Below are 144,179 nucleotides of genomic sequence, written 5' to 3' on the forward strand. Positions count from 1 at the left end.
CATGACATACATATGGCACATCATTAGTTACAAATGCATCATCGCATAAATCTGTGGCGTTGTCGGCAACATTTGTTTCCACTTCAAGGTTCTCAACTCTTGATATATCAGCTGACTGTACTGCCTGCAACGTTTGGTGGGTTCAATATAAAGCAAATTGTATCAGTTTCTGCATTTTGCCTACACACCCCAATACTTTAGCTGTGTGCAAACACCTCTGTCTTTGTGTTTCACAATTTGCCAGACTGACACCTGTTCTCGGTACCACCAGGAGTATCTGTGTTGTCAGTTTTGTGTTCCGTTTAATTTTGCGCCACATAATCAGCCATTTGTGTTTGCTCCATTTGTCGTTGTTTGTCGTTCAAGTTGATTGACAGGCCGCACACTTAGATCTACGACCTTGCCTTTTACCTTTAGTGATTTGCGCCTCACAGTGTATCACATCTCACACCGGTCATAGTTAGCAGGAAACCGTATTAACTCAACAGTCTGTGTACTAGTTAAGCTGTTACCCAAACATACTAGTAAGTGGAGTGTTGTAAACAGTACACAGTGTGTTGGTAAACCTAACACAGCATACTAGTAAACAGTAAACACTGCAGTGTTAAAACCCAGCATACAGGTGAGTGACAGTCATAGTTGGCACAAAGCCTACCTAAAAAAAGTGTGAGCGCGTAGGAAGGGAGTCGAGGCGTCTGGAGATCTGTTGCCCCCATCAGGTCACTTTGATGTACTGTATCCTTGAAATAAATAAAAAGCAACAGGGAATGGTATCTTGAACAAGCCTAATGGATGGATTGATTGGTTTAACTGTTTGTGTACAGGCCGTAGCAGGTCTGCTGGCTGATGCACGCTCTCTGTCTGAGGTTGCCAGAGAAGAGGCTTCTAACTTCCGATCCAGCTATGGATACGACATCCCTCTGAAGGTGAATATTATCTATTGGTCTGAGAACACAGGGATCACATGCTTGGCCGTGTAGTTTGGACCTCCGATTTGATTTGCTTTAGGCCACTGTTTTATCTTTGATTCATTGATTGAACTGTATGTGTGTGTGTGTGTGTGTGTGTGTGTGTGTGTCTCCAGCACCTATCTGACAGAGTAGCCATGTACGTCCACGCCTACACGCTATACAGTGCTGTCAGACCCTTCGGTTGCAGGTAAGAACCACAGAATATGAATACACAATCACATGAGCCACTTTCAAAGGTAGCAGATCTACAAGCTCGCACTGGGTTGTTTTGTTGAGTCACACATTGCAAGCTTGTAGATCCTGTATTTTTAGTATTCGTTATTCAACAAAATGTATAGGGCTGAAAGCTTTGCTTTTAGAGAATAAATGTTTTGACCACCTATCTGTACGTTAATGCAGGGGTTCTCAACGTTTTTGGCCGGGGACCCCCGAAAATGCTTTGGCAACGTCTCGGGACCCCCGCCCCACCCCCTCCCGACCCCCAATATAAATTGACTGCTACAATAACCTTAAACCATTTTGGGCGGGAACCCCTTTTGGTGTTTTAAGCATTGTTATAATTTAGCTATTTAAAAATAGCAGATCTACAAGCTCATAGCGCGCCACCGAGTGGCGCGCTACGAGCTTGTAGGTCTGCTATTTTTGAAAAATCGTGAAAAAGAAATAAAAAAAAAAATCTTTTTTTTTTTTTTTTTTTTTGGAAAATAATTTGGGGACCCCCTAAAATAATTTGGCGACCCCCCGAGGGGTCGCGACCCAAGGGTTGAGAACCCCTGCGTTAATGCAACTAACACATACACACTACTGCAGTCGTAGTATTTGGTCTCCCTGCTCTTCTATTGAGAACATTTTGATTATATTCTGTGGTATGGTATTACCACTACTCGTTGACAAGGATACTGTCTGAAAGTCAAAAAGCCATAGCTCACCTACAGTAAGAAAGCAGGCATGCTCTATTATCAGCAGTTGCCCAGGGGACCCGGGTTCGAATCTCAAGTAGGACATGAAATTTGACAGGGTGAAGCTTTTAAGTGGCTAAAACGCCTATGATGTCAACAATACATTTTTCTCTGCTTCCTCACAGCTTCATCATGGGTTCCCACGATAAAGACGAAGGTCCTCAGCTCTACATGGTCGACCCCTCTGGAATTTCACATGTAAATCCTCACAACATAATTCACAACAGAAAGTCAATGTATTCCTCATACACGTCAGACACAATACAACTAGGTTTCTATGGATATATTTAATAGAGGTGGACAGATGTAGATGTGGGTTTACTTGCCCTATAAGAGATACTATTCACCTGACCAGGTGACACCGTCAGACTCTGCCCCTTATCAGAATGATTGATTTACTGGTACAAACCAACGTATCTGTATATAAGGTATAGTCACCAATACGCCATGACACTTTCATGGACGCTTGCACCGGAATTTCCATGAATACATGGCAGGGGATGAAGCCGGCTGCACCAACTCATGAACAAACATTATTTATTAACCATTGAGACCGTTGTCATATAATCGGTTCAGGAATATAGAAGAAGACAGGTCACAGGTTGTTTCCTAACCCTTTGCTTTTCGATGTGCACAGTACATTTTATTGAGGATCTGAACAGCAGCAGGTATTGTTTCTGTTTTAGAGGTATCGCGAGATGTCTCACTGCCAGACATTTAACGACAGTCTTGCGATACTTGTCACATCCAGAAATGTATTTGTGCTCTTTAGATAACTCTATACAATTTCACAGCGTACACATCGAAAAGCAACACAGCAGACAATGTGTTGTCTTCTCTTATTTCCCAGAAGCGAGTACTTTAAAATGGTCTGTCATTCAGAAATAGTATTTGTTCATGAGCTGGTCACTGGGCTCTCATCGACTTCAATGTATTCACTTCTGGGTGTAGTTATGGCTCCCATGGTGCGACGAATCTGCCGTCTGGAATTGCATGATAGCGAAAATGGCATCGGTCCTTACTTTATTTTTCAGATACCTTGGTACAAACCAGACTGGATATGTCATAATGTAATTCCAGGATTAATCCTACTGATTTTCTTGAGCCCATGGCTTCTACTCTAGCGCCACCCTCTGACCAGTGTCCACTTGGGTATACAGGCTGCAAAGGAAGTCAAAACTTTGTTCAGCTTCAGCACGTCAATGCTCAGTGGCCTTGTGGTTAGAGTGTCCGCCCTGAGACTGGGAGGTCGGGGTTCGATCCCCGGCCGGGTCATACCAAAGACTCTAAAAATGGGACCCAGTGCCTCCCTGCTTGACACTCGGCATCAAGGGTTGGATTGGGGGTAAGTCCCTGCGACATACTAGCGTCATGTCCAGGGGGTGTACTTGTACATCAAGCTGCCTCACGCTACAGAAATAGGAGATAGGCTCCTGCATGGCTCGGCAAGGCTACTACGTCAATAAGAACCAAATGTTGTCATTGCGAAGTGAACAAACAAACAAACAAACGCAGTGCCTTGCCAAAGTTCCTTTTGAGCAGTTTTTGAATGTTTTCACCATTGCAGAGAGACCAATGTTAATATAGTGTGATTGATCAGACACTTGTTGCGCTAGGGATTTATGTTGCTTTATTTCCTAATTTGTAAATGTTTTCTTCAGGGCTACTGGGGCTGTGCCATTGGCAAAGCCAAGCAGGCAGCTAAGACAGAGATAGAGAAACTGGCGGTAAGAGATTTGCTTTTATTCTATGAAATTAATCATAGTGTGACTGTGAATTACTAGATCATTTGTTCATAGTTTCATGTAGCGCTGACTTCAAAGGGTTTTCATGATATTTAATTTTCAACATTCAATGCTTATCACATTTTGGGCGGGAACCCCTTTTGGTGTTTTAAACATTATGTTATAATTTAGCTATTGAAAAATAGCAGATCTACAAGCTCATAGCACGCCACCGAGTGGCGCGCTACGAGCTTGTAGGTCTGCTATTTTTGAAAAATCGTGATAATATTTATTTCAGAAAACTGGAGGATTTAGAAGATTTTTATTTTATTTTGAGGTCAGGCCTAAATGGGTTATACCAGCCTTTGTTCTCCTCCTACCGTGTCCATTATTTTCCTTGTTTGTTAAATTATTGTACATTTTTGAAAAAGTACCAAAGTCCTGCTGTCAAACTCGCGCCTCCTGGGCTCACAAAGATTTCTTTCCCATTCTAAATCCCATGGATGTTTTTCAAAAATGTAATATCAGAACCATGTTCCAGAAATACAATTCTTTATACAAAGTCTGGTGATTCTGATAGTTGGTTCTGTATCGTGTATGATATTTAGTTGTATTCAGTCTAGTCTTGTGTTTGGAGAAAACTGAATTAATTATAGGGTTGGACAACTGTCCCCCACTGAAGCTCCGTCACACTAATTCCTGAGATTCCTTATATATTTTTCATCACTTTTGTTATCTGCGTTTTATTTGATGAAACAACTGAGAACTTAAGACGTTACTCCTACATAAAGGACAGGTCTAATGCAGTAATTAAATTCAAACGTTACTTTTGTAACAGTTTATATTTTGGAACACAGTTCTTATACTAGATTCTTTTTAATACTAGATTTTTTAAAAGTCTGCAGGATTTAGAATGCCAAAGAAAACCTTCATGGACCGGGGGACATGGTTTTAGAAGGCCAAAGAAAACCTTCATGGACCGGGGGACATGGTTTTAGAATGCCAAAGAAAACCTTCATGAACCAGGGGACATGGTTTTAGAATGCCAAAGAAAACCTTCATGGACCAGGGGACATGGTTTTAGAATGCCAAAGAAAACCTTCATGGACCGGGGGACATGGTTTTAGAATGCCAAAGAAAACCTTCATGAACCAGGGGACATGGTTTTAGAAGGCCAAAGAAAACCTTCATGGACCAGGGGACATGGTTTTAGAATGCCAAAGAAAACCTTCATGAACCGGGGAACATGGTTTTAGAATGCCAAAGAAAACCTTCATGAACCGGGGGACATGGTTTTAGAAGGCCAAAGAAAACCTTCATGGACCAGGGGACATGGTTTTAGAATGCCAAAGAAAACCTTCATGGACCAGGGGACATGGTTTTAGAATGCCAAAGAAAACCTTCATGGACCGGGGGACATTGTTTTAGAATGCCAAAGAAAACCTTCATGAACCGGGGACATGGTTTTAGAATGCCAAAGAAAACCTTCATGGACCAGGGGACATGGTTTTAGAATGCCAAAGAAAACCTTCATGGACCAGGGAACATGGTTTTAGAATGCCAAAGAAAACCTTCATGAACCGGGGGACATGGTTTTAGAATGCCAAAGAAAACCTTCATGGACCAGGGGACATGGTTTTAGAATGCCAAAGAAAACCCTTCATGGACCGGGGGACATGGTTTTAGAAGGCCAAAGAAAACCTTCATGGACCGGGGGACATGGTTTTAGAAGGCCAAAGAAAACCTTCATGGACCAGGGGACATGGTTTTAGAATGCCAAAGAAAACCTTCATGAACCGGGGACATGGTTTTAGAATGCCAAAGAAAACCTTCATGAACCGGGGGACATGGTTTTAGAATGCCAAAGAAAACCTTCATGAACCGGGGACATGGTTTTAGAATGCCAAAGAAAACCTTCATGAACCGGGGGACATGGTTTTAGAAGGCCAAAGAAAACCTTCATGAACCAGGGGACATGGTTTTAGAATGCCAAAGAAAACCTTCATGAACCGGGGACATGGTTTTAGAATGCCAAAGAAAACCTTCATGGACCAGGGGACATGGTTTTAGAAGGCCAAAGAAAACCTTCATGAACCAGGGGACATGGTTTTAGAATGCCAAAGAAAACCTTCATGGACCGGGGAACATGGTTTTTGATGTCGGACTTTCATTGACATTTACTTATTATATTATACAGCTTGAATGTTTGATTCTGATTGTTAAATGTGTCTGTTTCTAATGAACCAGATGAAAGACCTGACCTGTAGAGAGCTGGTGAAGGAGGTCGCTAAGATGTAAGAGACGCACACACACACACACACACACACACACACACACACACACACACACACACACACACACACACACACACACACACACACACACACACACACACACACACACACACACACACAGTGTTACTGACACACACACACACACACACACACAGTGTTACTGACACTGTTTGTCAGTAGCCAAAAAGCTCATGCATTGCATGTGATCAATGCCTTTGAGCTGATTTTCACCCCTTTTTCTCCCCAATCCAGTCAGACTCATTATGCCAGTTAATTCCTCCCCACATATATTTCTGTGTCTGTCACTGCTGTTGTGTCCTCCTGGCTCACCTGCCAGTGAGAAGGAGCCCTCACTGGGAGGACGCATCGTCCTACTCCCCCCGCCCAACACTCCCTGCTGACAGGTCATGCCCCCCCCCCCCCCCCCCCCCCCCCAGCCCGTAGCAGTATGTACGTACGTGCAGTGACAAATATCACCCTTCCCTCCCGGCCTCCCTCCCTCCCTCCCCCAAACACAGGCTAATTGTGTTCATAATCGTATAGACGCTTGACAAAGCCGGATGCACTCCTTTGGATTTGAATCCCCAGACCAAGTGGAGGTGGGCAGGCACTTTTCCACTGCTATAAGGGTAGTGCTGTATGTGTTGTTACATGTACAGTATGGTGAACTAGACTCGATTCAATTTCAATAAAAACTGTATAGTGCCAAATCACAACATGATTCAAGTGTCTCAAGACACTTTGCATATAGAGCAGAGACCCATCATTGTCATTATAAAGGCTCATTATTCACTGTGTTCCTCCTTATGCCAATTGATTCCTCCCCACACACATTTCTGTGTTGTCGGTGTCACTGCTGTCGTATCCTACTGGCTCGCCAGTGAGGAGCCCCCACCGGGAGGACGTAGCCATACGTAGAGCCTTTGTCTCCCGCCCAACACTCCACAGGAGTACGTGCAGTGACAATTATCACCCTCCCCGCCCAGCTTTCAAATGTGTTTGTGTGTAGACGCCCGACAAAACTGACTGCACCAACGGTGGAGTCGACCACACAACCTTTGTGGTTGTGGGCAGGGACTTGCCTGTCACTGACCATGTTGGTATGTTTGATAGCGTTCTTCACAGGGTTGTCCCCCAAACCAGTGGTTCTCTGAGAGTGTACAAATGCATTTGTACACTCTCAGAGTTAAATTAACATTGGTTTTACAACTTAAATTGGGGGTCCCAGAGATAGAAATGCCATTAAATGGGGGGGGTCCGCAGACTAATACATGTCAAACTGGGGGTCCTTGAAATTAAACGGGTTGAGAATCACTGCTACAGCCGTAAAACTCTTCTCTTATGGGGGGTCCCTGGCATATATTTTCAAATGGGTGTCCGTGGGCTAATTTGTGTCAATTTGGGGGTCCTTGACATGAAAAAGTTTGGGAACCACTCACTTAAACCCTGCACTTCAGGTTGCGAGCTTGTAGGTCGTCTATTTTTGCCAAATGCCTAATGAACATGAACACTAGGGTGACCCCAGTAGTCATGGCCAGTTACATGCTTGTGCCTCACCCGGCAGCCACATTTGCTAAGACGGTCACATTCCCCCTTTTATAGTGTAATGGTCACATGTTTCCATGTACCCGTAACCCCTATAGAGCGTCGCAGTCCCGCCCCCTACCATGGACCAGGAAATGATTCTCCGTTCATTTTCCTCATAGACATTTCAGAAAGTATTTATTTAAAGACGTTTACGCCGCGAACAATGCCAACTCGAGTCGTGACAAATCATGACAACAAACACAATTTTTTGGGCCGAACAAATAATTAGAAAGAAGAAAAAAACGGCAGGTTACAACACTTTTTGTTGTTTTTCTTCTTTGTAATTATTTGTTTGGTCCAAAATATTGTTTGTGTTGTCATGAGTTGTCACAACTCGAGTTGGCTTTGTCCATCGTAAGCAGGTGTGGGCATGTCCTTTTTAGGAACATTAACATCATACAGGTGTATATACAGGTGTGGGCATGTCCTTTTTAGGAACATTAGCATCATACAGGTGTATATACAGGTGTGGGCATGTCCTTTTTAGGAACATTAGCATCATACAGGTGTATATACAGGTGTGGGCATGTCCTTTTTAGGAACATTAGCATCATACAGGTGTATATACAGGTGTGGGCATGTCCTTTTTAGGAACATTAGCATCATACAGGTGTATATACAGGTGTGGGCATGTCCTTTTTAGGAACATTAGCATCATACAGGTGTATATACAGGTGTGGGCATGTCCTTTTTAGGAACATTAACATCATACAGGTGTATATACAGGTGTGGGCATGTCCTTTTTAGGAACATTAGCATCATACAGGTGTATATACAGGTGTGGGCATGTCCTTTTTAGGAACATTAGCATCATACAGGTGTATATACAGGTGTGGGCATGTCCTTTTAGGAACATTAGCATCATACAGGTGTATATACAGGTGTGGGCATGTCCTTTTTAGGAACATTAACATCATACAGGTGTATATACAGGTGTGGGCATGTCCTTTTTAGGAACATTAGCATCATACAGGTGTATATACAGGTGTGGGCATGTCCTTTTTAGGAACATTAGCATCATACAGGTGTATATACAGGTGTGGGCATGTCCTTTTTAGGAACATTAACATCATACAGGTGTATACATAACATGCCGTCCTAGTAGTTTGTTCAAAGTCTTCCAAATATCCAATGCTTTGCAGACTACATGTTTAAATATTAAAATCATATTCATTATTGTTTTTCAGTATCTACATTGTCCATGATGAGGTCAAAGACAAGGCTTTTGAACTGGAACTCAGCTGGGTGGGAGCAGGTAAGATTATTAGTAATACAATTATACTGCTACATCTTGTGCTGCTGGTTTTCTATCCTACCAGGACCTCTAGCACTGCTGGTTTTCTGTTGTACCAGGTTTGATGTGATAACTGGTTTCGCATTCTGTGCTGAATGTTTATGATGTCAGGATTCTCTTGGCTATCTGATCAACCTCTGATTGTTAAATGATGAGGCCTTAAAATGGGTGACATGATAATATTATGACTCCCTGCTTGTGTTTCTGTTGTTATCCCAGTCACAGACGGACGACACCAGCTGGTTCCTAAAGACGTCAGAGAAGAAGCAGAGAAATACGCCAAGGTCAGTCACAATATTAACAATAATAATAACTTGGCCGATTGGAAACGCATGTCCCTGATGTCCCTCGGTTATGCAATACCTGTTGCACCTGTAGTCAGAGTACTTATGTTACGTTCACACAGGGCAGATTAAACGATGCAGTCTACCATTCATTGTCAAAGGAAGCCAGCTACATGACGTTGCAAAGGCTCAAGGGATCCACATATATGAGCATAAAAAGACACATACAAAGATACTTGTGTTTTCGTTTCTGGACATCTGCCGATGCGACAGACTTCCCATTTGGCACAACACATGTGCATCTCTTCTGTGACATGCATGCAAAAGTCTCTCGGTCAGACGGTCCTAACCCCTTTTTAGATTGATTAAACGCACTTTGAGTGCATGTTCGCACAGTTTCCTACCTCTATGATACTCTTGACGGTGAAGCTGTCTCAAAGCGCTCAGAAAGGACGACTTTTAACTCATTGAAGGCCAAGTAATGATTTGACTGATTTTTCTGAAGTGCCTCCAGGCCAAAGACGTTTTTAACTCAAATCTATGGTGGTCTGTGCTGAACTATTGCTACTGCCATTTAGCGGTGGATGAGTTTTAAAAAGCACTGTCTGAGCTGCTTTTTACCAATATTAAAATCTACAACCATACCTCACGTCTATGCGATGCACTGTGAGGTTGTAGATCGACTATTGTTGGCATTTTGTTGTATTGTATTGTTGGTAACACTGTTGTATGACAAAGTATACAAAAGGGCTTAAGTGTTTAATCAGAAAGATTGTTGGACAACCACATCAGAGGCTATATACATCCACTTATGATAACAGCATTCTATGGTTGGCATGGAATATCACCTCAAACACTAGCCATGTGTTGTATGGAGAATATAGTGTGCTACCTTCAGGAAGGAGATATGTCCCAGCATACAATAAGGTCAGACTAAAGAGGTCCTTTGTCCATCAATCGACTTAATCAGGAGTTGTGGCCAGGGGTAGGCTAAGCGGTGGACATTGCTCTTGTCTTCATCTCTTTATAATTTATATATGAATTTTTTGTCAAATGTGTGTATATACCGTATTGTGCAGAATATAAGACGACTCTGATTATAAGACGACCCCGTTTTTTAGGATATTTCCATTGGGGAAAATACTTTCAGTGTGTGTGACAGCATATTTTTTTTTACAACTCGTGAAAGAAAATATTTGTCTTTGTTGAAGTCAAATACAAATATAAAATGTCAAACATCTAGTCGTTGACAAAATGTTTTGTTCAAAAAGAGTTTGTCTGTGATTGTCTCACTTGTCTCGTCCCAAACACAGGACTCGTTGGAGGAGGAGGATGACTCTGATGAAGACAACATGTGAACACGGCACTGAACACACACACACACACACACACACACACACACACACACGCACATATGTGCTCTTCCTGAGAGCTCTAATTTTTTTTTGTATTCTGTTTTGTAGTTCATGGACCATCTTCAAACTTGACAATAAAATATGTTAAAAACTACAGTTTCTAGTTTGTGTTAGTGAACTAAGGTAGTAACACTACATACTGAGTGACACGGCACGGTATAGCAGGGACATCACACTTCACGTACAAAGTATGTTTTTAGTGTTTTATGTGTTAATCCATTGAGACCTGGAACGCATCCATGTCACGTTAGCGTTTAACCACATTAACCATTAACCCATTTTGGGGCGGGAACCCCTTTTGGTGTTTTAAACATTGTTATAATTTAGCTATTGAAAAATAGCAGATCTACAAGCTCATAGCGCGCCACCGAGTGGCGCGCTATGAGCTTGTAGGTCTGCTATTTTTGAAAAATCGTTAAAATGTGCCTCAAATCTTTCCGAAAATTGTCATGATTTAGAAAACTTTTTTTTTTTAATTTCGACGTCAGGCCTGAATGGGTTAATATGACAGTGCTGGATAGCCTGGATTGTATGTGTTTATGGTCTTATTCACACCTTGCACTAACGTCATGTTTAAAGTGTGGAAAGGGGAGAATTTATGTTAAGCAAGTTGAGCAATAAATGATATGTGACAGAATAATGGAAGTGCACACTCACAGTAACTTTAAGAATAATGGAAGTGCACACTCACAGTAACTTTAAGAATAATGGAAGTGCACACACAGTCACTTTAAGAATAATGGAAGTGCACACACAGTCACTTTAAGAATAATGGAAGTGCACACTCACAGTAACTTTAAGAATAATGGAAGTGCACACTCAGTCACTTTAAGAATAATGGAAGTGCACACTCACAGTCACTTTAAGAATAATGGAAGTGCACACTCACAGTCACTTTAAGAATAATGGAAGTGCACACTCACAGTCACTTTAAGAATAATGGAAGTGCACACTCACAGTCACTTTAAGAATAATGGAAGTGCACACTCACAGTAACTTAAAGAATAATGGAAGTGCACACTCAGTCACTTTAAGAATAATGGAAGTGCACACTCACAGTAACCTTTCAAGACGCTCCCAGTCGAGGCTTTATTTTAGACTAATGTTTTTTCTGACACGTTACGGTATCTACTTCTATATTCTTTATCTTATTCCACTGTTGGTCCTGCGCCTGCCGTTCAGCGGATGTGCCCGTTTTATATTTCCTATAAATGCTCTGTGAATTTGTGATCCTACGTGGCTGTATTGCACTGGACATGCAGTAGGATCTGAATCACAACGCAGAGGATGAGAAGGCTTTAATGAGATGCCAGGTACGCTAAATAATAAGGCCTTTGAGTTTAGAGGGAATAGAAAATAGAATCAAAACGCACCATGACATAATATGCTACTGCAGAGTTATTTTTTGCTTCGCTTTTGCGATACCGCCAGCACCTGATCTCACCAGCATAAACAACTGGTACCAGTAGCCTACTTTCTGGGATCATACCAGCCTCTGGAGATGATAGACATCCAAGTTGATTTTCAGAACTGCCATATAAGAGACGACGAGAGAAACGCATCAACTAGGGTTTACACACACTTAAATAAACTGAACAAGTTGACAAGAGACTCCGGCCATAGTGCAATGAATAATTACTGTACAATCTGTAAGTTGCACTGTAACATCCCGTATTCCACCCCAGGTCAGGTCTCGCAACCCCAAGTGAGACCAAATACTGTATGTACCAGATATTAATGAACCAAGATGGACTGAATCCCCATTTAACTGTAGCTGATGCTGGGATTATGAGTTTCAGGCAGTACTACTTGTCGAACACTGGTAAGTGTCCTTAAGACCAAAACACACCAGGAGACCAACCAACCAACCATTGCAATTTGCAGGTCTGTGTGTATTTGAATCGTTAGTTTCTGTTAGTAGCTTTCATTTACAACTAAGTAGGCCTAGGTCTTAACATAATATAAGATGGGGGTGGGTGGTGGATAGCATAGCAGTCAGATGAACACATTTATGGTGAATAATGAAAATATTTTTTTACTCTGGGAACTTTTACAAAATGATCTGTCTTTGTGCCACATTAAATGATGTGGCACAAAAGCACATGTAAATAAAAGAATATTCAATATATATATTAATGACATGACGCATGACTGAGAGAGAGACATAAAAGTCATTAAAAAAACAACACGGTACATTCGGTACCAAGTGAAGCCGAGCCACGCCTCCTTCCTTCCTGTGGACAGGCAGCCAGCCAATAGACGACGGGTTCCATCAGAAGCGCCGCGTTCGTATCGACCAATCGGCGCGCGAGAAAATGTGCGGGGGGGCCCGTTGTAATCGAGCAGCCGCTCGGACCAATCGCATTTCTCGTCCGGGCGTCCGGGCAGCCAATGGGCGCAGAGGAAAGGCGCCTCGGTTCAACAAGCTTGTTTATTCTGCCTCTCTCTCCTTCGGGCCACGATGCCAAGGATGCTACGGTGACGTCAGCCTAGTGAACGAACGGCGCAACAAGCCGCCCCGGTTGGTTGAAAATAGCCGATCGGATCTACAAGGGGTGACCTTGTAGATCAGTGGTTCCCAAACTTTCATGTCAAGGACCCCCGCATTGACACTTATTAGCCCGCGGACCCCCCATTTGAAAACATACGCCAGGGACCCCCCATAAGAGAAGTTGTTTACAGCTCTAGCAGTGATTCTCAACCTGTTTAATTTCAAGGACCCCCGGCCAGTTTGACATGCATTAGTCTATGGACCCCCCATTTAATGGCATTTCTATCTTTGGGACCCCCAATTTATATTGTAAAATCAATGTTAATTTTACTCTGGGAGTGTAGGCTACAAATGGGACCATTCCTCCGCCATCTGATATGAATGTGAATGTGTGTGCATGTGAATGTAATGCACAATCTATGTAAAACGCCTTGGATAAAGGCCCTATATAAATGCACCATTTATCCATTTAGGAGCCATCATGTCATTCAGGACTTCTGAAGTTCATCCAAGCTCTCTAGAGGTTTCCTGCTTTCACCTGCTGTTTGAAAAAGTCACCTGATAGAGATGCATAGTTGATATTAAAAACTGAAATAAAATTGAAGGCCAACGTAACACCTTCACAGACAGGAAACAAGATGGGAGTCAGATTTGAAATCACTTTGTGTGTGTGTGTGTGTGTGTGTGTGTGTGTGTGTGTGTGTGTGTGTGTGTGTGTGTGTGTGAGTCTGAGTCTGGATGAGAGAGAAGGATGAGGCTGGCAGGGCACTGCCAGCCTTTGCGTCAGGCACCCAGAACTTGAGGCAAGTAAATTGACCCTATGGAGGGAGCCAACCCAGGGCAAAGCCAGAAGGGGAAAGAAGCATACCAATTACCACCTATGTAGACGTAGCCTACTGCGGCAGGACAGCTTGAGTTTGGCTGACAACACTGCAGAGCTCAATCACCTGAGTACATTGTGGAGGGCAGCGATCCAGGAATCCCGAGTTGGTTACTTGAAGACCCACAGATGACCAGACCAGGACCAGATCCACCAACAGGAGGTCAACCATACTCGTTTTGATGGTGTGTGTGTGTGTGTGTGTGTGTGTGTGTGTGTGTGTGTGTGTGTGTGTGTGTGTGTGTGCGTGCGACCGTGTGTGAGTGAGATTCAGCTGACCACTCTGTTTCACATTCGAGGATGTGATGTAAAATTCATGCACCATCAAAGCAAAGACTGCAAGTAAAGTATAAGCCCTTATTGGCCACATTGGCCCTTACTGCAGCCCCCCCCCGAAAGAAAACAGGATTTTTATTTTTTGTGTGAGGGAAAGGGTACTTTGAGGCAAAAGGGCAGGGTCACAAAGCCCCCGCCCCCCCCCCCCCCCCCTCCACCCTCTGCCTGACACGCAAACACACACACACACACACACACACACACACACACACGGTTCAAGGGCGGGGACCACCACGCGCCCAAGCAAGCAAGCACTACAATGACGCGTATTAGTGACGTCCCCGCCGTGTCCTAGCGTGTTCCATCCATCCATCCAGTGAGTGAGACAGACAGTGGGGCAGCAGCAGCAGCAGAGCCGTGGTGTGTGTGTGTGTCGTTCGTTTGTCTGTAAGTAGAAAAATAATAAAGCAACAACATTTCATCCATCCACCGCTAACTATAAAACGCAACGTTTATGCAACTCCTTTACGCTACGGAACGAAGCAAACGCAGACGTCAAAACGGCTCCTTTTGGGCCGTTATTTTAAGCACTAACTTCACGCCGTTTTGTTAATATTGAAATAAATAAAAAGCAGCTGAATGGAATGGAATGGCAGCTCTAAAAAAGCTCAGGGAAATCTGCTTCCTTTTTGTGTGTGGTTGGGGAGAAAAAAAACCCCAACCGCTTTTTATTACATAAATAATCGTTGACGTGAGGATGTTTTTTAGTGAAGTGATTGTTGTGATCGCATCATGTAATTTGGATGTTACTTGTTAGCACAGTTAAACCTCCAACTAGCAGCCAGCTAGCAGCAGGCTAGCTAGTTTCAACTAGCCCCCCCTACCTCCCTCCCTCCCCCCAACAATCTGGACTTTAGGGAATATGTTGTTCTTTCTCGTTTCTCTCGTGTCCTCAATTTCGTTATTTCTCATTTCTCCTCAATGTGTTCCTATATGGAACCTTCGTCACGGGTTTTCGTCAGTGAAACGTTTTCCCCCACAAACATCATGGAGTTGTTGTTTCCTTCGCTTTGCTTTTCATCAGCTAGCTTAGTTTTCCCTGCTGCTAGTGCTAGCTAGCGTTAGCTTTAGCCTGCTCCCCCCCCCTCCTCCTCCTCCCCCCTCTCTCTGTGTCGTTATTTACTAATATACATCTTTTGTTAATGTCTGGTGTTTGGAAAACACCCACGACACCACTTCTACCAACACTTTGAACGCGGTTTATATACTTGATCTGAGGCCTTAGCATTATTAGCCTCTGACACTGTGTGTGTGTGTGTGTGTGTGTGTGTGTGTGTGTGTATATGACATGGAGGAGAACTATGATGGCGACGTGAGACACACACACATATACACACAAACACACACTCAGAGAGAGAGAGGGCAAAGCGGGAACAGAACCACACACTGTTCCTTGTCTTATATCTGCAGGGGTGGAAGTTACTGTTGTGATGGTTTCTAGTTAACCAACCATAGGGGAGACCACCAGATGGTTTACTATTGGACAGTTTGTCCTCTGTCTGTCTTAACTCTGATAGTGTACAGATGGACCCTTACACTTACAGGTCTGTTTGGTTCTGGTCCTCCGGATCAGTACACACTCGGGGGCCTTAATTAACCATGTTCCTGTCTTGTACACTGACTCACGTCCTCTCCTTGCTGTCTTTCAGATCGTGCAACTCCTTCGAGCTGGACTCCCTCAAATAGACTCAAACATGAAGGTAAGTGACGTGACTGACGCCGTCTCACTGATCTCTCTCTCTCTGGGTTCTTGTTAAAGCTGCATTCCCGGAACTTATTTAAACGAGGAAAAAGAAAGAGAGGTTATTTTAACCCAATCTGTACGGTAGGACGGCAGAGTATATATGAATCGGTTCTAACACACACACACACATCTGCAGTGGATGGAGGAGGTGGTCTCCCTAGTCTTCCTGGGATACATTTTATTGCCGGGGTGGGTAGTGGGTATGGGTAGCACCCGACAGTAGTAGCCCATAAGGCCAACATCTATTCTCCCCTGGCCAAGCAGGGATTTCCTCTCGGGAGTGCATTCAATATTTAATATCTAACGTAGGAGACCTGGGTTTGAATCCAGAGGGTAAACCAATTAACCTCAGTTTCTCTGTCTGGAGAGGACACGATTGGTTACCGGGTTTACCTTCGTGTCCTCTCCGCTTTATTAATTGTTTATGTCCACCCACGGTATTAGTTTGTTGTCGTTTATTGTTTGTTCAGTTAGACAGTCAGTGCTAACTTCTTTATTTTTCATGTCCCTAGTGTTAGTTTGATGTTTATTGTTGTTTATGTCCTGTTTGTTTACGGAAACGATGGATCAAATGTCAGTTTACGTTGTTTGTGGCTAATGCAGGCAATGTACAATTCCACTGCATACACGATACACTTATGTGTCATTGTTACTTATTTGTTCATCTGTCACTGTAATGGTTTCCATGTGAAGTTGGAAATTGTTTTCAGTTTTTTCAATAATAATCATACGCATTTGATGCTTTGCGTTTAGCGTAATCTATCCTATAACCTATATGTCAATATCGATTTTATGTGATTCTAAGAACTAAGTCACTGACGTGTGTGTCTGTGTTTGTGTTCAGGCAGTGGATGAGCCTGCCTATTTGAGTGTGGGGACAGATGTCAGTGCCAAGTACAGAGGGGCGTTCTGTGAGGCTAAAATCAAGACGGTTAAACGCTTGGTGAAGGTCAAGGTAAGATGCTCTCAAACACTCACCATAGATGCTCCAATACTACAGTACATTACTACGAGAGTGGCGTGGGGCGCATACGTTGCTCCGACGTACTAACAGTCTGACATGCGTGGCCGGTGAAGACTCACCCGTGGCTTCCGCGTACAGTTAGGGTGTCACTGTTCACCGTCAGACGAAATATATGCAACCGATGATCCGAGTGACACGTTGACGGCTATGGAAGTACGGTGTATGCCTCCCTCTTCCATTTCACCAATGCTGTCACGCAAATAACTCCTACTGGAAACCAAATTAGTCAAAGAAGCCTATCCAATCCAGGGGCAAAAACATATTTCCTTTAAATTTGCCTCTGGGCCCCGTAGAGACCGGATGTCGGCCTGTTGCGTTCACTCTGCTTCAGCCCTCCTCTTCCGATGGTGTGTCTTTGTTTTCATGCCTACATAACTAACAACAAACGCTACACGTTGTAGCAGGAGTTGCCGACAGATTGAGCTGCGGAGCTCTGAGTCTGGAGAAATTAAAGCTTAGCTAGCTGCATAGGAGACATGGACATTCAAACATTTTGTGAACACTGTGTTGTTGTGATTGGTCAAATACTAATACGGCTTCCTCAACATTTATCATTTAAGGTGTAGAATTACACACACTGTAGCATTTGACGATTGTTTGTGGGAGAGGTGGTCTGGTTTGAGAAACTGCAATGATGCCATCGAGTCGTCCGATACTGAGAGTCAGACTTTGTTAAGTTTGCTGAACGGTGTTATTTTAATGGAGCACTTTGCTGATTTTCAACCTGAATCTTTATGCAATAGTGAAGTGATAACGTGATTAGTAGTGCTGTTGTCAACTCAAAACATACTTATTAGACTAATAGTAGTAGGACTTTGTCAACAAATTGATTAGTTGATTTAATCAACAAACGTATAAGATTAGATTGTTTTTCCACCTTCAATTCACACTGAGACCAGCCTTTGCAGGTTAGGAACTTATACAATATAAAAGTTTGTGTTCTAATCTCGAGGCTTACTGAGGCTAAAGACCAGTGCTAGAGAGGCCAACATTAAAGTCCATATACAACAGAAAATGCTTGCACACTGACAAACGTCTTAGCCAGAAATAGCCGATCTGCAAAGTTTTGTTTATATTCGATTTATTATATTTTAATATATTAACAAGACAACACAATGGTACATATACACTGTTGTACAGGGGAAACTGTTGCTTGCACCCTTTGTCCTCTTCTGGGTTGACGGTGGTCTCAAAATCAAAGGTGGTCTCAAAAACAACGGAGAAATGGCAGTGAAAGACTCACTCACAGCGTACATAGTTAAGGTGGCCTTACACTAGCCGATAATCGGGCATTTTTGACGCTCGGGGGGTGCCCGAGTCAATCGATCTGCTCGGGGCCGCTCAAAGCGCGATCGGGATCGGCCTGATCAACATGATCAAAAGAATGTTTGATATGTGCTCTGACCAGCTCCGATTATCCTGTAGTGTGTGGTGCTATAAGATTTCAGATTGAAAAAAATCGGCTAGTGTACTGTAAGGCCACCTTTAGACTGAGACTTAAGAAAATAGAATTATTTATTTTTATTTTAGAATGCTCATAATAAAGTGCTCGGCTCTGTGCTCAAAGTGAGGTTAAAACTAGCAAACGTTTCTTCGTCAGTGCTATGAGTGGGAAACTCATTTTCTCTGTCTATAGCAGACGGTGGTTCTCAAACATTTGCATCTTGAGGCCCCCAGAATTCATACGTATTATTTGATTGGTGCCAGAACAGAATACTGAAACTGTAGGTGATCTGAATAGGGCTGCCACGCCCACCATTATGACATTTTACTTGACAATTTATTGTCTCTCAAATAATTGCGATTACCGAATCAATTGTGTGTCTGTTGTTTAGGAATACAAATTTCATATTTCTTTTTGGTTTTGTAAGCAAAAGGTGCACACAGGGCAGCCGCAGATATGATAAATAACACATTTTTAAATGCTTTATACTTAGGACTGCAACTACAAAAACACCCAAGTCTGCCCTTTTGAGAGCCACCCGCTCATTATATTGAGAATGATTCTCGCTATATTACTTTGTTTGTGTCGTCCCGTTCGCCTTGTTTGCGCCGCTCGCTGCAACATTGCGCCCCATGTCGCGTCTTTGCATTGACTTTGTATGTATGGGGGTGAATACGTTGGTTATAGGTTTGCGTGCTCCTCCACCCTATAGCCAAAGTGGATCCCCTGTACCGTGCTGCACTGAGATTCATTACTAACTGGATCCCCTGTACTGTGCTGCACTGAGATTCATTACTAACTGGATCCCCTGTACCGTGCTGCACTGAGATTCATTACTAACTGGATCCCCTGTACTGTGCTGCACTGAGATTCATTACTAACTGGATCCCCTGTACCATGCTGCACTGAGATTCATTACTAACTGGATCCCCTGTACTGTGCTGCACTGAGATTCATTACTAACTGGATCCCCTGTACCATGCTGCACTGAGATTCATTACTAACTGGATCCCCTGTACCATATGCTGCACTGAGATTCATTACTAACTGGATCCCCTGTACCATGCTGCACTGAGATTCATTACTAACTGGATCCCCTGTACCATATGCTGCACTGAGATTCATTACTAACTGGATCCCCTGTACCATGCTGCACTGAGATTCATTACTAACTGGATCCCCTGTACCATATGCTGCACTGAGATTCATTACTAACTGGATCCCCTGTACCATGCTGCACTGAGATTCATTACTAACTGGATCCCCTGTACCATGCTGCACTGAGATTCATTAATAACTGGATCCCCTGTACTGTGCTGCACTGAGATTCATTACTAACTGGATCCCCTGTACCATGCTGCACTGAGATTCATTACTAACTGGATCCCCTGTACCATGCTGCACTGAGATTCATTACTAACTGGATCCCCTGTACTGTGCTGCACTGAGATTCATTACTAACTGGATCCCCTGTACCATGCTGCACTGAGATTCATTACTAACTGGATCCCCTGTACCATATGCTGCACTGAGATTCATTACTAACCGGATCCCCTGTACCATATGCTGCACTGAGATTCATTACTAACTGGATCCCCTGTACCATGCTGCACTGAGATTCATTACTAACTGGATCCCCTGTACCATGCTGCACTGAGATTCATTACTAACTGGATCCCCTGTACCATATGCTGCACTGAGATTCATTACTAACTGGATCCCCTGTACCATGCTGCACTGAGATTCATTAATAACTGGATCCCCTGTACTGTGCTGCACTGAGATTCATTACTAACTGGATCCCCTGTACCATGCTGCACTGAGATTCATTACTAACTGGATCCCCTGTACTGTGCTGCACTGAGATTCATTACTAACTGGATCCCCTGTACCATATGCTGCACTGAGATTCATTACTAACTGGATCCCCTGTACCATGCTGCACTGAGATTCATTACTAACTGGATCCCCTGTACCATGCTGCACTGAGATTCATTACTAACTGGATCCCCTGTACCGTGCTGCACTGAGATTCATTACTAACTGGATCCCCTGTACCATGCTGCACTGAGATTCATTACTAACTGGATCCCCTGTACCATATGCTGCACTGAGATTCATAACTAACTCACCTTTCAGACCGCATCACTGTTGGTTCTAATTGACATCCCGCAGGCTGCATCATTGGTATATTTTCATTTATAAAGCCATTCTTGGGGATTTGCCCCCTTACATTTCCACCAAATTTAATTTGGTAAATAATGGTCTAAATCTCAGATCGAATGCCTGGCTAGGGTGTGTAGTACCAGCCTTCAGGGTGTGTAGTACCAGCCTTCAGGGTGTGTAGTACCAGCCTTCAGGGTGTGTAGTACCAGCCTTCAGGGTGTGTAGTACCAGCCTTCAGGGTGTGTAGTACCAGGGTTAGGCTAGGGTGTGTAGTACCAGGGTTAGGCTAGGGTGTGTAGTACCAGCCTTCAGGGTGTGTAGTACCAGCCTTCAGGGTGTGTAGTACCAGCCTTCACACCTAGGGTGTGTAGTACCAGGGTTAGGCTAGGGTGTGTAGTACCAGCCTTCAGGGTGTGTAGTACCAGCCTTCAGGGTGTGTAGTACCAGCCTTCACACCTAGGGTGTGTAGTACCAGGGTTAGGCTAGGGTGTGTAGTACCAGCCTTCAGGGTGTGTAGTACCAGCCTTCAGGGTGTGTAGTACCAGCCTTCACACCTAGGGTGTGTAGTACCAGCCTTCACACCTAGGGTGTGTAGTACCAGGGTTAGGCTAGGGTGTGTAGTACCAGCCTTCAAATCTGAGGGGGGTAAAAAGTGTCTTGCTTTCTTTGCAAACCAGACTAAAATTGACCTCAAAAGTTCCTTTTGAGAAGTTTCAAAAGAGTCATCTTAAATGTACAGTCCAGCACCTGCACACCTGCACCTGCCTTTGCATAGGCCCTTATATATTTAGTTTTTTCCTGTTTTAAAATGTACATTGTGTGTATAGTTCTGTTCACAATTTCTTGCGCCCGGTCATTGTTAGTGTACCATTGTTGGAGATTTGTTGTATGCTTTGTATAGGTTTCTTGAGTTATGTCATGGATGTATTATTTGGCTGTTGTTAAATTTGACATGTACGATGTAACATTGAAGTGTAATTTAATTTTGTTTCTGCTTCTTGGCCAGTTCACACTTGTAAAAGAGACTCCGTCTCGATGTGTTTGCGGCGACTCCATGTCTCTCGCTGTCACTCAAGTGACTACTGACCAATCACAGCGCGTCTTTTCCGGGACTTATGTTACGCACGCCGCAAGGAATCTCTGGAAAACTGTGCCTTCAATTTTGACACGCGCCTCAGAGCCAGAATTGGCATCTACGTTTATATGTCTAACCGAACACACTTTTCTCTGCCAGACTGTGGCCTCGCAGTGGCCAGACTGTGACTGTGGCCTCGCAGTGGCCAGACTGTGACTGTGGCCTCGCAGTGGCCAGACTGTGACTGTGGCCTCGCAGTGGCCAGACTGTGGCCTCGCAGTGGCCAGACTGTGGCCTCGCAGTGGCCAGACTGTGGCCTCGCAGTGGCCAGACTGTGGCCTCGCAGTGGCCAGACTGTGGCCTCGCAGTGGCCAAATGCGAATCTGCCGGTGAAAAAAAAATATATCAATCCCTTTGTGATATTGGTATGGCCAAGCCAGGCTAACCTTTCTCTGTGTCTCCGTCCTCAGGTGAATCTGAAAGGAGAGTCAACGTCGCAGGTTGTGCAGGATGACCAGGTTAAAGGACCATTGAGGGTGAGATGAAATATTTATTGCATATTTATATGCATTTTAGGGCGGCTGTGGCTCAGGAGGTAGAGCGGGTCGTCCAATGATCCCTGGGTCGGCGGTTTGAATCCCGGCTCCTCCTGTCCACATGTCGAAGTGTCCTTGGGCAAGACACTGAACCCTACACTGCCTCCAATGAGTCGGTCGGTGTGAGCTTGCCACATTAATGGTGTGTGAATGTGGGAAGTGAGGACGCTGGCGTCGGCTGTTTGTCGCTTCGCCTCCCAATGTATGAATGAATGAACCATTGTAAACAATTTGAGCACTTGGAAAAGCGCTGTAAAAATGCAATTCATTATTATAATGCATCATAATCTAATTGCTTTATCCTCTAATCTGTTATAGAGTAATGTTCTTAGTAATGGGATTAAATACTTTGCCACCTACATACACCTTTGGGGGGAGGGTGAATTGGTGCTACAGCTTGTGAGTCTAACTGAAGTTCTTACATTGTCTCAGATGGCAGTTTTTCCACACTACTCCCAATTTTAGGACAGGGCAACAGATTTGTTTTTTTGTTTTAAATGCTAGATATTTAACTGTACTTGTTATGCTATCATTTAGCCTTTTCATAAAAAGGTTGAGAAAAGGTGTTTGATCAGATAAATCTGCTCCACCCCCAACATTTAGTTTGTGATGTAAGGAGTGGAGGTAAACTCATCTAAACTCCACATAAACAAATGAAAGGATACTTACATCATCAATATACATTTTAATTATGTACCATTTTACTGTAGAGCGGCTTCCAGACCTTGTTTTGAATGATTCACATACAATGTTCATTCGTATGCCACTATTCTACCCGGGCCGGTAGTACTGGCAATACAGTGCACACCAAGGAGGTCCTTCCACTTGTGATGTCCCTCTGTAGCAGTGGTTTTCAACCAGTGGGCCTTGAGGGGGTTCCAGGTCGCCCCTAGCTAAATGATAGTTACTAATGCTAACCAAATGGGCCCTTATAGATCTTTAACTCTTGAGAGTGTAAAATGAAACCAAATGGTCCATGTGGTTTCATTTTACACACTCAAGAGTTAAATTTAACTTATTTATTTAAGTCTACACAATTCAACGTATCTCTCCTAATGGTACCAACATCAATACAGAATGGAATTGTGGACAACATTTTGTCCAACGACAACAAAATATTCGTTAGTTTTGGATCTTAGAGGCCAAATAACATCAAGGTCTGTGGCTCAAATACCGATTTTAAATAATGGGCCTAGATAGATAGATAGATAACCTTATTGTCATTCAGCAGATACATAAAATCAAATGCATAAGAGAACGAAATGTCGTTTCACTGGCTTTTAGTATGCCAGTTAAAAGAGAAACTAAAATACTATTAAAATCTAAAATCCACTTTTAAAAACGTACATTAAAAAGCACCATTAGTTCATAGAGAGACAGATATTGCACAACAGGAGTCCTTATAGCAGTATATAGGGGGAAAAGGTTAGGGGATATTGCACTTGTTCAAAAGTCTAATGGCTTGGGGGGGGGGGAAAGCTCTTGGAAAATCTTGCTGTTTTACTTCCAATGCTTCGATACGTTCTGCCAGAAGGACAACAGAGTGAACAGTCCCTGGTGTGGGTGGGTGGGGTCATTCCTGATGTTGTTGGCCCTAGACAGACAGAAGGACAACAGAGTGAACAGTCCCTGGTGTGGGTGGGTGGGGTCATTCCTGATGATGTTGGCCCTAGACAGACAGAAGGACAACAGAGTGAACAGTCCCTGGTGTGGGTGGGTGGGGTCATTCCTGATGTTGTTGGCCCTAGACAGACAGAAGGACAACAGAGTGAACAGTCCCTGGTGTGGGTGGGTGGGGTCATTCCTGATGTTGTTGGCCCTAGACAGACAGAAGGACAACAGAGTGAACAGTCCCTGGTGTGGGTGGGTGGGGTCATTCCTGGTGTTGTTGGCCCTAGAAAGACAGCGGTTGGTGTGGGTGGGTGGGGTCATTCCTGATGATGTTGGCCCTAGACAGACAGCGGTTGGTGTGGGTGGGGTCATTCCTGATGATGTTGGCCCTAGACAGACAGCGGTTAACAGTCCCTGGTGTGGGTGGGTGGGGTCATTCCTGATGATGTTGGCCCTAGACAGACAGCGGTTAACAGTCCCTGGTGTGGGTGGGTGGGGTCAGTCCTGATGTTGTTGGCCCTAGACAGACAGCGGTTAACAGTCCCTGGTGTGGGTGGGTGGGGTCATTCCTGATGTTGTTGGCCCTAGACAGACAGCGGTTGTGGGTGGGTGGGGTCATTCCTGATGTTGTTGGCCCTAGACAGACAGCGGTTGTGGGTGGGTGGGGTCATTCCTGATGTTGTTGGCCCTAGACAGACAGCGGTTGGTGTGGGTGGGTGGGGTCATTCCTGATGTTGTTGGCCCTAGACAGACAGCGGTTGTGGGTGGGTGGGGTCATTCCTGATGTTGTTGGCCCTAGACAGACAGCGGTTGTGGGTGGGTGGGGTCATTCCTGATGATGTTGGCCCTAGACAGACAGCGGTTGGTGTGGGTGGGTGGGGTCATTCCTGATGTTGTTGGCCCTAGACAGACAGCGGTTGTGGGTGGGTGGGGTCATTCCTGATGTTGTTGGCCCTAGACAGACAGCGGTTGGTGTGGGTGGGTGGGGTCATTCCTGATGTTGTTGGCCCTAGACAGACAGCGGTTGTGGGTGGGTGGGGTCATTCCTGATGATGTTGGCCCTAGACAGACAGCGGTTGTGGGTGGGTGGGGTCATTCCTGATGTTGTTGGCCCTAGACAGACAGCGGTTGTGGGTGGGTGGGGTCATTCCTGATGTTGTTGGCCCTAGACAGACAGCGGTTGGGTGGGTGGGTGGGGTCATTCCTGATGTTGTTGGCCCTAGACAGACAGCGGTTGTGGGTGGGTGGGGTCATTCCTGATGTTGTTGGCCCTAGACAGACAGCGGTTGGGTGGGTGGGTGGGGTCATTCCTGATGATGTTGGCCCTAGACAGACAGCGGTTGGGTGGGTGGGTGGGGTCATTCCTGATGATGTTGGCCCTAGACAGACAGCGGTTGTCCCTGGTGTGGGTGGGTGGGGTCATTCCTGGTGATGTTGGCCCTGGACAGACAGACAGACAGACAGCGGTTGTGGGCAGTGTCCTTGATGGAAGGCAGTGACGTCCCAATGATTTTCTCCGCTGTCCTCACTACTCTCTGCACTGTTTCTCCGCTGTCCTCACTACTCTCTGCACTGTTTCTCCGCTGTCCTCACTACTCTCTGCACTGTTTCTCCGCTGTCCTCACTACTCTCTGCACTGTTTCTCCGCTGTCCTCACTACTCTCTGCACTGTTTCTCCGCTGTCCTCACTACTCTCTGCACTGTTTTCCAGTCTGCTTCATTGATATGAAAAGGGTTGAAAACCCAACCCTAAAATCTAAAATGATACGGATTACGGCAGGGGGCTCAGGGATAGAGTGGCTGGTAGAACAGCTGGATGGGAACGTGAGGTTCCCAGTTGAATCCCGGGATCCCCCAGTGTGTCGAAGTGTCCTTGAGCAAGACGCTGAACCCCTTATTGCTCTCGATGTGCAGGTGGTGCCTTGCATGGTTGCCTCTGTCATCGGTGTATGAATGTGGGCACAGGCTTTAGTTTAGACATACTATTGGTCTGACTGTCATTAGACCGACAACCTACCTCAAACCATAACCGCAAGCACGGAGCTGTGTGTGTGTGTGTGTGTGTGTGTGTGTGTGTGTGTGTGTGTGTGTGTGTGTGTGTGTGTGTGTGTGTGTGTGTGTGTGTGTGTGTGTGTGTGTGTGTGTGTGTGTGTGTGTGTGTGTGTGTGTGTGTGTGTGTGTGTGTGTGTGTGTGTGTGTGTGTGTGTGTGTGTGTGTGTGTGTGTGTGTGTGTGTGTGTGTGTGTGTGTGTGTGTGTGTGTGTGTGTGTGTGTGTGTGTGTGTGTGTGGAGATATGGACAATATGTATTGGCAGTTGTCATATTACGGTAATTGTAAAGGATCAGTAGAATTCATCATTGCTCGCATCATGAGAGAATGTGTTGGGTGCGTTTTGTTTCTGATGTCTGAACATCGTGTGTGTGTGTCCAGGTGGGGTCCACGGTGGAGGTCAAAACAAACGAAGGTCTGTCCAGTGAGGCGGTGATCAGCAAACTGACCGACGCCAGCCTCTACACAGTTGGTAAGGATGTCTACGTGTACAGTACCTCACCACGTGCCCTCATGCTCATTGTCGTCATTATAAATGACATCGTCCTAGTCAGATAAATAACCCAGGTGTTCCCAAAATCCAAATGTGGTGTCTCTCTCCAGGTCCCAAACATAATTATGAATCAATATAAGTCCTATCTTTCTTGAAAAATAGCCGATCTACAAGCTGACAACGCTCTGTGATGCCTTGTTGAGATTGTTTCTCATGTCTGTATTTCTTTATGTGAATTTGTTTTGAGTAGCCGGGACAACGCTCCACACGTCCCAAACTCTTCTCCCTTCTGGCTCCAAAACTATGGAATGCACTTCCCATCGCAGTCAGAACTGCAGCCTCACTCCCAATCTTCCGCCGTAGTCTGAAAACCCACCTCTTCAGACTCCACCATGGCCCGTAGCACTTGCCCTAGCCTAGCCCCTTAGATAGCACATTATGTAGACTTAGATAGTATTTTAAACAGACAGACTTATAGCTTGTTACGTAGACAGCTCTAGAATTGCACTTTATTCATGATAACTACTTTTTATATATGTGATGTATGCCATGCTTTTTGTTATTGCTTAATGTAAGTCGCTCTGGATTAAGAGCGTCTGCTAAATGCCTAAATTGTAAATTGAGTAGGAAAGGAAAGGGAAAACACGTTATTTACTCCACAATACAAAATGTCAACCAATTTTGGGCAGCCATGTCTGAGTGATGGTTGCCCAATGACATTCTCACTTCCTCATTTAGCCACAAATACCGTATTATTTCTACACACAGAATGCTACTGTGTGAGAAGTGTCAGAACTTGATCTGGAAAATCCATAGATTCAGACCACATGCAGGATGGCAGAAGTGGGATCTGAACTCTTAAGCATTATGTTATACTTTAGCTATTGAAAAATAGCAGATCTACAAGCTCATAGCGCGCTACGAGCTTGTAGGTCTGCTGTTTTTGAAAAATCGTTAAAATGTGGCGCGAATCATTGAATATATATTTCAGAGCAAACATTTTTAACTAAAATATTTGCTTCTGGGGTGTCCCTGGAACTACATATTTTCAGATGGGCGTCCGTGGCCCAATAGAGAGAATTCTGGGGGTCCTTGACATGAAAAAGGTTGAGCACCACTGACATAGAAACATAGGTTTTTCAGAAAAGTGTTGGGATTTAGAAGCCTTTTTTTTTAAATCGACCTCAGTCCAAAATGGGTTAAGCTTTGCATTGACCTACCTAACCAATGAACTACTGAGCATAACGGATCACCATTGTGTGTTGGTGTCTTCAAGCATGAAAAAACAGGCTGGCAGTATTAGTTATGAATTGAATGAAGTTGTGTTTACTTGACTAAAGTTTACTTTACACACACTGGATAATATGTGAGAATGGTCACGCAAGATTGTGAAAGTACTGCAGGTTATCATTTATGCCTGAACTCTTAAGAGTTCACAACAGATGAGTGGCTTTCAATCGGCGGGTGACCTGACTGTACAGCTGTAAATTGATGTTTAAAAATAGAGCGAAGGAGTTGTGAGATTGTAGATCATCAGCTATTGTTCGCCTATTTTCGCTGTATGTTAGAGCATTATCAGTTGTCACATGCCCTGCCCAAAATAGGGAAGCTAGAGTTCACGGGGTTAACAAACACACTTGAGGTGTGGAAATGAATCGATTCTAAGATGCATCGCGATGTGGACAATACTCTATTGACATAGCTCTGTTTCCAAACTGCTGTACCCCCTCCAACTCTATATACTTTACAATACTCTATTGACATAGCTCTGTTTCCAAACTGCTGTACCCCCTCCAACTCTATATACTTTACAATACTCTATTGACATAGCTCTGTTTCCAAACTGCTGTACCCCCTCCAACTCTATATACTTTACAATACTCTATTTACATAGCTCTGTTTCCAAACTGCTGTACCCCCTCCCCCCCCCCCATGTGAAAAGATATGCCATTGACCCCCATAAGAGAAGATCCTTACGGCTGTAGCAGTGATTCTCAACCCGTTTAATTTCAAGGACCCCCAGTTTGACATGCATTAGTCTACGGACCCCCATTTAATGGCATTTCTATCTCTGGGACCCCCAATTTATAGTGTAAATAAATAAATGTTAATTTAACTCTGAGAGTGTACAGAATGTTTGTACAAAATGTTTGTACACTCTCAGAGTTACAGACCCATAAGGGTCCATTTGGTTCCAAACTATCATTTAGCTGTGGGACCCCCTGGAACTCTCAAGGACCCCTGGGGGTCCCCGGACCCCACTTGGGGAACCACTGTTCTAAAGAAGACATTGTGACACTACTACGTTAAGCTACATGCTAATTCTACCGACACGCCCTCTGAGGGAGGCAGAGATCACTACTACGTTAAGCTACATGCTAATTCTACCGACACGCCCTCTGAGGGAGGCAGAGATCACTACTACGTTAAGCTACATGCTAATTCTACCGACACGCCCTCTGAGGGAGGCAGAGATCACTACTACGTTAAGCTACATGCTAATTCTACCGACACGCCCTCTGAGGGAGGCAGAGATCACTACTACGTTAAGCTACATGCTAATTCTACCGACACGCCCTCTGAGGTAGGCAGAGATCAGCAAGTCATAAATTGTCAGTATTTTCATAGCAGAAAATTAGGTTTTTGTTTATTCAGTGAAATGATGTGTGACTTTAACCCATTCAGGCCTGACGTCAAAAAAAAAAAAAAAAAAGTTTTCTAAATCATGACAATTTTCAGAAAGATTTGAGGCACATTTTAACGATTTTTCAAAAATAGCAGATCTACAAGCTCATAGTGCGCCACCGAGTGGCGCGCTATGAGCTTGTAGATCTGCTATTTTTCAATAGCTAAATTATAACATAATGTTTAAAACGCTAACGCTAACGTGACATGGATGCGTTCCAGGTCTCAATGGCTTAATGTGATGTACAGTACAGGATCCTAACACATCACACCGTGATGAGTTGTGAGCTGAGCTTGTAGGTCTGCTATGGCAGTGGTTCCCAAACGTCTTCATGTCAAGGACCCCCAAATTGACACTAATTATCCCGCGAACCCCCATTTGAAAAGATATGCCAGGGACCCCCATAAGAAGATTTTTACGGCTCTAGCAGTGATTCTCAACCAAAAAACTATCATTTTGCATGGGTACCCCCTGGAACTCCCTCAAGGACCCCTGGGGGGTCCCCGGACCCCACTTTGGGAACAATTGTGCTATGGAAAACCAAAAGGGTCATATTCACGTCCCCTGGCCGACCAAGCACCACGGGTCCATTTGGTTAGATTTTGTACACCGTGAGTTAAAGTAAGACTGAGTTGTTTACTGTGTTCCGTACTGTTTGTGAAGTACCCTCATTTTACTAGTCTCACAGTCGGTAAACTAGCGTTTTATTCAATGTTTAAGCTAGAGTGATTGTTATACACGCATCACATGTTAAGTTTATGAAGAAAAAAGGATGTCATGCTATGTATTTGACTGTTTGAGTTAACTGCTAGAAAAACAGAAAAACATTTAGATGCATCATGGAATCGAGTTGTTAACAGGTGAATCGTAATCGAATGGAATCGTGAGGCCAATGAAGATCCACACTTCTAGCTAACATTAGCTGAAGTGACGTTCCTTCACATATGTGACTGTGTGTGTGTGTGTGTGTGTGTGTGTGTGTGTGTGTGTGTGTGTTTCAGTGTTTGACGATGGCGACGAGAAGACGCTCCGCAGGACATCCTTGTGCCTGAAAGGAGAGCGACACTTTGCAGAGAGTGAGGTGAGCTGTTCTACTTGACTGGTTGAATATTCCATGGTTGATTTGGACCTCTTCCTGGTTTATAGATTCAGATGTGTAATCAAACTGCTTCCCCTGCTTCCTGCCCTGTCATGGTCTCTTCACTGTGAGCAGACTTTGGACCAGCTGCCACTGACCAACCCTGAGCATTTTGGAACTCCAGTCATCAATAAGAAAAACCGTGGAGGCCGCCGCTCCTCCCAGGCTGTGTGAGTATATCCACCTTTTTTACCAGCAGCTTGAAAAGCGGCTGGTTAATGTTTGGATGGGAAACATGACACCGCTAGTTCACACTGCTAGTTGCTGAAGAGTGGGTTGCCAAGTCCGCATATTTCCAGCCACACTTGATTTGGCCCTCACAGTTGCTTGCCTGGTTACTTACACGCACTCCAACTCTCTTATAATCCACGGACCTGGCAACATTGCAGCCCCTCTCCATTGGCACGCACGCACGCACGCACGCACGCCTGGAAGCCACCGCCCACTCCACAAAGTAGACTCACAGCGGACGGAGTGTGGACTCGGAGGAGGAATCTCCGCATCACGCTTTTGCTTATTCCTTCTAAATCTCTGTATATACAATATAGCTCACTCAGCGAATCTCTTAGTTACATCAATATTGTTCTTCGACAATAGTTGGTTTGTGCCTAAGTATTACTATTACACAGTTCGCATTGGCCATTTCCAATGTGACGCACTGTGAGTCACCTTCCCAGCCATTAGCCATGATCGCACTGGTTTACTATTACACAGTTCGCATTGGCCATTTCCAATGCGACGCACTGTGAGTCACCTTCCCAGCCATTAGCCATGATCGCACTGGTTTCAACCTGTCCCAGAGCCAACCTAATACAACAGTTACGACATTGAGGGGGCAAATAACAGCGGAGCGCCGCTAAAACGTGGCAGCAGACTCGCTGATTTAATGGGTAACAGACAGTAACACATTTGAGTCTCAGTGACTGTACTACCGCGGACCCCCTCCACCCCGCGCTGAACTCCTCGGGGACCTCCACAGCCCACAGTCTCTACCCGCGGACCCCCACGCAGGCTACCGCGGGACTTCTTTAGACCTGCCAAGCCTGCAAATGGACCCATAACTCTCGTTTTAGGAAAGATGGACATGTCGATGTGTTCGGGTGTCAATCAAACCAACTGCGTTCTGTCAAGTGGAAACCTCATACTCATAGTAGCCAATTTGAATGCAATCTGGTCAAACTGACTGATACTGATACAGTCAGATATATTGCTGTCAGGTGAAAACCTTGTATGACCAAAACCATTCCTTTACAAAATATATAATAATCAAAAGCCCATTTGTGAAACAGAAAAGTAATTTATTGAACAACGATGAACTCCCCTATATTGCACCTGTGGAGAGCTTGGCTTATCCTCTTTGTCTCTATCAGAATCCACTGTTGTCATGTTATTAGGACCCCCTTGAAAAAGAGATGATGCATCTCAAGAGGCTGATCCTCTAAAGAAATTTCAAATAAATAAATGAACAACTTTATGTCAAAAAAAATACATAAAATTGTTAAAATAGCCTATATCTACAGGCTCACACTGCATCCTATTCATATCTTCACATGTTGCTTTTTTTATTTTTTACTGTGGACCACCACCGCCGCAAATATAAAAGCTGCTGGTAATAATATGACGAATGTCATAATTTCTTGTTTCCTCCTATTCAGCTATTCGTGTAGATTTTCGTCTTGCATAAAGATTAAATTCCCATTGACAATGAATGGAGAATTTAAAATAACCTTCCAGAATGGCTACACGTGATGCAGTGTGTAGGCTATTTTGTAAACACGGTTGCCCTTTATTAGGCAGGCAGGCCTACCACCTGCTGTTGATGCTTTGACATTGCACACCAGTTTTTCTGTCATCCTCACAGAACTGCCTTGCTGCACTTGAAGACTGTGAAAAGGGGTCAAATACACCGTCTCCTAACTGGCCTGTGTGTGTGTGTGTGTGTGTGTGTGTGTGTGTGTGTGTTAGTGCGGATGAGGAGCATGAGTCTTCGTCCAGTGATGAGGAAGAGGAGGATACGAGGCGGATCAATGATGAACTGCTGGGAAAAGTATGCTCTGTCCAGACGGGACCAGATGGCAACCAGTGGTACTTGGGCCTGGTATGTTGCACTAAACGCCCCACACACACACATATTCAAGTTCTCAGTCGCCACGACTGATTTGATGGGGTTGCACACGCTTATCCGACACACCATAGGACCGACATGCGGAAACAACGATCGGATTAAGGTTGGCGAACATGCGTTAAGGTTGGCGAACATGCGTTAAGGTTGGCGAACATGCGTTAAGGTTGGCGAACATGCGTTAAGGTTGGCGAACATGCGTTAAGGTTGGCGAACATGCGTTAAGGTTGGCGAACATGCGTTAAGGTTGGCGAACATGCGTTAAAGTTGGCGAACATGCGTTAAGGTTGGCGAACATGCGTTAAGGTTGGCGAACATGAGTTAAGGTTGGCGAACATGCGCTGCTCTGTGCTTGCGGTTATGGTTAGGTTAGGGTTTGAGGTACGTTGTCGTTCTAATGACAGTCGGACTAATCGTATGTCGAAACTAAAGCCTGTAACCATTTGATGGAAGCCAGCAAGTTGAGCAGCGAAAATAGCCGATCTACAAGCTCTCTTGTTGGAAGAAGGCCTTCTGTTGGCATTGTTTCTTTATTGTCTATGTACTGTGTGATCTGTTTGTTTCCATATGTTTTATGTATATCCTGATGACTGCTGTGCACAAAACAAATTTCCGAAAGGACAAATAAAGTATCTATCTATCTCTATGCGTCCGTGACGCATTGAGAGAGCTCTCTATGCGTCCGTGACGCATTGAGAGAGCTCTCTATGCGTCCGTGACGCATAGAGATAGATAGATAAAGTATCTATCTATCTCTATGCGTCCGTGACGCATTGAGAGAGCTCTCTATGCGTCTGTGACGCATAGAGATAGATAGATAAAGTATCTATCTATCTCTATGCGTCCGTGACGCATTGAGAGAGCTCTCTATGCGTCCGTGACGCATAGAGATAGATAGATAAAGTATCTATCTATCTCTATGCGTCCGTGACGCATTGAGAGAGCTCTCTATGCGTCCGTGACGCATAGAGATAGATAGATAAAGTATCTATCTATCTCTATGCGTCCGTGACGCATTGAGAGAGCTCTCTATGCGTCCGTGACGCATAGAGATAGATAGATAAAGTATCTATCTATCTCTATGCGTCCGTGACGCATAGAGATAGATAGATAAAGTATCTATCTATCTCTATGCGTCCGTGACGCATTGAGAGAGCTCTCTATGCGTCCGTGACGCATAGAGATAGATAGATAAAGTATCTATCTATCTCTATGCGTCCGTGACGCATTGAGAGCTTGTAGCTATTTTAAGATTAGAGCATCGGAAGTGGTCACGCTAGTTAGTAGCAATTATGTTCAGAAGCGTCTTCCATTAAAACTTAATCGTCTCGGATATGTCATGTAAAAGCAAACGACACAGCCTCAATCTGACCCACTAATGCAGCGGCTCCCAAACTAGGGCCGTGCACCCCCTGTTACCCCCCCCCCCCCCCCCCCCCCCCCCTCCACACATGGAAATGTAATATATGAACATATTTTGTGAAATAATATTGGAAATTGGCCGCCTGCATACCGTATTTCACATAAGCTATAGACATAGAGACATGTATTTCCTATATCCACATATATGCACATATATGGGCGACTGTGGCTCAAGAGGTAGAGCAGGTCGTCCAATGATCCATGGGTCGGCGGTTCGAATCCCGGCTCCTCCTGTCCACACTCGATGTGCTGGTTGGTACCTTGCATGGCTTCCGCCGCAATCGGTGTATGAATGTGTGTGTGAATGGGTGAATGTAATGAAAAATCTGTGTAAAGCGCCTTGGATAAAGGCGCTATATAAATGCACCATTTACCATGAACTTGAATATGCTATATATTCTGCATATACTTGCCATATATTGGCATAATATGTTCATATATTTAAAATAAACCACAGCACCACCATTATCCTTTTCATGGTTTTGGAAACCGTTTGGGAACCCAAACGGGTGCAAGCGCACACACACACACACACACACACACACACACACACACACACACACACACACACACACACACACAGCCGCTGTACTGTAATTGTATTTCTGAATTTTCTGTAACTTTGTTTTCCCGTTAGGTTGTGTCTCCCAGCTGTAATGATGAGCTAACTGTGAAGAGAGAGCAGTGTTTGGTTCGGTCCTTCGCCGACTCCAAGTTGTAAGTACTACTGTATGACACGGTCAACTCCATCATACACGTATCGTACATAAACGGAGACAGGTTGCCTGTGAGCTTTGTACAACTGTCATACATTAGAGTCTGACAAAAACATAAAAAAGATACAATATGGGGCCCGTTCCTGGCCGACAGAGGTGCTACAACATGATACTGGTGTATGAAGTGAAGTGATGTTGTGCAGCTTGTGAAAGGTAGCCTGAAGTCTGAATGAGGAACTTGACTCTTTGCCTGCCAGGGTTCAAACGTCGTCTGCTCTGCCCTTGCCAGAGATCCTGGGGGTCATATAAGGGTCTTCACTGAAAAACACCGGCGGTGGCAGGATAATTAACTAATACCTGGCAGGGGTTGACACTAAGGTCTCATGTTCTACTTGGCCAAAGGTCATGCCCACTTGCCCCGAAAAGTAAATTGTCCATTATAAAATCATAGGTACATTTTTAATTGCCGCTTAAATTCAACACTGGGGGCTGTGCGATAAATGTCATACCTCAATTTCCATGCCAGATAGCTATGAATATGACTATGGATTTACACTTGTTGTTTTATATTGTGTAGCAACAGTGAAAACGGCACATTATAGCTAAACAGTGCTCTTAAGTTTATATTCCACAGACCAGAAGACAGAGCGCTCTGGCCACGTTCAAGTCTTTAGACCAGGGGTGCCCACACTTTTTTGACTTGAGGTCTACTTTTAAAATTGCCAGCTCAAGGTGATCTACCAACCAAAAGATAATTATCCCTTTGCTTAAAATACTCAAAATATGTACCTATATGGCGAATAAATAACATTAAGGCATTAGGACTTTCAAAATCTAGGTTTCAAAATCAATTCTATTTATTTATCTTTTCAGTTTCCCCGCATTGCAAAGAAGAGACTTAATTTCTGACTTTTTCGGATTTTCTGACTTGATCTGGCCTGTTAACATTTTCATAGACCTGGTTGCTTGTTTCTCTCTCAGTCACGAAATGTGGCAACCGTCAAAGCTAGTCCTAGTTTGTTTTGGTTGTGATGCATGGATCATGGCATCATGATGCTACCGCACAGACCACACAGAGACTACCGTGGAGGCGCGGACCCCCACGCAGACTATCGCGGACCCCCACGTAGACTATCGCGGACCTCCGCGGGGGTCCGTGCCGACCTCCTGCCGCGCGCATCTTGCTATATGAACAATGATGGATAGATATCCTTTTAATTTGACCCGACGTTCTCCTTCAAAGCCACCGGCGCGCCGCCGCCTGCCCGAGGCGAGGATTTTTTTTCTTTTTTCATGGCAAGGCCAAGCGGTCTACCTGCGCAGCGCTTGCGATCGACTGGTCGACCGCGATCGACGTAATGGGCACCCCTGCTTTAGACAGATATCTCATGTTGTGTGCTTACAGGCGGTTTCGTGCCCTCTCAAACGAGCACTTGCCCGGTTGAGCAACCTGAAGGCAAACTCCCACTTGCCCGAAAGATTTCTATACCTGCCAAGGGCAGGTGGACAACCCTTAGTGTCAACGCCTGCCTGCCTGCTAATGTGTTAAAGGAGAATTCCATGCTAGAAGGCTTTTTTACCTTTCTTTGTAGTCGTTACGTCCCCACCAAAGAGGTCCAGGTTTTGTGCAAAAACTCCTTATTGGCTATTTCCCCTACCATAAGCCCTCAATGAATTGCATTGAATTGAATGGGAATTGAATGGGGCTATGGGGTGTTGTGCTAATTTCCATCGAAATAAGTAGTAAAGTGTGCCGCTTGGGATATTATTTACATTTTGAAGAGAGGCTATATACAAAAAAAAAATTTTGAGCGATGGAAATAAGCAAATTAACACCCCATAGCCCCATTCAATTCCCATTCAATGCAATTAATTTAGGGCTTATGGTAGGGGAAATAGGCAATAAGGAGCTTTTGCACACCTGGACCTCTTTGGTGGGGACGTAACAACTACAAAGAAAGGTAAGAAAGCCTTTTAGTATGGAATTCTCCTTTAAAGGAGAGGTCATCTTAAGCCGTCCTCCTCCGCACTGGGAGGAAATCTGCAGCCGAGAGTTTGAGTCCTGAAATTGTACTAACGTTGTGGACGTGTGCCAAGTCTGGCCCGTGTTTCGTCACTAAAGTCTTAACAAAACATCCCAAAGTCCAAAAACAAACAAACAAATAAATAAAATATCATATTTTGTGATGTGTTTGTCAGTTTCACTGTGGCGAGGAAAGACCTTCACGAAGTGAAACCAGAGAACATCATGAAACCTGACATCTGCAGCAGGAAAGGTACTAAACAGCCAATAAACTAGCTATCATTCTCTGTATTTACAATAAGATTGTATTAATTTAACTGGGTTCTAGGCCTGAAACCGTCGATTACTTTCTTAGCCATTATTCTAGGGATAACCTTTTCAAATGGACGGCAAATTTTTGTACTGTATTTCTCATTGAATCGATTCACCGGCTACAAGTGTTGTCTCACAATTGTGTGTTGTCTCACAATGTTATTTTTTCGGCAAGAATAGTCAAAGTAACAAGCTGACAACACTCGTAGATCCTAAATAATTGATATTTTATGAAATGTTTTTTATACCATGCACCCTTGGCTCATATTTTCCCCTCTACCCTCCAGGTCACGATGGAGCTCATCTGTTCATGAGGTGTCAGGAAGTTCCTGATGTTTGGAAGATGGATCTCAGTCAGATCCTGGAGTCGTCCTCCAGCGAGGACGATGACGTAGAGGAGGAAGAGAAGGAGAGTGAGGAAGAGGAGGACGAGGAAGTTGTGAAGAAAAAGAAGAACATTAAAGAGGAGGTCGGACGATCTACTAATTATTATAATTCTGCTACTAATACGACTACGAATGGAGGAGGTGGGACGATCTACTAATTATTATAATTCTGCTACTAATACGACTACGAATGGAGGAGGTGGGACGATCTACTAATTATTATAATTCTGCTACTAATACGACTACGAAGGCCAGAGTAACGCCACTACCACTACCACTACTACTACTACTACCACTACCACTACTACTACTACTAGAGATGATCTACTAATTATTATAATTATGCTACTAATACGACTACGAATGCCAGTAACGATCTACTAATTATTATAATTCTGCTACTAATACGACTACGAATGCCAGTAACGCCACCACTACTACTAGTGATGCTGTTCCTGGTTCTTGCAGTCTTGTTGTAGTTATTGCAGGTTTTGAGAATCTTGAAGAATGGAGTGGCCTCCCCTATAATCACCATTTTCACTTGAGGCATTTAGCAGACATTGTTATCCGGAGTGATTTCTATGTGTGAGATGGGAATAGGCAGAGTAAGGCTGAACTCTAGTAAACAAAAGTAAAATAGAGTAAAGTGTAGTGCTTCAAAGAAACTGGGATGTCAGGTAAACGATGAATGTTATCTAAGTAAAATTTGTCAAAGAAAAAACTAATCTAAGAGGTGAGTCTTAAGACCATGGGATGTGTGTGGAGCAATTTCCAGGGTGTTTTTTTTAGGAAAGGCAAGTTTTATGAAAATAAACTTTGCACATGGTCATTTTCCGACTACTATACCAGAAGTTTTCTTCAGCGGCCTGTCGATATTGTGAGGCATAAGCCTGACTTTGTATTTTGTTGTGCGATGATGTTGCTCGTCAAAAATGGCTACAAAATCTACAAGTTCACAACGCCTTGCCCTGAGCCACAGGGCGACTGTGGCTTAGGAGGTAGAGCAGGTCGTCCAATGATCCATGGGTCGGCGGTTCGAATCCCGGCTCCTCCTGTCTACATGTCGAAGTGTCCTTGGGCAAGACACTGAACCCCAAATTGCTCCCGATGTGCTGGTTGGTACCTTGCATGGCTTCCGCCGCAATCGGTGTATGAATGGGTGAATGTAATGCACACTCTATGTAAAGCGCCTTGGATAAAGGTGCTATATAAATGCACCATTTACCATTTACCATTTAGTTATGTACTTATAGATCTTCTATCAATTTAGCTTCATTCATATCTGTAATGACTGTCATTCTACACAGAGTGTACAGGGCAAGCAATAATGCAACGATAGTTGCAAGACGAGCTAAATTGAGCTTGTTGTGTGGCATCTTTTTTTTTAAGATTTGTTTTTGGCTTTTGTGCCTTTACTGATAGTTGCAGTGAAGACGGACAGGAAAGAGGGAGAGAGAGAAGGGGAGAGACACGCAGCAAAGGTTGTCATGAACGGGACTCGAAGGCCAGAGCCTATATGTGGCATGTGGCCTGGACCACTAGGCCAGCGGGCGCCCCGTTGTCTGGCATCTGTAACATCATCTTAAACCCCTCATTTTGAAAGGTGTTGACTGGAGCCATTGTAGGAGCCATGAAATGGTTATGTTGGTTATTATTTATATGTTGGTCATGGTCAATGAAATGAATGGGCTGTCACTGGTGTCTAAGTGAATTATTGATTGACGGGCATAGGGGCGGACCTGGTTATCTTTAACATCACCTGTTCACCTGCTGAGCACACAGTGAGAGAGAGGGGGTGTCTGGGACGCCATACTTTTGTTGACCGCTTTACACCGCTTTCATTTGCTTTATTTTATTTACTTTATTTCAGTTGAAGCTGTGATCATTTTTGCTTTACGTTTGAGCACCGTTATGAGTCATTTATATTGCTTCAAATAAAACCCTAAAAATGCATCGTTTGGATCCAGCGAATTCCTTTTGTTTGCGGCAGAGCGCGTCTGACAACATGTCCCATCCCATCGCCTCTCAGCGACTTTAAGTTTAGTTCTCATGTAGTCTCTTTACAGCCATATTAGCTAAGTGATAAGGTTCAGGTTTGGGAGCTTGATTGATACGGTGATGCGCTACATAATGTTTGTGTTGTCGAGGTGTCTGTGTTGTCTGGCGGCTTGTTAAACATTGTGTTGTCGAGGTGTCTGTGTTGTCTGGCGGCTTGTTAAACATTGTGTTGTCGAGGTGTCTGTGTTGTCTGGCGGCTTGTTAAACATTGTGTTGTCGAGGTGTCTGTGTTGTCTGGCGGCTTGTTAAACATTGTGTTGTCGAGGTGTCTGTGTTGTCTGGCGGCTTGTTAAACATTGTGTTGTCGAGGTGTCTGTGTTGTCTGGCGGCTTGTTAAACATTGTGTTGTCGAGGTGTCTGTGTTGTCTGGCGGCGTGTTAAACATTGTGTTGTCGAGGTGTCTGTGTTGTCTGGCGGCTTGTTAAACGTTGTGTTGTCGAGGTGTCTGTGTTGTCTGGCGGCTTGGTAAACATTGTGTTGTCGAGGTGTCTGTGTTGTCTGGCGGCTTGTTAAGCATTGTGTTGTCGAGGTGTCTGTGTTGTCTGGCGGCTTGTTAAACATTGTGTTGTCGAGGTGTCTGTGTTGTCTGGCGGCTTGTTAAACATCGTGTTGTCGAGGTGTCTGTGTTGTCTGGCGGCTTGTTAAACATCGTGTTGTCGAGGTGTCTGTGTTGTCTGGCGTCTTGTTAAACATCGTGTTGTCGAGGTGTCTGTGTTGTCTGGCGTCGCGTATTTCATAACTTCTCCAACTGAAAACTGTCATACGCTCTCGTCGTTCTCTTGGTAGGCTAATGTTTTCGTAGCGACAACGCTAATGCTTCTGTCCCGACTCCTGCTCGTCTCGTCGTCTTGACAGTGCAGTGTCGGTTTCTATAGCAACGGGGTCGGCGGTACGAGTGCTGTGAATGAGGAAGAGAGACGGGCCAGATGATTTGTACCAACGGCATCATGGTTGTTTCATCATGGTTGTTTCATCATGGTTGTTTCATCATGGTTGTTTGTTTGGCGTTGATGTTGAAATAATGTCGTGTTTAGTATTGTTGGAAGAAAACACTGGTTAATAATACTCGGCTCCACTGATTTATTGCGTGTTTAATGTTTAGTATTATTGACGTCGCACTGCAAATAATTTAGAATCGCCCTAATTTAGAAATGAGATTGCATATGATTCAAGATCTGCATTGAACTCATGTATCTGGGTTAACCACATAAATGGTAACCATGCGTACATATATCACGTCGCGTGTAGATGGGCTATTTCTAAGTGTATATAGTGTGTGTATATATATATATATATATATATAGCTTAAGTTAATGCTTGGCGTCTGTCTGTCTGTCTGTCTGTCTGTATGTCTGTCAGCCCGATGATGAACCGGACCCAGAGGAGAGAGATCACTTCCTACAACAACTCTATAAGTTCATGGAGGACAGAGGTGAGACATAATTGCTGCGTGCACGTGTGTGTGTGTGTGTGTGTGTGTTCTTGTATTACTATACTTGTGAGGGCCAAATGTCCCCACAAGTATAGTAAAATTTAAGATTTTTTCCACCTGGTCCTCAAAGTTAAATGGTGGTTTGATCGTTTAGTTGCGTGCTAGAGTCATGTCTTCACTAGTATAGGAATAGCTGTGTGAATACAACCACCTTCATTGATTAAACATTGTTAATGTGTTCATGCATCTGTCTTCAGGCACTCCTATTAATAAACCTCCAGTGTTGGGCTACAAAGACCTGAACCTCTTCAAACTCTTCAGACTGGTCTATCAGCTGGGAGGCTGTCGGAACGTTAGTATACCTGTCTGTCTGTCTGTCTGTCACAGAATAGAGGGTATGTGCATGACCTCATCATCATACCCGGAAGTTATGCAGGAACGCCTGAGTGGCAAAAAAAACTACTTTCTGGCCTTGATAGCCCAAATTAGCCCATACATCCAAACAGAAAAGTCCTATCTGATTGACAGCCCATACATCCAAACAGAAAAGTCCTATCTGATTGAATTAAACAACGTTAAACTCACTTTGCCACTCACTTTATGCATGCCCATACCCTCTATAATGGAAGCCTGTATTTATGCTTTTTTTATGGTCCAGTGCTCGGGCCTTAATAATAATGATGATGATGATGTGTTTCAGATCGAGAGTGGTACTGTATGGAAGCAGGTCTACATGGATCTGGGAATTCCTGTTCTCAACTCGGCTGCTTCATACAATGTTAAGACTGCTTATAAAAAGTATGTGACACGCACGGCACGGCGCACACACACACACACACACACACACTGTTGAGACTACTTATATGAATTGCACTGTTATTCATACTAACGTACTTGGTATGATTCAACGTGCGTTTCAGGTACCTTGCTGGCTTCGAGGACTACTGCCGTTCAGCCTCCATCACGTTCAGAACTATCCATCACAATAAGCCCCGCCTCCCTACCACGCTGACGAATCCGAAGCCCGCATGGGTGGAGGTCCAGGCCCCTCCACCAATCAAGACGGAGCCTGTAGATGACAAGCCCAGGGTGAAGGTGGAGTCGGAGAGTGAGAGTGAAAAGGAGGAGGAGCCTAAGGACAGACACGCCTCTCCCAGGGTGAGTGGGCGGGGCTTCCAACCTGCACTATTTACCTCCCTGTTCTACCCAAGGACTGTCTAAAGAGGACGAGACGCGAAGACCGTACGGGCGACGCCATGTTGCTCCATGGTGCTCCATGGAAGGAAGGAAACATGCGCAGTTGAGACCAGGAAGTTGTACATGCACAAATTTGGGCATGTACAACTTCCTGGAGATTCAATATTTGAACTGGCAATGAAATGAGGAGGTTAAAATAGCAGCAGATATCGTAACGCATACACTGTAAATATAAAGGTGCATAGTTTACAGCAGTGTTCCCAAACCTTTCAGGTCGAGACCCAAAAGAGAGATTAGACGCCCGGGACCCAAACTATAATATAAAGGGACCCATAGAAATGTGTCCGTGACCCACAAATGGGTCCCGATCCAGTGTTTGGTAACTACTCGGGAACTACTCGGTTAAAACATGTCAAAATGTGTCAATCGCTGCTAGTGCTAAATGTTCTTGCTCAAATGTGAATCTCGGTTTTCCTCCACAAGAATTGAGATCACGATTCTCAATTTTTATCCATGAAAATATTTATTGTCTAGTTGCAGAATGATTGACTACATTCAAAATGTGGCACCTGGAGCCAAATACTGTGGCTTAAAACTCCTATAACACCATCTGAAAGGTTGAAAAGGTAGAAATATATCCGGGTCTTGCAGGGTTAAACCTCTCAAAGTCTCTCTTGTTGCAAACACATAAGATTCTGGCTCAAATTTAGAACTGAGATCTCATAGTTGTCTCTATGTTCTCTCCGTCGGTGCAGGGTGTGCGGCGGTGTCAGCTGAAGATGGAATCCCCCCCCGTGTCGTCCAGAGAGAGGCAGACAGAGGAGAGACAGACGGACGGGGGAGAGGAGACCAGCGGAGAGGAGAGAGAACCTCCTCCCATCAGGAGGCGCAGCAACCGACGCATGGAGGAGTCGGAGTCCGAGGAGGACGACGACGAGGATGACGAAGCAGAGCGGAGGCGAGGAGGAGGAGACAGGTGAGGGGGATGGAATGGATGCCTGCTCTTTCCTCACTGTTTGGTCTCTAGGCCAGCTTATTTTACCCATTTAGGCCTGACGTTGAAATAAAAAAAATGCCTATTTTGAGTGGTGCAAACCACTCAAAAAAACACTCAACCAAAAAAATGAGCATGGTTACTATGGTCACTGACATTACGTCAGACCAGAGCTGATCAGGCTATATAAGACCTTGCACCACTCAGTTCACACGGGTGTGATTTTTTTCTATATCAGTGGTTCTCAAACTATTTAATGTCAAGGGCCCCAAAACTTATATGTAATTGGCTGCCGACCCCCGTCTGTAAATATGTTGTTCCAGGGACCCCCCCAGAAGCAAAGACTTGAGTTAAAAAAACGTTTGCTCTGAAATAATATATATTCAATATTTTTCAAAAATAGCAGATCTACAAACTCGCTATGAGCTTGTAGATCTGCTATTTGTCAATAGCTAAAGTCCTACCACCTTCCATGATTGCTTTATTGGCCCTGCACCCACTGTCGAGGTGCGTGTAAATAGATATCCTATGAAAAGGTTTGACTTTAAAAACAATTCTTTGTAACTGTGGGTGTTTCTCTTGCAATAAAACTAAAGAAAAGTGGAAGTCACTTTATTATATTAGATGTCTGTTATTTTCCATGTAGTTCTTTATCAGGATCTGATACGGTGATACCTCTGCTGTTCTAAATGACTTCCACTTCATGGAACCTAAACTAAGCTCAGCCTGCCACCTGCTGGGAGAACAGGGAAGTGCAGCCGATGCTCCCTGTATCATTTGAAGTTGATAAGACGATCTTAACCACTTCTCTTGAGCCCTAGCATCCTTATTCTGGGCCTAATGTTTGGCAAAAAAAATAGCCTATAGGCCTATCTCCACGCCCACTTCCGGTAGATAGTGGTGTCATTTAACATTAGGCATTTACACTTTTTTTCTCTGGAGAATCTAAGTACATTTCCTAATGTTAAAATGTCAAAGACCGATAATAATATGAAGAAAACACAATGGTATAACAACTCAAATAAGTAGAATAAATCTTACCTTTACAAAACGGTAGTTTGTGGCTTGTGAAAATACCTCTTTTAACATGGAAGCCTATGGACCAGAAAAAAAATAACACCACTAGCTCTAAAAGGGGGTGTAAAAAGGGGGCGGGGAAATGCTGTGAGATAGGCCTATCTTCAAACTCACAACTTGTTGCGATTTGTTAATTACATTTTGGGGGAAAAGAGCAAATAATATACAGACCAGCTGAGATCAAATGGAGGCTTTGTTATCAGTATCATGACATGAGGAAATCAGTCCGACTCTGACAGAGGTGAGATGACTACAAACGTACATTTTATGACTTACCTTCACCTTGAAACTACATGTGTCAAGATATGAATAATCTTCGATTCGACTTTCGATTCTTAAATCACAATTCGATTTAATATTACACTTTTATTTTATTATTAGGCTATTAACTCTAACCTGACTCCGCCAGATGGGGCAGCAGAGAGTACACTGGGTTCCCCCCTCCTGCTCCCATCTGGGAACTCTCAAGCAGACTTGATGCCCGGCCACAAAACGGCCTGGCCAATCAGCGGCAGCTAGAGGCGGGATCAAGGCAGCACTGTATGCCTTGTAAAGAATGACACTTGTTTCTCAATAAATAACATAATCTAATCTTTGGGTTTCATGCCCTAACAACTGTCATTGATATTTTTGAGTGGTGCAAACCACTCCAATAACCAGCTTTGTCTGTATCTATGTGTATGTGTCTATGTATGTGTGTACGTGGGGCCACGTACAGGTGAGCATGGTTGCTATGGTTGGTGTGTGACGTCACTGACATACTGCACCACTCAGTTCACACGGGTGTGATTTTTTTTATTAACTCATTGACATTTTCAGATTCTTCTTTAAACTGATGAGTGCTCCTTTACAAAAATACTGTCCAATTTCAATGCAGACATGACGTTTTTGAAATATTCCCCAAAAGCTGGTACATAAAGGTGTGTGTGTGTGTGTGTGTGTGTGTGTGTGTATGTGTGTGTGCTCAGTGACGGTGAGGATGATGATTCCATAACGGGGACGAAGGTGAGAGTGAAGTATGGTCGGGGTAAGACTCAGAAGATCTATGAAGCCAACATCAAGAAAACCCAGACGGACGAAGGGGACATACTTTACCTGGTTCATTACTATGGATGGAACGTTAGGTACCTGTTTGTTTGTCTGGATGCATGAGATGTTAGCTGTCTAGTTAATAACCAGCCTGAAAGCAATAAGCAGACTGTTTAGTGGAACCCTGTAATAATATATACCTACCTATTGTTTGTTACAGCAGTTAGCAAATATCACTTTAACAGTCTAAAGAAAGGAAATGAATGTAACCGTGGTTTCATAAAATAACTGCGTGCTAACCTGTGTGTGTGTGTGTGTGTGTGTGTGTGTGTGTGTGTGTGTGTGTGTGTGTGTGTGTGTGTGTGTGTGTGTGTGTGTGTGTGTGTGTGTGTGTGTGTGTGTGTGTGTGTGTGTGTGTGTGTGTGTGTGTGTGTGTGTGTGTGTGTGTGTGTGTGTGTGTGTGTGTGTGTGTGTGTGTGTGTGTGTGTGTGTGTGTGTGTGTGTGTGTGTGTGTGTGTGTGTGTGTGTGTGTGTGTGTGTGTGTGGTAGGTATGATGAGTGGGTGAAGGCTGATAGAATCATCTGGCCAGTGGAAAAAGGAACAACAAAGAAGCGGAACAGAAAGAAAGTCAAGGTGAGGAAAATCTAGACGCTAATAAGATGGAGACCTCACTGTTTGAGACTGACCGGACGCATACATACGCAACCCCTGATCTGTCTCACTGTTCACTGTTTGAGACTGACCGGACGCATACATACGCAACCCCTGATCTGTCTCACTGTTCACTGTTTGAGACTGACCGGACGCATACATACGCAACCCCTGATCTGTCTCACTGTTCACTGTTTGAGACTGACCGGACGCATACATACGCAACCTCTGATCTGTCTCACTGTTCACTGTTTGAGACTGACCGGACGCATACATACGCAACCTCTGATCTGTCTCACTGTTCACTGTTTGAGACTGACCGGACGCATACATACGCAACCTCTGATCTGTCTCACTGTTCACTGTTTGAGACTGACCGGACGCATACATACGCAACCTCTGATCTGTCTCACTGTTCACTGTTTGAGACTGACCGGACACATACATACGCAACCCCTGATCTGTCTCACTGTTCACTGTTTGAGACTGACCGGACACATACATACGCAACCCCTGATCTGTCTCACTGTTCACTGTTTGAGACTGACCGGACACATACATACGCAACCCCTGATCTGTCTCACTGTTCACTGTTTGAGACTGACCGGACACATACATACGCAACCCCTGATCTGTCTCACTGTTCAATGTTTGAGACTGACCGGACACATACATACGCAACCCCTGATCTGTCTCACTGTTCACTGTTTGAGACTGACCGGACGCATACATACGCAACCCCTGATCTGTCTCACTGTTCACTGTTTGAGACTGACCGGACGCATACATACGCAACCCCTGATCTGTCTCACTGTTCACTGAGACTGACCGGACGCATACATACGCAACCTCTGATCTGTCTCACTGTTCACTGAGACTGACCGGACGCATACATACGCAACCTCTGATCTGTCTCACTGTTCACTGAGACTGACCGGACGCATACATACGCAACCTCTGATCTGTCTCACTGTTCACTGAGACTGACCGGACGCATACATACGCAACCCCTGATCTGTCTCACTGTTCACTGAGACTGACCGGACGCATACATACGCAACCTCTGATCTGTCTCACTGTTCACTGAGACTGACCGGACGCATACATACGCAACCTCTGATCTGTCCCACTGTTCATTGAGATTGACCGGACGCATACATACGCAACCTCTGATCTGTATCTGTCTCACTGTTCACTGAGACTGACCGGACGCATACATACGCAACCCCTGATCTGTCTCACTGTTCACTGAGACTGACCGGACGCATACATACGCAACCTCTGATCTGTCCCGGCGTCTAGAATAAAGAAGAAGGCGGAGACAAGGAGGAGGAGGAGCCCTTGGCTTCTAAGGCGGGGTCTGTGAAGAGGGGCCGTCCCCAGGTCAGGACCACGCCCACCATGGCGGCGGACCGCAGCGTTTCCAAGACGCCCAGCAGCGAGGGAGGCCACAGCAGCAGCAGCCGGCCTCACTCCTCCCACATGGCCAACGGCGACAGTAAGAGACATGATGATGTCACACACAGACGCACACACACACACACACAGATGCACACAGACGCACACGCACGCACACACACACACCTTGCATCACTCCTCCCACATAGCCAACGGCTACAGTAAGACGTGATGATGTCACTAGGCATGTAGCGGTATACCGTATCACGGCATTACCGTGGCAAAAACAGCTGATCACAGATCTGTGGCTGATGGGGCGGCGGTGGCTCAGGGGTGGAGTGGCTGATCACAGATCTGTGTCTGATGGGGCGGCGGTGGCTCAGGGATGGAGTGGCTGATCACAGATCTGTGTCTGATGGGGCGGCGGTGGCTCAGGGGTGGAGTGGCTGATCACAGATCTGTGGCTGATGGGGCGGCGGTGGCTCAGGGGTGGAGTGGCTGATCACAGATCTGTGGCTGATGGGGCGGCGGTGGCTCAGGGGTGGAGTGGCTGATCACAGATCTGTGGCTGATGGGGCGGCGGTGGCTCAGAGGTGGAGTGGCTGGATCGTAACCGCAAGGTTGCCTGTTCGAACCCGGGCTCCCCCAGAGTTAGTGTCGAAGTGTCCTTGAGCAAGACACTGAACCCCAAATTGCTCCCGATGTGCTGGCTAGTGCCTTGCATGGTTTCTGCCGCCATCTGTGTATGAATGTGTGTGTGAATGGGTGAATGTAATGCACATGTAAAGCGCCTTGGATAAAGGCGCTATATAAATGTACCATTTGATGGAGCGGAGGACCTCTGAACCTTGTGTAACACATACGACTTGCTGGTGCAACTCATGCGGATTACACTTGCATCTCCATATTTCAACTTTGTATGGTTATTATTTTCATAAATTAAATCCTCTACTTTGTTATAGAAGTGTCGCACAAAGTTAGCCAGATAGATGCCTTTAGTAGCAATAGATAGACATGCTGTGAGTTTGTAGACCTTTAGTTGTTTTTTTTAAGCCACAAAACATCTGAGTTTGTAGATTGTTTTGTTTTTTCTTTTTGTCCCTCTTTGGTCTGTCGTGTAGGTTTTTATAAATATTTAACCAATGAAAAGTAGAGCCTGGGATCGATTGGAACACAGGTACGTTTCTGAAAACGAACTGTTTTGGTAATCCAAGGTTTGTTTGTGCCCGGCACTGGCGCTATGAATGTCACAACCTGTGTTCTATGTTTTTTTTTAGTTTTTTTTTTTACCTGAGATCAGATTCTAAAAATGTCTTCTACATCCTGACAGTTTTCTGAAAAAGATATGTTTCTATGTCAGTTGTTCTTCGATTTTTCAAAAATAGCAGACCTACAAGCTTGTAGCGCGCTACTCGGTGGCGCGCTATGAGCTTGTAGATCTGCTATTTTCAATAGCTAAAGCATAACATAATGATAACACCAATTATCTATGGCCAGGTTTGGCCATAGTACATTATTGACTTTGATTATTGCTACCGGGTACTGTCTTTGTTTATATGAAGATATTTGTCATATCTGCCCTGTGCAATATTAATTTAATACATTTGTTTTGCTACTCTTGGGCAAACGGAAATAGAAATGCATTTATGCTCCAATATTCAATGCCAAAAACACAATTAAATCTAATTACTGGTCCAATGAATCATCAACTAAAACATGGTGGATGGATGGCTGATGGTCTGATGGCTGATGGTCTGATGGCTGATGGATGGCTGATGGTCAAACTGTTTTCTCTCCCAGGCACTCCAAGAAGACGAACGCGGAGAACGTCTGGGATGTACGACTCGGACAGAGCCTCAAACGGTAATGAATTAATTACTCTGGTTCTGATTCTGGCTTCCAACGATTATGAAACCAAGTTTGCTATTGTACAACGATTAATTTGATGCAATTGGTGCACTTCTTGGAATCAAGTAGTGCACCTAATAATATGATATAGTACTTTTATTGTCAGTTCACACTGAATTTTGTCTTGCGACCCAGCAGCCAAGTATGCAGAACACATATACACACATTTGACACAACACAAAGAACAAGACAATTTACATACATAAAGACATGAAGACAAGAGCAATATCCACCGCCTAGATTACCCCGTGGCTACCACAACTCCTGATTAAGGATATTTGGCTCTTCAAAGTAAGTGTTACGCGCGATAAAACCCTGGCAGTACGCAATCGATGGATGAATTAATGGCGGCGGCAATTGAGTTAAGCCTCAAAGTCGACTGGTGGACAAAGGACCTCTTTAGTCTGACCTTATTGTATGCTGGTACACCATATCTCCTTCCTGAAGGTAGCAACCTTTAGTCTGAACTTATAGAGCACCGAAGTCTGGTTGTTTGACTCGTTTCTAACGCTTATTTTGTTACTCTTTGCGTATATTTGTACATTTCCAGTCGAAGTCGATGCTTCATATCCATATGAGTGAAAAGGCCGGGGTGATCGGTTTATTTTTCAAACACAGTTCTTATATGAGGTGATCTAAAATCCCCCCTATGGAGATTACAATGCAAATAAAAAGTACATGAACCTGTGGACTGACGCCCTCTACTGACGGTGACGTCAGGACTTCGGTGCTCTATAGTATGCTGGTACACCATATCTCCTTCCTGAAGGTAGCAACCTATATTCTCCATTTGGAACCAGGATGTAAACGGCTTGACAATTCTTAATATCCTGGGTTCGGTTCCCATCTCTGGACGTGCATGTGAACTCACCTTGAAATATGTCTGTAATGTCTCATCTGTCTATACAGTCTGTTAACTAAGGCTACAGTTATTGAACTGCCAATTTATTTTTCAATGAATCAAAGAACTATCCAATAGAATAAATGCTAAGATCATTGAGTGTGATAGTGAAAGTGTGTGTTTGTGTGTGTGTGTGCAGAGTCCAACTCGTCAGACAGTGACCCAGAGGACTCCAGTGAGGACAGAACGTCCACATGTCTCCAGCAGGAGGATGAGGAGGACGAGGAGGACGCTAGCAGGAAGACTCCTCCGAACAGCGGAAACATGGAAACCAACGCCGTGCCGCCGACCCTCCCACCCTTTGGCGCCACACCCCGCGAGCGTCTCGACAAACCCCTCCTCGCCCAACCGGAGAAGTGGGAGCGTCCTGACAAAGCCCTCCTCGCCCAACCGGAGAAGAGGGAGTGTCCCGACAAACCCCTCCTCACCCAACCGGAGAAGAGGGAGCCGGGCAAAGGGGAGGAGCCGGCACCTGTGGCGGCGTGTCCGTCGACGCCGGACAAAGGCGTTGGCGAAGTTTCGCCGATCCGAGACGAGCGACACAAAGCGTCTCCGACCGCGGGGCAGACGACCCCCCCGGCTCGGCCGGACGCGTCTCCCGCGGCCCGACGCGCCGACGGCCCCGACAGAGCCCAGAACAGCAGCTCCTCTCCCGCCGCTCGGCGCGATGTCGGCCTCGAAAGAGCCCAGAACAGCAGCTCCTCTCCAGCTGCTCGGCGAGCGGACGGCCCCGACAGAGCCCAGAACAGCAGCTCCTCTCCAGCTGCTCGGCGCGATGTCGGCCCCGACAGAGCCCAGAACAGCAGCTCCTCTCCAGCCGCTCGGCGCGATGTCGGCCTCGAAAGAGCCCAGAACAGCAGCTCCTCTCCAGCCGCTCGGCGCGATGTCGGCCTCGAAAGAGCCCAGAACAGCAGCTCCTCTCCAGCCGCTCGGCGCGATGTCGGCCTCGAAAGAGCCCAGAACAGCAGCTCCTCTCCAGCCGCTCGGCGCGATGTCGGCCTCGACAGAGCCCAGAACAGCAGCTCCTCTCCCGCCGCTCGGCGCGATGTCGGCCCCGACAGAGCCCAGAACAGCAGCTCCTCTCCAGCTGCTCGGCGCGATGTCGGCCCCGACAGAGCCCAGAACAGCAGCTCCTCTCCAGCCGCTCGGCGCGATGTCGGCCCCGACAGAGCCCAGAACAGCAGCTCCTCTCCGCTGTCGTCGCACGACTGCAGCAAACCCGACGCGCCGCTCCCCTCGCCCAGGGTCAAGGGGCGTAGGTCAAACGCGAGAGAGGTGGGCTGCGAAACGCCGCCGAGAAACGCCATGTGCGTCTCCGGCGGTGCCTCCGTTGCCGTCACTCCCGCCACTCCGCCCAGCCCCTCCCCGAGCCGCGGCGCTAGCCCCGCACCTGTCCCCACCGCCACTAAGCCCGCCCCCTTCGCCTCTACTAGCCCCTCTTCCGTCGTCGTGACAACCACCACGTGCTCCGTCGCCATCACTAGACCCTCCTCCCCTGCCACTAGTCCGGTCTCCGTCGCTAGCCCCTCCTCCACGGCCACTAGTCCCGCCTCCGTCACCACCACGGCCAACCACACGGGCTCGCTGCTCTGCGTGAAGCGGCAGGAGGAGCCCATGGTGGTCCTGCACTGCCTGCCGCCTCAGCACCGCCTCCCTCCAGAGGCCACGCCCAACGCCGCGCACGACTCTGACACAGACTCCGCCCCCGAGGAGGACGAGAGGAGCACCGCAGGAGGAGGAGCCACAGGTAGGCCCCGCCCACGTTATTGTTACATCATCGCCCCGTCCTTGAGATAATTGCAGCTTTGCATTATTAATCATCAATAGGCTAAAAAACTGAAAAGAAAACATACATACCATATCTCCATATCTGCGTGAATTAGGTGGCCGCCTTTTTAGGATTTCTTGCCCCATCGCCTCTGAACACAACATTTTACTCGCCACATTTTACCCATTAGCCACATTTTACCCACTCGCCACAAGCCAAACAATGTTCCCAAGATGGAGGAAGTCAACTATTATCGACACACTTGTGGGATCTAGCACCAGCAAGCCTATGACATTTGTGAGATTTGCTGTCGGACAACGGCACCCACTTAGTTAGGAGATCATTTGTACCATTCATGTACCATTTCGCTTCTAGTGGCTACAATTAGGAGGGTGTAGCTTCATAAATTAACGATCTTTGTCTCTATGCACGGCAGACATATTGGGCTGTTGAAATGTTCAATAAGAGGCAGATAAAAACCCACCCCTGGTTTTAACCCATTTTGACCTGAGATCAGATTCTAAAAATGTGTTCTACATCCTGACAGTTTTCTGAAAAAGCTATGTTTCTATGTCAGTGGTTCTTCGATTTAAAAAAAATAGCAGACCTACAAGCTCGTAGCGCGCCACTCGGTGGCGCGCTATGAGCTTGTAGATCTGCTATTTTTCATTTTCAATAGCTAAAGCATAACATAATGCTAACACCAAAAGGGGTTCCCGCCCAAAATGGGTTAACTTAATTTTACTATTTTAATTTTTACCATTCACTAGATTTGAACTTATTACCATATTGTACCAAATATAAGACGACTCTGAATATAAGACGACCCATGTCAAATAGTCTAGTCCCCGATTTATAATACGACCCCATTTTTTTAGGATATTTCCATTGGGGAAAAAAAACTAGTCCTATTCAGACCAAAAGGGTACGTTTTCAACTTGGATGTAAAGCCCTTTGAACTGAGTGCAACGAACTATGTACAACCCAGATTCGACACAAACGAGGGACTAAATTATTTTCGCTCCTATGCCACCAAAATGTGGAACGCCCTACCAACAGTCATTAAGACATGCAAATCCCTTGACTCCTTCAAAACCGCTCTCAAAGGGCACCTACGGATGGCTGCAATTCGAAACTGGCCCCCGTAAAATCTGAATCCCCCCCCCACTGCCCCCCCCTTTTTCCCCTCACTGTATATGTTTCTTTTCCCTTTTTACCTCCATTATGATAAATTCCTGTTCTGTTCTTTGTCTATATAGAAGTGTTTAGTTGTACGTCTCTAAATGTTTTTGATGAATTGAACATGGTGGACCCTCTTGTAAACAAGTGTAATGCTTAATTGGGTCGTCCACTCACAGTTAACAGCCTTTGTATTGAGTTTGTGCTTGAAATGTACTGTAATTCTGCAAACTGTTAATACAATTTTCAATCAATCAAAACTGCATTTACGTCTGAAAGCTGCTTTGATTGATTGAGTACTTTTATTAGACAGAAATGTAAACGGCCAGAGAGTAGAGAGTCAAACACTTGGTCTCAAAGGATGTACGGCCAGAGAGTATACAGTCAAACACTTGGTCTCAAAGGATGTACGGCCAGAGAGTATACAGTCAAACACTTGGTCTCAAAGGATGTACGGCCAGAGAGTATACAGTCAAACACTTGGTCTCAAAGGATGTACGGCCAGAGAGTATACAGTCAAACACTTGGTCTAAAAGGATGTACGGCCAGAGAGTATACAGTCAAACACTTGGTCTAAAAGGATCTAGCACCAAAAAAAAAGGATTTGCGGCCTTGTTTCCATTCAGGCTCTATGGATAAAGATTATTATTATTATTAACCCATTTTGGACTGAGGTCGATAAAAAAAAAGGCTTCTAAATCCTAACATTTTTCTGAAAAACCTACGTTTCTATGTCAGTGGTGCTCAACCTTTTTCATGTAAAGGACCCCCAGAATTATCTCTATTGGGCCACGGACCCCCATGTCAAAAATCAAAATATGTAGTTCCAGGGACCCCCCCAGAAGCCAATATTTTAGTTAAAAATGTTCGCTCTGAAATATATATTCAATGATTTGCGCCACATTTTACCGATTTAAAAAATAGCAGACCTACAGACCCACCGAGTGGCGCGCTATGAGCTTGTAGATCTGCTATTTTTCAATAGCTAAATTATAACATAATGCATAAAACACCAAAAGGGGTTCCCGCCTAAAATGGGTTAATGTCAAAAGCACAACCAAATTGATTCAACCGCAATTGTTTCCACGCCAACTAAACCTTGAACTGGCGTGTCCTCATGATGCAGGAGGACTGGGAGCCGAGACGGTGGGAGTCCCGGGAGGAGCGGTGGTGAAGCGTAAGGCCACGGAGCAGAGGACGCCCGACAAGAAGGTACGTCTGGAGTCCAGGACCGCCTCCACGGGGGGACCACCGACGCCCAAGATGGCCGCCGTCTCGCCCAAGACGGCCACGTCCTCTCCCAAGGCACTCCCGTCGCCCGCCCCCAGGAGGTCCGACTCGGAGAGGAGGAGCGACCTGTCGAGGAGAGCGAAGGAGCACGCGTCTCCTCCTCCAGAGGAGGAGGAGGAGGAGGAGGAGGTGAAGATGGAGATGCCCTGCCTCTCTCCGGAGATCTGCTCCTCCTCCCTGCAGCGCCTCCCGGCGGTCCCCACCACGCAGCTGCACCACCAGGCCCAGCAGGTACGCAGTGTTGTTTTTGGCAGCAGATTTATATTTTAGTTTTAGTCGTTAGTCTCTTGAATAGTTTTCATTTCAGTTTTTTGTCACATTTTTGTCACCTGGAATGTTTTAGTGTTAGTCTAGTTTTAGTCGACTAAAATAGCCGATCTACAAGCTCACGTTGCGTGCTTGTAAATCTGCTATTTTCAGCATCTCTCGATCAATCGTCCACTAGTCCCTTGCTAACATTTTAGTCTTAGTTATAGTCGACGAAAACAACACTGAGGTACGCCTGTCGTGATTGGCCCTTGGCCAAACCCCACCCCCAAAAGCGATTTGTCCAATGCCAGTCCAAATAGTTTAGCAACCCGTTGCTATGCAGGTCAAGCTTTCGTCACCTCAGAGCTGTCGGTGTTATTTTGCATGGCTGTGTTGTTGAACACATACAGTATACACAGCTTAAAGATGGAGTGCCATGATTTTGTTCCACCCTAAAACATGATCATCAGGTGTTATTATAATATAAAGAGGAAGAACTTTTTCCAAAAAGTGTACAGTATTTGTTAAAATCATGCTTTTATGTGGACAAGCCCACCAGTTCATTAAGTTTGCCTGGTGGGTGGTGATGCACTTGAACTGAAGCCGCACCCACAGCTGTAGTTGTATGATAAAGGGGGAGGGGCTGATAATGTGATGTCACTATATTTCTGTTTATTTCATTGGCCCGTTTGTCTGTCAAGGGTTCAGCCTCCAGGAAGAAACCCTAAATACAAAGTTAATACACCATTGCACATAAAACAACTCCAGGGTGGTCATAGACACATGAAAAACTGGAAAAATACAAAAATTGTGGCACTCCATCTTTAACACATACACAGCTTAACAAACTGAGCCACCCAGGTGATGGCAATTATACTAATCACGTAGTCTTAGCGTGCATTACATGAAAACTCCTGTCGGACGGTCGTGAGTTGATTGAGTTGGATACAGTATATGTTTCTCCCTCTAACATTTCCTCGTATTTCTAGTTTATTGAAATAATGTCATGCACATTTTGTCCAGTGCATGGCCTACTGCAGGCCTGGTTTAGAAGACATTTTGAAGCTCTTGCTGCTGAAATGGTTGATTATTTATATGGAGAAATCCCCTCCATACGAGTCAAACCGCCGGGGCAATATATGACCCGGGTAGGAAGCGTAAATGACATCAGACTTCGGTGCTCTTATTTGTAATCCAGTAAATTGTTCATGACGGTTCTAACCCTTCCATCCCAGGGCCCCACGGTGGAGGAGTATTAAATGTTTTTTTTTTTTTTGTGGCTTTCGCCTTTATTTTTTATTTTTTATGGAGGGACAGACAGTAGGCTGACAGGAAATGGGGAGAGAGATGGGGGGATGACATGCAGTAAAGGCCGTCGGGATCGGGAGTCGAACCCGCAGCACACTGCCAGACTGGATTACCAGCCAAGGTGCCTGGACCGCTGAGCCATGGCCCAGGCCGGCGGAGGAGTATTAATCCAGTAGAAATGTTCATGACAGTTCCATCCCTTCCATCCCAGGGCCCCACGGCAGAGGAGCTGATGCCCCAGATAGGCCCCGAGGCGCTGGTGTGCCACGAGGTGGACCTGGACGACCCCGACGACAAGGAGAAGCCCAACCTCCTGCTGATGATGCGGGAGGCGCCGCCGCCGCCTCCTCCTCCGCCTCCTCACCCGCACCACCACCACCTCCTCCTCCACACGCAGGCACAGCCCCAGAGCAGAGCCTTCCCCCACGGCCCGCCCCCCGGCCTGGAGGAGGAGGAGGACGACGAGGAGGACGACGAGGAGGAGGAGGAAGAAGAAGAAGAGGAGGAGGAGGAGGAGAGAGGCGCCAGCGGCAGGGAGGCCCGGGACGGCCCGGTGGACCACGAGCCGGGCCACGTGTCCTCGTCCAACTCCTCCCTGTCGCTGCACGACACCAAGGACCGAGGTGAGACCGCGCCCATGTGTGTTGATTCAGAATGTGTAGCGCACGAAAACATAGACAAGCAATTCACCTATAGCTAAGCCCCTCCCAAAACTGCTATGGTCCAATCACAGCTAAGCATAACATGGGTTAGACAAACCTCTCCGCCAATAGTTTTCCTATATGATAAAACACTGTTTTAAAAAAGGAAATGCCACGCACATATTTTTCCAGTGCATATGGCAGGCCTTGTTGACGGATTTGGAAGAGATTTTGAAGGTCTGGTTCCAAAAATGAACCAGTATTTAATGTGAAAAATTCCATGATATTTACATTGGAATGAATGAGCCTGGCTGGAAAGTGTCCAAGTGGGAGTGTCTAAGTGGAAGAGGGCAGGTTTTAGCTATAGGTCCATTATGTGGCGATGGCGAGAATTCACATTTCATAGGAGCGATGATTACTCATAAATGTACACATGAATGGAAACACTGTCTGACCCAACTAAACTCTATGCACTACAGACAGAACATACAGGAATGAAGTATAAACATGGAATAATAGAGAAACCAAGAATAGCTGAAGTATAAGGGTCTAAAGGCTCATACATAGTCTGGATTTTCGGTGGTGAGGTGACCACCGAACTACAACATGACGTCACAAGCCGCGGTGAAGAGCAAACCACCGCCACTCCGCTCCAGCCCTTCTCTCTGTTTTTACTCACCACCGCTCAACGTTATTTCAGCTCCGGGGGTCACCTCACCACCGGAGCGGTGATCACCTCACCACCGAAAATCCAGACTATGAATAGGCCTTGAGTGATTTATACTAAAGTGACATTGATAAATTCTGAATATTATCAAATATTGGATGGACGTCAGGGCACCCACTCTGAGATGCCCTCTGAGATGAGAGGGCATCTCTGAGATGCCCTCTGAGATGAGGGGGCATCTCTGAGATGCCCTGACTGCACTACAGTATGTGGTCTGAGATGCCCTGTGGCTGCACTACAGTATGTGGTCTGAGATGCCCTGTGGCTGCACTACAGTATGTGGTCTTAATGTGATGCCCTGTGGCTGCACTACAGTATGTGGTCTGAGATGCCCTGTGGCTGCACGACAGTATGTGGTCTTAATGAGATGCTCTGTGGCTGCACTACAGTATGTGGTCTGAGATGCCCTGTGGCTGCACTACAGTATGTGGTCTGAGATGCCCTGTGGCTGCACTACAGTATGTGGTCTTAATGAGATGCTCTGTGGCTGCACTACAGTATGTGGTCTGAGATGCCCTGTGGCTGCACTACAGTATGTGGTCTTAATGAGATGCCCTGTGGCTGCACTACAGTATGTGGTCTTAATGTGATGCTCTGTGGCTGCACTACAGTATGTGGTCTGTGATGCCCTGTGGCTGCACTACAGTATGTGGTCTTAATGAGATGCCCTGTGGCTGCACTACATTATGTGGTCTTAATGTGATGCCCTGTGGCTGCACTACAGTATGTGGTCTTAATGTGATGCCCTGTGGCTGCACTACAGTATGTGGTCTTAATGTGATGCCCTGTGGCTGCACTACAGTATGTGGTCTTAATGAGATGCCCTGTGGCTGCACTACAGTATGTGGTCTTAATGAGATGCTCTGTGGCTGCACTACAGTATGTGGTCTGAGATGCCCTGTGGCTGCACTACAGTATGTGGTCTGAGATGCCCTGTGGCTGCACTACAGTATGTGGTCTGTGATGCTCTGTGGCTGCACTACAGTATGTGGTCTTAATGTGATGCCCTGTGGCTGCACTACAGTATGTGGTCTTAATGTGATGCCCTGTGGCTGCACTACAGTATGTGGTCTTAATGTGATGCCCTGTGGCTGCACTACAGTATGTGGTCTTAATGTGATGCCCTGAGGCTGCACTACAGTATGTGGTCTTAATGAGATGCCCTGTGGCTGCACTACAGTATGTGGTCTGAGATGCTCTGTGGCTGCACTACAGTATGTGGTCTTAATGTGATGCCCTGTGGCTGCACTACAGTATGTGGTCTTAATGAGATGCCCTGTGGCTGCACTACAGTATGTGGTCTTAATGTGATGCCCTGTGGCTGCACTACAGTATGTGGTCTTAATGAGATGCCCTGTGGCTGCACTACAGTATGTGGTCTTAATGAGATGCCCTGTGGCTGCACTACAGTATGTGGTCTTAATGAGATGCCCTGTGGCTGCACTACAGTATGTGGTCTTAATGAGATGCCCTGTGGCTGCACTACAGTATGTGGTCTTAATGAGATGCCCTGTGGCTGCACTACAGTATGTGGTCTGTGATGCCCTGTGGCTGCACTACAGTATGTGGTCTGAGATGCCCTGTGGCTGCACTACAGTATGTGGTCTGAGATGCCCTGTGGCTGCACTACAGTATGTGGTCTTAATGAGATGCCCTGTGGCTGCACTACAGTATGTGGTCCTAATGAGATGCCCTGTGGCTGCACTACAGTATGTGGTCCTAATGAGATGCCCTGTGGCTGCACTACAGTATGTGGTCCTAATGAGATGCCCTGTGGCTGCACTACAGTATGTGGTGTTAATGAGATGCCCTGTGGCTGCACTACAGTATGTGGTCTTAATGAGATGCCCTGTGGCTGCACTACAGTATGTGGTCTTAATGAGATGCCCTGTGGCTGCACTACAGTATGTGGTCTTAATGAGATGCCCTGTGGCTGCACTACAGTATGTGGTCTTAATGTGATGCCCTGTGGCTGCACTACAGTATGTGGTCTTAATGAGATGCCCTGTGGCTGCACTACAGTATGTGGTCTTAATGAGATGCCCTGTGGCTGCACTACAGTATGTGGTCTTAATGAGATGCCCTGTGGCTGCACTACAGTATGTGGTCTTAATGAGATGCTCTGTGGCTGCACTACAGTATGTGGTCTTAATGAGATGCCCTGTGGCTGCACTACAGTATGTGGTCTTAATGAGATGCCCTGTGGCTGCACTACAGTATGTGGTCTTAATGAGATGCCCTGTGGCTGCACTACAGTATGTGGTCTTAATGAGATGCCCTGTGGCTGCACTACAGTATGTGGTCTTAATGTGATGCTCTGTGGCTGCACTACAGTATGTGGTCTGAGATGCCCTGTGGCTGCACTACAGTATGTGGTCTTAATGAGATGCCCTGTGGCTGCACTACAGTATGTGGTCTTAATGTGATGCTCTGTGGCTGCACTACAGTATGTGGTCTGTGATGCCCTGTGGCTGCACTACAGTATGTGGTCTTAATGAGATGCCCTGTGGCTGCACTACAGTATGTGGTCTTAATGAGATGCTCTGTGGCTGCACTACAGTATGTGGTCTTAATGTGATGCCCTGTGGCTGCACTACAGTATGTGGTCTGTGATGCCCTGTGGCTGCACTACAGTATGTGGTCTTAATGAGATGCCCTGTGGCTGCACTACAGTATGTGGTCTTAATGTGATGCCCTGTGGCTGCACTACAGTATGTGGTCTTAATGAGATGCCCTGTGGCTGCACTACAGTATGTGGTCTTAATGAGATGCCCTGTGGCTGCACTACAGTATGTGGTCTTAATGAGATGCCCTGTGGCTGCACTACAGTATGTGGTCTTAATGAGATGCCCTGTGGCTGCACTACAGTATGTGGTCTTAATGAGATGCCCTGTGGCTGCACTACAGTATGTGGTCTTAATGTGATGCCCTGTGGCTGCACTACAGTATGTGGTCTTAATGTGATGCCCTGTGGCTGCACTACAGTATGTGGTCTTAATGAGATGCCCTGTGGCTGCACTACAGTATGTGGTCTTAATGTGATGCTCTGTGGCTGCACTACAGTATGTGGTCTTAATGAGATGCCCTGTGGCTGCACTACAGTATGTGGTCTTAATGAGATGCCCTGTGGCTGCACTACAGTATGTGGTCTTAATGTGATGCCCTGTGGCTGCACTACAGTATGTGGTCTTAATGAGATGCCCTGTGGCTGCACTACAGTATGTGGTCTTAATGAGATGCCCTGTGGCTGCACTACAGTATGTGGTCTTAATGAGATGCCCTGTGGCTGCACTACAGTATGTGGTCTGTGATGCCCTGTGGCTGCACTACAGTATGTGGTCTGAGATGCCCTGTGGCTGCACTACAGTATGTGGTCTTAATGAGATGCCCTGTGGCTGCACTACAGTATGTGGTCTTAATGAGATGCCCTGTGGCTGCACTACAGTATGTGGTCTTAATGTGATGCTCTGTGGCTGCACTACAGTATGTGGTCTTAATGAGATGCCCTGTGGCTGCACTACAGTATGTGGTCTTAATGTGATGCTCTGTGGCTGCACTACAGTATGTGGTCTTAATGAGATGCCCTGTGGCTGCACTACAGTATGTGGTCTTAATGTGATGCCCTGTGGCTGCACTACAGTATGTGGTCTTAATGAGATGCCCTGTGGCTGCACTACAGTATGTGGTCTTAATGAGATGCCCTGTGGCTGCACTACAGTATGTGGTCTTAATGAGATGCCCTGTGGCTGCACTACAGTATGTGGTCTTAATGAGATGCCCTGTGGCTGCACTACAGTATGTGGTCTTAATGTGATGCCCTGAGGCTGCACTACAGTATGTGGTCTGTGATGCTCTGTGGCTGCACTACAGTATGTGGTCTTAATGTGATGCCCTGAGGCTGCACTACAGTATGTGGTCTGTGATGCCCTGTGGCTGCACTACAGTATGTGGTCCTAATGAGATGCCCTGTGGCTGCACTACAGTATGTGGTCTTAATGTGATGCCCTGAGGCTGCACTACAGTATGTGGTCTGTGATGCTCTGTGGCTGCACTACAGTATGTGGTCTTAATGTGATGCCCTGAGGCTGCACTACAGTATGTGGTCTGTGATGCCCTGTGGCTGCACTACAGTATGTGGTCCTAATGAGATGCCCTGTGGCTGCACTACAGTATGTGGTCTTAATGAGATGCCCTGTGGCTGCACTACAGTATGTGGTCTTAATGTGATGCCCTGTGGCTGCACTACAGTATGTGGTCCTAATGTGATGCCCTGTGGCTGCACTACAGTATGTGGTCTTAATGTGATGCCCTGTGGCTGCACTACAGTATGTGGTCTTAATGAGATGCCCTGTGGCTGCACTACAGTATGTGGTCTTAATGAGATGCCCTGTGGCTGCACTACAGTATGTGGTCTTAATGTGATGCCCTGTGGCTGCACTACAGTATGTGGTCTGAGATGCCCTGTGGCTGCACTACAGTATGTGGTCTGTGATGCCCTGTGGCTGCACTACAGTATGTGGTCTGTGATGCCCTGTGGCTGCACTACAGTATGTGGTCTGTGATGCCCTGTGGCTGCACTACAGTATGTGGTCTGAGATGCCCTGTGGCTGCACTACAGTATGTGGTCTGAGATGCCCTGTGGCTGCACTGCAGTATGTGGTCTTAATGAGATGCCCTGTGGCTGCACTACAGTATGTGGTCTTAATGTGATGCCCTGTGGCTGCACTACAGTATGTGGTCTGTGATGCCCTGTGGCTGCACTACAGTATGTGGTCTTAATGTGATGCCCTGTGGCTGCACTACAGTATGTGGTCTTAATGTGATGCCCTGTGGCTGCACTACAGTATGTGGTCTTAATGTGATGCTCTGTGGCTGCACTACAGTATGTGGTCTTAATGTGATGCCCTGTGGCTGCACTACAGTATGTGGTCTTAATGTGATGCCCTGTGGCTGCACTACAGTATGTGGTCTTAATGTGATGCCCTGTGGCTGCACTACAGTATGTGGTCTGTGATGCCCTGTGGCTGCACTACAGTATGTGGTCTGTGATGCCCTGTGGCTGCACTACAGTATGTGGTCTGTGATGCCCTGTGGCTGCACTACAGTATGTGGTCTTAATGAGATGCCCTGTGGCTGCACTACAGTATGTGGTCTGAGATGCCCTGTGGCTGCACTACAGTATGTGGTCTGAGATGCCCTGTGGCTGCACTACAGTATGTGGTCTTAATGAGATGCCCTGTGGCTGCACTACAGTATGTGGTCTTAATGAGATGCCCTGTGGCTGCACTACAGTATGTGGTCTTAATGAGATGCCCTGTGGCTGCACTACAGTATGTGGTCTTAATGAGATGCCCTGTGGCTGCACTACAGTATGTGGTCTTAATGTGATGCTCTGTGGCTGCACTACAGTATGTGGTCTTAATGAGATGCCCTGTGGCTGCACTACAGTATGTGGTCTTAATGTGATGCCCTGTGGCTGCACTACAGTATGTGGTCTTAATGAGATGCCCTGTGGCTGCACTACAGTATGTGGTCTTAATGAGATGCCCTGTGGCTGCACTACAGTATGTGGTCTTAATGAGATGCCCTGTGGCTGCACTACAGTATGTGGTCTTAATGTGATGCCCTGTGGCTGCACTACAGTATGTGGTCTTAATGTGATGCCCTGTGGCTGCACTACAGTATGTGGTCTTAATGAGATGCCCTGTGGCTGCACTACAGTATGTGGTCTTAATGTGATGCCCTGTGGCTGCACTACAGTATGTGGTCTTAATGAGATGCCCTGTGGCTGCACTACAGTATGTGGTCTTAATGAGATGCCCTGTGGCTGCACTACAGTATGTGGTCTTAATGTGATGCCCTGTGGCTGCACTACAGTATGTGGTCTTAATTTGATGCCCTGTGGCTGCACTACAGTATGTGGTCTTAATGTGATGCCCTGTGGCTGCACTACAGTATGTGGTCTGAGATGCCCTGTGGCTGCACTACAGTATGTGGTCTGAGATGCCCTGTGGCTGCACTACAGTATGTGGTCTTAATGAGATGCCCTGTGGCTGCACTACAGTATGTGGTCTTAATGAGATGCCCTGTGGCTGCACTACAGTATGTGGTCTTAATGTGATGCCCTGTGGCTGCACTACAGTATGTGGTCTTAATGTGATGCCCTGTGGCTGCACTACAGTATGTGGTCTTAATGTGATGCCCTGTGGCTGCACTACAGTATGTGGTCTTAATGTGATGCCCTGTGGCTGCACTACAGTATGTGGTCTTAATGTGATGCCCTGTGGCTGCACTACAGTATGTGGTCTTAATGTGATGCCCTGTGGCTGCACTACAGTATGTGGTCTTAATGTGATGCCCTGTGGCTGCACTACAGTATGTGGTCTTAATGTGATGCCCTGTGGCTGCACTACAGTATGTGGTCTTAATGAGATGCCCTGTGGCTGCACTACAGTATGTGGTCTTAATGTGATGCCCTGTGGCTGCACTACAGTATGTGGTCTGAGATGCCCTGTGGCTGCACTACAGTATGTGGTCTTAATGTGATGCCCTGTGGCTGCACTACAGTATGTGGTCTTAATGTGATGCCCTGTGGCTGCACTACAGTATGTGGTCTTAATGTGATGCCCTGTGGCTGCACTACAGTATGTGGTCTTAATGTGATGCCCTGTGGCTGCACTACAGTATGTGGTCTGAGATGCCCTGTGGCTGCACTACAGTATGTGGTCTGAGATGCCCTGTGGCTGCACTACAGTATGTGGTCTTAATGTGATGCTCTGTGGCTGCACTACAGTATGTGGTCTTAATGAGATGCCCTGTGGCTGCACTACAGTATGTGGTCTTAATGTGATGCCCTGTGGCTGCACTACAGTATGTGGTCTGAGATGCCCTGTGGCTGCACTACAGTATGTGGTCTTAATGAGATGCCCTGTGGCTGCACTACAGTATGTGGTCTTAATGAGATGCCCTGTGGCTGCACTACAGTATGTGGTCTTAATGTGATGCCCTGTGGCTGCACTACAGTATGTGGTCTTAATGAGATGCCCTGTGGCTGCACTACAGTATGTGGTCTTAATGAGATGCCCTGTGGCTGCACTACAGTATGTGGTCTTAATGAGATGCCCTGTGGCTGCACTACAGTATGTGGTCTTAATGAGATGCCCTGTGGCTGCACTACAGTATGTGGTCTTAATGTGATGCCCTGTGGCTGCACTACAGTATGTGGTCTTAATGTGATGCCCTGTGGCTGCACTACAGTATGTGGTCTTAATGAGATGCCCTGTGGCTGCACTACAGTATGTGGTCTTAATGTGATGCCCTGTGGCTGCACTACAGTATGTGGTCTTAATGAGATGCCCTGTGGCTGCACTACAGTATGTGGTCCTAATGAGATGCCCTGTGGCTGCACTACAGTATGTGGTCTTAATGTGATGCCCTGTGGCTGCACTACAGTATGTGGTCTTAATGAGATGCCCTGTGGCTGCACTACAGTATGTGGTCTTAATGTGATGCCCTGTGGCTGCACTACAGTATGTGGTCTTAATGTGATGCCCTGTGGCTGCACTACAGTATGTGGTCTTAATGTGATGCCCTGTGGCTGCACTACAGTATGTGGTCTTAATGAGATGCCCTGTGGCTGCACTACAGTATGTGGTCTGAGATGCCCTGTGGCTGCACTACAGTATGTGGTCTTAATGAGATGCCCTGTGGCTGCACTACAGTATGTGGTCTTAATGTGATGCCCTGTGGCTGCACTACAGTATGTGGTCTGAGATGCCCTGTGGCTGCACTACAGTATGTGGTCTTAATGTGATGCCCTGTGGCTACACTACAGTATGTGGTCCTAATGAGATGCCCTGTGGCTGCACTACAGTATGTGGTCTTAATGAGATGCCCTGTGGCTGCACTACAGTATGTGGTCTTAATGAGATGCCCTGTGGCTGCACTACATTATGTGGTCTTAATGTGATGCCCTGTGGCTGCACTACAGTATGTGGTCTGTGATGCCCTGTGGCTGCACTACAGTATGTGGTCTTAATGTGATGCCCTGTGGCTGCACTACAGTATGTGGTCTTAATGAGATGCCCTGTGGCTGCACTACAGTATGTGGTCTTAATGAGATGCCCTGTGGCTGCACTACAGTATGTGGTCTTAATGAGATGCCCTGTGGCTGCACTACAGTATGTGGTCTGAGATGCCCTGTGGCTGCACTACAGTATGTGGTCTGAGATGCCCTGTGGCTGCACTACAGTATGTGGTCTTAATGAGATGCCCTGTGGCTGCACTACATTATGTGGTCTGTGATGCCCTGTGGCTGCACTACAGTATGTGGTCTTAAGGGCGGCGGTGGCTCAGGGGTAGAGTTTCCGGATGGTAACCGCAAGGTCGCCAGTTCGAACCCGGGCTCCCCCAGAGTTAGTGTCGAAGTGTCCTTGAGCAAGACACTGAACCTCTAATTGCTCCCGATGTGCTGGTTGGTACCTTGCAAGGTTTCCGCCGCCATTGGTGTATGAATGTGTGTGTGAATGGGTGAATGTAATGCACAATCTATGTAAAGCGCCTTGGATAAAGGCGCTATATAAATGCACCATTTACCATTTAATGTGATTGATTGACCTCTGCAGGTCAGAAGAGGTTGATGGATGGGAATACAAGCCCCTCGGCCAAAAAACACAAACGCAACCAAAAACGATCGAGCACAGCCAACAAGACGGACAAGAATGGAGCAGGTAAGAGTGTGTGTGTGTGTCGTGTTGTGCGCATGTGGATCTGCTGTGTGTGCATGTGATGGCATGTATTTTGGGAGAGACTGAGACCTTCTTCCACATACAGTCACATACAGTAGCTGGGAACAGAAAGCAGAGAGAAATGCCGTAGTAAAACCAGTTGATGAACTGGTAAGAAAATACAAAAGGGGGAAGAGGACATTGTTTAGCTGTACATTACATTGTGTGTGTTTACATGGCTGTCAGGTTGGAAACAGCAGTATATCAAGCGGGGCGCAGCAGGTGTCCGAGCGTTTGATTAGGCATCGCCGGTCTGTTATAGTGGAGCGGTCCTTATCCAGAAATAACACACCGCTGAATTCTGCGACTGACCAATCAGAATCGAGAATTCAACCCAAGCCATGTAATAAAACCAGATCAATTTCATCCTCAATAAATTAATTAAATTTAATTTTAGCCGCAGCTCGCTTGGTCTTCAACCAGACAAAATTCTCACATGTCTCCCCCCTGCTCCGCTCCCTCCACTGGCTCCCGGTCGCTGCCAGCGCAGAATACAAAACTCTGATGCTGGCATTCAAAGCAACCAAAGGTATGGCTCCCCCATATCTTGCAAGTATGATTGAACCCTACAAACCCTCCCGCGCACTCAGATCAGCCAACGCAGGGAAGCCTGAAGTACCCTCACTAAAAACGCCGGGACAACGCTCCACACGTCCCAAACTCTTCTCCCTTCTGGCTCCAAAAATGTGGAATGCACTCCCACACCTTTTCAGACTCCATCATGGCCCATAGCACTTACCCTACCCCCTTAGATAGCATCTTTGTAGACTTAGATAGCATTTGATACAGACTTTTAGCATGTTATGTAGACAGCGCTATAATTGCATTGTATGTAGTCATAGCACGTCATAGTACATATGTATAGCTTAGTATAGCATATATGTATAGTTTCATTATATAGATATTCCACTGTTACGTTCTTAGCTTACGCATGTTTCATGATAAATGCTTTTTATATATGTGATGTATTCCCATGCTTTTTGTTCTTGCTTAATGTAAGTCGCTCTGGATTAAGAGCATCTGCTAAATGCCTAAATTGTAATTGTTTGCTCATCTTTCCTAACTCGTGTGCAGGTCACAGCAGCGACAGTGAAGACCAGGCGTCCAAGCTGAGCCCCGTCAAGCACAGCCTCCCTAAAGGTCCCCGGCTGACCCCAGGCCTGCCTAAAGGCCCTAGACTGTCCCCGGCTCTGGAGTCCTACAGAGACAAAACTGGGTTCTCCTCTTCCCAGCGCACGTATAAATGGACCTTCCAACTCAGTGAGACAATGCACACACACACACGGACACACACACACACACACACACACGGACACGTTATCAGTCTGGACGAAGTCCGTAACTAGTGCTGGGAATAATAGATGTGTAGACTAGAGAGGTCCCTGGAACAACATATTTTCAGATGGGTAGGCCAACTACAGATAATTCTGGGGGTCCTTGACATGAAAAAGGTTGAGCACCATTGTCATAGAAACAAAGAAATAAAATGAAACCTTTCATTTTACCCTCTCAAAAGTTAAATTATTGTTAAACATCTGCATCACTTCATTTACAAGAAGTCTAAACAATGTAGAATAATTCATATTTTGATCGTGTGCCAAAAGCATGGAACAAATTATTCTTTAGTTTTGGGTCTGCGAGGCTAAATGTCATCTAATGGTGGTCTGTGACTCAAGTGGCAACTTAACCCTTTCAGGCCTGACGTCGAAATTAAAAAAAAAAAAGTTTTCTAAATCATGACAATTTTCGGAAAGATTTGAGGCACATTTTAACGATTTTTCAAAAATAGCAGACCTACAAGTTCATAGCGCGCCACTCGGTGGCGCGCTATGAGCTTGTAGATCTGCTATTTTTCAATAGCTAAATTATAACAATGTTTAAAACACCAAAAGGGGTTCCCGCCCCAAAATGGGTTAATGGTTAATGTGGTTAAACGCTAACGTGACATGGATGCGTTCCAGGTCTCAATGGATTAATAATGGGCCTTGATATGAAAATGGTTGAAAACCACTGCGGGACTCTTGTCAGTGACTTGGAAGTGGTTATAATGTTCTGCTGTGTTTTGACAATGGAGCACCGGTGCTGGCAAATTCTGCCAGGTATTTAATTTCCCTGGTATTTTATTTGGACAAGCTCATAAATAGATAGATACTTTATTTGTCCTTTCGGAATTTTGTGTTGTGCCAAGCCAGTCATCAGGATACAAAAACATACACAATACAAATAGAGCACAAAGTACATTGACAATTAAAGCAGGGGTTCTCAACGTTTTTGGCCGGGGACCCCCGAAAATGCTTTGGCAACGTCTCTGGACCCCCACCCCGCCCCCTCCCGACCCCCAATATAAATTGACTGCTACAATAACCTTAAACCATTTTGGGCGGGAACCCCTTTTGGTGTTTTAAGCATTGTTATAATTTAGCTATTTAAAAATAGCAGATCTACAAGCTCATAGCGCGCCACCGAGTGGCGCGCTACGAGCTTGTAGGTCTGCTATTTTTGAAAAATCGTGAAAATAAAATTAAAAAAAAATCTTTTTTTTTTTTTTGAAAATAATTTGGGGACCCCCTAAAATAATTTGGCGACCCCCCGAGGGGTCGCGACCCACGGGTTGAGAACCCCTGAATTAAAGAAACAATGCTAACAAAAGGCTACCAGTCATACTTATAGGCTGCAGAGAAGGTACTGTGTAGTGTACCGTCGCCCTGATGGTAAAAGATGGTATTGGCTGTGTAACGGGTGTGATCTATCTTCCCCCTTCCTGAGTACACGCGTCTCTTTGCATCTTTTACACTCACTCTTTCATGTGTGGCTAATGCTACAAATGTATTCGTTTCAAACCGTCACATTTTAACAACTCATTCATTGAGTTCAACTGGTCATTGCTTTGAATGATATGCATTTGTTGAATGAATGAATGAATTCATTGAATGAATATGGCAGGTTGAAGACTTTGCCTTCAACAGAGCTGTGTAGCATGAGCTGGGTTATTTTATCGTTAACGGGTACGGTCGCCCCTATTCCATCTCGTCACCCCGAGAATAAGGTTAGAAATACGTTTAGGGTTAAGCATAGTTTTACTGGGGTTAAGTTTAGGAATAGCGTTGGGTTCAGGCATAGCTTTACTGAGGTTAAGGACGGTTAGGAATAAGGTTAGGTTTAACCGTTTATACATCATTTACTTGGGTTACTTCAGGAATACCAGGCCGTGCAGTTCCGCCGGCGCCGGCTGTACGCCAGAGGCGAGTTGGTAAAGGGACGAGTTGTTTGGTATTCATTTTATCATGAGCTGGGTTATTTTATCAGATCAACCCGTTTCACAGAGGTGGCTGGCAGGCAGACGGTAAACGAGGTGCAGGTTAGTCGTTAGACCACCTTCCGGCATAACTCAATGCCTTAAAGATTCACGTCCAGGTGTTTATATTAGCTGTGATTTCTCGTTGCTCAGTCGAGTATGAGTTCGTATGGTTCAGGCACATACATAGCCTGTTCTCCACATATGATCTAATAAAAAAGACCTCTCCCAATGCTGCCCGCTCCATAGCCAGCAAGTCCAAAAAGTCCTTTCGTCCATACTGAAACAGTTTGGTTTGTGCTCTTTCCTGTTCTTCATAATGGCACGTGTAATTGATAAGAATCCCTAATGAAATAATGTGTTGTTTAAGCATTGACTGTACGTGTTCTCCCTTGGTGCGTGAATAAAAGACAGACTAATATTTCCTCAAAATGGCAGACAATGTAGCAATAACCACATTCCAATAAAAAAAACCTTTTCTAGGCCGCCGCAGTGCCCCAGCAGGGGATCCAAGTGCTTAACGGCAGACTGCTCATTCGGTTTCAAGTCCCTGCTGTGCAGTCTCCTGTTTACTCTAAGAAATAAGAATGTGTCACCACTTGTTTGACGCGCGGTGTCACTCTGTCACACACCTTCTGGTTGTCTGTGACTCGGTGTCACTCTGTCACACACCTTCTGGTTGTCTGTGACGCGGTGTCACTCTGTCACACACCTTCTGGTTGTCTGTGACGCGGTGTCACTCTGTCACACACCTTCTGGTTGTCTGTTTGACGCGCGGTGTCACTCTGTCACACACCTTCTGGTTGTCTGCGACTCCACAGTGTCTTTTCAGTTGTCACACACCTTGTGGTTGTGACTCCAGTGTCTTGAGTTGTGTGGACAAAGCTTTTCTGTGCACACTGCTCTTTTATTGTGGGTCTCTTCTTCATTCTGGGTTTCAGGGAGCCTTTTTGGAGACGGACCAGGTGAGTTAACCCGAAAAAAAAAACTAAACAAAAACACAAACCACTAGAGGGCAGGCACCGAAAACCAACACGGATAATACAGCGACAACAACAACAACAAAAACATTCTGGCCACATGATTTCTGTAGGGGTTGTTGGAGGCAGTGGATTGGCTGGTGCCAGGTCTACACAGTACACACACACACACACACACACACACACACACACACACACACACACACACATTTAGAACACATAAACAACATACACTACACACACTTGAATCATACATAAAATGCACCTGTACACAACATAATCTACATACAATACACACGCATACATGAATGAAACCTACAACTCTCTCTCTCTCTCACACACACACACACACACACGTACGACAGGCATACAATACACACACACACCTACTGTTCTTAGATCAGATGCGATAAACTTCAATAAAAATAAAATGAATCTTTAATTTGTCCTAATTGCTTATTATTCTATGTCTTGCCTGCATGTCCAGGTGAGTTGGATGGCCTGTCCAGTTCGGAGCGCATCGCCTATCTGCAGGACAAGCTTCAGGACATCAGGAGATACTACATGTCTCTGAAGTCTGAGGTGGCGTCCATCGACCGCCGACGCAAGAGGATGAAGAAGAAGGACCGAGAAGGTAAACCAATCGACAACCAATGGAGCGGGGCTCTTCAACAGGTGGTCCTGTTGGGAACCAATGGAGCGGGGCTCTTCAACAGGTGGTCCTGTTGGGAACCAATGGAGCGGGGCTCTTCAACAGGTGGTCCTGTTGGGAACCAATGGAGCGGGGCTCTTCAACAGGTGGTCCTGTTGGGAACCAATGGAGCGGGGCTCTTCAACAGGTGGTCCTGTTGGGAACCAATGGAGCGGGGCTCTTCAACAGGTGGTCCTGTTGGGAACCAATGGAGCGGGGCTCTTCAACAGGTGGTCCTGTTGACCAACCAACCAATGGAGCGGGGCTCTTCAACAGGTGGTCCTGTTGGGAACCAATGGAGCGGGGCTCTTCAACAGGTGGTCCTGTTGACCAACCAACCAATGGAGCGGGGCTCTTCAACAGGTGGTCCTGTTGGGAACCAATGGAGCGGGGCTCTTCAACAGGTGGTCCTGTTGACCAACCAACCAATGGAGCGGGGCTCTTCAACAGGTGGTCCTGTTGGGAACCAATGGAGCGGGGCTCTTCAACAGGTGGTCCTGTTGACCAACCAACCAATGGAGCGGGGCTCTTCAACAGGTGGTCCTGTTGGGAACCAATGGAGCGGGGCTCTTCAACAGGTGGTCCTGTTGACCAACCAACCAATGGAGCGGGGCTCTTCAACAGGTGGTCCTGTTGGGAACCAATGGAGCGGGGCTCTTCAACAGGTGGTCCTGTTGGGAACCAATGGAGCGGGGCTCTTCAACAGGTGGTCCTGTTGGGAACCAATGGAGCGGGGCTCTTCAACAGGTGGTCCTGTTGGGAACCAATGGAGCGGGGCTCTTCAACAGGTGGTCCTGTTGGGAACCAATGGAGCGGGGCTCTTCAACAGGTGGTCCTGTTGGGAACCAATGGAGCGGGGCTCTTCAACAGGTGGTCCTGTTGGGAACCAATGGAGCGGGGCTCTTCAACAGGTGGTCCTGTTGGGAACCAATGGAGCGGGGCTCTTCAACAGGTGGTCCTGTTGGGAACCAATGGAGCGGGGCTCTTCAACAGGTGGTCCTGTTGGGAACCAATGGAGCGGGGCTCTTCAACAGGTGGTCCTGTTGGGAACCAATGGAGCGGGGCTCTTCAACAGGTGGTCCTGTTGGGAACCAATGGAGCGGGGCTCTTCAACAGGTGGTCCTGTTGGGAACCAATGGAGCGGGGCTCTTCAACAGGTGGTCCTGTTGGGAACCAATGGAGCGGGGCTCTTCAACAGGTGGTCCTGTTGGGAACCAATGGAGCGGGGCTCTTCAACAGGTGGTCCTGTTGGGAACCAATGGAGCGGGGCTCTTCAACAGGTGGTCCTGTTGGGAACCAATGGAGCGGGGCTCTTCAACAGGTGGTCCTGTTGGGAGTGTCTGCAGGCCGGCCGCCAAATGTTTGTTTTTACCTTAACCCATTTAGGCCTGATGTCGAAATTTATAAAATGTCTTCTAAATCCAGACAGTTTTCTGTCAGGATTTGCGCCACATTTTCACGATTTTTACAAAATAGCAGACCTACAAGCTCGTAGCGCGCCACTCGGTGGCGCGCTATGAGCTTGTAGATCTGCTATTTTTCAATAGCTAAATTATAACATAATTTTTAAAACGCCAAAAGGGGTTCCCACCCAAAATGGGTTAACCGCCTGAACCCTAGTATCCCTATTCTGAGAACCCTAGTATCTCTATTCTGAGGAGAACCCTAGTATCTCTATTCTGAGGAGAACCCTAGTATCCCTATTCTGAGGAGAACCCTAGTATCCCTATTCTGAGGAGAACCCTAGTATCCCTATTCTGAGGAGAACCCTAGTATCTCTAATCTGAGATGAACCCTAGTATCCCTATTCTGAGGAGAACCCTAGTATCCCTATTCTGAGGAGAACCCTAGTATCCCTATTCTGAGGAGAACCCTAGTATCTCTATTCTGAGGAGAACCCTTGTATCTCTATTCTGAGGAGAACCCTAGTATCTCTATTCTGAGGAGAACCCTAGTATCCCTATTCTGAGGAGAACCCTAGTATCCCTATTCTGAGGAGAACCCTAGTATCCCTATTCTGAGGAGAACCCTAGTATCCCTATTCTGAGGAGAACCCTATTATCCCTATTCTGAGGAGAACCCTAGTATCCCTATTCTGAGGAGAACCCTAGTATCCCTATTCTGAGGAGAACCCTAGTATCCCTATTCTGAGGAGAACCCTAGTATCCCTATTCTGAGGAGAACCCTAGTATCCCTATTCTGAGGAGAACCCTAGTATCCCTATTCTGAGGAGAACCCTAGTATCCCTATTCTGAGGAGAACCCTAGTATCCCTATTCTTTTGGCTTTTTTGCCTTTATTGATAGGTTACAGCAGCTTGACAGGAAAGGGGGAGAGAGACTGGGGGAAGACACGCAGCAAAGGTCGTCGGACTCGGGACTCGAACCGCGGGACCCACTTTTTAGGAGACCATTTATCGCACTATTGTCGAGTTGTGGGATTGTCCATCTTGCTAAATTAAGGATCTTTGGTAATAAATGCATCCATGGAACGTTGTGGTGAACATTGTAAGCGACCCCACGTCCTCCCGGTGGGGGCTCCTCACTGGGAGGTGAGTCAGTAGTACATAAAACACAGTGGCGTTTCCAGGAATTACATTTTGGGCAGGCAAGATGTGTTAATTGTCGTCCTTCCCGCGCGCAATCGTAGCACTAAAGGTTTTCAAAGAGATATACCTGCCAGACGAGTACGGTACAAAGGCTGAAAGCGGCCAATCAGCTGTCCACTAATAGTTCTCAGGTCTTGTTTTTGTCCTCTTTTTTTTCCCCTCATTGTATGGATTTTGTCCAGGCCAGAAATGGATTTGGAGGCGTCCTCGCCTTATTGTAGATACGCCACTGATACAACAAGCAGTGATGACAAACCATGTGTGGCGAGATCAATTGGCGTAACAACTAAATTAGGGAGTGTGGTGAGGGAACTAAAACATGTGTGTGTGTGTGTGTGTGTGTGTGTGTGTGTGCGCTAACTGCTAAGTTGCTAACGGTTGTTTTCCCCCCCTGCTCTCTTCCCATGTCCATAGTTTCCGTCACGCCGGCCTCCACGTCTTCAGGTTCTTCAGACATGTGTTTGAGTCCGTCCGGCTCGTCTCCGTCTCAGAACACCGTGGCGTTGGAGTGTAGGTGATGACACGCCCACGTCCACGCCAGACTCCTCCCCCCCCCCCCCCCCCCCCCCACATCTCTCCACACGCCCCCGCCCACCCTCCCCCACCCCCCTCCCCCCAGACAGACTCCGTGAATGTAAACGACGTAAAACTGCCATTTACTCCTGAGGCACTTTAAAGTAAAATAAAAACGCCTGATTTTTCTAGCGTAGTTGCGCACGGGTGTCACACGCACGCCACCCGGAAAACGTCAGATCATCTACATAAGTCGCAAGGCGCCACACCGCCGACGTGTTGCCTGAGTTTGTAGATCTGATATTTTAGGTGTGCGGGACACCCGCACGCGACTAAGCACGAATCAAGCCTAAGTTCTTTAGCGTTTCCCCCTATCCTGACCCTTCTACCATATCAATACCAATTATACTAATCTGTAAATCAATATGAAAGTGTGAGCTGCCCAACTGGAGGGGGTGGGGGTGGAGGGGGGTGTAAGAAAAGGTCAAAGGTTCAATGTGGTCTCTTATAATTTCCCCCCCCCCCCCCCCCCCCCTTATGTCACAACTGCCAAAGCCTGTGCGTTTTATTTCTCCATCGATCTATCTAACCATCCATCTTATCTATTTACCTACCGAGCTATCATGTCTGAGTCCTGGAGTCGCTGAGCGGTGGGGGTGGGGGGGGGGGGGGGGGGTCTATGTGGGCGGTGATGGGAAATGTAGTTTATTGGAGAGCCTGTGAGTTCGTCTTCCAGCACAGAAACACAAACTTTATGCAATCAATTTGTTTTTTGTTTTTGTTTCTCTTTGTTTGGGGTGGTTGGAGGGGGGGGGGGGGTGAGGAAATAAGAATATTAATTAAAATAAAAAAAGTTTCCTTTTCAAGAAAAAGTGGAAATAGGACAGCCAACAGCATCCAACTGGTCTTCTACTGCAGGCACATGTCAGGTTTTATTTAACACATTTTTCTCTAAACTCATAACACATTTCCACACCCGTTTTATTTTAATTTCCATCATCATTTTGTAAAAAAAAAAAAATCATCTTCCAGTTGATTCAATTCTATTTATTATGATGGACACATCATTCAGTAGCTTGTATACACTTCTTTTTCTTTTTTTTAATGAAATAATGATGATCTTGTGTCTTAAATATGTTCTGTGTAAAGCAACACTGTCCACAGTAGAGACCTACAAAAGAGACCCATGTAATAGACCTACCATAAGCAACTGCTCCCTCTTATCTGTGGCGACGGCTATAGGATTTAGATCAAACAATAGTTCTACCAAGAATGTTACTGTATGATTTAATGCTGTCTGTCTCTGTGGTACAGACAGACACCGGGTTCGTCTCTGGACGGACACAGTTTGTCTCTTGAGGACAGACATGTTTGTCTCTTGTGGGACAGACAGACAGACATGCTGTTTGTATTAGAGGTCTGCATGGGTCCAGAAAGTTCGACCCGTTCTTTCTTAGCTGAACCCTATTTGCATTTTATTTTTATTTCTCTCTCTCCTTTTTTCTTTTTTTCTTTTTTTAAACATGAGACCCGGTCTAAAACAGAGCCGAGGATAATCACGATGGACCAGAGAATCACCAGACACGGACCTAAACGGGACTAGACCCGATCATTCTGGACCTGATGCACAGGGTCCTTGGTTCCGATTTCAACAAGCTTTATTACACAACAAAGAGAAATGATATCCAAGTGACTTTATTACAAACAAAATCTTTACAAATCTTATGATAAAAGAAAGAAATACTTTAAAACAAACATCTTAAAATGTGTTTGCCATTGGAAAACGAGTGCCACACAGCCTAGCTGGTGCACTTGTTGAACCAGGGGTTAGTTGTGCAGGAAGGATTCTTGCAGCCCCAAACGGGTCTAGTGAAATAATTCATTGTTTGAGGAGGGCTAGCTGCAGCGTTTGACCGTCAATCATTCCATGATGGAATTGGTTTCTGTGGAGTTGCGTTTTATTTATTTTTTGCCCGTCCCATTATGGTCTGGAATGGCTTGCTGCTCAACGGGACTGTCTTGTACTGTGGAGTAACGACAGCCCTCTCCTCTCCTCTCCTGTGGGAGTCTCCACATTGTACTGAGGAGTAATGACAGCCCTCTCCTGTGGGAGTCTCCACATTGTACTGTGGAGTAACGACAGCCCTCTCCTCTCCTGTGGGAGTCTCCACATTGTACTGAGGAGTAACGACAGCCCTCTCCTCTCCTGTGGGAGTCTCCACATTGTACTGAGGAGTAACGACAGCCCTCTCCTCCTGTGGGAGTCTCCACATTGTACTGAGGAGTAACGACAGTTTTTTCTTGTTTTGATGAGCTGAACCGTGGCTTTTCTTGAGAAGGTTGAACGTTCTCTTATTTGCTCTGGTGACTCAGAAACCCCACCGTCCTCTCCTGGTCCAACCTCCTCACCTGTCCCGTCTCCAGCTTAATTAATGATGACTTGCTGACTCACACGGGACACCTCTGGGGGGGCATTGAGGTGTTCCATCAGGCTACATTATCTATGTTTTCAGCCAGGCTTCTTAAAACAATAATGACCACAAAAGTGCTCCACACAGAATCACAGATGATGATGTTCCTGGTGGCTTTTTTATTTTATTTGTGCACTATACTTTTCTCTTGGTAGTTTGCGTTTTCACCTGGCTAAAGAATACCTCTGGTGTTCAGGCTCACACTGCACTGCCACTTGAGATTTGTGGCTGCGTTTGAATCGCCTGTTAAGTTAACGGCTCGTTCAATTTGTGAGAATAGATTAAGGACATAATTACAACCCATATGTCTGTTGTTTTTTTTTAAACTGAAGATTAAATCGTTTAATTATTAGGAAAAAAAAGCTGATCGGATCCTCGCTGGTCAACGCTGCGGGTTACTCCATTTCAGCCTCACTTAACTCCATACTGCAGCAATTATAAGAGTTATGACACGTCCCCTAACCTTGACAATATTTTGAACCCGGACCCGCTCGGGTCTCAGGTTTTGGGGTTTGGGGTGGATCCATGCAGACCACTATTCCGTAGGACAGACAGACAGCATTGTCTATCTGTCGGACAGACTGACAGAATGGGTTTGTCTCCCTCGTTCTTTCAATTTAATAAAACTTATTTGGACTCTGTTCTGTTCTAAATTAACCCAGCTGTATCAAATCACTTTCTTAACTTTTGTTTCTGTACATAGCTTCCAGAAAAGACGAAAGAAATACAAATAAAATTAAAAAAAACAACAACCATGTATTTGAGAAATACATTTTACACGACTGTAAAGAATGATTTATATTAGTATTTTTTAAAAGGAAAAAAAGCCCTTTGTACCATTATGTTACGATGAAATGAATGATTTTGAGTTTGTTTCTCTATGTGCTGTTGGGGTGGAGAGTAGAGGGCCGTGTAAATACAAAGCTGGGTAAGACATTTCTATACTTTCTAACTGGTCTGCTGGGTTCAATGTGGAGATATATGTAAAGGCAGGCTGGGTTAAGGCAGAGATTCCTAGCTATAAAAGGAGTGACACAAAGTATTGAGGTATTCTCTGTTGAGTAAAGCCATTGTTGTATGTTTATGTAAGATAAAGCAGAGCTCTCTTTGTTTCTAATAAAGTTTTTAAATATATTCTTGGTGTGTGTGTGGTTATTTATTTGTCACCTGGACAGTGGACCAGTGTTGTTTTTGGCAGCAATTTTGGATTTTAGTTTTAGTCTGTCTTTTGAATAGTTTTCCTTTATTTTTATTCACCAGGAATGTCTTGGTGTTAGTCTAGTTTTACTCGACTAAATGTCATAAGGTTTCAGTCGACTAAATCTACAGTTGATTTAGTCGACTAAAATGTATTTTGTCTAGCAATGATGCCGTCGTAATGACTGATTTTTACACTTGCTGAAAATAGCAGATCTACAAGCTCACAACGCGTCGCGCTGCGACACGAGCTTGTAGATCGGCTATTTTCAGCATGCAACCGCAAGTGTAAAATGATTTATCCACTAGTCCCTAACATTTTAGTCAAGTCTTTTATTTGTTGACGAAATTGTCAGTATATTTGGTCATAGTTTTAGTCGTCATAGCTTAGTTTATATTTAGTTTCCATTTAGTTTTCGTCAGTGGAAAAAGGTATAGTTGACGAAGATTTTTCGTCTTGCTTTTAGTCGACGAAATCAACACTGCAGTGGACATGGATTAAAGTTCTCATGCGGTCGCCACAACTGATTTCATTTGTATTCCATATATAGGTCAGCATGATGTTGCACAAGCTCTTGCTTGTATATAGATGGTATATGTTCGATTTGATTAGAGCATTTGAACTGATCAAATCAGTGATAATATGTTCAGAAGTATCTTCTATATAAAATCTTAATAGTCTCTGATATATTTCACATGGAAGCAAAGGTTAAAGCCTCAATCTGTAATTTATTCACCTGTTGGTTGGCAGTAGGCCTATGTAGAACAGCAGGAACAATATTAGGCTACTAAAACATCATATTGTGTTAATTGTTTAGGAATCAGTGCTAGCTATAGTGTTGGGGAGAGTGGGCTCTTTTCACGTGTGTGTGTGTGTGTGTGTGTGTGTGTGTGTGTGTGTGTGTGTGTGTGTGTGTGTGTGTGTGTGTGTGTGTGTGTGTGTGTGTGTGTGTGTGTGTGTGTGTGTGTGTGTGTGTGTGTGTGTGTGTGTGTGTGTGTACACACACAATGAGTAATGACAGTATATTTTGATGCCACTTTTTGAGTTACACAATGTGAGTAGGCCTACAGGACTTTTGTAGCTTGTAACGGTATATTTAATTGATGTCATTGCTGCTTTAACAACTCTGAATACTTTTACATTGCTGGCTATGAAAGTCTCCTTCAGTGTAGTCTCTCGAGACAGACTGTTGACTAAACATCAAATCCATAGGAAAGGAGGGCGCTGTTTTTCCTTTATTTTTTCACGATGGGTTCTCGGATTGCTTTCAGTGGGACCTTTCAATTGCATTGAGTGCATCTTTGTGGACTTAGACTGCCATCTACTGGATAGAATTGGTAACTGCTGTTCTGTATGTGACCTTAATGGTAACTCGACAGATGATGTACGTATAATTATGGCCGTGTAGCTCTTGCATGTATATATTACATGTTATATTACATTTTCTGGGTGATCGTTTTCTCGATTTATTTTGCCAGTGTTTGTTTCTAGGAACCACACACAACTCCTTTCAATGCCTGCTCGTCAGTTTGTTTAAATGGCTGGATGGAATGGAAACAATAAAATCATCTCCCCACAGAAACCACTCCAAACTCACTGCATGTACATTTCTGTTTAAGGGTGTTGTGGAGGTGATTAGGCGACCGATACTGCATAACAAAAGACAGTAAGACACCCTCAACACCTTCACTGAAATGTGTCACTGGAAAGTTCTTCTTTTAACTGAAGGTCACAGTATGAACTAAGAAGTACTTCACAGTCTTGGCTTCAAATATGCTCTAGAAAAAATACATCAACACAGAACAGACTCAGACATTTATTGCTTCAAAAACAATGCTTGCTAACTTCTTTATTTACGGTATGCAGAATGGGTACATTTCAGACGAAAGCATGACACCACATAAAAGCATTACACTTGACACTTTGAGCTTGAAGATCAGCCATTTGAACTATTTTAGAAGGTTTTTCAATTCTTTTTTTAATAAGGCATAAAGTTTAGGGATACGGGGTGGCGCATCGTGGTTCATGTCTCAAATGCTGAATAAATAAATAAAATAATAGACCTTTTGATATGAAAAGAGGTTGGAAAAAACACTGGGTTCAGAACTTCAGACAGACACCAATGTGTCACAACATACACTTGAATGAAAATAGCAGATGCGAGTCGTTGTGAGCTTGGAGATAGGCTAACCGAGTCAAACTAAATGTAATGCCTCAACTCCTACACACTTCCAAGTGTTTGTCAGGGTGGGGGGTTACCAGTGTCCAGTTCAAATATGAATAGACAGTAAATCTAATATTTTGTGTGGCCTTAAAAGGTTGAGAAGCAAAAAGGGAAATGGTTGATCAAACGTATGTAGAGTGAAACGTTTCACTAGAATTAATTTGAAGAAAGGAAGATAAGCACTCAGTTGAGTAGTTCAAAGTAATAATGTGATGGGTTCACGGTTCTGGTAGACACAGTCCATAAAGAAAATAATACCAGCACTCACGTTATATTCTTGTTTACAATGTACAATTTAGGCATTTAGCAGACGCTCTTAATCCAGAGCGATTTACATTAAGCAAGAACAAAAAGCATGGGAATACATCACATATGTAAAATGCATTTATCGCGAAACATGCGTAAGCTAAGAACGTAACTAGAACATATCTATATAATGACACTATACATATAAACTATACATATATGCTATACTATGCTGTACATATATACTATGAAGTGATATGACTACATACAATGCACTTATTGTGCTGTCTACATGACATGCTATAAGTCTGTTTCAAATGCTATATAAGTCTAAGAAGTGCTGTCTAAGGGGGTAGGGTAAGTGCTATGGGCCATGATGGAGTCTGAAAAGGTGGGTTTTCAGACTACGGCGGAAGATCGGGAGTGTTTACTTTTCCATTTTCCATCCAGCAGCAAAGCAACATTATGTTGCTTTGCTGCTGGACGAAATGCCGTCAGTCCGCTGTTCAGTAATCTCTCTCTCTCTCACACACACACACACACACACACACACACACACACACACACACACACACACAGTCCCAAGAATACGCTATTATCGCTATTGCTATGCCCATCCTATCCCTTTAAACTTTTATAGGCTATAACTTGCCTATTCCAATTTGCAACCAAAACGTCATGAAACATAACGGCTTTGCAGTTTAATTGTATTGATGAGCAGCTGCCTGCAATCAATCTAGTATTAAACACCCAATTGGTAGCCTACTTTATGCCATAATGATGCGGCGATGGTGTATCGTGCAGATAAGCTATGCATTATATGCTTTATGCGATGTACAGATGGGACACGTTGTCAGCCTGTAGATCAGCGCTTACAACGCTTGGCGTGTGTGTGTGTGTGTGTGTGTGTGTGTGTGTGTATGTTTTCTCATGCCAATAAAGCCATTTGAATTGAATTAAATTGTGTGTGTGTGTGTGTGTTCAACAGTCTCGCGGCCGCGTATTCCGTTCGGGCCCGTAGTCTACCATGCAACATGAAAACTCCTGTCGGGTGGTCGTTAAAGGTTGATTTCTCCCTCTGTCATTTCCTCATATTTCTAGTTTATTTAAATAGTGTCATGCAAATTTGTCCAGTGCATAGCCTACTACAGGCCTGGTAAGACATTTTGATGCTCTTGCTACTGAAATGATCTATTATGGCGAAATCCCATTATTTTACATGCATCTCAATGGGGGAGAAGGAGAGCTTGCCCTGTCTCCTCACTGCTAACGTGCCTATTGGACAAGGACGGGTTGGGAAGGGACTTAGCAAAGGGCTGCTTGTAGTTTCTTCCCCCAGACTAGGCATGTCCCGATACCGATACTTGTATCGGAATGCCCTCCGATATGCTCTTATTTGGTCATATCGGAATCGGCAAGTACGCCCCGCACCAATCCGATACCACATTTTATTTAATCACGTGATGCGCGCAGCACGGTGAGACGGGGCCGCCGGTATTGAAAACGCGCATCTCCAGCCCAGAGCCTTAGAAATGCTCCAGCCGTAGGTGTGAACGGCTTTGTCGACGTGCGAATGGGGGACAATTTAAAACAAAGGAGGGGGGGACATCATGTATATGTGATGATGATGGCCTCATCAAGAGACTCACAAAAGAACCATTAGGGACCTGTGTTGTTCACACATGCCATTAGTAGCCTCATTTACATGCCCATTGAGTGTGTCCGGCGACAGGCTATAGAGGAGGGCATCATTGACCATGGTGATGGTAATTAAGTTGTCAAGGGGGTGTGGTCAGACCCAGGTACAAGAGCACATATAAGGCCTTCAGTTCATTTAGTCGGGACTCAGAGTCGGCTCCACTATGCTACGCCAACAGAGAAGACCACGCGTGCCAAGCCGCTTCAATGACTTCGTGGGCCTTCCGCCGCCGATGAAGAGGACACGGACTGTGGAAGAACGCACATCTGAGCACCACAGCAGCAGCCCTGATGGACGGCACACCCCCAAGGTAGAGGCCTACTTCAGTTTATTAACAATATAGCCTGTTTTGTGTCAGATTCGGTTTACAATATAGATACATGCAATAGGCCTACATACATTGCATGTATGCTATAACATATATGCCTATATAATAATGTCATGTGAAAAAGCTACCCCAGAATCACAACTTGCAATAATTAAGTTTACACTTAATTATTAATTCCTAGTCACAACCATTCCCATTTACAGAGATCTCATCTATATGTTGTTTTTGAAGCAAATCACAATGCATTTTCATGCTCCTCCTATTTCAGCATCACTCACGATTGATGGTTTGTACTTTTGGTTTCGCCCAGGTGCAGCGCAGCAAACACGTGCATAAGATGGCCATGGACTTCTTCAAGTCGTCTGCCGGGCCTGACCGGTGTGGTGGTGTGGTGACCGTGGAGTCTCCTCTCTGCCCGCGTCTCCCCGTGGAACGTGTCTCCACAGAGCGGCCCGGTTCCATCCTGGACCGTGATGACAAACTGCCCTGTGCCTCTCCAGAGAAACAGCTCTCCCCGCCCGGCTCAAAGCGCACCGTCGGGTGGTATGTGTGTCCAGAGGAGATGCCCGGCCCGGAGCGGATCGATTACCTGCTGAAAAAAATGGACGAGGACCGTGTTTCTCCATATACATTTTCGAAATTGTATTATCCCGTGGAACGTGTGGAACGTGTCTCCACAGAGCCATATACATTTTCGATATTGTATTAGTTTTATTCAAAGGTCTGTTAGTTTTTGGTTAAATCAAAACGTGAAAGCTCTGATAATAATCAGTCATCATCAAGCAATAACCATTATATAAAGTGTTTGTTCAGTAACAAGGTCTCCCAGTCTGCAGCTCTTTAGTACGCTCAACAGAAAATACACTTAAGTTATATACATTATGCTGTTATGCTTTAGGTATTGAAAAATAGCACCGAGTGGCGCACTACGAGTTTGTAGATCTGCTATTTTTGAAAAATCGAAGAACGACTGACATAGAAACATAGCTTTTTCAGAAAACTGTCAGGATGTAGAAGACATTTTTGTAGATACAACCACAGAAGTTCCCTTTTTATATATATATTTTTTTTATATAGGCCTAGATATTTTTTTTTAAATAATCGAATATCCACATACGTTCTGTACATATAGAAACAAGTTGTGTTGTAACCTTTTGCTTCAAATGTCTGACTAGCTCATGCCATTTACATTTTTGCAAAGATGAAATGTTACACAGGCTCTGTTTAGGCGTTCTGGCTGCATGGATTGTTACTTGTATTCAGCTTGTTTTGGCCATGACTAGGCCTACAATCTGGTCGCCAGAGGATGAAATGTATTTCCTGTGCCAATAAAGTCCCTTTAAATTGAATTGATGTGATGATTTGATTTGTCACCTGGACGTGGAATTCATTTGACACTATTGTAGCGAATATAGATGAGTGCATGCATATGTGTCTATTAAACTATCAATAAAAGGACCTACATTTTAAATATATTTTGGACAGCATTTTCTACATGCCTATTCAGAATACATAAATAGGCCTATAGGCTAGGTATGCTATAACCTAATCTAAAATGTTAATTCATAGCCTAGTAACTAGGCTATGAATTGAGTTAGTAGTTGGTTACAATATGGTAAATTTCACATCCTCTGGTTGATTGATGCTTCTACATATCTGCCACCCAAAACAATTTAAACTATACAGACAATCCAAAGTTCCACTTTATAAAAATAAGAATAGGCCTACATAATCAATTATTTGTCACAAGCAGTAAAATACAGATGAATGGCTTACATTTTGCTAAGTAAAAAGGATAATTTAGTTCAATAACATTTTTCCAAAACGAGGTTGAATTATACACAGTGAAAATAAATGCTGCAATGGTGACAATCTATTTATTGTTCACTCATTATCAAGGTTATTATACCGTCGTCTTTTGCATTTTTAGTTTTATTATTTAGTTTTGACTTTATATTTTCAGTTTAGATTTATTATTACCGAATTCCAGTTTGGGTTTAATTTACATGTATTTTTAAAGGCTTAATTAGTTTATTTTATTTCGTTTGTTTTAATTCGTTTTAGTTTTTCTTATTGCGATATCCAAAAAGGTTCTAAAAAGTATTGTGTAATTATACCCACGGTAACCACCTGAAATATTCATCGACAAAGACAATGACATTTTCTCTGAATACTAGTTAGTTGCCTCTTATGTAATATTTATTATATTACCTTTTGTCACAGTAGAGTAAAGCCTCCGTTAATCAAATACCATGTTTCTCCATATACATTTTCGATATTGTATTAGTTTTATTCAAAGGTCTGGTAGTTTTTAGGTAAAATCAAAACGTGAAAGCTCTGATAATAATCAGTCATCATCAAGCAATAACCATTATATAAAGTGTTTGTTCAGTAACAAGGTCTCCCAGTCTGCAGCTCTTTAGTACGCTCAACAGAAAATACACTTAAGTTATATACATTATGCTGTTATGCTTTAGCTATTGAAAAATAGCAGACCTACAAGCTCATGGCGCTTTTTAGGAAAAAATTAGGGAAAAAAAGCTGATCGGATCCTCGCGGGTCAACGCTGCGGGTTACTCCATTTCAGCCTCACTTAACTCCATACTGCAGCAATTATAAGACTTATGACACGTCCCCTAACCTTGACAATATTTTGAACCCGGACCCGCTCGGGTCTCAGGTTTTGGGGTTTGGGGTGGATCCATGCAGACCACTATTCCGTAGGACAGACAGACAGCATTGTCTATCTGTCGGACAGACTGACAGAATGGGTTTGTCTCCCTCGTTCTTTCAATTTAATAAAACTTCTTTGGACTCTGTTCTGTTCTAAATTAACCCAGCTGTATCAAATCACTTTCTTAACTTTTGTTTCTGTACATAGCTTCCAGAAAAGACGAAAGAAATACAAATAAAAAAAAAAAAAAAACAACCATGTATTTGAGAAATACATTTTACACGACTGTAAAGAATGATTTATATTAGTATTTTTTAAAAGGAAAAAAAGCCCTTTGTACCATTATGTTACGATGAAATGAATGATTTTGAGTTTGTTTCTCTATGTGCTGTTGGGGTGGAGAGTAGAGGGCCGTGTAAATACAAAGCTGGGTAAGACATTTCTATACTTTCTAACTGGTCTGCTGGGTTCAATGTGGAGATATATGTAAAGGCAGGCTGGGTTAAGGCAGAGATTCCTAGCTATAAAAGGAGTGACACAAAGTATTGAGGTATTCTCTGTTGAGTAAAGCCATTGTTGTATGTTTATGTAAGATAAAGCAGAGCTCTCTTTGTTTCTAATAAAGTTTTTAAATATATTCTTGGTGTGTGTGTGTGTGTTTATTTATTTGTCACCTGGACAGTGGACCAGTGTTGTTTTTGGCAGCAATTTTGGATTTTAGTTTTAGTCAGTCTTTTGAATAGTTTTCCTTTATTTGTATTCACCAGGAATGTCTTGGTGTTAGTCTAGTTTTACTCGACTTAATGTCATATGGTTTTAGTCGACTAAATCTACAGTTGATTTAGTCGACTAAAATGTATTTTGTCTAGCAATGATGCCGTCGTAATGACTGATTTTTACACTTGCTGAAAATAGCAGATATACAAGCTCACAACGCGTCGCGCTGCGACACGAGCTTGTAGATCGGCTATTTTCAGCATGCAACCGCAAGTGTAAAATGATTTATCCACTAGTCCCTAACATTTTAGTCAAGTCTTTTATTTGTTGACGAAATTGTCAGTATATTTGGTCATAGTTTTAGTCGTCATAGCTTAGTTTATATTTAGTTTCCATTTAGTTTTCGTCAGTGGAAAAAGGTATAGTCGACGAAGATTTTTCGTCTTGCTTTTAGTCGACGAAATCAACACTGCAGTGGACATGGATTAAAGTTCTCATGCGGTCGCCACAACTGATTTCATTTGTATTCCATATATAGGTCAGCATGATGTTGCACAAGCTCTTGCTTGTATATAGATGGTATATGTTCGATTTGATTAGAGCATTTGAACTGATCAAATCAGTGATAATATGTTCAGAAGTATCTTCTATATAAAATCTTAATAGTCTCTGATATATTTCACATGGAAGCAAAGGTTAAAGCCTCAATCTGTAATTTATTCACCTGTTGGTTGGCAGTAGGCCTATGTAGAGCAGCAGGAACAATATTAGGCTACTAAAACATATTGTGTTAATTGTTTAGGAATCAGTGCTAGCTATAGTGTTGGGGAGAGTGGGCTCTTTTCACAAATGTGTGTGTGTGTGTGTGTGTGTGTGTGTGTGTGTGTGTGTGTGTGTGTGTGTGTGTGTGTGTGTGTGTGTGTGTGTGTGTGTGTGTGTGTGTGTACACACAATGAGTAATGACAGTATATTTTGATGCCACTTTTTGAGTTACACAATGTGAGTAGGCCTACAGGACTTTTGTAGCTTGTAACGGTATATTTAATTGATGTCATTGCTGCTTTAACAACTCTGAATACTTTTACATTGCTGGCTATGAAAGTCTCCTTCAGTGTAGTCTCTCGAGACAGACTGTTGACTAAACATCAAATCCATAGGAAAGGAGGGCGCTGTTTTTCCTTTATTTTTTCACGATGGGTTCTCGGATTGCTTTCAGTGGGACCTTTCAATTGCATTGAGTGCATCTTTGTGGACTTAGACTGCCATCTACTGGATAGAATTGGTAACTGCTGTTCTGTATGTGACCTTAATGGTAACTCGACAGATGATGTACGTATAATTATGGCCGTGTAGCTCTTGCATGTATATATTACATGTTATATTACATTTTCTGGGTGATCGTTTTCTCGATTTATTTTGCCAGTGTTTGTTTCTAGGAACCACACACAACTCCTTTCAATGCCTGCTCGTCAGTTTGTTTAAATGGCTGGATGGAATGGAAACAATAAAATCATCTCCCCACAGAAACCACTCCAAACTCACTGCATGTACATTTCTGTTTAAGGGTGTTGTGGAGGTGATTAGGCGACCGATACTGCATAACAAAAGACAGTAAGACACCCTCAACACCTTCACTGAAATGTGTCACTGGAAAGTTCTTCTTTTAACTGAAGGTCACAGTATGAACTAAGAAGTACTTCACAGTCTTGGCTTCAAATATGCTCTAGAAAAAATACATCAACACAGAACAGACTCAGACATTTATTGCTTCAAAAACAATGCTTGCTAACTTCTTTATTTACGGTATGCAGAATGGGTACATTTCAGACGAAAGCATGACACCACATAAAAGCATTACACTTGACACTTTGAGCTTGAAGATCAGCCATTTGAACTATTTTAGAAGGTTTTTCAATTCTTTTTTTAATAAGGCATAAAGTTTAGGGATACGGGGTGGCGCATCGTGGTTCATGTCTCAAATGCTGAATAAATAAATAAAATAATAGACCTTTTGATATGAAAAGAGGTTGGAAAAAACACTGGGTTCAGAACTTCAGACAGACACCAATGTGTCACAACATACACTTGAATGAAAATAGCAGATGCGAGTCGTTGTGAGCTTGGAGATAGGCTAACCGAGTCAAACTAAATGTAATGCCTCAACTCCTACACACTTCCAAGTGTTTGTCAGGGTGGGGGGTTACCAGTGTCCAGTTCAAATATGAATAGACAGTAAATCTAATATTTTGTGTGGCCTTAAAAGGTTGAGAAGCAAAAAGGGAAATGGTTGATCAAACGTATGTAGAGTGAAACGTTTCACTAGAATTAATTTGAAGAAAGGAAGATAAGCACTCAGTTGAGTAGTTCAAAGTAATAATGTGATGGGTTCACGGTTCTGGTAGACACAGTCCATAAAGAAAATAATACCAGCACTCACGTTATATTCTTGTTTACAATGTACAATTTAGGCATTTAGCAGACGCTCTTAATCCAGAGCGATTTACATTAAGCAAGAACAAAAAGCATGGGAATACATCACATATGTAAAATGCATTTATCGCGAAACATGCGTAAGCTAAGAACGTAACTAGAACATATCTATATAATGACACTATACATATAAACTATACATATATGCTATACTATGCTGTACATATATACTATGAAGTGATATGACTACATACAATGCACTTATTGTGCTGTCTACATGACATGCTATAAGTCTGTTTCAAATGCTATATAAGTCTAAGAAGTGCTGTCTAAGGGGGTAGGGTAAGTGCTATGGGCCATGATGGAGTCTGAAAAGGTGGGTTTTCAGACTACGGCGGAAGATCGGGAGTGTTTACTTTTCCATTTTCCATCCAGCAGCAAAGCAACATTATGTTGCTTTGCTGCTGGACGAAATGCCGTCAGTCCGCTGTTCAGTAATCTCTCTCTCTCTCACACACACACACACACACACACACACACACACACACACACACACACAGTCCCAAGAATACGCTATTATCGCTATTGCTATGCCCATCCTATCCCTTTAAACTTTTATAGGCTATAACTTGCCTATTCCAATTTGCAACCAAAACGTCATGAAACATAACGGCTTTGCAGTTTAATTGTATTGATGAGCAGCTGCCTGCAATCAATCTAGTATTAAACACCCAATTGGTAGCCTACTTTATGCCATAATGATGCGGCGATGGTGTATCGTGCAGATAAGCTATGCATTATATGCTTTATGCGATGTACAGATGGGACACGTTGTCAGCCTGTAGATCAGCGCTTACAACGCTTGGCGTGTGTGTGTGTGTGTGTGTGTGTGTGTATGTTTTCTCATGCCAATAAAGCCATTTGAATTGAATTAAATTGTGTGTGTGTGTGTGTGTTCAACAGTCTCGCGGCCGCGTATTCCGTTCGGGCCCGTAGTCTACCATGCAACATGAAAACTCCTGTCGGGTGGTCGTTAAAGGTTGATTTCTCCCTCTGTCATTTCCTCATATTTCTAGTTTATTTAAATAGTGTCATGCAAATTTGTCCAGTGCATAGCCTACTACAGGCCTGGTAAGACATTTTGATGCTCTTGCTACTGAAATGATCTATTATGGCGAAATCCCATTATTTTACATGCATCTCAATGGGGGAGAAGGAGAGCTTGCCCTGTCTCCTCACTGCTAACGTGCCTATTGGACAAGGACGGGTTGGGAAGGGACTTAGCAAAGGGCTGCTTGTAGTTTCTTCCCCCAGACTAGGCATGTCCCGATACCGATACTTGTATCGGAATGCCCTCCGATATGCTCTTATTTGGTCATATCGGAATCGGCAAGTACGCCCCGCACCAATCCGATACCACATTTTATTTAATCACGTGATGCGCGCAGCACGGTGAGACGGGGCCGCCGGTATTGAAAACGCGCATCTCCAGCCCAGAGCCTTAGAAATGCTCCAGCCGTAGGTGTGAACGGCTTTGTCGACGTGCGAATGGGGGACAATTTAAAACAAAGGAGGGGGGGACATCATGTATATGTGATGATGATGGCCTCATCAAGAGACTCACAAAAGAACCATTAGGGACCTGTGTTGTTCACACATGCCATTAGTAGCCTCATTTACATGCCCATTGAGTGTGTCCGGCGACAGGCTATAGAGGAGGGCATCATTGACCATGGTGATGGTAATTAAGTTGTCAAGGGGGTGTGGTCAGACCCAGGTACAAGAGCACATATAAGGCCTTCAGTTCATTTAGTCGGGACTCAGAGTCGGCTCCACTATGCTACGCCAACAGAGAAGACCACGCGTGCCAAGCCGCTTCAATGACTTCGTGGGCCTTCCGCCGCCGATGAAGAGGACACGGACTGTGGAAGAACGCACATCTGAGCACCACAGCAGCAGCCCTGATGGACGGCACACCCCCAAGGTAGAGGCCTACTTCAGTTTATTAACAATATAGCCTGTTTTGTGTCAGATTCGGTTTACAATATAGATACATGCAATAGGCCTACATACATTGCATGTATGCTATAACATATATGCCTATATAATAATGTCATGTGAAAAAGCTACCCCAGAATCACAACTTGCAATAATTAAGTTTACACTTAATTATTAATTCCTAGTCACAACCATTCCCATTTACAGAGATCTCATCTATATGTTGTTTTTGAAGCAAATCACAATGCATTTTCATGCTCCTCCTATTTCAGCATCACTCACGATTGATGGTTTGTACTTTTGGTTTCGCCCAGGTGCAGCGCAGCAAACACGTGCATAAGATGGCCATGGACTTCTTCAAGTCGTCTGCCGGGCCTGACCGGTGTGGTGGTGTGGTGACCGTGGAGTCTCCTCTCTGCCCGCGTCTCCCCGTGGAACGTGTCTCCACAGAGCGGCCCGGTTCCATCCTGGACCGTGATGACAAACTGCCCTGTGCCTCTCCAGAGAAACAGCTCTCCCCGCCCGGCTCAAAGCGCACCGTCGGGTGGTATGTGTGTCCAGAGGAGATGCCCGGCCCGGAGCGGATCGATTACCTGCTGAAAAAAATGGACGAGGACCGTGTTTCTCCATATACATTTTCGAAATTGTATTATCCCGTGGAACGTGTGGAACGTGTCTCCACAGAGCCATATACATTTTCGATATTGTATTAGTTTTATTCAAAGGTCTGTTAGTTTTTGGTTAAATCAAAACGTGAAAGCTCTGATAATAATCAGTCATCATCAAGCAATAACCATTATATAAAGTGTTTGTTCAGTAACAAGGTCTCCCAGTCTGCAGCTCTTTAGTACGCTCAACAGAAAATACACTTAAGTTATATACATTATGCTGTTATGCTTTAGGTATTGAAAAATAGCACCGAGTGGCGCACTACGAGTTTGTAGATCTGCTATTTTTGAAAAATCGAAGAACGACTGACATAGAAACATAGCTTTTTCAGAAAACTGTCAGGATGTAGAAGACATTTTTGTAGATACAACCACAGAAGTTCCCTTTTTATATATATATTTTTTTTATATAGGCCTAGATATTTTTTTTTAAATAATCGAATATCCACATACGTTCTGTACATATAGAAACAAGTTGTGTTGTAACCTTTTGCTTCAAATGTCTGACTAGCTCATGCCATTTACATTTTTGCAAAGATGAAATGTTACACAGGCTCTGTTTAGGCGTTCTGGCTGCATGGATTGTTACTTGTATTCAGCTTGTTTTGGCCATGACTAGGCCTACAATCTGGTCGCCAGAGGATGAAATGTATTTCCTGTGCCAATAAAGTCCCTTTAAATTGAATTGATGTGATGATTTGATTTGTCACCTGGACGTGGAATTCATTTGACACTATTGTAGCGAATATAGATGAGTGCATGCATATGTGTCTATTAAACTATCAATAAAAGGACCTACATTTTAAATATATTTTGGACAGCATTTTCTACATGCCTATTCAGAATACATAAATAGGCCTATAGGCTAGGTATGCTATAACCTAATCTAAAATGTTAATTCATAGCCTAGTAACTAGGCTATGAATTGAGTTAGTAGTTGGTTACAATATGGTAAATTTCACATCCTCTGGTTGATTGATGCTTCTACATATCTGCCACCCAAAACAATTTAAACTATACAGACAATCCAAAGTTCCACTTTATAAAAATAAGAATAGGCCTACATAATCAATTATTTGTCACAAGCAGTAAAATACAGATGAATGGCTTACATTTTGCTAAGTAAAAAGGATAATTTAGTTCAATAACATTTTTCCAAAACGAGGTTGAATTATACACAGTGAAAATAAATGCTGCAATGGTGACAATCTATTTATTGTTCACTCATTATCAAGGTTATTATACCGTCGTCTTTTGCATTTTTAGTTTTATTATTTAGTTTTGACTTTATATTTTCAGTTTAGATTTATTATTACCGAATTCCAGTTTGGGTTTAATTTACATGTATTTTTAAAGGCTTAATTAGTTTATTTTATTTCGTTTGTTTGAATTCGTTTTAGTTTTTCTTATTGCGATATCCAAAAAGGTTCTAAAAAGTATTGTGTAATTATACCCACGGTAACCACCTGAAATATTCATCGACAAAGACAATGACATTTTCTCTGAATACTAGTTAGTTGCCTCTTATGTAATATTTATTATATTACCTTTTGTCACAGTAGAGTAAAGCCTCCGTTAATCAAATACCATGTTTCTCCATATACATTTTCGATATTGTATTAGTTTTATTCAAAGGTCTGGTAGTTTTTAGGTAAAATCAAAACGTGAAAGCTCTGATAATAATCAGTCATCATCAAGCAATAACCATTATATAAAGTGTTTGTTCAGTAACAAGGTCTCCCAGTCTGCAGCTCTTTAGTACGCTCAACAGAAAATACACTTAAGTTATATACATTATGCTGTTATGCTTTAGCTATTGAAAAATAGCAGACCTACAAGCTCATGGCGCTTTTTAGGAAAAAATTAGGAAAAAAAAGCTGATCGGATCCTCGCGGGTCAACGCTGCGGGTTACTCCATTTCAGCCTCACTTAACTCCATACTGCAGCAATTATAAGACTTATGACACGTCCCCTAACCTTGACAATATTTTGAACCCGGACCCGCTCGGGTCTCAGGTTTTGGGGTTTGGGGTGGATCCATGCAGACCACTATTCCGTAGGACAGACAGACAGCATTGTCTATCTGTCGGACAGACTGACAGAATGGGTTTGTCTCCCTCGTTCTTTCAATTTAATAAAACTTCTTTGGACTCTGTTCTGTTCTAAATTAACCCAGCTGTATCAAATCACTTTCTTAACTTTTGTTTCTGTACATAGCTTCCAGAAAAGACGAAAGAAATACAAATAAAAAAAAAAAAAAAACAACCATGTATTTGAGAAATACATTTTACACGACTGTAAAGAATGATTTATATTAGTATTTTTTAAAAGGAAAAAAAGCCCTTTGTACCATTATGTTACGATGAAATGAATGATTTTGAGTTTGTTTCTCTATGTGCTGTTGGGGTGGAGAGTAGAGGGCCGTGTAAATACAAAGCTGGGTAAGACATTTCTATACTTTCTAACTGGTCTGCTGGGTTCAATGTGGAGATATATGTAAAGGCAGGCTGGGTTAAGGCAGAGATTCCTAGCTATAAAAGGAGTGACACAAAGTATTGAGGTATTCTCTGTTGAGTAAAGCCATTGTTGTATGTTTATGTAAGATAAAGCAGAGCTCTCTTTGTTTCTAATAAAGTTTTTAAATATATTCTTGGTGTGTGTGTGTGTGTTTATTTATTTGTCACCTGGACAGTGGACCAGTGTTGTTTTTGGCAGCAATTTTGGATTTTAGTTTTAGTCAGTCTTTTGAATAGTTTTCCTTTATTTGTATTCACCAGGAATGTCTTGGTGTTAGTCTAGTTTTACTCGACTTAATGTCATATGGTTTTAGTCGACTAAATCTACAGTTGATTTAGTCGACTAAAATGTATTTTGTCTAGCAATGATGCCGTCGTAATGACTGATTTTTACACTTGCTGAAAATAGCAGATATACAAGCTCACAACGCGTCGCGCTGCGACACGAGCTTGTAGATCGGCTATTTTCAGCATGCAACCGCAAGTGTAAAATGATTTATCCACTAGTCCCTAACATTTTAGTCAAGTCTTTTATTTGTTGACGAAATTGTCAGTATATTTGGTCATAGTTTTAGTCGTCATAGCTTAGTTTATATTTAGTTTCCATTTAGTTTTCGTCAGTGGAAAAAGGTATAGTCGACGAAGATTTTTCGTCTTGCTTTTAGTCGACGAAATCAACACTGCAGTGGACATGGATTAAAGTTCTCATGCGGTCGCCACAACTGATTTCATTTGTATTCCATATATAGGTCAGCATGATGTTGCACAAGCTCTTGCTTGTATATAGATGGTATATGTTCGATTTGATTAGAGCATTTGAACTGATCAAATCAGTGATAATATGTTCAGAAGTATCTTCTATATAAAATCTTAATAGTCTCTGATATATTTCACATGGAAGCAAAGGTTAAAGCCTCAATCTGTAATTTATTCACCTGTTGGTTGGCAGTAGGCCTATGTAGAGCAGCAGGAACAATATTAGGCTACTAAAACATATTGTGTTAATTGTTTAGGAATCAGTGCTAGCTATAGTGTTGGGGAGAGTGGGCTCTTTTCACAAATGTGTGTGTGTGTGTGTGTGTGTGTGTGTGTGTGTGTGTGTGTGTGTGTGTGTGTGTGTGTGTGTGTGTGTGTGTGTACACACAATGAGTAATGACAGTATATTTTGATGCCACTTTTTGAGTTACACAATGTGAGTAGGCCTACAGGACTTTTGTAGCTTGTAACGGTATATTTAATTGATGTCATTGCTGCTTTAACAACTCTGAATACTTTTACATTGCTGGCTATGAAAGTCTCCTTCAGTGTAGTCTCTCGAGACAGACTGTTGACTAAACATCAAATCCATAGGAAAGGAGGGCGCTGTTTTTCCTTTATTTTTTCACGATGGGTTCTCGGATTGCTTTCAGTGGGACCTTTCAATTGCATTGAGTGCATCTTTGTGGACTTAGACTGCCATCTACTGGATAGAATTGGTAACTGCTGTTCTGTATGTGACCTTAATGGTAACTCGACAGATGATGTACGTATAATTATGGCCGTGTAGCTCTTGCATGTATATATTACATGTTATATTACATTTTCTGGGTGATCGTTTTCTCGATTTATTTTGCCAGTGTTTGTTTCTAGGAACCACACACAACTCCTTTCAATGCCTGCTCGTCAGTTTGTTTAAATGGCTGGATGGAATGGAAACAATAAAATCATCTCCCCACAGAAACCACTCCAAACTCACTGCATGTACATTTCTGTTTAAGGGTGTTGTGGAGGTGATTAGGCGACCGATACTGCATAACAAAAGACAGTAAGACACCCTCAACACCTTCACTGAAATGTGTCACTGGAAAGTTCTTCTTTTAACTGAAGGTCACAGTATGAACTAAGAAGTACTTCACAGTCTTGGCTTCAAATATGCTCTAGAAAAAATACATCAACACAGAACAGACTCAGACATTTATTGCTTCAAAAACAATGCTTGCTAACTTCTTTATTTACGGTATGCAGAATGGGTACATTTCAGACGAAAGCATGACACCACATAAAAGCATTACACTTGACACTTTGAGCTTGAAGATCAGCCATTTGAACTATTTTAGAAGGTTTTTCAATTCTTTTTTTAATAAGGCATAAAGTTTAGGGATACGGGGTGGCGCATCGTGGTTCATGTCTCAAATGCTGAATAAATAAATAAAATAATAGACCTTTTGATATGAAAAGAGGTTGGAAAAAACACTGGGTTCAGAACTTCAGACAGACACCAATGTGTCACAACATACACTTGAATGAAAATAGCAGATGCGAGTCGTTGTGAGCTTGGAGATAGGCTAACCGAGTCAAACTAAATGTAATGCCTCAACTCCTACACACTTCCAAGTGTTTGTCAGGGTGGGGGGTTACCAGTGTCCAGTTCAAATATGAATAGACAGTAAATCTAATATTTTGTGTGGCCTTAAAAGGTTGAGAAGCAAAAAGGGAAATGGTTGATCAAACGTATGTAGAGTGAAACGTTTCACTAGAATTAATTTGAAGAAAGGAAGATAAGCACTCAGTTGAGTAGTTCAAAGTAATAATGTGATGGGTTCACGGTTCTGGTAGACACAGTCCATAAAGAAAATAATACCAGCACTCACGTTATATTCTTGTTTACAATGTACAATTTAGGCATTTAGCAGACGCTCTTAATCCAGAGCGATTTACATTAAGCAAGAACAAAAAGCATGGGAATACATCACATATGTAAAATGCATTTATCGCGAAACATGCGTAAGCTAAGAACGTAACTAGAACATATCTATATAATGACACTATACATATAAACTATACATATATGCTATACTATGCTGTACATATATACTATGAAGTGATATGACTACATACAATGCACTTATTGTGCTGTCTACATGACATGCTATAAGTCTGTTTCAAATGCTATATAAGTCTAAGAAGTGCTGTCTAAGGGGGTAGGGTAAGTGCTATGGGCCATGATGGAGTCTGAAAAGGTGGGTTTTCAGACTACGGCGGAAGATCGGGAGTGTTTACTTTTCCATTTTCCATCCAGCAGCAAAGCAACATTATGTTGCTTTGCTGCTGGACGAAATGCCGTCAGTCCGCTGTTCAGTAATCTCTCTCTCTCTCACACACACACACACACACACACACACACACACACACACACACACACACAGTCCCAAGAATACGCTATTATCGCTATTGCTATGCCCATCCTATCCCTTTAAACTTTTATAGGCTATAACTTGCCTATTCCAATTTGCAACCAAAACGTCATGAAACATAACGGCTTTGCAGTTTAATTGTATTGATGAGCAGCTGCCTGCAATCAATCTAGTATTAAACACCCAATTGGTAGCCTACTTTATGCCATAATGATGCGGCGATGGTGTATCGTGCAGATAAGCTATGCATTATATGCTTTATGCGATGTACAGATGGGACACGTTGTCAGCCTGTAGATCAGCGCTTACAACGCTTGGCGTGTGTGTGTGTGTGTGTGTGTGTGTGTGTGTATGTTTTCTCATGCCAATAAAGCCATTTGAATTGAATTAAATTGTGTGTGTGTGTGTGTGTTCAACAGTCTCGCGGCCGCGTATTCCGTTCGGGCCCGTAGTCTACCATGCAACATGAAAACTCCTGTCGGGTGGTCGTTAAAGGTTGATTTCTCCCTCTGTCATTTCCTCATATTTCTAGTTTATTTAAATAGTGTCATGCAAATTTGTCCAGTGCATAGCCTACTACAGGCCTGGTAAGACATTTTGATGCTCTTGCTACTGAAATGATCTATTATGGCGAAATCCCATTATTTTACATGCATCTCAATGGGGGAGAAGGAGAGCTTGCCCTGTCTCCTCACTGCTAACGTGCCTATTGGACAAGGACGGGTTGGGAAGGGACTTAGCAAAGGGCTGCTTGTAGTTTCTTCCCCCAGACTAGGCATGTCCCGATACCGATACTTGTATCGGAATGCCCTCCGATATGCTCTTATTTGGTCATATCGGAATCGGCAAGTACGCCCCGCACCAATCCGATACCACATTTTATTTAATCACGTGATGCGCGCAGCACGGTGAGACGGGGCCGCCGGTATTGAAAACGCGCATCTCCAGCCCAGAGCCTTAGAAATGCTCCAGCCGTAGGTGTGAACGGCTTTGTCGACGTGCGAATGGGGGACAATTTAAAACAAAGGAGGGGGGGACATCATGTATATGTGATGATGATGGCCTCATCAAGAGACTCACAAAAGAACCATTAGGGACCTGTGTTGTTCACACATGCCATTAGTAGCCTCATTTACATGCCCATTGAGTGTGTCCGGCGACAGGCTATAGAGGAGGGCATCATTGACCATGGTGATGGTAATTAAGTTGTCAAGGGGGTGTGGTCAGACCCAGGTACAAGAGCACATATAAGGCCTTCAGTTCATTTAGTCGGGACTCAGAGTCGGCTCCACTATGCTACGCCAACAGAGAAGACCACGCGTGCCAAGCCGCTTCAATGACTTCGTGGGCCTTCCGCCGCCGATGAAGAGGACACGGACTGTGGAAGAACGCACATCTGAGCACCACAGCAGCAGCCCTGATGGACGGCACACCCCCAAGGTAGAGGCCTACTTCAGTTTATTAACAATATAGCCTGTTTTGTGTCAGATTCGGTTTACAATATAGATACATGCAATAGGCCTACATACATTGCATGTATGCTATAACATATATGCCTATATAATAATGTCATGTGAAAAAGCTACCCCAGAATCACAACTTGCAATAATTAAGTTTACACTTAATTATTAATTCCTAGTCACAACCATTCCCATTTACAGAGATCTCATCTATATGTTGTTTTTGAAGCAAATCACAATGCATTTTCATGCTCCTCCTATTTCAGCATCACTCACGATTGATGGTTTGTACTTTTGGTTTCGCCCAGGTGCAGCGCAGCAAACACGTGCATAAGATGGCCATGGACTTCTTCAAGTCGTCTGCCGGGCCTGACCGGTGTGGTGGTGTGGTGACCGTGGAGTCTCCTCTCTGCCCGCGTCTCCCCGTGGAACGTGTCTCCACAGAGCGGCCCGGTTCCATCCTGGACCGTGATGACAAACTGCCCTGTGCCTCTCCAGAGAAACAGCTCTCCCCGCCCGGCTCAAAGCGCACCGTCGGGTGGTATGTGTGTCCAGAGGAGATGCCCGGCCCGGAGCGGATCGATTACCTGCTGAAAAAAATGGACGAGGACCGTGTTTCTCCATATACATTTTCGAAATTGTATTATCCCGTGGAACGTGTGGAACGTGTCTCCACAGAGCCATATACATTTTCGATATTGTATTAGTTTTATTCAAAGGTCTGTTAGTTTTTGGTTAAATCAAAACGTGAAAGCTCTGATAATAATCAGTCATCATCAAGCAATAACCATTATATAAAGTGTTTGTTCAGTAACAAGGTCTCCCAGTCTGCAGCTCTTTAGTACGCTCAACAGAAAATACACTTAAGTTATATACATTATGCTGTTATGCTTTAGGTATTGAAAAATAGCACCGAGTGGCGCACTACGAGTTTGTAGATCTGCTATTTTTGAAAAATCGAAGAACGACTGACATAGAAACATAGCTTTTTCAGAAAACTGTCAGGATGTAGAAGACATTTTTGTAGATACAACCACAGAAGTTCCCTTTTTATATATATATTTTTTTTATATAGGCCTAGATATTTTTTTTTAAATAATCGAATATCCACATACGTTCTGTACATATAGAAACAAGTTGTGTTGTAACCTTTTGCTTCAAATGTCTGACTAGCTCATGCCATTTACATTTTTGCAAAGATGAAATGTTACACAGGCTCTGTTTAGGCGTTCTGGCTGCATGGATTGTTACTTGTATTCAGCTTGTTTTGGCCATGACTAGGCCTACAATCTGGTCGCCAGAGGATGAAATGTATTTCCTGTGCCAATAAAGTCCCTTTAAATTGAATTGATGTGATGATTTGATTTGTCACCTGGACGTGGAATTCATTTGACACTATTGTAGCGAATATAGATGAGTGCATGCATATGTGTCTATTAAACTATCAATAAAAGGACCTACATTTTAAATATATTTTGGACAGCATTTTCTACATGCCTATTCAGAATACATAAATAGGCCTATAGGCTAGGTATGCTATAACCTAATCTAAAATGTTAATTCATAGCCTAGTAACTAGGCTATGAATTGAGTTAGTAGTTGGTTACAATATGGTAAATTTCACATCCTCTGGTTGATTGATGCTTCTACATATCTGCCACCCAAAACAATTTAAACTATACAGACAATCCAAAGTTCCACTTTATAAAAATAAGAATAGGCCTACATAATCAATTATTTGTCACAAGCAGTAAAATACAGATGAATGGCTTACATTTTGCTAAGTAAAAAGGATAATTTAGTTCAATAACATTTTTCCAAAACGAGGTTGAATTATACACAGTGAAAATAAATGCTGCAATGGTGACAATCTATTTATTGTTCACTCATTATCAAGGTTATTATACCGTCGTCTTTTGCATTTTTAGTTTTATTATTTAGTTTTGACTTTATATTTTCAGTTTAGATTTATTATTACCGAATTCCAGTTTGGGTTTAATTTACATGTATTTTTAAAGGCTTAATTAGTTTATTTTATTTCGTTTGTTTTAATTCGTTTTAGTTTTTCTTATTGCGATATCCAAAAAGGTTCTAAAAAGTATTGTGTAATTATACCCACGGTAACCACCTGAAATATTCATCGACAAAGACAATGACATTTTCTCTGAATACTAGTTAGTTGCCTCTTATGTAATATTTATTATATTACCTTTTGTCACAGTAGAGTAAAGCCTCCGTTAATCAAATACCATGTTTCTCCATATACATTTTCGATATTGTATTAGTTTTATTCAAAGGTCTGGTAGTTTTTAGGTAAAATCAAAACGTGAAAGCTCTGATAATAATCAGTCATCATCAAGCAATAACCATTATATAAAGTGTTTGTTCAGTAACAAGGTCTCCCAGTCTGCAGCTCTTTAGTACGCTCAACAGAAAATACACTTAAGTTATATACATTATGCTGTTATGCTTTAGCTATTGAAAAATAGCAGACCTACAAGCTCATGGCGCTTTTTAGGAAAAAATTAGGAAAAAAAAGCTGATCGGATCCTCGCGGGTCAACGCTGCGGGTTACTCCATTTCAGCCTCACTTAACTCCATACTGCAGCAATTATAAGACTTATGACACGTCCCCTAACCTTGACAATATTTTGAACCCGGACCCGCTCGGGTCTCAGGTTTTGGGGTTTGGGGTGGATCCATGCAGACCACTATTCCGTAGGACAGACAGACAGCATTGTCTATCTGTCGGACAGACTGACAGAATGGGTTTGTCTCCCTCGTTCTTTCAATTTAATAAAACTTCTTTGGACTCTGTTCTGTTCTAAATTAACCCAGCTGTATCAAATCACTTTCTTAACTTTTGTTTCTGTACATAGCTTCCAGAAAAGACGAAAGAAATACAAATAAAAAAAAAAAAAAAACAACCATGTATTTGAGAAATACATTTTACACGACTGTAAAGAATGATTTATATTAGTATTTTTTAAAAGGAAAAAAAGCCCTTTGTACCATTATGTTACGATGAAATGAATGATTTTGAGTTTGTTTCTCTATGTGCTGTTGGGGTGGAGAGTAGAGGGCCGTGTAAATACAAAGCTGGGTAAGACATTTCTATACTTTCTAACTGGTCTGCTGGGTTCAATGTGGAGATATATGTAAAGGCAGGCTGGGTTAAGGCAGAGATTCCTAGCTATAAAAGGAGTGACACAAAGTATTGAGGTATTCTCTGTTGAGTAAAGCCATTGTTGTATGTTTATGTAAGATAAAGCAGAGCTCTCTTTGTTTCTAATAAAGTTTTTAAATATATTCTTGGTGTGTGTGTGTGTGTTTATTTATTTGTCACCTGGACAGTGGACCAGTGTTGTTTTTGGCAGCAATTTTGGATTTTAGTTTTAGTCAGTCTTTTGAATAGTTTTCCTTTATTTGTATTCACCAGGAATGTCTTGGTGTTAGTCTAGTTTTACTCGACTTAATGTCATATGGTTTTAGTCGACTAAATCTACAGTTGATTTAGTCGACTAAAATGTATTTTGTCTAGCAATGATGCCGTCGTAATGACTGATTTTTACACTTGCTGAAAATAGCAGATATACAAGCTCACAACGCGTCGCGCTGCGACACGAGCTTGTAGATCGGCTATTTTCAGCATGCAACCGCAAGTGTAAAATGATTTATCCACTAGTCCCTAACATTTTAGTCAAGTCTTTTATTTGTTGACGAAATTGTCAGTATATTTGGTCATAGTTTTAGTCGTCATAGCTTAGTTTATATTTAGTTTCCATTTAGTTTTCGTCAGTGGAAAAAGGTATAGTCGACGAAGATTTTTCGTCTTGCTTTTAGTCGACGAAATCAACACTGCAGTGGACATGGATTAAAGTTCTCATGCGGTCGCCACAACTGATTTCATTTGTATTCCATATATAGGTCAGCATGATGTTGCACAAGCTCTTGCTTGTATATAGATGGTATATGTTCGATTTGATTAGAGCATTTGAACTGATCAAATCAGTGATAATATGTTCAGAAGTATCTTCTATATAAAATCTTAATAGTCTCTGATATATTTCACATGGAAGCAAAGGTTAAAGCCTCAATCTGTAATTTATTCACCTGTTGGTTGGCAGTAGGCCTATGTAGAGCAGCAGGAACAATATTAGGCTACTAAAACATATTGTGTTAATTGTTTAGGAATCAGTGCTAGCTATAGTGTTGGGGAGAGTGGGCTCTTTTCACAAATGTGTGTGTGTGTGTGTGTGTGTGTGTGTGTGTGTGTGTGTGTGTGTGTGTGTGTGTGTGTGTGTGTGTGTGTGTGTGTGTGTGTACACACAATGAGTAATGACAGTATATTTTGATGCCACTTTTTGAGTTACACAATGTGAGTAGGCCTACAGGACTTTTGTAGCTTGTAACGGTATATTTAATTGATGTCATTGCTGCTTTAACAACTCTGAATACTTTTACATTGCTGGCTATGAAAGTCTCCTTCAGTGTAGTCTCTCGAGACAGACTGTTGACTAAACATCAAATCCATAGGAAAGGAGGGCGCTGTTTTTCCTTTATTTTTTCACGATGGGTTCTCGGATTGCTTTCAGTGGGACCTTTCAATTGCATTGAGTGCATCTTTGTGGACTTAGACTGCCATCTACTGGATAGAATTGGTAACTGCTGTTCTGTATGTGACCTTAATGGTAACTCGACAGATGATGTACGTATAATTATGGCCGTGTAGCTCTTGCATGTATATATTACATGTTATATTACATTTTCTGGGTGATCGTTTTCTCGATTTATTTTGCCAGTGTTTGTTTCTAGGAACCACACACAACTCCTTTCAATGCCTGCTCGTCAGTTTGTTTAAATGGCTGGATGGAATGGAAACAATAAAATCATCTCCCCACAGAAACCACTCCAAACTCACTGCATGTACATTTCTGTTTAAGGGTGTTGTGGAGGTGATTAGGCGACCGATACTGCATAACAAAAGACAGTAAGACACCCTCAACACCTTCACTGAAATGTGTCACTGGAAAGTTCTTCTTTTAACTGAAGGTCACAGTATGAACTAAGAAGTACTTCACAGTCTTGGCTTCAAATATGCTCTAGAAAAAATACATCAACACAGAACAGACTCAGACATTTATTGCTTCAAAAACAATGCTTGCTAACTTCTTTATTTACGGTATGCAGAATGGGTACATTTCAGACGAAAGCATGACACCACATAAAAGCATTACACTTGACACTTTGAGCTTGAAGATCAGCCATTTGAACTATTTTAGAAGGTTTTTCAATTCTTTTTTTAATAAGGCATAAAGTTTAGGGATACGGGGTGGCGCATCGTGGTTCATGTCTCAAATGCTGAATAAATAAATAAAATAATAGACCTTTTGATATGAAAAGAGGTTGGAAAAAACACTGGGTTCAGAACTTCAGACAGACACCAATGTGTCACAACATACACTTGAATGAAAATAGCAGATGCGAGTCGTTGTGAGCTTGGAGATAGGCTAACCGAGTCAAACTAAATGTAATGCCTCAACTCCTACACACTTCCAAGTGTTTGTCAGGGTGGGGGGTTACCAGTGTCCAGTTCAAATATGAATAGACAGTAAATCTAATATTTTGTGTGGCCTTAAAAGGTTGAGAAGCAAAAAGGGAAATGGTTGATCAAACGTATGTAGAGTGAAACGTTTCACTAGAATTAATTTGAAGAAAGGAAGATAAGCACTCAGTTGAGTAGTTCAAAGTAATAATGTGATGGGTTCACGGTTCTGGTAGACACAGTCCATAAAGAAAATAATACCAGCACTCACGTTATATTCTTGTTTACAATGTACAATTTAGGCATTTAGCAGACGCTCTTAATCCAGAGCGATTTACATTAAGCAAGAACAAAAAGCATGGGAATACATCACATATGTAAAATGCATTTATCGCGAAACATGCGTAAGCTAAGAACGTAACTAGAACATATCTATATAATGACACTATACATATAAACTATACATATATGCTATACTATGCTGTACATATATACTATGAAGTGATATGACTACATACAATGCACTTATTGTGCTGTCTACATGACATGCTATAAGTCTGTTTCAAATGCTATATAAGTCTAAGAAGTGCTGTCTAAGGGGGTAGGGTAAGTGCTATGGGCCATGATGGAGTCTGAAAAGGTGGGTTTTCAGACTACGGCGGAAGATCGGGAGTGTTTACTTTTCCATTTTCCATCCAGCAGCAAAGCAACATTATGTTGCTTTGCTGCTGGACGAAATGCCGTCAGTCCGCTGTTCAGTAATCTCTCTCTCTCTCACACACACACACACACACACACACACACACACACACACACACAGTCCCAAGAATACGCTATTATCGCTATTGCTATGCCCATCCTATCCCTTTAAACTTTTATAGGCTATAACTTGCCTATTCCAATTTGCAACCAAAACGTCATGAAACATAACGGCTTTGCAGTTTAATTGTATTGATGAGCAGCTGCCTGCAATCAATCTAGTATTAAACACCCAATTGGTAGCCTACTTTATGCCATAATGATGCGGCGATGGTGTATCGTGCAGATAAGCTATGCATTATATGCTTTATGCGATGTACAGATGGGACACGTTGTCAGCCTGTAGATCAGCGCTTACAACGCTTGGCGTGTGTGTGTGTGTGTGTGTGTGTGTGTGTGTATGTTTTCTCATGCCAATAAAGCCATTTGAATTGAATTAAATTGTGTGTGTGTGTGTGTGTTCAACAGTCTCGCGGCCGCGTATTCCGTTCGGGCCCGTAGTCTACCATGCAACATGAAAACTCCTGTCGGGTGGTCGTTAAAGGTTGATTTCTCCCTCTGTCATTTCCTCATATTTCTAGTTTATTTAAATAGTGTCATGCAAATTTGTCCAGTGCATAGCCTACTACAGGCCTGGTAAGACATTTTGATGCTCTTGCTACTGAAATGATCTATTATGGCGAAATCCCATTATTTTACATGCATCTCAATGGGGGAGAAGGAGAGCTTGCCCTGTCTCCTCACTGCTAACGTGCCTATTGGACAAGGACGGGTTGGGAAGGGACTTAGCAAAGGGCTGCTTGTAGTTTCTTCCCCCAGACTAGGCATGTCCCGATACCGATACTTGTATCGGAATGCCCTCCGATATGCTCTTATTTGGTCATATCGGAATCGGCAAGTACGCCCCGCACCAATCCGATACCACATTTTATTTAATCACGTGATGCGCGCAGCACGGTGAGACGGGGCCGCCGGTATTGAAAACGCGCATCTCCAGCCCAGAGCCTTAGAAATGCTCCAGCCGTAGGTGTGAACGGCTTTGTCGACGTGCGAATGGGGGACAATTTAAAACAAAGGAGGGGGGGACATCATGTATATGTGATGATGATGGCCTCATCAAGAGACTCACAAAAGAACCATTAGGGACCTGTGTTGTTCACACATGCCATTAGTAGCCTCATTTACATGCCCATTGAGTGTGTCCGGCGACAGGCTATAGAGGAGGGCATCATTGACCATGGTGATGGTAATTAAGTTGTCAAGGGGGTGTGGTCAGACCCAGGTACAAGAGCACATATAAGGCCTTCAGTTCATTTAGTCGGGACTCAGAGTCGGCTCCACTATGCTACGCCAACAGAGAAGACCACGCGTGCCAAGCCGCTTCAATGACTTCGTGGGCCTTCCGCCGCCGATGAAGAGGACACGGACTGTGGAAGAACGCACATCTGAGCACCACAGCAGCAGCCCTGATGGACGGCACACCCCCAAGGTAGAGGCCTACTTCAGTTTATTAACAATATAGCCTGTTTTGTGTCAGATTCGGTTTACAATATAGATACATGCAATAGGCCTACATACATTGCATGTATGCTATAACATATATGCCTATATAATAATGTCATGTGAAAAAGCTACCCCAGAATCACAACTTGCAATAATTAAGTTTACACTTAATTATTAATTCCTAGTCACAACCATTCCCATTTACAGAGATCTCATCTATATGTTGTTTTTGAAGCAAATCACAATGCATTTTCATGCTCCTCCTATTTCAGCATCACTCACGATTGATGGTTTGTACTTTTGGTTTCGCCCAGGTGCAGCGCAGCAAACACGTGCATAAGATGGCCATGGACTTCTTCAAGTCGTCTGCCGGGCCTGACCGGTGTGGTGGTGTGGTGACCGTGGAGTCTCCTCTCTGCCCGCGTCTCCCCGTGGAACGTGTCTCCACAGAGCGGCCCGGTTCCATCCTGGACCGTGATGACAAACTGCCCTGTGCCTCTCCAGAGAAACAGCTCTCCCCGCCCGGCTCAAAGCGCACCGTCGGGTGGTATGTGTGTCCAGAGGAGATGCCCGGCCCGGAGCGGATCGATTACCTGCTGAAAAAAATGGACGAGGACCGTGTTTCTCCATATACATTTTCGAAATTGTATTATCCCGTGGAACGTGTGGAACGTGTCTCCACAGAGCCATATACATTTTCGATATTGTATTAGTTTTATTCAAAGGTCTGTTAGTTTTTGGTTAAATCAAAACGTGAAAGCTCTGATAATAATCAGTCATCATCAAGCAATAACCATTATATAAAGTGTTTGTTCAGTAACAAGGTCTCCCAGTCTGCAGCTCTTTAGTACGCTCAACAGAAAATACACTTAAGTTATATACATTATGCTGTTATGCTTTAGGTATTGAAAAATAGCACCGAGTGGCGCACTACGAGTTTGTAGATCTGCTATTTTTGAAAAATCGAAGAACGACTGACATAGAAACATAGCTTTTTCAGAAAACTGTCAGGATGTAGAAGACATTTTTGTAGATACAACCACAGAAGTTCCCTTTTTATATATATATTTTTTTTATATAGGCCTAGATATTTTTTTTTAAATAATCGAATATCCACATACGTTCTGTACATATAGAAACAAGTTGTGTTGTAACCTTTTGCTTCAAATGTCTGACTAGCTCATGCCATTTACATTTTTGCAAAGATGAAATGTTACACAGGCTCTGTTTAGGCGTTCTGGCTGCATGGATTGTTACTTGTATTCAGCTTGTTTTGGCCATGACTAGGCCTACAATCTGGTCGCCAGAGGATGAAATGTATTTCCTGTGCCAATAAAGTCCCTTTAAATTGAATTGATGTGATGATTTGATTTGTCACCTGGACGTGGAATTCATTTGACACTATTGTAGCGAATATAGATGAGTGCATGCATATGTGTCTATTAAACTATCAATAAAAGGACCTACATTTTAAATATATTTTGGACAGCATTTTCTACATGCCTATTCAGAATACATAAATAGGCCTATAGGCTAGGTATGCTATAACCTAATCTAAAATGTTAATTCATAGCCTAGTAACTAGGCTATGAATTGAGTTAGTAGTTGGTTACAATATGGTAAATTTCACATCCTCTGGTTGATTGATGCTTCTACATATCTGCCACCCAAAACAATTTAAACTATACAGACAATCCAAAGTTCCACTTTATAAAAATAAGAATAGGCCTACATAATCAATTATTTGTCACAAGCAGTAAAATACAGATGAATGGCTTACATTTTGCTAAGTAAAAAGGATAATTTAGTTCAATAACATTTTTCCAAAACGAGGTTGAATTATACACAGTGAAAATAAATGCTGCAATGGTGACAATCTATTTATTGTTCACTCATTATCAAGGTTATTATACCGTCGTCTTTTGCATTTTTAGTTTTATTATTTAGTTTTGACTTTATATTTTCAGTTTAGATTTATTATTACCGAATTCCAGTTTGGGTTTAATTTACATGTATTTTTAAAGGCTTAATTAGTTTATTTTATTTCGTTTGTTTTAATTCGTTTTAGTTTTTCTTATTGCGATATCCAAAAAGGTTCTAAAAAGTATTGTGTAATTATACCCACGGTAACCACCTGAAATATTCATCGACAAAGACAATGACATTTTCTCTGAATACTAGTTAGTTGCCTCTTATGTAATATTTATTATATTACCTTTTGTCACAGTAGAGTAAAGCCTCCGTTAATCAAATACCATGTTTCTCCATATACATTTTCGATATTGTATTAGTTTTATTCAAAGGTCTGGTAGTTTTTAGGTAAAATCAAAACGTGAAAGCTCTGATAATAATCAGTCATCATCAAGCAATAACCATTATATAAAGTGTTTGTTCAGTAACAAGGTCTCCCAGTCTGCAGCTCTTTAGTACGCTCAACAGAAAATACACTTAAGTTATATACATTATGCTGTTATGCTTTAGCTATTGAAAAATAGCAGACCTACAAGCTCATGGCGCTTTTTAGGAAAAAATTAGGAAAAAAAAGCTGATCGGATCCTCGCGGGTCAACGCTGCGGGTTACTCCATTTCAGCCTCACTTAACTCCATACTGCAGCAATTATAAGACTTATGACACGTCCCCTAACCTTGACAATATTTTGAACCCGGACCCGCTCGGGTCTCAGGTTTTGGGGTTTGGGGTGGATCCATGCAGACCACTATTCCGTAGGACAGACAGACAGCATTGTCTATCTGTCGGACAGACTGACAGAATGGGTTTGTCTCCCTCGTTCTTTCAATTTAATAAAACTTCTTTGGACTCTGTTCTGTTCTAAATTAACCCAGCTGTATCAAATCACTTTCTTAACTTTTGTTTCTGTACATAGCTTCCAGAAAAGACGAAAGAAATACAAATAAAATTAAAAAAAAAACAACCATGTATTTGAGAAATACATTTTACACGACTGTAAAGAATGATTTATATTAGTATTTTTTAAAAGGAAAAAAAGCCCTTTGTACCATTATGTTACGATGAAATGAATGATTTTGAGTTTGTTTCTCTATGTGCTGTTGGGGTGGAGAGTAGAGGGCCGTGTAAATACAAAGCTGGGTAAGACATTTCTATACTTTCTAACTGGTCTGCTGGGTTCAATGTGGAGATATATGTAAAGGCAGGCTGGGTTAAGGCAGAGATTCCTAGCTATAAAAGGAGTGACACAAAGTATTGAGGTATTCTCTGTTGAGTAAAGCCATTGTTGTATGTTTATGTAAGATAAAGCAGAGCTCTCTTTGTTTCTAATAAAGTTTTTAAATATATTCTTGGTGTGTGTGTGTGTGTTTATTTATTTGTCACCTGGACAGTGGACCAGTGTTGTTTTTGGCAGCAATTTTGGATTTTAGTTTTAGTCAGTCTTTTGAATAGTTTTCCTTTATTTGTATTCACCAGGAATGTCTTGGTGTTAGTCTAGTTTTACTCGACTTAATGTCATATGGTTTTAGTCGACTAAATCTACAGTTGATTTAGTCGACTAAAATGTATTTTGTCTAGCAATGATGCCGTCGTAATGACTGATTTTTACACTTGCTGAAAATAGCAGATATACAAGCTCACAACGCGTCGCGCTGCGACACGAGCTTGTAGATCGGCTATTTTCAGCATGCAACCGCAAGTGTAAAATGATTTATCCACTAGTCCCTAACATTTTAGTCAAGTCTTTTATTTGTTGACGAAATTGTCAGTATATTTGGTCATAGTTTTAGTCGTCATAGCTTAGTTTATATTTAGTTTCCATTTAGTTTTCGTCAGTGGAAAAAGGTATAGTCGACGAAGATTTTTCGTCTTGCTTTTAGTCGACGAAATCAACACTGCAGTGGACATGGATTAAAGTTCTCATGCGGTCGCCACAACTGATTTCATTTGTATTCCATATATAGGTCAGCATGATGTTGCACAAGCTCTTGCTTGTATATAGATGGTATATGTTCGATTTGATTAGAGCATTTGAACTGATCAAATCAGTGATAATATGTTCAGAAGTATCTTCTATATAAAATCTTAATAGTCTCTGATATATTTCACATGGAAGCAAAGGTTAAAGCCTCAATCTGTAATTTATTCACCTGTTGGTTGGCAGTAGGCCTATGTAGAGCAGCAGGAACAATATTAGGCTACTAAAACATATTGTGTTAATTGTTTAGGAATCAGTGCTAGCTATAGTGTTGGGGAGAGTGGGCTCTTTTCACAAATGTGTGTGTGTGTGTGTGTGTGTGTGTGTGTGTGTGTGTGTGTGTGTGTGTGTGTGTGTGTGTGTGTGTGTGTGTGTGTGTGTGTGTGTGTGTGTGTGTGTGTGTGTGTGTACACACAATGAGTAATGACAGTATATTTTGATGCCACTTTTTGAGTTACACAATGTGAGTAGGCCTACAGGACTTTTGTAGCTTGTAACGGTATATTTAATTGATGTCATTGCTGCTTTAACAACTCTGAATACTTTTACATTGCTGGCTATGAAAGTCTCCTTCAGTGTAGTCTCTCGAGACAGACTGTTGACTAAACATCAAATCCATAGGAAAGGAGGGCGCTGTTTTTCCTTTATTTTTTCACGATGGGTTCTCGGATTGCTTTCAGTGGGACCTTTCAATTGCATTGAGTGCATCTTTGTGGACTTAGACTGCCATCTACTGGATAGAATTGGTAACTGCTGTTCTGTATGTGACCTTAATGGTAACTCGACAGATGATGTACGTATAATTATGGCCGTGTAGCTCTTGCATGTATATATTACATGTTATATTACATTTTCTGGGTGATCGTTTTCTCGATTTATTTTGCCAGTGTTTGTTTCTAGGAACCACACACAACTCCTTTCAATGCCTGCTCGTCAGTTTGTTTAAATGGCTGGATGGAATGGAAACAATAAAATCATCTCCCCACAGAAACCACTCCAAACTCACTGCATGTACATTTCTGTTTAAGGGTGTTGTGGAGGTGATTAGGCGACCGATACTGCATAACAAAAGACAGTAAGACACCCTCAACACCTTCACTGAAATGTGTCACTGGAAAGTTCTTCTTTTAACTGAAGGTCACAGTATGAACTAAGAAGTACTTCACAGTCTTGGCTTCAAATATGCTCTAGAAAAAATACATCAACACAGAACAGACTCAGACATTTATTGCTTCAAAAACAATGCTTGCTAACTTCTTTATTTACGGTATGCAGAATGGGTACATTTCAGACGAAAGCATGACACCACATAAAAGCATTACACTTGACACTTTGAGCTTGAAGATCAGCCATTTGAACTATTTTAGAAGGTTTTTCAATTCTTTTTTTAATAAGGCATAAAGTTTAGGGATACGGGGTGGCGCATCGTGGTTCATGTCTCAAATGCTGAATAAATAAATAAAATAATAGACCTTTTGATATGAAAAGAGGTTGGAAAAAACACTGGGTTCAGAACTTCAGACAGACACCAATGTGTCACAACATACACTTGAATGAAAATAGCAGATGCGAGTCGTTGTGAGCTTGGAGATAGGCTAACCGAGTCAAACTAAATGTAATGCCTCAACTCCTACACACTTCCAAGTGTTTGTCAGGGTGGGGGGTTACCAGTGTCCAGTTCAAATATGAATAGACAGTAAATCTAATATTTTGTGTGGCCTTAAAAGGTTGAGAAGCAAAAAGGGAAATGGTTGATCAAACGTATGTAGAGTGAAACGTTTCACTAGAATTAATTTGAAGAAAGGAAGATAAGCACTCAGTTGAGTAGTTCAAAGTAATAATGTGATGGGTTCACGGTTCTGGTAGACACAGTCCATAAAGAAAATAATACCAGCACTCACGTTATATTCTTGTTTACAATGTACAATTTAGGCATTTAGCAGACGCTCTTAATCCAGAGCGATTTACATTAAGCAAGAACAAAAAGCATGGGAATACATCACATATGTAAAATGCATTTATCGCGAAACATGCGTAAGCTAAGAACGTAACTAGAACATATCTATATAATGACACTATACATATAAACTATACATATATGCTATACTATGCTGTACATATATACTATGAAGTGATATGACTACATACAATGCACTTATTGTGCTGTCTACATGACATGCTATAAGTCTGTTTCAAATGCTATATAAGTCTAAGAAGTGCTGTCTAAGGGGGTAGGGTAAGTGCTATGGGCCATGATGGAGTCTGAAAAGGTGGGTTTTCAGACTACGGCGGAAGATCGGGAGTGTTTACTTTTCCATTTTCCATCCAGCAGCAAAGCAACATTATGTTGCTTTGCTGCTGGACGAAATGCCGTCAGTCCGCTGTTCAGTAATCTCTCTCTCTCTCACACACACACACACACACACACACACACACACACACACACACACACACACACACACACACACACACACACACACACACACACACACACACAGTCCCAAGAATACGCTATTATCGCTATTGCTATGCCCATCCTATCCCTTTAAACTTTTATAGGCTATAACTTGCCTATTCCAATTTGCAACCAAAACGTCATGAAACATAACGGCTTTGCAGTTTAATTGTATTGATGAGCAGCTGCCTGCAATCAATCTAGTATTAAACACCCAATTGGTAGCCTACTTTATGCCATAATGATGCGGCGATGGTGTATCGTGCAGATAAGCTATGCATTATATGCTTTATGCGATGTACAGATGGGACACGTTGTCAGCCTGTAGATCAGCGCTTACAACGCTTGGCGTGTGTGTGTGTGTGTGTGTGTGTATGTTTTCTCATGCCAATAAAGCCATTTGAATTGAATTGAATTGTGTGTGTGTGTGTTCAACAGTCTCGCGGCCGCGTATTCCGTTCGGGCCCGTAGTCTACCATGCAACATGAAAACTCCTGTCGGGTGGTCGTTAAAGGTTGATTTCTCCCTCTGTCATTTCCTCATATTTCTAGTTTATTTAAATAGTGTCATGCAAATTTGTCCAGTGCATAGCCTACTACAGGCCTGGTAAGACATTTTGATGCTCTTGCTACTGAAATGATCTATTATGGCGAAATCCCATTATTTGACATGCATCTCAATGGGGGAGAAGGAGAGCTTGCCCTGTCTCCTCACTGCTAACGTGCCTATTGGACAAGGACGGGTTGGGAAGGGACTTAGCAAAGGGCTGCTTGTAGTTTCTTCCCCCAGACTAGGCATGTCCCGATACCGATACTTGTATCGGAATGCCCTCCGATATGCTCTTATTTGGTCATATCGGAATCGGCAAGTACGCCCCGCACCAATCCGATACCACATTTTATTTAATCACGTGATGCGCGCAGCACGGTGAGACGGGGCCGCCGGTATTGAAAACGCGCATCTCCAGCCCAGAGCCTTAGAAATGCTCCAGCCGTAGGTGTGAACGGCTTTGTCGACGTGCGAATGGGGGACAATTTAAAACAAAGGAGGGGGGGACATCATGTATATGTGATGATGATGGCCTCATCAAGAGACTCACAAAAGAACCATTAGGGACCTGTGTTGTTCACACATGCCATTAGTAGCCTCATTTACATGCCCATTGAGTGTGTCCGGCGACAGGCTATAGAGGAGGGCATCATTGACCATGGTGATGGTAATTAAGTTGTCAAGGGGGTGTGGTCAGACCCAGGTACAAGAGCACATATAAGGCCTTCAGTTCATTTAGTCGGGACTCAGAGTCGGCTCCACTATGCTACGCCAACAGAGAAGTCCACGCGTGCCAAGCCGCTTCAATGACTTCGTGGGCCTTCCGCCGCCGATGAAGAGGACACGGACTGTGGAAGAACGCACATCTGAGCACCACAGCAGCAGCCCTGATGGACGGCACACCCCCAAGGTAGAGGCCTACTTCAGTTTATTAACAATATAGCCTGTTTTGTGTCAGATTCGGTTTACAATATAGATACATGCAATAGGCCTACATACATTGCATGTATGCTATAACATATATGCCTATATAATAATGTCATGTGAAAAAGCTACCCCAGAATCACAACTTGCAATAATTAAGTTTACACTTAATTATTAATTCCTAGTCACAACCATTCCCATTTACAGAGATCTCATCTATATGTTGTTTTTGAAGCAAATCACAATGCATTTTCATGCTCCTCCTATTTCAGCATCACTCACGATTGATGGTTTGTACTTTTGGTTTCGCCCAGGTGCAGCGCAGCAAACACGTGCATAAGATGGCCATGGACTTCTTCAAGTCGTCTGCCGGGCCTGACCGGTGTGGTGGTGTGGTGACCGTGGAGTCTCCTCTCTGCCCGCGTCTCCCCGTGGAACGTGTCTCCACAGAGCGGCCCGGTTCCATCCTGGACCGTGATGACAAACTGCCCTGTGCCTCTCCAGAGAAACAGCTCTCCCCGCCCGGCTCAAAGCGCACCGTCGGGTGGTATGTGTGTCCAGAGGAGATGCCCGGCCCGGAGCGGATCGATTACCTGCTGAAAAAAATGGACGAGGACCGTGTTTCTCCATATACATTTTCGAAATTGTATTATCCCGTGGAACGTGTGGAACGTGTCTCCACAGAGCCATATACATTTTCGATATTGTACTAGTTTTATTCAAAGGTCTGTTAGTTTTTGGTTAAATCAAAACGTGAAAGCTCTGATAATAATCAGTCATCATCAAGCAATAACCATTATATAAAGTGTTTGTTCAGTAACAAGGTCTCCCAGTCTGCAGCTCTTTAGTACGCTCAACAGAAAATACACTTAAGTTATATACATTATGCTGTTATGCTTTAGGTATTGAAAAACAGCACCGAGTGGCGCACTACGAGTTTGTAGATCTGCTATTTTTGAAAAATCGAAGAACGACTCACATAGAAACATAGCTTTTTCAGAAAACTGTCAGGATGTAGAAGACATTTTTGTAGATACAACCACAGAAGTTCCCTTTTTATATATATTTTTTATATAGGCCTAGATATTTTTTAAATAATCGAATATCCACATGTACACGTTCTGTACATATAGAAACAAGTTGTGTTGTAACCTTTTGCTTCAAATGTCTGACTAGCTCATGCCATTTACATTTTTGCAAAGATGAAATGTTACACAGGCTCTGTTTAGGCGTTCTGGCTGCATGGATTGTTACTTGTATTCAGCTTGTTTTGGCCATGACTAGGCCTACAATCTGGTCGCCAGAGGATGAAATGTATTTCCTGTGCCAATAAAGTCCCTTTAAATTGAATTGATGTGATGATTTGATTTGTCACCTGGACGTGGAATTCATTTGACACTATTGTAGCGAATATAGATGAGTGCATGCATATGTGTCTATTAAACTATCAATAAAAGGACCTACATTTTAAATATATTTTGGACAGCATTTTCTACATGCCTATTCAGAATACATAAATAGGCCTATAGGCTAGGTATGCTATAACCTAATCTAAAATGTTAATTCATAGCCTAGTAACTAGGCTATGAATTGAGTTAGTAGTTGGTTACAATATGGTACATTTCACATCCTCTGGTTGATTGATGCTTCTACATATCTGCCACCCAAAACAATTTAAACTATACAGACAATCCAAAGTTCCACTTTATAAAAATAAGAATAGGCCTACATAATCAATTATTTGTCACAAGCAGTAAAATACAGATGAATGGCTTACATTTTGCTAAGTAAAAAGGATAATTTAGTTCAATAACATTTTTCCAAAACGAGGTTGAATTATACACAGTGAAAATAAATGCTGCAATGGTGACAATCTATTTATTGTTCACTCATTATCAAGGTTATTATACCGTCGTCTTTTGCATTTTTAGTTTTATTATTTAGTTTTGACTTTATATTTTCAGTTTAGATTTATTATTACCGAATTCCAGTTTGGGTTTAATTTACATGTATTTTTAAAGGCTTAATTAGTTTATTTTATTTCGTTTGTTTTAATTCGTTTTAGTTTTTCTTATTGCGATATCCAAAAAGGTTCTAAAAAGTATTGTGTAATTATACCCACGGTAACCACCTGAAATATTCATCGACAAAGACGAATGACATTTTCTCTGAATACTAGTTAGTTGCCTCTTATGTAATATTTATTATATTACCTTTTGTCACAGTAGAGTAAAGCCTCAGTTAATCAAATACCATGTTTCTCCATATACATTTTCGATATTGTATTAGTTTTATTCAAAGGTCTGGTAGTTTTTAGGTAAAATCAAAACGTGAAAGCTCTGATAATAATCAGTCATCGTCAAGTAATATCCATTATATAAAGTGTTTGTTCAGTAACAAGGTCTCCCAGTCTGCAGCTCTTTAGTACGCTCAACAGAAAATACACTTAAGTTATATACATTATGCTGTTATGCTTTAGCTATTGAAAAATAGCAGACCTACAAGCTCATAGCGCGCCACCGAGTGGCGCGCTACGAGCTTGTAGGTCTGCTATTTTTGAAAAATCGAAGAACTACTGACAGAAACATAGCTTTTTCAGAAAACTGTCAGGATGTAGAAGACATTTTTAGAATCTGATCTCAGGTCAAAATGGGTTAATACATGATTTCATTCAAAGTGGACAACAGATATATTTTAAGATATATTTATCAGACTGTGCAGACGCTCATTCATTTCTTTTGACCCTTTAGTTTAGCCACTACTACGGGATACATGTGATGTATAGGTAAGCTGTTTGGTTGCCATTGCGGTTTTATGCCATGTTTTGAAATGCTATAGGGTTTCAAAACATGGCAAAAGACGAAAGATTTTTCGTCTTGGTTTTAGTCGACGAAATCAACACTGCAGTGGACATGGATTAAAGTTCTCATGCGGTCGCCACAACTGATTTCATTTGTATTCCATATATAGGTCAGCATGATGTTGCACAAGCTCTTGCTTGTATATAGATGGTATATGTTCGATTTGATTAGAGCATTTGAACTGATCAAATCAGCGATAATATGTTCAGAAGTATCTTACTATCTTCTATATAAAATCTTAATAGTCTCTGATATATTTCACATGCATGGAAGCAAAGGTTAAAGCCTCAATCTGTAATTGATTCACCTGTTGGTTGGCAGTAGGCCTATGTAGAACAGCGGGAACAATATTAGGCTACTAAAACATATTGTGTTAATTGTTTAGGAATCAGTGCTAGCTATAGTGTTGGGGAGAGGGGGCTCTTTTCACAAGTGTGTGTGTGTGTGTGTGTGTGTGTGTGTGTGTGTGTGTGTGTGTGTGTGTGTGTGTGTGTGTGTGTGTGTGTGTGTGTGTGTGTGTGTGTGTGTGTGTGTGTGTGTGTGTGTGTGTGTGTGTGTGTGTGTGTGTACACACACAATGAGTAATGACAGTATATTTTGATGCCACTTTTTGAGTTACACAATGTGAGTAGGCCTACAGGACTTTTGTAGCTTGTAACGGTATATTTAATTGATGTCATTGCTGCTTTAACAACTCTGAATACTTTTACATTGCTGGCTATGAAAGTCTCCTTCAGTGTAGTCTCTCGAGACAGACTGTTGACTAAACATCAAATCCATAGGAAAGGAGGGCGCTGTTTTTCCTTTATTTTTTCACGATGGGTTCTCGGATTGCTTTCAGTGGGACCTTTCAATTGAGTGCATCTTTGTGGACTTAGACTGCCATCTACTGGATAGAATTGGTAACTGCTGTTCTGTATGTGACCTTAATGGTAACTCGACAGATGATGTACGTATAATTATGGCCGTGTAGCTCTTGCATGTAGTTATATTACATTTTCTGGGTGATCGTTTTCTCGATTTATTTTGCCAGTATTTGTTTCTAGGAACCACACACAACTCCTTTCAATGCCAGTTTGTTTAAATGGCTGGATGGAATGGAAACAATAACACAGTATGAACTAAGAAGTACTTCACAGTCTTGGCTTCAAATATGCTCTTGTTTAAAAAAAAATACATCAACACAGAACAGACTCAGACATTTATTGCTTCAAAAACAATGCTTGCTAACTTCTTTATTTACGGTATGCAGAATGGGTACATTTCAGACGAAAGCATGACACCACATAAAAGCATTACACTTGTTTACAACAGGGTCCACCATTTTCAATTCATCAGAACATTTTTAGAGACGTACAAATGTACACTTCTATATAAAAAAAACAGGACATCATCATATAAAGAAAGTAGCCTAAAAAGGGGGAAGGGGCGGGTAAACTTGTGTATGTCGCACACTCTAGTGTAAGTGATTTTATTTGGTTAAAATAAGTGTTAACAAGTACAATATGGTGATATATATATGGTGATATAGTAGGCCTACTCTATATTGCTAGTGTTGTTTTTTTCCCCTCAGTAACAGGAGTCCAAGTCTCCAGCTTTTTATTAAACAGAAATTGCATTTTCAGAAACTGAAACTGGGATACACATTTTATCGCAGTCAGGATACAGAATAAACAAGTGTAAATGTAAGTGATGACAAAGAAACGAGCAGACAAAATTGGAACTGGAACATATACAAAATTGACCTAAGCTGATGGATACTCTCGCCTGATTGGCTGAAATGTTGTCACCTACCTGAAAATATATTTTCTGGTTATTAATACTTACCCTGCCTTTTTAAGATACAGCTTCAAGATTCAAACTTAGGCCTAAGACTTTGTCACAGTAGAGTTTTAAAACACAAAATGTGATCATGATTGCAGGTATATGGCTCTATGGACTGTAAAGTTTTATGAGACTATGCCTCTTCTCATCTGTCTCTGTCCCGAGACTCCTCATCAGCACAGCTAACTTCAGACGGGGGCCTATATGTTCCCCACTTACCTTAGGGTTAGGTTTCTGGTTTAAGGACTTCAGTGTTTTGTACTATACAATTTGATATGTATAAGTACAGAACAGTGTTAATTTCTAGTTTGCTAAGACTAGATAGTTTAAGTAGCCTAGGCAGGCCTAAAGTTCAATGGAATGTTCAAAGACCGAGCTTAAATCAGAATTTGCTACTAAAAGTAACACTAAGACTAAGTTGCTAAAATACTTTTAGTCTTATTAGAATTACAAAAAATACTAGGTTAGGTTTCTGGTTTAACAACTGGCTTTTTTGTGCAGAAAAAATGAGCATGGTTGCTATGTTCACCCGGGTGTGATTTTTTTTAAATACATGAAATATCTGAAATGATTTATGCTATACGTGATGCATCTCGGTATAGAATTAATGTAGATACAAACACAGAAGTTACCCTTTTATATATATATTTTTTGAGTGGTGTAAACCACTCCTACAACTGGCTTTTGTGTGCAGAAAAAAATGAGCATGGTTGCTATGTTCAAAATAATTTCTGACGTAATTAAATCACACCCGGGTGAACTGGATGACCGTAGCAACCGTGGTCATTTTTTCTGCACAAAAAAAGCCAGTTGTGAAATCACATCCGGGTGTGATTTCATTACGTCAGATCAGAGCTCAATAGCCTAGATCTAGGAAAGTGGTCACTCAGTTCACCCGGGTGTGATTTCATTACGGTGATTTCATTACGTCAGACATTACGTCAGACCACAGCTGATCATGCTATATAAAACCTTACACCACTCAGTTCACACGGGTGTGATTTTTTATATATGCCTATATTTTTTACATGGCTGCAAGTACATATAGAAACAAGTTGTGAACCTTTTGCTTCAAATGTCTGACTAGCTCATGCCATTTACATTTTTGCAAAGATGAAATGTTACACAGGCTCTGTTTAGGCGTTCTGGCTGCATGGATTGTTACTTGTATTCAGCTTGTTTTGGCCATGACTAGGCCTACAATCTGGTCGCCAGAGGATGAAATGTATTTCCTGTGCCAATAAAGTCCCTTTAAATTGAATTGATGTGATGATTTGATTTGTCACCTGGACGTGGAATTCATTTGACACTATTGTAGCGAATATAGATGAGTGCATGCATATGTGTCTATTAAACTATCAATAAAAGGACCTACATTTTAAATATATTTTGGACAGCATTTTCTACATGCCTATTCAGAATACATAAATAGGCCTATAGGCTAGGTATGCTATAACCTAATCTAAAATGTTAATTCATAGCCTAGTAACTAGGCTATGAATTGAGTTAGTAGTTGGTTACAATATGGTACATTTCACATCCTCTGGTTGATTGATGCTTCTACATATCTGCCACCCAAAACAATTTAAACTATACAGACAATCCAAAGTTCCACTTTATAAAAATAAGAATAGGCCTACATAATCAATTATTTGTCACAAGCAGTAAAATACAGATGAATGGCTTACATTTTGCTAAGTAAAAAGGATAATTTAGTTCAATAACATTTTTCCAAAACGAGGTTGAATTATACACAGTGAAAATAAATGCTGCAATGGTGACAATCTATTTATTGTTCACTCATTATCAAGGTTATTATACCGTCGTCTTTTGCATTTTTAGTTTTATTATTTAGTTTTGACTTTATATTTTCAGTTTAGATTTATTATTACCGAATTCCAGTTTGGGTTTAATTTACATGTATTTTTAAAGGCTTAATTAGTTTATTTTATTTCGTTTGTTTTAATTCGTTTTAGTTTTTCTTATTGCGATATCCAAAAAGGTTCTAAAAAGTATTGTGTAATTATACCCACGGTAACCACCTGAAATATTCATCGACAAAGACGAATGACATTTTCTCTGAATACTAGTTAGTTGCCTCTTATGTAATATTTATTATATTACCTTTTGTCACAGTAGAGTAAAGCCTCAGTTAATCAAATACCATGTTTCTCCATATACATTTTCGATATTGTATTAGTTTTATTCAAAGGTCTGGTAGTTTTTAGGTAAAATCAAAACGTGAAAGCTCTGATAATAATCAGTCATCGTCAAGTAATAACCATTATATAAAGTGTTTGTTCAGTAACAAGGTCTCCCAGTCTGCAGCTCTTTAGTACGCTCAACAGAAAATACACTTAAGTTATATACATTATGCTGTTATGCTTTAGCTATTGAAAAATAGCAGACCTACAAGCTCATAGCGCGCCACCGAGTGGCGCGCTACGAGCTTGTAGGTCTGCTATTTTTGAAAAATCGAAGAACTACTGACAGAAACATAGCTTTTTCAGAAAACTGTCAGGATGTAGAAGACATTTTTAGAATCTGATCTCAGGTCAAAATGGGTTAATACATGATTTCATTCAAAGTGGACAACAGATATATTTTAAGATATATTTATCAGACTGTGCAGACGCTCATTCATTTCTTTTGACCCTTTAGTTTAGCCACTACTACGGGATACATGTGATGTATAGGTAAGCTGTTTGGTTGCCATTGCGGTTTTATGCCATGTTTTGAAATGCTATAGGGTTTCAAAACATGGCAAAAGACGAAAGATTTTTCGTCTTGGTTTTAGTCGACGAAATCAACACTGCAGTGGACATGGATTAAAGTTCTCATGCGGTCGCCACAACTGATTTCATTTGTATTCCATATATAGGTCAGCATGATGTTGCACAAGCTCTTGCTTGTATATAGATGGTATATGTTCGATTTGATTAGAGCATTTGAACTGATCAAATCAGCGATAATATGTTCAGAAGTATCTTACTATCTTCTATATAAAATCTTAATAGTCTCTGATATATTTCACATGCATGGAAGCAAAGGTTAAAGCCTCAATCTGTAATTGATTCACCTGTTGGTTGGCAGTAGGCCTATGTAGAACAGCGGGAACAATATTAGGCTACTAAAACATATTGTGTTAATTGTTTAGGAATCAGTGCTAGCTATAGTGTTGGGGAGAGGGGGCTCTTTTCACAAGTGTGTGTGTGTGTGTGTGTGTGTGTGTGTGTGTGTGTGTGTGTGTGTGTGTGTGTGTGTGTGTGTGTGTGTGTGTGTGTGTGTGTGTGTGTGTGTGTGTGTGTGTGTGTGTGTGTGTGTGTGTGTGTGTGTGTGTGTGTGTGTACACACACAATGAGTAATGACAGTATATTTTGATGCCACTTTTTGAGTTACACAATGTGAGTAGGCCTACAGGACTTTTGTAGCTTGTAACGGTATATTTAATTGATGTCATTGCTGCTTTAACAACTCTGAATACTTTTACATTGCTGGCTATGAAAGTCTCCTTCAGTGTAGTCTCTCGAGACAGACTGTTGACTAAACATCAAATCCATAGGAAAGGAGGGCGCTGTTTTTCCTTTATTTTTTCACGATGGGTTCTCGGATTGCTTTCAGTGGGACCTTTCAATTGAGTGCATCTTTGTGGACTTAGACTGCCATCTACTGGATAGAATTGGTAACTGCTGTTCTGTATGTGACCTTAATGGTAACTCGACAGATGATGTACGTATAATTATGGCCGTGTAGCTCTTGCATGTAGTTATATTACATTTTCTGGGTGATCGTTTTCTCGATTTATTTTGCCAGTATTTGTTTCTAGGAACCACACACAACTCCTTTCAATGCCAGTTTGTTTAAATGGCTGGATGGAATGGAAACAATAACACAGTATGAACTAAGAAGTACTTCACAGTCTTGGCTTCAAATATGCTCTTGTTTAAAAAAAAATACATCAACACAGAACAGACTCAGACATTTATTGCTTCAAAAACAATGCTTGCTAACTTCTTTATTTACGGTATGCAGAATGGGTACATTTCAGACGAAAGCATGACACCACATAAAAGCATTACACTTGTTTACAACAGGGTCCACCATTTTCAATTCATCAGAACATTTTTAGAGACGTACAAATGTACACTTCTATATAAAAAAAACAGGACATCATCATATAAAGAAAGTAGCCTAAAAAGGGGGAAGGGGCGGGTAAACTTGTGTATGTCGCACACTCTAGTGTAAGTGATTTTATTTGGTTAAAATAAGTGTTAACAAGTACAATATGGTGATATATATATGGTGATATAGTAGGCCTACTCTATATTGCTAGTGTTGTTTTTTTCCCCTCAGTAACAGGAGTCCAAGTCTCCAGCTTTTTATTAAACAGAAATTGCATTTTCAGAAACTGAAACTGGGATACACATTTTATCGCAGTCAGGATACAGAATAAACAAGTGTAAATGTAAGTGATGACAAAGAAACGAGCAGACAAAATTGGAACTGGAACATATACAAAATTGACCTAAGCTGATGGATACTCTCGCCTGATTGGCTGAAATGTTGTCACCTACCTGAAAATATATTTTCTGGTTATTAATACTTACCCTGCCTTTTTAAGATACAGCTTCAAGATTCAAACTTAGGCCTAAGACTTTGTCACAGTAGAGTTTTAAAACACAAAATGTGATCATGATTGCAGGTATATGGCTCTATGGACTGTAAAGTTTTATGAGACTATGCCTCTTCTCATCTGTCTCTGTCCCGAGACTCCTCATCAGCACAGCTAACTTCAGACGGGGGCCTATATGTTCCCCACTTACCTTAGGGTTAGGTTTCTGGTTTAAGGACTTCAGTGTTTTGTACTATACAATTTGATATGTATAAGTACAGAACAGTGTTAATTTCTAGTTTGCTAAGACTAGATAGTTTAAGTAGCCTAGGCAGGCCTAAAGTTCAATGGAATGTTCAAAGACCGAGCTTAAATCAGAATTTGCTACTAAAAGTAACACTAAGACTAAGTTGCTAAAATACTTTTAGTCTTATTAGAATTACAAAAAATACTAGGTTAGGTTTCTGGTTTAACAACTGGCTTTTTTGTGCAGAAAAAATGAGCATGGTTGCTATGTTCACCCGGGTGTGATTTTTTTTAAATACATGAAATATCTGAAATGATTTATGCTATACGTGATGCATCTCGGTATAGAATTAATGTAGATACAAACACAGAAGTTACCCTTTTATATATATATTTTTTTGAGTGGTGTAAACCACTCCTACAACTGGCTTTTGTGTGCAGAAAAAAATGAGCATGGTTGCTATGTTCAAAATAATTTCTGACGTAATTAAATCACACCCGGGTGAACTGGATGACCGTAGCAACCGTGGTCATTTTTTCTGCACAAAAAAAGCCAGTTGTGAAATCACATCCGGGTGTGATTTCATTACGTCAGATCAGAGCTCAATAGCCTAGATCTAGGAAAGTGGTCACTCAGTTCACCCGGGTGTGATTTCATTACGGTGATTTCATTACGTCAGACATTACGTCAGACCACAGCTGATCATGCTATATAAAACCTTACACCACTCAGTTCACACGGGTGTGATTTTTTATATATGCCTATATTTTTTACATGGCTGCAAGTACATATAGAAACAAGTTGTGAACCTTTTGCTTCAAATGTCTGACTAGCTCATGACATTTACATTTTTGCAAAGATGAAATGTTACACAGGCTCTGTTTAGGCGTTCTGGCTGCATGGATTGTTACTTGTATTCAGCTTGTTTTGGCCATGACTAGGCCTACAATCTGGTCGCCAGAGGATGAAATGTATTTCCTGTGCCAATAAAGTCCCTTTAAATTGAATTGATGTGATGATTTGATTTGTCACCTGGACGTGGAATTCATTTGACACTATTGTAGCGAATATAGATGAGATGTGTCTATTAAACTATCAATAAAATGACCTACATTTTAATAATAAAAATCACACCCGTGTGAACTGAGTGGTGTTAGGTCTGTCTGACGTAATGAAATCATGTTTGACGTAATGAAATCACACCCGGGTGTGATTTCATTACCTGGCTTTGTTTGTGCAGAAAAAATGAGCATGGTTGCTATGTTCACCCTGTTCACCCGGGTGTGATTTCATTACGTCATTACAACAGGGTGAACATAGCAACCATGCTCATTTTTTCTGCACAAAAAAGCCAGTTGTAGGAGTGCTCATTTTTTCTGCACAAAAAAGCCAGTTGTAGGAGTGGTTTACACCACTCAAAAAAGCCAGTTGTAGGAGTGGTTTACACCACTCAAAAAAGCCAGTTGTAGGAGTGGTTTACACCACTCAAAAATATTGGACAGCATTTTCTACATGCCTATTCAGAATACATAAATAGGCCTATAGGCTAGGTATGCTATATCCTAATCTAAAACGTTAATTCATAGCCTAGTAACTAGGCTACAATATGGTAAATGGTGCATTTATATAGCGCCTTTATCCAAGGCCCTTTACATTGTGCATTACATTCACCCATTCTCACATACACATTCAGTGTCTTGCTCAAGGACACTTTGACACCAACTCTGGGTTTAAACTAGCAAACTTGGCCACCCTACCACTGATCCACCACCGTCCCTTATAATGCTGTCCTGTTGTACAGTAAGCAACCAGCTGTTTTGTTTATATATATATATATATATATATATCTTCATCTTATTTTCATTCATTCACTCACATTATTTATTCGACAGGTTGACGTCATTTACAGTATGATCACTTGCAATGGACAGCTAGTACTAAAGATCAGATTTAAGAAAGAAATGTAAGAAAAGTGCTGACATTTTTACCCCTGTGCTAATAGAGCATGCATGCATGCTTACTCGGGGGAGATAGACTTTTCTTTTTTACCTTCACTCAGTACCATACAGATTGGTCAAAAAATGACATTTTATTAACAAAAACAAAGTTACATATACAGATTTTTAAGCTTTAGGATCTGGAGACAGACCTGGGATCAAGGCTCTGTATTAAGTGTCCAGCTGTGTCTCATCTTCTGGGACATCCGACCTTCATGTGAATGTTCTGGAGCAGAACAGCTGCCTGGCGCTGGTTTTATGGCTCTTTTTGACTACAACGTGAAGGTATTTCCCAGGATATGGATTCACTTTCAATACGCTATGGCACGCTTTCAAATTATTTTCCCTCTAATCAGGGCCGGTAATCAAGAGGTAGAACTGAACTCGGAACGTATACTTTCAGAATTTGTCAAACTTAACCACAGAACTTCACGGGTTCTGGAACGTGTCGGGTTATGGAGGGTTCTGGAACGTGTCGGGTTATGGAGGGTTCTGGAACGTGTCGGGTTATGGAGGGTTCTGGAACGTGTCGGGTTATGGAGGGTTCTGGAGGGTTCTGGAACGTGTCGGGTTATGGAGGGTTCTGGAGGGTTCTGGGTTACCCTGTGTAGACGAAAAGAGCCATTTGGACGCCCTGACCCCCGTGAAGCCAAATGAAGGCGGCAAACACAGTCCAGTCCGGTGTCAGGATGTCGTCCCTGGAGGTTCCAGCCAGGGCAGGCGGAGGTTGTTGTAGGCTAACCCAGCAGGCCGGCTTTAGCTGCCAGGGCTTCGTTCTGCTGGATGTGATACTCCTGAAACCTCATGGAGATCCTCTGAGTCATCTTCAGATACTTCTGTAGACAACTCTCCGAGCAGGTCGTCTGGCGGAGGAGAGGCAGACAGAAAGTACAGATATATAAGTCACAATTAATACATAATAGTCTGTCTAATCTGTATATACAATTATTTTAGCTATCATAAAGTTGTCAGTCTCTGTGTTCATTTAGACTTATTTGTTTACTTGTAAGTTAAATATTCTCAATTAGAAACTTTTTCCAAGTTGATTAGGAAAAATGTTGTACATTTTGATAAAATATGGGTGAAAATATGGGTCCTTGAGGGGGTACCAAGCTAAATGACTGATAGTTAGGAAACGTATGTGAGTAACTAAGAAAGTGGCATCAAATAAGTATAGGTCAATTTCGTGCCATTTGTACTTGGGTGTCTGTGGCCTAATACACTGCATACCAAATTGTGTGTCCTTGAAATTAAAAAGGTTGAGAACCAGTGAACTATTTGACTCAAATCAATCAAACAACAATTATTGAGACCATGGTGAACAATGCGTTACCTCCTCTGGCTTCACCTCTCTGGTGGTGAAGTCTTTCACACAATCCATGAAGCAGTTCTCTGTCAGCTTGTTGTATGTTCCCAGGAACTCCTTGAACTGCTCACACAACACAACACAACACCCATACCATAAATAATCGAGATGTGACTTAAATTCGAATCAAAAATGGAAATGGGCAGCTAGTGCAATGAACCTAGAATGGTTGATCACATTTTCTCGGGCCAGTTAAAACGAAGTTGTGAAGCTGCATTCTGAACCAAGTGGGTAAAGGTTTTGGAGGGGCAGGAATAGAAGGAACTACAGCAGCCACGGCACACCGTGAATAAACATGCATGAATAACTTAGTTTAGAGGTGGAAAGGGTTAGTTTAGAGGTGGAAAGGGTTAGTTTAGAGGTGGAAAGGGTGTTTCGATTTGGACAATATTTCTAAGGACAGGTGGTGAAAAGCAGACTGAATGACCTTTAGACTACATGACCTTCAAAGTAGAAGTAGTAAAAGATGCCATAAATATAAGGTGGTAGAGTGAAGAGTATGTACAATTCATGGGTGCCTGCCGTGTTAAAACCAAATGTATGGGGGAGCCCAAAAGCAAATGTCCTCTGGCTGTAATGGAGCCGACTAGAATGAGAATCCATGGCCTGGGCCGTCCAAGCGGTCCAGGCACCTAGGCTGGTAATCCCGCCTGACAGCATGTCGCGGGTTCGAGTGCCGGTCCCGACGACCTTTGCTGCGTGTCCCCCATCTCTCTCCCCCTTTCCGGTCAAAGTCAAACTACTGTAAATCTATCAATAAAAGGCAAAAAGCCCCCAAAAAAATAGAGAAAATAAAGAATGAGAATCCATTACCTGTTTGATCTGGTCCGACTCAGTCGCCTGCGCAGCGGCCATGGTTCTGCTTCTGGAAGGCACGGGGAAATTAATGACAGACAGCTGGGTTTATTACTGTATAAAAACAACTACTCAAAACTCAGGTTGTCTGTGTTTAGAATTAGAACCCGCCGCAGTGGTGTCCGCACTGTCCGGTGAGAACCTAACCAGGGTGTCCTAAACAACAATATCTGGGTTGTAAGGCCAAATATCACTTAACCAGGGTGTCCTAAACAACAATCTCTGGGTTGTAAGGCCAAATATCACTTAACCAGGGTGTCCTAAACAACAATCTCTGGGTTGTAAGGCCAAATATCGCTGAGAATATCTGGGTTGTAATTAAAGGCAAAATATCCTGTCTCGTACGGAAGGCGAAGCATAGATTGAGATTCCTCCCCTCTTTATTCACGGGTCGGCTGAATGCTTGTCACGATGATGATGCCAATCAGCTGAATCACGATGACGGGGCCAGTCGTCCATATCCATATATGGAGTATTCTACATCGACCTGATGTCAACGCCAGAGGTCTCCATATATGGAACTATTGTGAGAGGGAGTGAGAGTCTTCGTTACAGCCACCCCTAGAAATCTGTTCAACATCGGGCCACCCCATTAACCCATTTTGGGGGCGGGAACCCCTTTTGGTGTTAGCATTACGTTATGCTTTAGCTATTGAAAAATAGCAGATCTACAAGCTCGTGAGTGGCGCGCTACGAGCTTGTAGGTCTGCTATTTTTGAAAAATCAAAGAAAGACTGACAGAAACATAGCTTTTTCAGAAAACTGTCAATGGGTTGACCATTTAGGCATATAGGCATATATATTAGGCATATCATAAATGGCCTGATATACGTAGGCCCTTCGGGCCACACCATTAAAAGCGTACCGCCTGTACAATATGAACTGAAGATGGAATCCCATGCCACCACCAATCAGGCTGAGGGATGGGTAAGAACTATGCTTCTCCTGATGGATAGTGGTCCCAGTACTTCGGGACGGGGCTGTACTAACATCTGACAGCCGGAACGACCAGGATCATCATACTGAAGATCAGGCATACAAGAACGCTTCGTCCCAAAACACGCTCGCCCCGGTTCAAATCTGAGCCTTCTGGTTACCAAGATGAGTAGCAGTGGAACAGTTCATCAAAAACACATCAATTAAATCAATTATAAAGTTAAATCATTTAATACAATAACCTCTCTCTATTTGTGGCATGTTGGTGGTGCATTTTCTGCAAACAACGTTAAAATTACCAAAATATTGTTTTGAAAGTGAAATATCCCTTTCACAACTAGTATTGTATTCGTGGCAGCCCTGCTCAGTAAAAAAAAAAGTAGCCAGTTGAAAGGTGATTCCACTTTGGACCCAGGGGTCCTTGTGGGGGTTCCAGGGGGTCTCCAGCTAAGGTCTCCAGCTATAGATTGAATTAGGAACTACCGAACTAGCTCTGGTCCATAGCGTTAGAAGTTAGGAACCAAATGGACCCTTAACTGTATCAAATGGGACTGTCTGAATGCACATCAAATTGGGCTGGGGTCTTTGAAATGACAAAGTATGTTGAGAATAACACACTGACTACTGACAGCAAGTATGGCTAATGCTAGCTCGTTAGCAATACATTTCAAATAAAACACTGACTGACGCAACCAACAACCGCACAAATCACCCGAATAGACAGACGACATTTCCCCCAAATATGACATTAAACAACTGTGTAAAATGAATAGTGCATTTATGAATGAATATGTGTATCAATCAATCAATCAGACCTTTAGAACGAACTGGAGCAACAACAGACCGACCCGGTGTGTCTCTGAAGGTCATGTGACACTGACAGATTGTGTTACTGAGAATAGTGTCCGATGTTGAACAAATGGACAATATAATCGTCAATAATATCTCCCTTTATTTATCCATCCATCCATCCATGGATCCATTTATTTATTCATTTATTTATCAAATGGATGTTGTACAAATAAGAAATATACTTAATAAAGTACATATTTTATTATCGATGCCTCTCTCTCTCTCTCTCTCTCTCTCTCTCTCTCTCTCTCTCTCTCTCTCTCTCTCTATTAAAACAAATAACGGTTTATTTAAATATATATTTTTAATGTTGACTTTAACCGGGCCGGAAGTAGGAAGCATGAAGCAGGAAGTGGTACTGTATTTTCCGTTGGAGAGTGTGTTGCAGTTTATTATGGTTTGTTTTGCTGTCGTCACTCAGTAACAGTTGCTCTGTGTGTGTTCGCCACGTTTTAATCACGTTTCGCTTCAAGTCGACTCGTAGCTTCTTCCACTATCTGGGTTATTATAAACACACACATGTTGTGGTGGCAGACATTGTTCTAACTGGGGTTGCAAGTCATTTATCTGAATTCGTTCACGAATACAAGAAGCTCGCGCATGAAGCGGGAAGTTTGAACGCCTACAGTACACAGCTCGTCAGCCCAGTGCAGGTAAACATTATTACACTGTTATTAATATGTTATATATTATCAGTGGTTTAAAGTAACTATAGTACATGATGAATTGAACATGGTGGTGGACCCTCTTGTAAACAAGTGTAATGCTTAATTGGGTCGTCCACTCACAGTTAACAGTCTTTGTATTGAGTTTGTGCTTGAAATGTACTGTAATTCTGCAAACTGTTAATACATATTTCAATCAATCAAACTACTGTACTACTAGTGTACATAAGTTAGTACAGCAAAGCGCTAGTCTGAGCTTAGCCCTGTTTACCTGAGTCTGAGCTATTATTGTATTATTTGTTTTGGTAGCCCCCAAAAACATCCCCGTCTATCTAAAGACAAGTAAACGGTGAAAACACCCAACTAGAGCCGACAGGGCAATGTGTTTCTGCACGTAAACAACATGCACCACCACACTACTATATTCTTATATATATTAACATAAGTCATAATGATGGTACTTGCAGAGCCAGATATTTTCTGAGGTGGTACTTGTTGAAAAAACGTTGACAACCACTGCACTAGACTAGACAGTAGACAGCTGCTGAGGGGGACCTTATTGGTAAAATGTATTTATTGTTATGTAAACACGGTTACATAGTACTGTACACATTTTAAAAAAAAAGTCAGTGCACAGTGCAGAATTTAATGCATGGCTTTTAAAAATTACAATATGGCAGTGAAGTCTATGGTCTTTGTTTTGCTCTGGTCCCTAGTGCAGTAAGAGCTAGGTATTTTTTTAATGTTTGTTTAGAAACAAACAAACGTTAATTTTCTGGGTACTTGGTGAAAAAAAGGTTGAGAATCACTGGTTTAGACAGAGCCCTTATGACGTAAATCAAATGGCAACCAAGTCTGGGCTGTTAATGTTTATTAGGACAGCAGACAAACATTGACGACGTGAGATGTCATGTGGCCAATATTAAAATACAGTGGACGCCCCTCACTTCACACAAGTGTTTCATGTATTGTTGTTTGTCCTGCCCCTGGGCACTCGGAGGTGCATGTACTTGTAGGCGTTTAGAATTCCTTATATACAGTTACATTTCCATGCTAACAGGAAGGGTGGGCCCCTAAACATCTCCCAATCTTCCGCCGTAGTCTGAAAACCCACCTTTTCAGACTCCATCATGGCCCGTAGCACTTACCCTACCCCCTTAGATAGCACTTTTTAGACTTAGATAGCATTTGAAACAGACTTATAGCATGTCATGTAGACAGCACAATAATTGCATTGCATGTAGTCATAGCACTTCATAGTACATATGTATAGCATAGTATAGTATATATGTATAGTGTCATTATATAGATATGTTCTAGTTACGTTCTTAGCTTACGCATGTTTCATGATAAATGCATTTTATATATGTGATGTATTCCCATGCTTTTTTGTTCTTGCTTAATGTAAATCGCTCTGGATTAAGAGCGTCTGCTAAATGCCTAAATTGTAAATTGTAAACATCCTGGGCACCTGGGAAATATGGGCACCAAAACACAGAGTGGGCAGACCAGGAAACCTGGGAGCCTCAGAAGAGTGAGCACTAGGGAAATATGGTCACCAAAACACAGAGTGGGCAGACCAGGAAACCTGGGAGCCTCAGAAGAGTGAGCACTAGGGAAATATGGGCACCAAAACACAGAGTGGGCAGACCAGGAAACCTGGGAGCCTCAGAAGAGTGAGCACTAGGGAAATATGGGCACCAAAACCCAGAGTGGGCAGACCAGGAAACCTGGGAGCCTCAGAAGAGTGAGCACTAGGGAAATATGTCACCAAAACAGACTAGTGGGCACCATGCCTCGGAAGAGTTGGCTCTTAGAAAATCTATGCAAAAGGACGCTACGCACACCAATCCTTGCAGTGGTGTCGGTCCATGGAATAATACACTAAAAGGGTAGTCACACACTGATATAGGCAAGTGCCAAGCATTTATTATATGACACAGAGAATAAACCTATCTAAGGGCTTAGCAGTGTTGGCCAGTTTCTGGTTCAATCGATCCAGACCCCATTCATTTTTCCAAAAATATTTATATAAATTATTTTAAGCCTAGAATCGATCAAGCCATCCAGGATCCTGGTGAATCATGACCATTTAATGCTGTGAAAAAATAAATACATTTGAATACTTAATTTTACGATATAATATATTTAATACATAGCCTTTGTTTTGCAATATTCAACGTTTCGGTCTATATTATAAAGACGTTTGTCAGGCTATCTTTGTCAAGATAGCCTGACGAAGGTCTTATAGAGCTGTGGTTTCCCCATTAAAGCGTTTTAACTGCATTTGAAGACAGTGTGCAGGACTTTATTGTATTCTTCTTTACATTTCGACTGTGCTTTTATGTCAAGTGAAGGGTTATGCACTCGGACGAAGACTCCAGCTGCAGTTCTGACGCCGCGGCGGTTCTGATCCGCTCCACGCGGATCCTGTTCCCTGACCGAGGCCACGAGTCCCAGAGGATCCTGTTCCCCGACCGAGGCCACGAGTCCCAGAGGATCCTGTTCCCCGACCAGGGCCACGAGTCCCAGAGGATCCTGTTCCCCGACCGAGGCCACGAGTCCCAGAGGATCCTGTTCCCCGACCGAGGCTACGAGTCCCAGAGGATCCTGTTCCCCGACCGAGGCCACGAGTCCCAGAGGATCCTGTTCCACGACCAGGGCCACGAGTCCCAGAGGATCTTGTTCCCCGACAGAGGCCACGAGTCCCAGAGGATCTTGTTCCCCGACAGAGGCCATGAGTCCCAGAGGATCTTGTTCCCTGACCAAGGCCACGAGTCCCAGGCGGGATTGGGTTCAGTGACGCCAACGCCCTCCAACACGGTTCCGGCGCAGTTTCCTGTTCAGTCGCTGTCCGAGCAGCATCGACCCACCAGGATAGAAGAACTCAAAGAACCACGGCAGAAAGTTGACCAGGGTTTGTACACGCATGCACACACGGGTACGCATGCATACACACGCACTCGCACGTGCACGCACGCACGCACACACACACACACACACACACACACACACACACACACACACACACACACACACACACACACACACACACACACACACACACACACACACACACACACACACACACACACACACACAAACAACCGGCACTCTCCCAGTAATGTTAGCAACAATCTGTACGTTTTATGTGCACTCCTAATGGAGTGAAGTAATTACTAACACGTCTCAATAGAAGAGTAAAACACGTTCAGGCCCACAGACATCTTTAAATGAAAATAAAAGCCACCTCGTGGCTTTACTGTGCATTGCACCTACACCGTGTGTTTACATGACAAAACTGCATCGCCACCCACACAATCCATATAGCAGCATCTGTATCGATTCATACATCGATTTATTGCCATATCAATTCATACCACCTACCACTAACTCCAACCACTGCACAATAACTAATTATATTGTATTGACATGCTCTCTCTTACCACACAGATTGGCTAAAATTACGTCCATTCATTTAAATCAAACCATTTGACCTGTCATTGGTTGATGATTAGGGTTCATTCATGCCATTTACCCCCATCTTGCACTTTGTACATCGCTCTGGACAAGTGTGATTAAAGCCTCCCTTGAATTGTACCATTCCTTCCTTAACCCATTCAGGCCTGACGTCGAAATAAAAAAAAAAAGTTTTCTAAATCATGACAATTTTCGGAAAGATTTGAGGCACATTTTAACGATTTTTCAAAAATAGCAGACCTACAAGTTCATAGCGCGCCACTCGGTGGCGCGCTATGAGCTTGTAGATCTGCTATTTTTCAATAGCTAAATTATAACATAATGTTTAAAACACCAAAAGGGGTTCCCGCCCAAAATGGGTTAATGGTTAATGTGGTTAAACGCTAACGTGACATGGATGCGTTCCAGGTCTCAATGGATTAACCGCAGAGAGAAAACAGAACAGATCAGTGACGTCCAGACGAGCCACCAAAGAAAACCAGGTATTTCACATCTATTATCTTTGAGGAAAGAATACCTTTATAATTCTTTACTGCTTTATTATAGTATTATAAATGATATAAATTTGGCTGTTAAAATGTAGCTGAATAATTGAATTGAATCGAATCATAACATACTGGAATGAACTGAAACCATGCAGTGGTTTCCTAACCTCGCCTCACCAGGCTTTAATTAACTGAAACCATGCAGTGGTTTCCTAACCTCGCCTCACCAGGCTTTCCACCTCGGAGGAAAGCCTCGTCTCTGCTCCAAAAGTGCCGTGTGAACCGGTCTGGAGCGGATGATGACGTTGTAGTATTGTTTTGTAGTCTACAGGCAGGAACAATCAAACGGAACTTCCTTTTCCCTCAAACCGGAAGAATAACAATAAAAGCTCTCGTAGCCTGCAGCTTTTAATGATAAAAATCGGTTTGAGGTAAAATAAAGTTCTGTTTGATTGTTCCTGCCTGTCGACTACAAAACAATACTACAACATGACGTAACGATATCATCCGCTCCCGACCGGATCATAAACCCGAAATGAAATGGTGCTAGTGGTTTCCAGTAATGTCAAGTATAGTAGTATACCATGAATCATAATTAGCTAAATAGAGAAACCTTGAACATTTGACAGACAGTCAGATGGTACACCCCTGCAATAGTTGAATCCTGCAATGAATCATTTAATTTGTGAGCTTGATTCAAATGGAAGAAGCTGTGAGCTTGTAGATCGGCTATTTTCGGTCCACAAAACACCGGCACAAAACCAAGTACTCGTGTTTGAGCGTTACAAATGGCAGACAATGGTAAAATGGCATTTGGAAAATTGCAGGCCTGAAGTTTGAATGTAAGTATATTAATACTTAGTGTGCGTGTGTGCGCGTTGCAGGATCCTGTCAGACATAAGAGACTGCTCACAGACAGACAGTCCTCTGCTCGGGGTAAGATTGTGTCAGTTAACTCATGAACTAGTATGTTTAACTAAACTGTCAACTAAACGTTTTACCCATTAAATTGTACTTATTAAAACGTAGCTGTTAATTCAATGGTTAACTAAACTGCTAAATGAACCTATTAATGATTTATCTGCAAAAAAAAAGACTTACATCATCTCATTCCGGCCAATCACAATTTGTGTCCTCACTGTTTACACAAACACTCAAAAATGGCCATTCATTATGAATGGCATTTAATGTTTGTGTTGGGACAATGACGTAAAACTGGCCATTCATTATGAATGGCATTTAATGTTTGTGTTGGGACAATGTTTGTGTTTACATATTTTGGTTAATTAGGTTGATCAGTGTGCAGCTATATGAAACTAAACCTTGATTTAATTGTAACCTTTCCCTGGATTTGGTTCTCCCAGGAGCTGGTACTCCCAGGAGGGCTGGTACTGCCAGGGGAGTTGGTTATGGCAGGGGAGCTGGTTCTGCCAGGGGAGCTGGTTCTGGCAGGGGAGCTGGTTCTGCCAGGGGAGCTGGTTCTGGGCCACTAACTGCATCCAGTCTCGGAGCTGGTTCCGAAACCGTAGCTGGTTCTGTTCTGGAAGCTGTGCCTGGTCCACTAACTGGTTCCGAACCCGTAGCTGGTTCTGTTCTGGAAGCTGGTTCCGTCTCAGTAGCTGGTACTGCCAGGGGAGCTGGTTCTGGTGTGGAAGCTGCTCCAGGCTCTGAGGTCCTGATCTCCCACTACCCTGCAGGAGAGAGAGGAGCGGTCCTGGCAGCTCTGAACAAGAGGTATACTAGTCCCTTGTTGTTGTTGTCTTCTCTTCTGTTCCCATGTCTCCTCCCTGACCCTGTCCCTGTCTGTCTTCAGTCCATGTCTCCTCCCTGACCCTGTCCCTGTCTGTCTTCAGTCCATGTCTCCTCCCTGTCCCTGTCTGTCTTCAGTCCATGTCTCCTCCCTGACCCTGTCCCTGTCTGTCTTTAGTCCATGTCTCCTCCCTGACCCTGTCCCTGTCTGTCTTCAGTCCATGTCTCCTCCCTGACCCTGTCCCTGTCTGTCTTCAGTCCATGTCTCCTCCCTGACCCTGTCCCTGTCTGTCTTCAGTCCATGTCTCCTCCCTGACCCTGTCCCTGTCTGTCTTCAGTCCATGTCTCCTCCCTGACCCTGTCCCTGTCTGTCTTCAGTCCATGTCTCCTCCCTGACCCTGTCTGTCTTCAGTCCATGTCTCCTTCCTGACCCTGTCCCTGTCTGTCTTCAGTCCATGTCTCCTCCCTGACCCTGTCCCTGCCTGTCTTCAGTCCATGTCTCCTCCCTGACCCTGTCCCTGTCTGTCTTCAGTCCATGTCTCCTCCCTGACCCTGTCCCTGTCTGTCTTCAGTCCATGTCTCCTCCCTGACCCTGTCCCTGCCTGTCTTCAGTCCATGTCTCCTCCCTGACCCTGTCCCTGTCTGTCTTCAGTCCATGTCTCCTCCCTGACCCTGTCCCTGTCTGTCTTCAGTCCATGTCTCCTCCCTGACCCTGCCCCTGTCTGTCTTCAGTCCATGTCTCCTCCCTGACCCTGTCCCTGTCTGTCTTCAGTCCATGTCTCCTCCCTGACCCTGTCCCTGTCTGTCTTCAGTCCATGTCTCCTCCCTGACCCTGTCCCTGTCTGTCTTCAGTCCATGTCTCCTCCCTGACCCTGTCCCTGTCTGTCTTCAGTCCATGTCTCCTCCCTGACCCTGTCCCTGTCTGTCTTCAGTCCATGTCTCCTCCCTGACCCTGTCCCTGTCTGTCTTCAGTCCATGTCTCCTCCCTGACCCTGTCCCTGTCTGTCTTCAGTCCATGTCTCCTCCCTGACCCTGTCCCTGTCTGTCTTCAGTCCATGTCTCCTCCCTGTCCCTGTCTGTCTTCAGTCCATGTCTCCTCCCTGACCCTGTCCCTGTCTGTCTTCAGTCCATGTCTCCTCCCTGACCCTGTCCCTGTCTGTCTTCGGTCCATGTCTCCTCCCTGACCCTGTCCCTGTCTGTCTTCAGTCCATGTCTCCTCCCTGACCCTGTCCCTATCTGTCTTCAGTCCATGTCTCCTCCCTGACCCTGTCCCTGTCTGTCTTCAGTCCATGTCTCCTCCCTGACCCTGTCCCTGTCTGTCTTCAGTCCATGTCTCCTCCCTGTCCCTGTCTGTCTTCAGTCCATGTCTCCTCCCTGACCCTGTCCCTGTCTGTCTTTAGTCCATGTCTCCTCCCTGACCCTGTCCCTGTCTGTCTTCAGTCCATGTCTCCTCCCTGACCCTGTCCCTGTCTGTCTTCAGTCCATGTCTCCTCCCTGACCCTGTCCCTGTCTGTCTTCAGTCCATGTCTCCTCCCTGACCCTGTCCCTGTCTGTCTTCAGTCCATGTCTCCTCCCTGACCCTGTCCCTGTCTGTCTTCAGTCCATGTCTCCTCCCTGACCCTGTCCCTGCCTGTCTTCAGTCCATGTCTCCTCCCTGACCCTGTCCCTGCCTGTCTTCAGTCCATGTCTCCTCCCTGACCCTGTCCCTGCCTGTCTTCAGTCCATGTCTCCTCCCTGACCCTGTCCCTGCCTGTCTTCAGTCCATGTCTCCTCCCTGACCCTGTCCCTGCCTGTCTTCAGTCCATGTCTCCTCCCTGACCCTGTCCCTGTCTGTCTTCAGTCCATGTCTCCTCCCTGTCCCTGTCGGTCTTCAGTCCATGTCTCCTCCCTAACCCTGTCCCTGTCTCTCTTCAGTCCATGGCTCCTCCCTGCCCCTGCCCCTGTCTGTCTTCAGTCCATGTCTCCTCCCTGACCCTGTCCCTGTCTGTCTTCAGTCCATGTCTCCTCCCTGACCCTGCCCCTGTCTGTCTTCAGTCCATGTCTCCTCCCTGACCCTGTCCCTGCCTGTCTTCAGTCCATGTCTCCTCCCTTACCCTGTCCCTGTCTGTCTTCAGTCCATGTCTCCTCCCTGACCCTGCCCCTGTCTGTCTTCAGTCCATGTCTCCTCCCTGACCCTGTCCCTGCCTGTCTTCAGTCCATGTCTCCTCCCTGACCCTGTCCCTGTCTGTCTTCAGTCCATGTCTCCTCCCTGACCCTGTCCCTGTCTGTCTTCAGTCCATGTCTCCTCCCTGACCCTGTCCCTGCCTGTCTTCAGTCCATGTCTCCTCCCTGACCCTGTCCCTGCCTGTCTTCAGTCCATGTCTCCTCCCTGACCCTGTCCCTGCCTGTCTTCAGTCCATGTCTCCTCCCTAACCCTGTCCCTGTCTGTCTTCAGTCCATGTCTCCTCCCTGACCCTGTCCCTGTCTGTCTTCAGTCCATGTCTCCTCCCTGACCCTGTCCCTGCCTGTCTTCAGTCCATGTCTCCTCCCTGACCCTGTCCCTGTCTGTCTTCAGTCCATGTCTCCTCCCTGACCCTGTCCCTGTCTGTCTTCAGTCCATGTCTCCTCCCTGACCCTGTCCCTGTCTGTCTTCAGTCCATGTCTCCTCCCTGACCCTGTCTGTCTTCAGTCCATGTCTCCTCCCTGACCCTGTCCCTGTCTGTCTTCAGTCCATGTCTCCTCCCTGACCCTGTCCCTGTCAGTCCATGTCCATGTCTCCCTATGCTGATGATCTGTGTCAGTGGTTTTCAACCCTTTTCATATCAAGGCTGTCACAGGCGACTGTGGCTCAGGAGGTAGAGCAGGTCGCCCAATGATCCATGGGTCGGCGGTTCGAATCCCGGCTCCTCCTGTCTACATGTCGAAGTGTCCTTGGGCAAGACACTGAACCTCAAATTGCTCCCAATGTGCTGGCTAGTGCCTTGCATGGCTTCTGCCGCAGTCGGTGTATGAATGTGTGTGTGAATGGGTGAATGTAATGCACAATCTATGTAAAGCGCCTTGGATAAAGGCGCTATATAAATGCACCATTTACCATTTACCATTTATTATTTATTCGGCATTTGAGCCACGGACCACCATTTATTTGATGAGATTCAGCCAAGACTTGGATTTTGTTGTCGTTGGATAAGATTCGTTGTATATTCCATGCAGTGTTGATGTTGGCAGTGGCACCATATAGGAGAGATATTAACAGGCAAACGTTGATCAAAAATATAAATTCTTCTACATTTTAAAATTGTTCAGACCTCTTGTAAATTAATTAATGCAGATGTATAACAATAATTTAACTCCTGAGAGCAAAAAAATGAAGGTTTCATTTTACAATCTCAAGAGTTAAGTGTCCATTTGGTTACCAACTCGCCATCATTTAGCTGAGAACCACTGCTCTATGTCATCCATCTCTGCCATCTGTCTCCATTCCTCCCTATGCTACTGCTCTATGTCATCCATCTCTGCATTCTGTCTCCATTCCTCCCTATGCTACTGCTCTATGTCATCCATCTCTGCATTCTGTCTCCATTCCTCCCTATGCTACTGCTCTGTCATCCATCTCTGCCATCTGTCTCCATTCCTCCCTATGCTACTGCTCTATGTCATCCATCTCTGCATTCTGTCTCCATTCCTCCCTATGCTACTGCTCTATGTCATCCATCTCTGCATTCTGTCTCCATTCCTCCCTATGCTACTGCTCTATGTCATCCATCTCTGCCATCTGTCTCCATTCCTCCCTATGCTACTGATCTATGTCATCCATCTCTGCCATCTGTCTCCATTCCTCCCTATGCTACTGCTCTATGTCATCCATCTCTGCCATCTGTCTCCATTCCTCCCTATGCTACTGATCTATGTCATCCATCTCTGCCATCTGTCTCCATTACTCCCTATGCTACTGCTCTATGTCATCCATCTCTGCCATCTGTCTCCATTCCTCCCTATGCTACTGCTCTATGTCATCCATCTCTGCCATCTGTCTCCATTCCTCCCTATGCTACTGCTCTATGTCATCCATCTCTGCCATCTGTCTCCATTCCTCCCTATGCTACTGCTCTATGTCATCCATCTCTGCCATCTGTCTCCATTCCTCCCTATGCTACTGCTCTATGTCATCCATCTCTGCATTCTGTGTTTCCGTTTGTTTACCATGTAAGCATTTAGGGTTTCTCAAAGTAGGTTCCGTGAGTGACGCAACACGCAAGTCCAGGGTGACTAAAATATGACTAAAACAAACTAATTTAAGATTTATTCAAAAAAACTAAAGCAAAATGTGCTGTCAAAATCAACACTGGAACTAGTCAAGAGCCACCAGGGTGTTGTGGTTGAAGAGATCCAGTAGGGGGCAGAACATTTCCACTTTTAACCAATTTAGACCTGTGGACGATTCTACAAATGCCTTCTAAATCCTGACAGTTTTCTGAAAAACCCATGTTTCTATGTCAGTGGTTCTCAAAGTTTTTCATGTCAAGGACCCCCTAGAATTATCTGCATTTGCCCTGCCGACCCCCATCTGGAAAAATGTTGTTCCAGGAACCCCTCAGAAGCAAGGATTTGAGTTAAAAAAACGTTTGCTCTGAAAGAATATATATTCAAAGATGTGCACTACATTTTCACGATTTAAAAAAAATAGCAGACCTACAAGCTCGTAGCGCGGCACTCGGTGCCGCGCTATGAGCTTGTAGATCTGCTATTTTTCAATAGCTAAAGTATAACATAATGCTTGAAACACCGAAGGGGGTTCCCGCCCAGAATGGGTTAATCCTTTCTAACATATGTTATGTTAAGTCTAATTCAGTGGTTCCCAAACGTTTTTACGTCAAGGACCCCCACATTGACACTAATTGGCCCCACGGACCCCCATTTGAAGAGATATGCCAGGGACCACCCATTTGAAGAGATATGCCAGGGACCCCCCATTTGAAGAGATATGCCAGGGACCACCCATTTGAAGAGATATGCCAGGGACCACCCATTTGAAGAGATATGCCAGGGACCACCCATTTGAAGAGATATGGCAGGGAGTCAGGGACCCCCCCATTTGAAGAGATATGCCAGGGACCACCCATTTGAAGAGATATGCCAGGGACCCCCCATTTGAAGAGATATGCCAGGGACCCCCCATTTGAAGAGATATGCCAGGGACCACCCATTTGAAGAGATATGCCAGGGACCACCCATTTGAAGAGATATGCCAGGGACCCCCCATTTGAAGAGATATGCCAAGGACCACCCATTTGAAGAGATATGCCAGGGACCACCCATTTGAAGAGATATGCCAGGGACCACCCATTTGAAGAGATATGCCAGGGACCCCCCATATAGAGAAGATTGTTATGGCTGTAGCAGTGATTCTCAACCCGTTTAATTTCAAGGACCCCCAGTTTGACATGGCATTTCTATCTCTGGGACCCCCAATTTATATTGTAAAATCAATGTTAATTTAACTCTGAGAGTGTACAAATGGACCCAAATGGACCCGTTACACTCTCAGAGTTACAGACCCATAAGGGTCGATTTGGTTCCAAACGTTCTATTGTTTTGTCTTTGGTTCTACCCGAGACAAGAGATGGAAAAGCAAGCAGTACACCTTTGGCGTACTGTAGGTGCTTGACCCTTTAGGACGGTCAGTGGTCACACTGTGGTTCACTTCCAATGGGAGAAGTGAACACGAACACAGCTTCTGACCGAATGTTCTATATTAGTTTGGGATTTTTAGTTTTAGTTAGTTTTGACTTTTATTCCCCTAATTCAGTTAGTTTTATTTAGTTTTTCGAGCGGGTTTGCTAGTTTTGATTAGTTTTTGAGTGGTGTAAACCACTCCTACGACTGGCTTTGTTAGTTTACGTGTCTGTCTGTCTGTCTGTGCTCAAAAAATGAGCATGGTTGCTACGGTCACCCAGTTCACCCGGGTGTGATTTCATTACGTCAGACATTACGTCAGATCAGAGCTGATCAGGCTATATAAGACCTTACACTCAGTTCACACGGGTGTGCTTTTTTATTTTAGTTTTAGCTTCGTTTTTATTAGTTTTAGTGCTAGTTTTAGTTTGTTCTGCCCTTTTCCTGACAAATAAGTATTATATTGTGTAATTAAGAACTCAAGAAAAAATAGCATTTAAAAAAAGAATATTCAGTTACTGATTAAACTTGACAAAAACTAATGGCATTTTGTCTATCATAGCAGTTAGTTTTAGTTAGTTTTGTAAACACACAATACAGTTTCAGTTAGTTATCGTTTTGTCTTTTTTTCCGTTGTGACTATAATAACCTTGCTTCAGACCAATTATTTGGCCCCATCGTCAGTGAAAGTCCATTTTTGACACATTCTTCATAAACCACACAATCCTCAGAATATTCTGGCATTTTTCAGAGAGACAAATCAGGAGAAAATCTACTTTGTTGTCGTCCGACCTTTCTCTGTCCCAGCAGCAATGCACTCTGGTGATATAGAGCGTCGCAGTCCCGCCCCCTTTCATGACGACGCCAGGCCCAGGAAATGAATCACAATGCATTTTTCCCATAGACATTTCAAAAAGTATTTATTTAAAGACCTTTTAAGCGTCGTACGAAGCCAACTCGAGTCGTGACAAATCATGACAACACACACAATATTTTGGACCAAACAAATAATTTCATAGAAGAAAAACAACAAAGTGTTGTAACCTGCCGTTCTTTTCTTCTTTCTAATTATTTGTTTGGCCCGAAAAATTTTGTTTGTTGTCATGATGTGTCACGACAAGAGTTGGCTTTGTCCGCGGCGTAAACGTCTTTAAATAAATACTTTCTGAAATGTCTATGAGGAAAATTAACGGAGAATCATTTCCTGGGCCCTGGTAGGGGGCGGGACTGCGACGCTCTATAGAGCGTCACAGTCCCGCCCCCTTTCATGACGACGAGCGCTCCGGAAGAACATTTCCAATCCATGCTTCCCATAGACGTTTCATAAAGTATTTATTAATCCATTTTGACCTGAGATCAGATTCTAAAAATGTCTTCTACATCCTGACAGTTTTCTGAAAAAGCTATGTCAGTCGTTCTTCGATTTTTAAAAAATAGCAAACCTACAAGTTCATAGCGCGCCACTCGGTGGCGCGCTATGAGCTTGTAGATCTGCTATTTTTCAATAGCTAAAGCATAACATAATGCTAACACCAAAAGGGGTTAAAGACCTGTAAGCCTACTTGGCCAAGGCCAACTTGGATCGTGACAACAAAAACAACTTTTTGGGGCGAACAAATAATTAGAAGAAAGAAAAACAAGAAAATAAGTGTTGAGCTTTTTTGTCTTCTTTCTAATTATTTGTTCGGCCCAAAAATTGTGTTTGTTGTCATGAGTTGTCACGATCCGAGTTGACTTTGTCCGAGGCTTACAGGTCTTTAAATAAATACTTTATGAACGGGAAAAAATGCATTAAATTGGAAATTGTCTTCCGTTCCGCTCGCCGGGTTGCAGGACTGCGACGCTCATATCCAGCACAGTAATCATGTGATGTTCAGGAGATGATCTGACGCCCAGACGGCGGCGCCCACACTTACGAGAGCATTCATTCGTTGGTGTAGCGGTGAAGCATGTAGGCCACGGTTGGTTGGTGTAGCGGTGAAGCATGTAGGCCACGGTTGGTTGGTGTAGCGGTGAAGCATGTAGGCCACGGTTGGTTCGTGTAGCGGTGAAGCATGTAGGCCACGGTTGGTTGGTGTAGCGGTGAAGCATGTAGGCCACGGTTGGTTGGTGTAGCGGTGAAGCATGTAGGCCACGGTTGGTTCGTGTAGCGGTGAAGCATGTAGGCCACGGTTGGTTGGTGTAGCGGTGAAGCATGTAGGCCACGGTTGGTTGGTGTAGCGGTGAAGCATGTAGGCCACGGTTGGTTGGTGTAGCGGTGAAGCATGTAGGCCACGGTTGGTTGGTGTAGCGGTGAAGCATGTAGGCCACGGTTGGTTCGTGTAGCGGTGAAGCATGTAGGCCACGGTTGGTTCGTGTAGCGGTGAAGCATGTAGGCCACGGTTGGTTCGTGTAGCGGTGAAGCATGTAGGCCACGGTTGGTTGGTGTAGCGGTGAAGCATGTAGGCCACGGTTGGTTGGTGTAGCGGTGAAGCATGGAGGCCACGGTTGGTTCGTGTAGCGGTGAAGCATGTAGGCCACGGTTGGTTCGTGTAGCGGTGAAGCATGTAGGCCACGGTTGGTTGGTGTAGCGGTGAAGCATGTAGGCCACGGTTGGTTGGTGTAGCGGTGAAGCATGTAGGCCACGGTTGGTTGGTGTAGCGGTGAAGCATGTAGGCCACGGTTGGTTCGTGTAGCGGTGAAGCATGTAGGCCACGGTTGGTTGGTGTAGCGGTGAAGCATGTAGGCCACGGTTGGTTGGTGTAGCGGTGAAGCATGTAGGCCACGGTTGGTTCGTGTAGCGGTGAAGCATGTAGGCCACGGTTGGTTGGTGTAGCGGTGAAGCATGTAGGCCACGGTTGGTTCGTGTAGCGGTGAAGCATGTAGGCCACGGTTGGTTCGTGTAGCGGTGAAGCATGTAGGCCACGGTTGGTTCGTGTAGCGGTGAAGCATGTAGGCCACGGTTGGTTCGTGTAGCGGTGAAGCATGTAGGCCACGGTTGGTTGGTGTAGCGGTGAAGCATGTAGGCCACGGTTGGTTCGTGTAGCGGTGAAGCATGTAGGCCACGGTTGGTTGGTGTAGCGGTGAAGCATGTAGGCCACGGTTGGTTCGTGTAGCGGTGAAGCATGTAGGCCACGGTTGGTTGGTGTAGCGGTGAAGCATGTAGGCCACGGTTGGTTCGTGTAGCGCCGGTGAAGCATGTAGGCCACG

At 43.5% G+C, this 144,179-nt stretch overlaps 4 protein-coding genes across 6 annotated transcripts in view; 3 read left to right on the plus strand and 1 right to left on the minus strand.

The window, feature by feature from the left end:
- psma3 (proteasome 20S subunit alpha 3) overlaps positions 1–10,624 on the plus strand; it is a 16,315-nt gene extending 5,691 nt beyond the window's left edge. The window contains exons 4-11 of the mRNA XM_079528221.1: positions 825–926; positions 1,085–1,158; positions 2,056–2,128; positions 3,592–3,657; positions 5,902–5,948; positions 8,723–8,790; positions 9,049–9,113; positions 10,427–10,624. Coding sequence (XP_079384347.1) covers positions 825–926; positions 1,085–1,158; positions 2,056–2,128; positions 3,592–3,657; positions 5,902–5,948; positions 8,723–8,790; positions 9,049–9,113; positions 10,427–10,471 — 540 coding nt within the window. The 3' untranslated portion in view covers positions 10,472–10,624. The remainder of the gene's footprint in view (positions 1–824; positions 927–1,084; positions 1,159–2,055; positions 2,129–3,591; positions 3,658–5,901; positions 5,949–8,722; positions 8,791–9,048; positions 9,114–10,426) is intronic.
- Positions 10,625–14,489: 3,865 nt separating this feature from the next.
- Positions 14,490–77,527, plus strand: arid4a (AT-rich interactive domain 4A). 2 transcript variants are annotated; one of them, XM_079528465.1, is made up of 28 exons: positions 14,490–14,622; positions 15,885–15,935; positions 16,824–16,934; positions 22,159–22,224; positions 26,326–26,416; positions 30,125–30,204; positions 30,337–30,431; positions 32,227–32,359; positions 34,443–34,522; positions 36,721–36,797; positions 37,144–37,325; positions 40,660–40,732; positions 40,990–41,084; positions 41,433–41,530; positions 41,653–41,890; positions 42,685–42,905; positions 44,969–45,124; positions 45,579–45,663; positions 46,984–47,179; positions 48,880–48,942; positions 50,028–51,635; positions 53,962–54,356; positions 55,894–56,305; positions 65,675–65,779; positions 66,911–67,096; positions 70,073–70,096; positions 70,599–70,745; positions 73,824–77,527. In XM_079528465.1, the coding sequence occupies exons 2-28, from the start codon at positions 15,930–15,932 to the stop codon at positions 73,925–73,927; spliced, it is 5,127 nt and encodes a 1,708-aa protein (XP_079384591.1). In that variant the 5' UTR covers positions 14,490–14,622; positions 15,885–15,929; the 3' UTR covers positions 73,928–77,527. The 2 variants fall into 2 exon arrangements, with proteins under 2 accessions (XP_079384591.1, XP_079384592.1); XM_079528466.1 differs by lacking the exon at positions 70,073–70,096.
- Positions 77,528–125,020: 47,493 nt separating this feature from the next.
- Positions 125,021–129,024, minus strand: timm9 (translocase of inner mitochondrial membrane 9 homolog). 2 transcript variants are annotated; one of them, XM_079528015.1, is made up of 4 exons: positions 128,920–129,024; positions 127,127–127,178; positions 126,281–126,376; positions 125,021–125,810 (listed from the first exon to the last, which is right to left on the minus strand). In XM_079528015.1, exons 2-4 carry the CDS (start codon positions 127,166–127,168, stop codon positions 125,685–125,687), a joined length of 264 nt encoding a protein of 87 aa, XP_079384141.1. In that variant the 5' UTR covers positions 127,169–127,178; positions 128,920–129,024; the 3' UTR covers positions 125,021–125,684. The 2 variants fall into 2 exon arrangements, with proteins under 2 accessions (XP_079384141.1, XP_079384142.1); XM_079528016.1 differs by having other exon boundaries at positions 127,127–127,175; positions 128,920–128,988.
- Positions 129,025–129,339: 315 nt separating this feature from the next.
- kiaa0586 (KIAA0586 ortholog) overlaps positions 129,340–144,179 on the plus strand; it is a 123,706-nt gene continuing 108,866 nt past the window's right edge. The window contains exons 1-5 of the mRNA XM_079528467.1: positions 129,340–129,609; positions 131,974–132,538; positions 133,510–133,583; positions 134,471–134,522; positions 134,951–135,320. Coding sequence (XP_079384593.1) covers positions 131,983–132,538; positions 133,510–133,583; positions 134,471–134,522; positions 134,951–135,320 — 1,052 coding nt within the window. The 5' untranslated portion in view covers positions 129,340–129,609; positions 131,974–131,982. The remainder of the gene's footprint in view (positions 129,610–131,973; positions 132,539–133,509; positions 133,584–134,470; positions 134,523–134,950; positions 135,321–144,179) is intronic.

The sequence above is a fragment of the Electrona antarctica genome, assembly GCF_951216825.1.
Source record: "Electrona antarctica genome assembly, chromosome: 18".
Classification (NCBI taxonomy): domain Eukaryota; kingdom Metazoa; phylum Chordata; class Actinopteri; order Myctophiformes; family Myctophidae; genus Electrona; species Electrona antarctica.

Bases quoted from the DNA above. Each gene is read 5' to 3' on its own strand.
- timm9 (XM_079528015.1), bottom strand. From the start codon at position 127,168: ATGGCCGCTGCGCAGGCGACTGAGTCGGACCAGATCAAACAG. The intron at 126,377-127,126 runs GTAATGGATTCT...TTGTGTGAGCAG, and splicing joins AGTCGGACCAGATCAAACAG to TTCAAGGAGTTCCTGGGAAC. The intron at 125,811-126,280 runs GTAACGCATTGT...CTCCTCCGCCAG, and splicing joins GAGAGGTGAAGCCAGAGGAG to ACGACCTGCTCGGAGAGTTG.
- arid4a (XM_079528465.1), top strand. The intron at 45,664-46,983 runs GTGAGGAAAATC...CCCGGCGTCTAG, and splicing joins GGAACAGAAAGAAAGTCAAG to AATAAAGAAGAAGGCGGAGA. The intron at 56,306-65,674 runs GTGAGACCGCGC...TGACCTCTGCAG, and splicing joins GCACGACACCAAGGACCGAG to GTCAGAAGAGGTTGATGGAT.